Source organism: Euprymna scolopes, chromosome 4 (assembly GCF_053919585.1).
Source record: "Euprymna scolopes isolate OS-2025 chromosome 4, ASM5391958v1, whole genome shotgun sequence".
NCBI lineage: Eukaryota > Metazoa > Mollusca > Cephalopoda > Sepiida > Sepiolidae > Euprymna > Euprymna scolopes.
This window is the reverse complement of record NC_136485.1, coordinates 140,134,817-140,278,995: the sequence shown is the minus strand read 5'-3', so window position 1 is coordinate 140,278,995 and position 144,179 is coordinate 140,134,817. Positions and strand designations below refer to the sequence as shown.

The window sequence follows — 144,179 nt, the reverse complement described above, 5'->3', positions numbered from 1 at the left end:
TATAATAATGAAACAGATTTAATATGCATATAATAATAAAATAGATTAAATATGCATATAATAAAATAGATTAAATATGCATATAATAATAAAATAGATTAATATGCATATAATAATTAAATAGATTAAATAAGTATGTAATAATAAAGTAGATTAATATGCATATAATAATAAAATATATTAAATATACATATAATAATAAAATAGATTAAATAAGTATATAATAATAAAATAGATTAATATGCATATAATAATGAAATAGATTAAATATGTATTTAATAATAAAATAAATTAAATATGCATATAATAATAATATATATAAAATATGCATATAATAATAAAATATATCAAATATGCATATAATAATAAAATAGATTAAATAAGCAGATAATAATAAAATAAAATAAATAAGTATATAAAAATAAAATTGATTAGATATGCATATAACAATAAAATAGAATAAATATGCATATAACAATAAAATAGAATAAATATGCATATAATAATAAATATATTAAATAAGCATAGAATAATCAAATAGATTAAATATGCATATAATAATAAAATATTTTAAACATGGATATAATAATCAAATAAATTAAATATGCATATAATAATGAAATAGATGAAATATGCATATAATAATAAAATAGATTAAATATGCATATAATAATAAAACAGATTAAATATGCATATAATAATAAAATAAATTAAATATGCACATAAAAATAAAATAGATTTAATATGCATATAATTATAAAATAGATTAAATATGCATATAATAATAAAACAGATTAAATATGCATATAATAATAAAATAGATTTAATATGCACATAAAAATAAAATAGATTTAATATGCATATAATTATAAAATAGATTTAATATGCATATAATTATAAAATAGATTTTATATGCATATAATAATAAAATAGATTTAATATGCATTTATATTTAATAGATTAAATATGCATATAATAATAAAATAGATTAAATATGCATATAATAATAAAATAAATTAAATATGCACATAAAAATAAAATAGATTTAATATGCATATAATTATAAAATAGATTTTATATGCATATAATAATAAAATAGATTTAATATGCATATAATAATAAAATAGATTAAATATGCATATAATAATAAAATAGATTAAATATGCATATAATAATAAAATAGATTAAATAAGTATACAATAATAAAATAGATTAAATATGCATATAATATTTAAATAGATTAAATAAGTATGTAATGATAAAATAGATGAAATATGCATATAATAATAAAATAGATTAATATGCATATAATAATAAAATAGATTAAATAGGCATATAATAATAAAATAGATTAAATAAGTATATAATAATAAAATAGATTAAATATGCATATAATAATGAAATAAATTAAATATGTATTGAATAATATAATAAATTAAATATGCATATAATAATAAAATAGATTAATTATGCATATAATAATAAAATATATTAAATACGCATATAATAATAAAATAGATTAAATAAGTATATAATAATAAAATAGATTAAGTAAGTATATAATAATAAAATAGATTAAATAAGTATATAATAATAAAATAGATTAAATATGCATATAATAATAAAATAGATTAAATAAGTATATAATAATAAAATAGATTAAGTAAGTATATAATAATAAAATAGATTCTCAAAATTGAATTTAACATTCTCTTTATTTGTTACTTCTTCCAATTTAAAGATTGCACACACCCCGGACTGCGCTGGAGGAACCTTCTCTGGTTGAAAAAGACTGCTTTAAGTACAACCTATGGAAGTTAAAACTTTAAATATATCCAATTTTGATGGAATTAAAATCATACTTATATAACATTTTATGGGTAAGCCAAGGGAAATGGTTTTGAATCTCTAATTGTCCTTCTATGTAACTTGCAGTGTGGGTGTGGGAGGGGGTCATAATGCCACTTTAAAACATTAACTATGTTAATTTCCAGAGAAATACTGAGTGTACTTCAAGATAATTAAAGACTATAAATTTATAAAAATTAATATTTAAAAATAACAATGGTGTTATGAGCAGAGGCGACTGTGCAGGGGAACATGGGATTCTTTATTCAATACCATCCGGGTTTTTCTGCTAGTTTTGTAATAAATAATATTTGTGTCATTTCTTTTTAATATGGATAAAATGAGATGTTTGTTTGCTTTAGACTCATAAACTATGACCTTGGGTATAATAATTGTTATTATATAAGAAGTGAATGTCATTGACCTAGGTCAACACTGGAAGTCGTAAAACGTAATGACGTAAAGCCAAAAAGCCATTACTCTAAGTGTCATAAAATGAAAACTTGACCCATACAAGAACGCTAGACTTTTTAGCTCATTCAGAACAGGCAACATATATATAGATATATTGATATAGAATGAATGCTTTATGCCAAACTTTAAGAGTAAATGTGGCATAGTGGGGAGTAATCTCTATTAATCACTAATTGTGCATCAAGCAGATACCATAATGCTTAGTTCGCTACACGTTATCATAACAAAGATGCATACAAAATTTCACTCAGATCAGGCTAGTAGTTTCCGAGAAAAAACGGAATGGAGAGACAGACAGTCTAAGAGAAATGATATAGAACACTAGACATTTTAGTCCATTAAAAACGGGAAAAGGTTATAGCCCGTTGACTTAGAAATGAGTGCTTAATGTCAAATTGCTGGTTGATTACGGTTAAATTCGTGCTCATTTTTGCATTAAATACTAATCACCATCAATCCCTGTGTGCATTGAACAGATATCATACTACTTAGTTCGCTGCACCTTTTCATAATAAAGGTTCATACAAAATGTCAGCCAGATCGGACCAGTAGTTTCAGAGAAAAAGTTAAACTCAATTTGTCTTTAAGACTCACCTTATACAGCCATTCTGATATCATTTCTCTCCATGCAACACATGTCCTCAACCATCACAGGCCAGTTTTGTTTGGGTTTTTTTATACGTCATCACATGCTTAATCAACAGTGATAATACTCTGTTGGTTAATAACGATAAAAAACCTCTGGACTTACTCTATCCATTCCTAAATTTTGCAATAACGCTAGCTCGTGCTCCTTCCTGTGTTCCAATGATATCATCAAGGTATGAAAACTTCTGAACAACATCATTAGCCTAACTATCAAAATATACCTTCTCCACTTTTGAGTTCCTATTCATCTCCAACCAAACCAGACACCATGAATAAATATTTAAAGATATAAAGAACTTGAAGCATAACAACTTTTATCAAAATGACCTGATTCAGCATTAAATAACCCGAAAAGGATTAATTAATGCTTAATCATTAAACACTGAAGATGTGCGCACACTTTTATAAATTTCCATAAGAAATGAGTTGAACATAAAGAAAATAACCCCTTGAAAAAAATCAGATTTACTTCCCTTTAACTAGTAGCTAAAAAAACAGACATTCCTTATCATCTTTGATGAAATCTGCACAAGTTTAAGGTGAAAAAAACTATGGATGGCAGTAATTGCTGAGAATGCAGTTAGGAGATTCAAAGTTCCTATCCGTCGCGGTTACCACCTGACGAAGGCCAGATGAATAGTTGGCCGAAACGTTGTGAAACAACGACTAATAAAGATGAGAATAATAGTCTGCAATAAATAAATATTTTAAACATAGTTTCAGTTTTAGTTCGCAAAAAAGCGCGATACAAAAATAGACCCCTCTTCTAAAAAGTGGTCCAGTTAACCACCAGAGGATTTTTTCACATACTATGCATTCGGAGCATTGCTCTCTCAGATGGTACTGATTTCGACCCAGTCGGATGCGTCTAAAAAAAGTTTTTAGCAGACATATAACCCCCCCCACACACACACATACAAACACACAGACGACTTTCCTTTATATAATAGACTAGCGAGGGTACCCGGCGTTGCTCGGATGTGTGTAGGTGATGCAGTAAGGAACCCCGGGGGGCGGGGGGAATAAAAAAGTGGAAGTAGCAGAGAGGGGGAATGAAAACAACAGTAGGCAGTTTGGGTGGAGAAGTGTAAAAAAAAAGTGGTAGTAGGCAGCATTTCTTTTTAAGTTATCTTTACGATTTACAAACATTTCAAGCTTATGCGATCAGTTTAGTAGATACTATGAGGATGCCCAGCATTGCCCGGTCATAAAATACACTTAAATATTATATTTTAATTCATACAGATTTCACATTTATTACTGTAGAGCCAATTCTCAATCAATTGTTATATTTTACCTAATATATACTAGTGATTTCCAAAGTAAAAAAAGATTAATGACTAGAATCGAAACCAAAACATATAGTTCTCCAGCGTTATCTGTTAGCGTATGACCTAAACCCATACGCATACAAAACCCACAAAAAATAATGTTATTTAACCTTTAATTTTTCTTGATCTTAAATGGAACACGTACATCAAATCTGTTGCCAAGGCCGCTGGAAAAATGCTGGGATCTTTCTATCGATCCAGTAGATATCTCATTGCTGAGGACATTCTCTATTTATATAAGAGCCAGGTATGTCCAAGGATGGAATACTGTTGCCATATCTGGGCAGGAGCTGCTAGAAAGGACTTGTCCTGCCTTGATAGAGTTCAAAATAGACTTCGTAGCCTCATAGATTCCTTTTTTCTTCCCTGCAACCTCTATCTCACAGAAGAGATGTTGCAAGTTTATCTCTTCTGTATCGTTATTTTCAGTCTATGGTCCCCCCTCGCCAAACTTTCACAGGAAACACTCGTTTAGCTGAAAAAACTATCAATAATTCTCCCCCACTCTTTATCTGTGCCTAAATCTAAACGTAGATTCCATGAACAAAGCTTCTTTCTTAGAACTGCACGCCTGTGGAATTGTCTTCCGTTTTCCTGCTTTCCAGCTGACTACAATATGGTTGTCTTCAAGTCTAATGTAAACAAGTTCTTGATGAGCCGTTCCATATAAGTTAACAAATTTACTGAATTGATTACTATACTACTGTACACTCTTTAACCCTTATCCTCGAGTGGCCTCTTGGCCTTGATAATGTGGTGATACCTGTGTAAAAAAAAAAAAAATTACAAAAACCAGGAGCCGGAAAAACATTGTATTCCACATTGTAACCTGAAAAAAACGTATCCGGGGGTTCTACTATATATATATATATATATATATATATATATATATATATATATATATATATATATATAATGCTCCCTATCTTGTGTTGAGCCTATTGGGAAGTGATATACAAACTGCCATTAGCGTATTAAGTGACAATTTTTGTGTAAACAAATCGAGCAGAGGCATTTGGACGATGTCAAAACATCGTTTATTCATTACCCACACAGCAGCAGCCGTATAGCATAATGGTGAGAAGCCTTGACTGTCATTTGGGTGGTCGGGTTTTGATCCTGGCTTGAGGCACTGATGAGTTGTGAAACAGTGAAACAGTACTATATGTGGATGACTGTATATATATATATATATATATATATATATATATATATATATATATATATATATATATATATATATATATTTTTTTTTTTTAATAAGTTTTCGGTTTCGATTCAAGCTGATACACTCGTCATATGATTGTATTTTTTATTTTTGAAATCACAACTTTATAATATATAAGAATCGATAGAAAGTGGACTCTATAATAATATATACAAAATCTACATAAATTAAAATATCATATTTAAGCATATTTTACAATTGGGCTATGCCGAGCGTCCCTGCTAGCTTATATGAATACTTTTGCAGTTTTAACAAAAGAGCTACAATAATATCAGAGCATCTCCATTTCTGCTGAATATCCACATAATGCCAACATAAACATATTACATATGAATCAGTCCCCGCTGGGATTTCCACAGGACCCACTAGCTATAAAGTATTATGATAAGGGCCTAAAATTCGTTTGCGTTACAATATTTTATATATCAGTGAGAAAGTTGTATACTAGAAGAAAAGAGATAAAGAAAAAAGCAACAAGAATCAAAGGCTTTATTTGATGAAAAATATCCATGATATCAAATCACATTTGCTAGATACTCACATTTATTATATACTTGATCACTTTAAAGTAATATCTTCATCAAGCAACGGACACTCTTGTCAGAAGAGATTAGTGTATCATGAGGATAATCTCATCAGCCAAGATACATTTGTTTATAAAAAGAATATATGCGCTGCTTGCATAATATACATAATATATTGGATAAAAAGAAGAGGCCACAAACATTAACATTTTGTCAGTTTTCTATTAAAGTGTCCACAATGAGGAAAGCAATAATCAAAACAGAGTGATGTATTTCAATTATCTAAGATAGTAAGTATTTTTCTTGCTACATATCCAACATAAAAAATTATCTTGTCGGATTCTCAAAGTCAGACCCAAATAGAATGTAAGCTGACAAATCCAGCTTCGCTTCTGGCTAGACACTTTAGATTTGTTACTGTTGTAGTGTGTTATTCGCAATATAATGACGAACTTAGCCACAAGTTATTTTTAACATTACTTAACACGGACCACATAATATGAGGCATTTTTAAATAATCAGCTAAAATGAAAATTAGCAAGAGGAGATAACTCATTTTATATCGTTAAAGAATAGAATAGAATTTACCTACCTTAAGTTTTAAAATGTGGAAACAAATAAAAATAAAATATAAAATGATATAGGAATTGGTATTAAAGCTCTTGAAAGTATGAAAAACGAAAAAATAAAAATAAAAACATTGAATAAACAGATGAAACTGTTTTTAGAACATGTTAAAAATGCAAAATATTTTATTAAAAGAAGGAAGAAAATTGCGATTCAATTTCTTTCTTTCTAATTTATTTATTTTTCTTTTAAGTTAAAATATTTCTGATATATTTCAGACCGTGAGAACAGGCAATAGGACTCTTTCATTCCGAAAAATATCAGAGATATTTCAACTTGAAAAAAAAAAAAATGAAAAAAGAAAGAAATTGAATCGTGGTTTTCTTCTTTCTTTTAATAAAATATTTTGCACTTTTAACGTGTTATATAAACTTCTTTTATCTGTTTATTCAATGTTTTTTTTTAAAATAAAATGACTTCATTACATTCCAAGTAACTGACAGCATACAAAAAAGGGGGGGTATGGAGTCACTGATGTAGTGAAAACTATTCATCTCCTAACACATTCAAGTTCATGTATTGCCTTTAAATAAACAGCTGATTACAAACTAACTAACGAGTATCGGCGTGTTGTGTATAAAAATTTAATTCTATTAAGAATACCTCCTACTATGGGTGTATAACATTGTCCGGGAAGCAACACGTTTGTAGCAGTCGAAATTGCTACAATCACAGGCAGGAGCTAGATCTAGCGACTCAAGATTTGAAATCCATTTTCTCCCTGGCTTATCCAACTTTTAATCACGTGACCGAGTACATAAAAGGCGAAATCGGCAACTCTCCCTCCTCTTTCTCTCTAGCTTTCGCTGGCAGCATACATTCTCCTGTGCTTTTAGCCCCAGGCTAACGTGAGTACAACAAGCCAACATGACTATCTTCAAACACCCACTTATTTCCACACAAACTTTCTTTTTCTACAGAACTGATCTCGTCGATACACTTACACACACTCCTAGTACCCACTTCAATACGTAAACACACTAAAGACTTTGCTCTTTCTTTCTCCTTTAATCGGCCTCCTTCGTCCTAATGACTACTGGCTACAAACACGTGTAAACTGAAATATTTTCTCCGTTAACAAGCCGGTATAATATTCATCCAGCTATTAACCCGTTTCTCTCTTGTACATGCTTCTAACAAAGATGACAAATAAAATTGCTTTTTGAATATAGCTCAATGAAATTATGTTTCCAGAATCAGAGCACATGAAGTGGTTTTTTGCGTTTGTTTGGTGTTTTCTGACTTGGTGTACTTCTCATCTTTCTCTGAGGATCAGCCAACTGAATCAAAGACAACATTTTTTATCACAGGATACGAAATGTGTGTAAAACGGTAAAGAAAAAATATGTAGGCATTCACTAAAATAAAAAGAATAAATAAATAAATAAAAAATGTGATTGTGGACTGATTCTTTCCTTTGACTGTTGGTATTCAACCAATCAGTATAAGGAAATAAATACATGGAATTTGCCAGAGAACTGAAAGGAATCTGAAACACGAAGAAAGTCAATATAGCACCAATAACTGGGGGAGCACACCTTGAAAGAAAAGATTGGGAGAAATTGGAATCAAGAGGAGAACCGAGATTATATAGCTGCCGGTAATGCTGAAAACAGCTGAGATCTTAAGGAAAACCCTCGAATGCAGAAACTAACATGCATACACTACATATGCTGACCAGTCATGTAGGAACTACAATGGAAGTAAAACAAATAGAATGGAGACCTATATTAATTCAAGAAAACTTAAACTGCAAGAAATCTTTAAAACTGTGCCTCAAAGACCACCAAAAAGGGTATCATCCTCTGCTACTACTACTACTACATAATCAACCTAAGTTATTATTTTAGTAAGGTGTGCGATATGGTGAGTTTAAATGATGAAAAATTGTCAAAATTAGTACCATATCCAAGAATTATTAAAAATGATGAAATGTGAGTTAATTGATAGTTGTGTTTTTTATAAAATAATCAGCGAATACAATATATCAAATTTAATATTTTAGTAAAGGGAAAGGCGATAATGTGGGGTGGAATTATGAAAAATTATTGTCGAACATAGTAAAATATTCAATAATTATGAAAAATGATAAAATGTGAGTTAATTGTAATGAAATAATCAGCCCAGGAAATATATCAAAGTTATTATTTTAGTAAGGGGGCGATACAGTTTTAATAAAAAAGTAGAATAATATGATTGTGCCTTCATTCATGCTGTACAGAACACTCACAGCATGCCCAGCAACAATATATCACATATGAAAAATGCTGCTGTGGAATTTCCACAAGTCCCACTAGTAATAATAATAACAATAATAATAATATTATTAATATTAATAATAATATTATTATTAATAATAATAATATTAATAATAATAATATTAATAATAATAATATTATTAATAATAATATTAATAATAATAATATTATTAATAATAATATTAATAATAATAATAATAATAATATTAATAATAATAATAATAATATTAATGATAATAATAATAATAATAATATTAATAATAATAATAATAATATTAATGATAATAATAATAATAATAATATTAATGATAATAATAATATTAATGATAATAATACTAATACTATTAATGATAATAATAATATTAATGATAATAATAATAATACTATTAATGATAATAATAATATTAATAATAATAATAATAATAATAATAATAATATTAATAATAATAATATTAATGATAATAATAATAATAATGATATTAATAATAATAATATTATTAATGATATTAATAATAATAATGATATTATTAATAATAATAATATTAATAATATTAATAATAATAATAATATTAATAATAATAATAATATTAATAATATTAATAATAATAATATTAATAATAATAATAATAATAATAATAATAATAATACACATGAGCCACACGCACGGACCAGACGAACTGCTGCAGAGACAAAACATGAAGAAGCGTTACATGGAACCAAGAACATAAAAGATACTTATCTCTAAGTTCTTTATCCCTCCCCCATCCCCTGCCCCATCCTCTCGCATTACCCAATCATCCCCCACACACACACACACACAAAAGAATTATGCCAAATAGTTGAGAAGGGTCAAGGATGATGAAAAAAACAAGGAAAAAGCACTGACCAGATCTCCGCTGGGCAAGTGCAAAGAGAACTGGGACCTTGGGGAGGCTTATTGACACTCAAATTCCAGTGGAAACTAATGGCCGCAACTAGCGAGAGATCGATGGTGCTGCAAAAATGCAAATTCATTTGCAAATGTTATCAGACGAGGAGGAGAGCACTAGAAAACTGGAGAGACTTGTTGTCACTCAGCTTCCAGAGAACACCCCAGGCTGTTTTAAAAAAAAAAGATCATTTATGACCTGTGTGAAAGCTCCTTGTGAGCTACTATTACTAATAATAGTAATAATAATAATAATAAAATGTCATTATTTGATAATTTTAAAACGCAAACGGCTCAACTTCCTAATTTAATTATTTTTAATACTAAAAAAAATAAAGAAAAAGTTTTAAAAGTGTTGCACTGTGCGTTATTTATTTACAAACATTGCAAAATTCAAACATGCTTTTCTGTAGAAGCACAGTCGTTAAGAAGCGTGATGAAAAATTACTGGCTGCTCATGTAACAGTCTGTAGCAAAAAAAGATAAAAATTTTACAACTGTATCGATTCATCCACGCAAATTCATGTCCTTTTTCTCACTTGGACCAAAACAACTTATCTCTAAAAGATTGACCGGTCGACCAGTATCCCAGATACTTTTGACTGCAATTAATTTGGTCATTAATTGATTATAATTGTGACCTAGGAATGTTTCATCTTAATGAGTAAAGCAAAGTCTGACCATAAAAATAGGTTCAGCGTGTAGTCAGTCATCAAGCCCTGGGAGGAGGAGAAGACATCAGCAGCAGCAGCAACAACAGCAGCAGCAACAACAGCAGCAGCAGCAGCAACAACAGCAGCAACAACAACAGCAGCAGCTCTAAAATTATTAAAATGCGATTCAATCTTTCACACTTTGATGCTTGCTTCATCCATCAGACCTCCTCTCGAGTTCCTGCTTCCTTTTGCTGTTTCCAGCTCCTGCAGCTTCCAGCTCCTTTGGCTCCAGCTAACTCCTGCAGCTTCCAGTTCCTGCAGCTCCAACTCATTTCTGCAGCTTCCAGCTCCTGCAGCTCCAGCTCATTTCTGCAGCTTCCAGCTCCTGCAGCTTCCAGCTCACTCTTGCATCTTACTGTAACTCCAGTTCCAACTGCTCCTCCAGCACTCCATGCTTCAGCTCCGTCTAGCAATTCCTGTTCTAACTACTTCTAACGTTTTCAGCCTTTAGCCTCCAGTTCCTTGTTCCAGTACCCATTGATGCCAGTTCTTTGTTTCAGTGTCCAGCAGCATCCAGCACCCAGTTCTAGTGCCCATCAATGTACATCCCTCTATCCCAATGACAGTCAATGCCTGGTTCTAGGATACAGCTTTTCTTGCAACTCTGTTCCTGTCGATCTAGTCCTTGGTCACACCTACAGGGTCCGAACCTACCTGAGACATTTCAACCACATCCACATCAATCTCTGCGTGACATCATTCCATGTTGTTCAGGATCGCATTTCCACATCTCCAGACTTCCATTTATCCAGCACCCTGCAGTCCTGTCCATCCAGTGTCTACAGGTACATTTCCTGTTCTCCAATCTTCCTACTTCCAGCACCTTCATTGATCAATTTTCTCCAGTTTTCTCGACATCTTTCCTCGTGTATTTATGGTGGAATAATAAGTGTTCATCTGCGTTTGTCCTCTCTTCTTTGCAGTTTATTGGATTTTTGCCTGTGTCCACTTTCTTAGTTGTATGGTCGATCAGCTCCTAGCCATACGCCCCCCCCCCCACCCGCAACAAATATACGAAATACAAAAAATATAAAAGCAAGAATAACTCAATAACAAATAGCAATCAATACACTGTAACATATGGAAATTGTGGAATCCTCACCAAATAAATTAATATATACTAAACGTGTTACATAGCGTGAGCGGCTTTATGCAAATACCGATCTGTGTGCGAAATGACATCACTGTAAAAAAATGAAGACTATATAAAAAAAGAGAGCACATTTGAGAAGACGATCACATGAGAGGCGTCACAGTTGTAACGAGAAGTTACGCATGGCAGGAGAATGAGGAAATAAATGTTGTTGTTGCACAAAAAAGTGAGTTCAAGTTATTCTTTGTCTTGGTCTCCTATGCGACGTAGACTGCTACAATTTGTGTACCTATTTACAATGCCTCCCCACGGGGCAGAGTTAGACACCAGGGTTGTTTTTTAATGTGGAGAAAAGGTACAAAAATAAAAATTGTCTCAGTCGTGAAGGCTGTGTCCTCCACTGACAGACAACAAGAAATTGAAGTGCAGCATCTGGAGAACAGATGGTATTTATTTGCTCCCCCACCGAGAAAATTAGGCACAAGGCCGATTTTTAATGTGAGGAGTGAAGGAAGGGGGAAGGGAAAAAGGGGACCAGCTCCCGAGAGGTGGGAAATGGGAGCTGGTTAATGGTCAGGCATGTGGGGTTGCCCCCACATCTGGTCTTTGCTAGTCATAGCTAGTCATAGCTTGCAGCATCTGGAGAACAGATGGTATTTATTTGCTCCCCCACTGAGCAAATTAGGCACAAGGCCGTTTTTAATGTGAGGTAAAAACCAGCTCCCCTAAAAGTAGGCAAAAAGGGGGCACTCTGGTTACCAAAAATAATAATTGTCCCAGTATAGAGGGTTTCCCCTCCATTGACTGGTACAAATTATCTTAAGTGCAGCATCTGCCGGAACAGATGGTATTTATTTGCTCCCCCACCGAGCAAATTAGGCACAAGGCCGATTTTTAATGTGAGGAGTGAAGGGAGGGGGAAGGGAAAAAGGGGACCAGCTCCCGAGAGGTGGGAAATGGGAGCTGGTTAATGGTCAGGCATGTGGGGTTGCCCCCACATCTGGTCTTTGCTAGTCATAGCTAGTCATAGCTTGCAGCATCTGCCGGAACAGATGGTATTTATTTGCTCCCCCACTGAGCAAATTAGGCACAAGGCCGTTTTTAATGTGAGGTAAAAACCAGCTCCCCTAAAAGTAGGCAAAAAGGGGGCACTCTGGTTACCAAAAATAATAATTGTCCCAGTATAGAGGGTTTCCCCTCCATTGACTGGTACAAATTATCTTAAGTGCAGCATCTGCCGGAACAGATACTACACTTTGATCTTCGCCCGAAGGCCAAGCCGTGTTGGGTAATGATATAAATGGACACGTGCATCTCTATATACCTATAAAGTTGAGTTATTTTTTTCTCGCTCTGACGTTGATATTAAAAGTCTACCTTTTCCATTCTCTTTGTAGCTCTTCAACGTTTTAATTTTTAAGTTAAAAATAGGAGGCCTTACGTTCGGTTTGATCCTCGTATGTTTTTTTTAATTTGTACAAAGAAATAGGCTTTGAAATTCCATTGGACTTCTAACATATCATGACAACAAATTCAGTTTGAGCAAAATGGAGATCGATTTGCCTTCTCCTTCCTGCGAAATATCCACAAATTTCACTTTAATAGTCTTTAATAAATATTCAGCATTGGCAGTTTAAGAGCAAATTAACAATTAACACACTCTTTAATCAAAACTAACAAAAAAAGACGAATGTAATGGACGGATGTTTATTGGTAAAGTTAGAGGTCATCATAATCGCCAGATTGTGCGAATTTATTTTCTTAAAATATGAGAGTGTAACCTGGAAACGTAATAGCAAACTAAAATTATTTAATGGTTGGCAAACAAGAAATGATAAAGTGGCTTATTAAGTCAATTGAATCGTTAACAGATTCAGATTGCCCCCCCCCCTCTCTCTCTCTCTCTCTCTCTCTCTCTCTCTCTCTCTCTTTCTCTCTGTGTCTGCGTGTGTGTTCCTTAAGACAAGGCTTAAACAGCTTTTTAAGTATAGGAGCTAGTTCTGGTTGAAGCTTTTTCAGCACTATAATTGGAATGTTATTGGGGCCAGTTGCTTTACTGGAGTCAAGGTTTTTGATTAGCTTGGCAACATCACGCACAGATATTTGTGCGCCGCATAGTGTGTTTTCTGATACAGGAGGAAATACGGGGGTTGGCGGCCTTGGTTGCATAGAGTAGAATTCGCTGCAAAGTTCTTGGCAAAGAGTTTGGTTTTGTCTGATGCTGAGGAGATTACCTCAGGTCCATTGATGATAGTTGGGATAGAGCACATGCTTCTGTTCAAGATCCTATTTGCTATTTGCCAAAACTGGTGGGAACCAACCCGCTGCTCAGCCACTTGGATTCCATGCAAAATTATATAGACTGAACATCTGGGTGTGCAGAGTTCGAATTCAGTTTGTTCCACATAAACACTTTCATCAGACTCAAACATGACCTTGTGTTTGACCTCCTGAAGAGGAAGTAAATATTTTTTTAGCCTGACGATTCTCTATGGGAATGAAACATGGATGCCTCTGAGTAGGTGAATTGCCATAAATACATTTTCATAACTTACTACTTAGCTGTACTCATGGACTAAGCACTGTTGAAGTAAATACTGAAAGTCGGTACATAATATATATTACGTTGGTGCAAAAACAATATAGTTTTCTCACATGTGTTACTTTTATATATGATTTCTGAATTAATTCATTGATATATATATATAGCCAGTTTATATATCATTTGGAAGCGCGTTTTTCGTTCTGTTGAATCCTGTTATTCGTTACCGTTCTCAACCTATCATTCATTTTTTTGCAGGCTTTTCAATAGCATGAACAACATTCAAAGCTGCACAATTTTCTTGTTCCAGTTCAAAGTAGGCTGAAAAGCTACCCAGACAGCTCATGATATCAATGATGCATTTGGCCGAACCACTAACAAACTTGTGGCACAAAAGTGGTTCAAGAAATTTTGTAATGGTGATGAGAGTCTTGAAAATGAAGATGGTCGCGGCCAGCCGAGTGTGGTTGATAACAAACATTTGAAACCCTTAACTGAAGCCAATCCTTACAAAAGAAGTTGAACTCGAGGTCGATCACTTAACAGTCGTTCACCAGTTAAAGCAAATAAAGAAATCAAAAAAGTTAGATAAATCGGTGCCACATAAATTGAATGATAATCAAAAAATCATCATTTTGAGGTGTCTTCTACACTATTTCTGCACAACAAAATTGATGTGGGATGAGAAGTGGATCCTCTACAGTGGTTGGATGTCGGAAAAGTTCTACAACACTTCCCAAAGCCGAAACTGCATCAAAAAATGTTATGGTGACTGTTTGGTGGTCTGCAGCCAATCTCATCCATCACAGCTTCTTGAATTCAGGCGAATCGATTATGGTGGAGAAGTACTGCTTACAAATTGATGAAATGCACTAGAAGCTCTAACATATGTGCCCGAGATTGGTCAATATGAAGGGACCAATTCTCCTCCATGACAACGCTCGTTCGCATGTTGCTCAACTGACCCTCCAAAGCTGAATCAATTGGATTACGTGACTCTGCCTCATCTGCTATATTCACTGGACCTCTCGCCCACCGATTATCACTTTTACAAACATCTCGACAACTTCTTGCGCGAAAAATGTTTCAAAAGCCAAGATGATGCCGAATCGGCCTTCAATGACTTCATCACTTTAAGAACTCCGGATTTCTATGTTAATGGGATGAATAAAGTTGTTTCTCATTGGCAAAAATGTGTCGATTCTAATGTTTCTTATTTCGATTAATAAAGTTTATTATGAAAGGAGCTATGATCTTTTGAAGTTGAATGTCAAAAAACGACATTTTTTCGCACCAACCTAATACATCTCCTTATCATATTATACATGCATACATGAAATAATAACATATATATATACTAGCCCGGAGACCCGACGTTGCCTGGGATTGAATGATGATCAACGAATGTTTCACCTTCCCAGATTTTTATTTTCATTGAAATCAGTGACATCACCTATTTTTCAATCAAATAGATTGAATGCCTCCTGCTCTAGTTGAGGCTCCACCATACTACACCGGGAGGAAGCTTCACATGCCACCATGCAGTGACTTACTTCACAATACATTGTGGTTTACATTGCATTATAGAGAACATGAGGTTGATTTTAAAATATTATTATAATATAATGGCTTCATTTACAGTTTAAAATGCAAAAGTCAAATGTCATGGTTTAATTGTGCTCTCAATAGAAACATTAATTTCAAACGCGCTCCTGTCATATCAAAGAACCTGCTGTTTGTTTTATATGCTGGGCCTTATTTGTTGTGTTTTGATAATGGCTTGAATTTAAGCTTAAAATGCAAAAGTCAAGTATCATGATTCATTTGTGCTGTAAACAGAGACATTTATTTCGAACATGCTCCTGTCATATCAAAGGACTTACTGTTGATTATGTATGCCGGGCCTTTCTGCTTGTGCAGTAATAAATAGAGCTATATTTTAAAAAAAATTTTTATTACATTTTCACCCCAAACAAGGCACATTGCCACTTTGGTGTAGAGGGCTACTATCAGGGGCAACAACTACTAGGGATTTGGGTAGCAAGATGTCGGTTCACGTTGCACTTGAACTTCTGCACGTCAGTACAGTTGGGGAAGCAGGGACCTGGAATGGAATTCAAAAGTCTAGAGGTTCTGGGGAAGAAACTACTGGAGTAGAAAGATCTTTTACATTTAGGGATCTCTACAGTGTGGGGGTGGGATTTAGCAGCCTGTCGGGTTTGTTGAGGGGGCACAAATGCTTGCAGTTCGTCAGAGCATTCACCATTAAAATTCTTGTAGAACAGGCAGAGGGATGCAACATTTCGTCGATGGGACAGAGGCTGAAGCTTAGATGCCAGTTCAGGACCTATCAGGTTTGCGACACTCTTTTGAACCTTGTCAAGGAGCGAGAGACTAGTAGCAGATGCACCAGCCCAAATGTGACAGCAATACTCCATACATGGGCGAATGGTGGCCTTGTAGAGGTACAGGATACTTTCGGGTGTTAGTAGTTTTCTAGCACGGTAGAGAGAGCCTACCTTCCTTGCAGCGGCCCTGGCAAAGTCTTCAATGTAATTGTTCCAACTCATGTGAACATTACGCCAAGGAGTTTGAAAGATGTACTCTCAGATAAAGAGTCGTTGGCCATTGCTATAGGTGGTAGAGAAGGTTTCTTGTAATTATTGAATGAAACTAGTTTAGTCTTGGCGGCATTGAACGTGACCATCCATTTTTGTCTCCATTCCACTACAGATTGGAGGTCATCCTCTAGTGTTTCTGCCATTTCTTTAGATATGTGTTCATTTGTTTTCCTGTCATGCCTGTTATAGAGTGTGGTGTCATCAGCATATATACCCATCTCAGAGGCAATTTATTCGGGGAGGTCATTTATGAATATCAGGAAAAGTAGAAGTCCAAGGATAGAGCCCTGGGGCACTCCCGCATTTATATCATATTGTTTAGATGTACAACCATTGAGGACAACCTGGATTTTTTTCTTATCTAAGAAGGATTTAATTATGTTGAGTATTCTACCAGTGATACCGTATGATCTAATTTTCCTGAGGAGACCCTCATGCCATACCCTGTCAAAAGTCTTAGATATATCTAGAGCTACTGCTCTGCCCTCCCCCACTTTGTCCAGTGAATGGTATATACGTTCAGAGATTACAGTGAGAATGTCTGCTGTGGAATGGGCTTGTCTAAATCCATATTGTTGGTCAGTCAGAAGTTTAGCATCTCTAAGGTGATGGACTAGAGCATGGTTAATTATGGTCTCAAATATTTTGGCAAAAAGTGGGAGGAGGCTAATGGGACGATAATTTAATGGGTCAGTTCTTTCACCAGAATTCTTGAAAACTGGTACCACAGAAGCAGTTTCCAACAGCCCGGAAAGCAAGATTCATTAAAGCATTTGTTGTAGAGTTTGGAGAGAACTGGAGCTACTTTGGCTGAGCAATTTTTTAATAGCACAGCTGGGATGAGATCGGGTCCACATGCTTTTGAAGTGTCAAGGTTTTTTATGATAGCATGCACCTTGATTTTCAGATCATCTAGCGTGGCGTCTGTCCGCATAGGAAATTCAGGTAGGGGGTGGTTGGAAGAGTCCAGTGTGGAAACGAAACTATTTAAGCGCTACCTTAAGGAGAAGTGCTTTCCGACTCCCTGGAAGACCTCATCAGTTTGCCCTGTATTTAAGAATTCAGGTGATAAGTCATCTCCCTCTCAGTACAGACCAATAAGTCTCCTGTGTGTTATGAGTAAGTTGCTGGAATCCATATTAAATAGAGAAATAGTCAACCACCTCAGCAGGAATAACCTTCTTAGTGACACACAATATGGTTTCCGCTCTGCAAGATCTACCGCAGATGTGCTGACGGTTATATCCCACAGGATTAGTGAATCTCTTGACAAAGGCTTCCTTTCTAGGGTAATTGCTCTTGACATATCAAAGGCCTTCGACAAGGTATGGCATAAGGGTCTACTTCACAAGATTTCCAGCTACGGTATTACTGGAAATGTTTTCTCAATCATTAAATCATTTCTCTCCGATAGGCTCATCAGAGTAGTAGTAGATGGACAAAAATCGGAGGCCTGCAATATAAATGCTGGAGTCCCTCAGGGGTCAATCCTGGGCCCAACTCTCTTCCTGATCTACATCAATGATCTCCCAAAACACATACTTAAGTCATTCGCTGACGTCTATGCTGATGACACGACCATCTATGGCAACACATCAAAGGCCGTAAATGACAAAGTTCTCTCTGATTCTCTCTCCTCTGATCTTGAGCACGTGGTACAATGGGGGAAGAGGTGGCTGGTCACTTTTAATGCATCCAAAACCAAGCTTCTATCTTTACATCATCAATACTCTGATCTCCATCTGGCATCAATTGAAATGAATGGCTCTCGTCTTGGGTAGGCTCCATGTTTTGACAAGCTTCTGGGTTTGACCTTTACTCCTGATCTGAAATAGAACACATACATCAAATCTGTTACCAGGGACGCTGGGAAAATGGTGGGATTCTTCTACCGCTCCAGAAGATATCTCACTACTGATGCAATTCTTTATCTGTATAAAAGCCAAGTATGTCCAAGGATGGAGTACTGCTGCCACATCTGGGCAGGAGCTGCTAAAAGCAACCTATCCTGCCTTGACAGAGTACAAAATAGACTTCGTGGTTTAGTAGGGGATGTCCTTTTCTCTTCCCTGCAACCTCTCCCCCACAGAAGAGACGTTGCGAGCCTGTCTTTGTTTTATCGTTATTTCCATGGCAAGTGCTCGTCTGAGCTCCAATCCCTTGTCCCCCTTGCCAATCTTTCACGAGAAACACCCATCTGGCTGAAACTACTGTCAATAATTTTCCCCACTCTCTATCTGTGCCTAAATCCAAATGTAGATTCCATGAGCAAAGCTTCTTTCTTAGAACTACACGCCAGTGGAACTCTCTGCCGCTTGCCTGTTTCCCACCTAACTACAACTTGGACGTCTTCAAGTCCAACATAAACAAACTCCTGACAAACCGCCCCCTTAAGTAAGACACTCTATCAAAACCCCCAATGCTACAATACTATCTCATTGATTACTGTACACGCAATAACCCTTATCCCTGAGTGGCCTTCGGGCCTTGATAAGGGGTGACCACCACGTAAAAAAAAAATGATTTAATATTTATGGAACAGATAAAAAAGTAATTATGACCTTTGCGTGAAATAAATTGATAGATATTTTAGAAAATTTTAAATATCAATTTGGTTATTATTTTCTAAGAAACAGATTAAGAACATTTTTTAAATGTACAGGTAAGTAAATCAAAACAAATTGACAAGAAATTTAGAAAATTTAATAAAAAAATTCAGGATTAATTTCAGCCTCAAAATTTTATCAATTTAAAAGTTTTTACCTATAAAATTAAATATTTTATAAATTTTATAATGACTTTTAACATGAACTATTTGATAAAAGATAGTTATGACCTTTGTGTGAAATCAATTGATTTGAAGGCCACTATTACAGCCAAAATCAAGGCAGTGCCAACAGAGTAGTATCAGTGTTATTGACAATTTTTCACAATGTGTCCAGATGTGCTTAGAATCGAAAAGCAATGAAACAAAAACTGTTGAACATTTATGACTGAAATTTGGGTGGACAAATCAGACATAGACTATGGTTGGATTGTAGAAATAATGAGCATTTAGCAAAAGCCGCTGCCTTCTCTTTAAGGCAATGCTTAAACAGTTTTGTGAGTATGGGGGCAAGTTCTGGTTTGAGCTTTTTCAGCACTATAACTGGAATGCCGTTAGGGCCAGTTGCTTTACTCGAATCAAGGTCCTTGATTAGCTTGGCGACCTCACGCACAGATATTTGTATGTTGCATAGCGTGTTGTCTGTTATAGGAGGAAATACAGGGAGTTGATGGTCATTGTCGCATAGAGTAGAATTCGCTGCAAAGTTCTTGGCAAATAGTCTGGCCTTGTCTGATGCTGACGAGATGACCTCAGGTCCATTGATGATAGTTGGAATAGAACGCACGGTTCTGTACCAGATCCTGTTTGTTATTTGCCAGAACTGGTGGGAACCAAGCCGCTGTTCAGCTACTTGGATTTAACAGACTGAGCATATAGCTCTTTTGCATTTTTTATTATTCTTTTACAGTGGTTGTTGGCAGTCTTGAAAGCAGCTTTAGACTCAGTACATCTATTACGTTGGTAGCTATGGAAAAAGTGATTTCTGTGCGCGATGGCAGCAGCACATTCTGGGGAGAACCATGGCTGGCTGTTAGGTTTTTGTTGGAATTTTTGGATGGTATAAATCGGTCTATGCCTACAATTAACCATTCGATCAGGCGTGATACTATAGAGGACACATCCTTTTTAAACATGGAATGCAGTGGTAGGTCAGATATGAATGTAAGGAAGCTATCCCAGTCAGCCATAGAGTATCGATATACAGTACGGTAGAGGGGTACATCTGAAGACTTATTACATTTCATTTTCATCTTAACTGATACAACGGAGTGGTCAGAGGATCCCAGAGGAGATAGAACAGAACATGAACACAGCTCAGGGGAAGTTGTGAGGAAAAGGTCTAGATGGCTTGCATATTGACCGGGTGTATCGGGCACACGGGTGGGTTGGTGAACAATCTGAGTGAGGTCATAGTCAATGGCAAAATCATGACAAAACCTCCCCTCATCATCGGTTTTATTTGAGTGGGTCAGCCATTCCACATTATGAACATTGAAATCACTGCAAATGTGAATGTTAGCCAAAGGATGAGCAGACAGGATGAGGTCAATTTTCTCAGATATGCTCTTAAAGATAGTAACCCCACTGTTGTGGGGGGGGCGATAGAGGGCAAATATAAATGCAGTGGTGTAAGCTAATGCAACCCGGAAACACATATAAGGTAAATTAGGGTCTTCTCTGGAGATATCCCTACTACATGGAAAGCCATCTTTGATGTAGGCACATATTCCATGCCCATGGCGAACTTGGGGGTCATGGTGATGAAATGTTTCTTGTCATTGATGAAGAATTGTACTTCGTCTTACATTCTAATTTGCTTGTTGTAGAACATTTCTTAAGCTGCTATGAAAAATGCCGTCCGAAAAAAGCCTTTTATACCGGGTGACTTTGACACCCGCTAAAATGTCATACATGAAATTATTAATAAAATCAAACCCTTTCTGCAATCAAACCATATTTGGTACAATTAAATTTTATTTTACGATTGACTTGTCCACCAAGTTTCAGTTAAGAACCTCCAACAGTCTTTATTTGATCACCCTCAATAAGCATCCCTAGATATGGCGTGCAATCTTATTAATAACTTTGGCATGCTCTTTTGTTAATACAACTCTAATTTGAGCTGTGATTGTCTTCTTCACTTCAGGAATAGTTCGAGGATTGTTTTGACAGATATTATTTTTGAGATAACCTTACTGATAGAACTCTGGGGGATTAATGTCTGGTGAGTATGAATAGTTCGCCACACTGATGAGACGATCACTAAATTATTCCCCTTCATCATTAAATAAAAATAGAACAAAAACTGTCCAACATTCATAACTGAAACTTTATGGGCAGTTTTTATTTTTTTATTTTTTTTTTACAAGGAGGTCACCACTTATCAAGGCCTGAAGGCTACTCAAAGATAAGGGTTTATGAATATAAGGTGGTAGTGTAGTAATCGTTAATGGTGTAAGTTGGGTAGAATTTGATTATTTAAGCTGACGATTCAACAAGAACTTGTTTACATTAGACTTGAAGTCTACGATGCTGTAGTGAGCCAGGAAGCAGGCCAGTGAAACAGTTCCACAGGTGGACAGTTCTAGGAAAGTATCTTTGTTCATGGAATTTGCGTTTAGATTTAGACACAGATAGAGAGTGAGGGGAAATTGTTGATAGTGGTTGTAGCTAGTCAAGTTGTTTTTGTGAAAATTTAGCAAGGCGGGACCGTACATTGGAGCTCAGACGAGCACTTGCTATGGAAATAATGACAGAGCAGAGATAGGCTCGTGATGTCTCTTCTGTGGGAAAGAGGCTGCGAGGAAGAAAAAAGATTTTAAACTCTATCAAGGTGTGGCAACAGTTCTCCATTTTAAGACGTACTTGGTTCTTATACAGATAAAGATTTGCATCGGCAATGAGATAACTACTGGAGCGAGAGAATGATCCAACTATTTTTCCAGCGATATTGGCAACAGATTTGATGTATGTGTTCCATTTCAGATCAGAAGTTCAAGCAGAGACTGAAGTTTATTTGTACCAAATATGCTTGGATTGTAGATAGGATTGATGTGTTTACAAAAAGAAAATTATGCGGGATTGTGGGCGATATTAAAGCTGCTTAAATCTGTCCTGGCATTTTACTGAAATTGTAACCTATTCCACTATTCTAAGAGATAATAGCCACCATTGAAAGTGTTATCGTAAGACAGCCCGAAGACAACAGTGCTGAAGACATTCGTCTATTGCTCAAAAGGTCAACTTTTGAATACTTCCTTTGACATTTCGTGAAACTTCTTAGGTTTCACTTGACAAATCCATTACCAATTTTAGAACTGGTTAATAAAAGGAATAAAAATAGAAAAATTCTTGAGGAAAAGAAAAAATGTCTCAAGAACTCAAGAAAACACAAATATTAAGAGAAAAAAAAAATGCCACAAATGTGAAGGAAATCCCCCAAAACGAGTTTGTGTCTCGTACACGGTCTGTCATAGGTGGGAGGAAAAAGTAAGAAAGAAATACATGTTACTAGACTACCCGTGATCCGTTGGGTCACAACCACTATTTTTTTTTTTTTTCAATTTAATTTCATCTGAAAATTCATAAACTGTGATATATCTGTTAAGGGGAGAACTTGAATGCCTACTAGACACTATCCTCAAATGGCTAAGGTCTCTCTCTCTCTCTCTCTCTCTCTCTCTCTCTCTCTCTGTACAGGGGTTCGTCTGGACAACCTGGCATAAAGATGTCTTTCATTACAAGTAAACCCTGACCAAATATTCAAAATCACGTGTTCACGGCCCAAATAAGATTGTATGGCTAGCCCACAGACTGGCTTATATGAGGAATGGTGCACCTTCTCCAAGTGATGTTACCTCAAATAGCAGCACGAAGCTGGATGTTCCACCAGACCAGATGAATTCTCGTCTTGGATTCCAGTAAAACGAAGAGACCACAATAAAGGTAAACTATAACATATTTAAATTGGGGAGAGAAAGTTTATCTTCTCAACTTCTTTACTAACTCAATGCTGCTTTATTTATTTTTTTTTTTTTTACACAGTGGTCACCACTTATCAAGGCCCGGAAGCCACTCAGAGATAAGGGTTATTGCAAGTACATTATGTTAGTGTGGAAATTTGATGAAGTGTTTACTTAAGGGGGCGGTTCATTAGGAATTTGTTAGCGTTGGACTTGAACACATCCAAGTTGTAGTCAGGTGGGAAGCAGGCAGATGGAACAGAGTTCCACAGGCATGCAGTTCTAAGAAAGAAGCTTTGTTCATGGAATCCACGTTTTGATTTAGGCACAGATATAGAGTGGGGGAAATTTTTCAACGTGGATTCAGCTAGACGGGTGTTTTTCGTGAAAGATTGGCGAGGGGGGGGCCAGAGATTGGAGTTCAGACGAGCACCTGCCATGGAAATAACGATAAAACAAGGATAGGCTCGCAACATCTCTTTTGTGGGAGAGAGGTTGCAGGGTAGAGAAAAGAGCATCCCCCACTAAGCCACAAAGTCTATTTTGTACTCTGTCAAGGCAGGATAGGCTGTTTTTAGCAGCTCCTGCCCAGATATGGCAGCAGTATTCCATCCTTTAAATGTAAAGGTGAACTTTAATGGAATACTCTAATATTTATGTATCTCATGTAGAGATCAAGTGTTAACTCCAGAAAGTGGGCCCCCCTTGATTTCTAAGAACTTCGACAGAAGTAAAAATGAAACAATTAAGGCATACTTCTCGAATAACTATTTCGAAATCTAGTTGGCAAAGCTCTGTTCTCCATCTTACATTCTTTTTCGCACAGAAGAAACATAGCTATATCGGTATTTTCGTGGCAGGTGCTCAACTGAGCTTCTATTGATGATTCTTTTCTAACCCCCCCTGTAGAACATTCACAGCAAACACTTGTCTAGCTGTAACAACTACTAACAATTTCCCTTCTTATCTAGCTACCCCTAAAACCAAATATAAATTCCATAGTCAAAGTTTCTTTCCTAGAACTGTTCATCTGTGGAATATAATACCACTGGGCTGCTTCCATGCTGAATATAAAGTGAACAAGTTCCTGTTGAGGTGTCCTTTTAAATAAACAAACACTACCCAAGTTCCATCATTACCGATAATCATAATGTTGTCTCACTGGCTAACTGATACTCATTAACCCTTTCTAGCCTTGATAATTGATTGTTTTTCACTCTATCTAATCGTTTAAATTACACAATCGTTTTCAAACAATTATATCTTCGTTTCACAACATTGACTACAAGATGGAGAAAAAGCAAATTTACACAATTTTCTTATTTCAATTCAAGCTAGGCTGAAAAGCTGCTGAAACAGCTCACGATATCAATAAAGTGTTTGGCCCAGGAACCACTACTGAACGTACAGCACAATGATGGTTTAAGAAATTTTGTGGCAGCGACGAGAGTCTTGAAGATAATGAGCGAAGTAGTCGGTCATCAGATGTTGACAACGATCAATTAAGAGCCTTAATCGAAGCCAATCCATGCACAACCGTTTGAGAACTTGCTTATGTGTGTAACGTATACAACGATTTCCAACCACTTGAGAGAGATTGGAAAGACAATCAATCTTGATAAATGGGCGCCTCACGAATTGAATGATAACCGAAAGAAACACCATTATGAAGTGTCATTTTCCCTTCTTCTCAACCAGGTTGTGACTTGCAATGAAAAGTGGGTTCTTTACAACAATTAACGACACTCAGCTCAGTAGTTAGATGACGACAAAGTTCCACGACACTTGCTTAAGCCAGAGTTGCATCAAAAGAAGGTCATACTGACCGTTTGGTGGCCTGCGACTGGTCTCATCCATTGCAGTTTTTTGAATGGAGGTGAAACCATTACGGTGAAGAAGTACTATCAACAAATGGATGAAATGCATCAGAAACTTTGACAACAACACCCAGCATTAGTCAAGAGAAAAGGCCAAATTCTCTTTCATAACAATGCTTGAACCGCCTTGCAGAATGTGAACAAATTGAGCAACAAAACTCTGCCTCATCCACCATACTCTCCAGACCTCTCACTTACCAACTATCACTTTTTCGAGCATCTCGACAACTTTCTGCATGAGAAATGCTTCAAAAACCTAACCAATATCAAAAACGCATTCAGTGACTTATCGCCCGCTACCAGAACACAAGATTTTTACATTACTGGCAAAAATGTGTTGATTCTGATGGTGCTGATTTCGATCAATAAAATTTTGTTTGAGCCGAGATATGTTCATCTGAATTTAAAAGTTAAAAAAACGGAAGAACTTATTTGTCAACCTTCCATTTCGATCATCTATAAATTATCTCTTTTGTGAATATATCCTTCTTAACTCATTATTTTGTTTTGTTTACCGTATGACAATGTCTCTGGCTTTTCTCACATTTGATTATAAAGGCTGAAAACCTTATCACTGAAAATATTTCTTTGAATCAGATGCATCCCAAAAATACCTCCTTCCTTACAAATCATTCTAAAGTATAATCTAAAAACCATCGTGAACATATCCCTAAAAACACATCCCTAAAAACACATCCCTAAAAACTAACGACCGCCTCCCTATAACTGGGGATCAAAACTGCCACACAGATTAAGCAACTAATTGACCATATTGACGTTGGCTTCGAAATGATGTGTTAGGCGGCTTGGTGTGGAAATGGCCAGTAATAAATGCCTTTCTTTCAACTGAAATAAAAACAATTCATCTCGAATTTCTTTCCTTTGTTTCTTTGCGGGATTTTCATAAACAATGTCGAGTCTGAGTTGAATGGTAACGACGACGTCACACACACACACACACACACATATATATCTATATTTTTATAAAGTAATAGGGTTCGTGTGTTTCTGTCTGTGTGTACAGCTCTCCATCATCAACGAATCAACGAAATATAAAGGAGGTAAGAGGGTAGATCTCTCCTGGTAGAGAAACATTAGAACCCATTTTAGGATGTTTCTGTTATAGGAGACATAAGAATCTTTGCGTAATTTCTTTATATACTAGTCTACAAACCACCCCCATATCGAATGACTTATGCTCATTTGCATATCACATTATATTAAATCTCTTTAACTAATTACCTCGACCTTATTACATATTGGAAATATTCTAATCATTTCAACTGTACTATTTACAAAATCTATTTAACATTTAATTATTTAATATATTTTCATTTAATTTTATATTCGATTTATTTCACTTTACGTATATTATCAAAACAATTCATTGGCGAGCAAAGCCTTATGTTTTGGGATTGTATTGAAAATGTAATGGAAATTTCAATTTCGTTCCGTTTTAATCTTTTATATTTTACTTGCCAATATAATTGAAAGAATACAATTCAACTATCGTAATTTTATATAAATAAACAAAAACAAATATTTAAAAATAAAACTTTATTAAAAAAGAAATAATTTTATTTTTAAATGAAAAAAATCAATTTAGTAAAATAATTGTATTAAACACCCCCAGCCTTGTCAGCAAACCTGTAAACCTATAAAAGTTAACATTTCGAATGTAAACAGTGATTTTTCGATTTTGTTAGCGCTTGCCGCAATTAAACACAATTAAAACGGAACTAACTTTATTTCCATTCTATTTTTTAAACAACCCCCAAAACATAACGCTCTCTTCCAGTTATAGCCAATTTTTTTTAATTAAATAAAACAGGTCAAAATAAACAGATAAGCGCATTTTCTTTTACATTTTTCTTACAACCATTGTCATTTAACCAACTGCAGGATATCGTTACTTTTGTGGGGTTGTTTTGAAAATGGCACGGAGATTATAATTTCGTTCCAATTTAATCTTTCTGGTCGAGCCTATTTCGAAAGCCTGTTTATCATAGATTTGAACTACAAATAATTTATTACATTTTGATTATTACTATCTTAAGACTTAAAGCTTATATTTATTTCATTTTTCTATTTATATATTGAATTAGTTATTTCCAGTCTTATTTAAACTTAGTGCTTTCTTTAAACCGGATGAACCTTTTATAAAAATATGAGTTTAACGTAAAGAACACGAACAAGGTTTTATTCAACTGAATTTCTTCCAGTTTACTAACAAAATATATAAATTTAAAAGAGATATAAATAATAAAATAAAAAGGTTATGTAATTTAAAAGAAATACACGTACTCACAAAAGCAGAACTTTTTTTTACACATTTTTTTCTTTAAAACCATAACAATGAGACTAACAATTACCTAGATCTTAGTAATTATTTGTTTAATAGAACTGTTTTAATTGTACTGTTTACTTAGTTAACCTAAGTTGGTATTACATTTATTTTACATTTACTTTTTTTTTTAATTATTACTTTTAGACTGTGGCGTTTACACCCGGAAGTAATGAGTCACACGTAGGTCGCTTTTATTCATTCCTTTTGGTCAAGATCAAAGTGTAGTATCTGTTCTTCAGATGCTGCACTTCATTTTCTTGTTCTCTTTCGGTGGAGGAGAAATCCTTCACGACTGAGACAATTTTTATTTTTGTACCTTTTCTCCACGTTAAAAAACGACCCTGGTGTCTAACTCTGTCCCGTGGGGAGGCATAGTAAATAGGTACAATATAATTGTTTATAATTGTACTATTCAGAAATATTATTTATAGTTCGTCCATTTCAGTTAGTATACATTTCCTTTACGCTTAATTAATTTACAATCATTAATATCGTTAAACAATTCCGTTTAAAACCGAAATTATGCCACCCAAACGAAGTAGAAACGAAAGTGAGGAAGAAAGAATGGAAAGATTGGAAGCTAATAGACTAAGAGTTGCTGCAATTCGCTCCAATGAAAACAATTCAGATAGAGAAAGACGTCTAGAACTTAACAGGATACGTCAAAGAGAAAGGAGAGCAAGACTGTCAGATTTGGAAAGAGAAACCCAACGTGAAGCTGACAGAACTAGACATGCTGTAAGGCGGTTAAATTCATCACAAGATGAAATTCAAGAAAGGCAAAGATATGCACTGGAAAGAGAAGCAATATTACGATCGAATGAATTATATGAGGTAAGTAGACGTACACAAGGTGAGTTGAGAGTGGCTCAACGACATCAGAATGAATCGGAAACCCAACGAAGCTTTCGCCTATACCAAGGGCAACAACGAGAGGCTGCATGGAGAGAGAGTATGACTTTGCCCCAGCAATTGACAGAAAACGAGGCAGCTAGACAACGAATGACTGCTTTGAGACACCATGAAATAGAACACTGCAATAGAAAAGGATTGCTCTACAACAAAAATGACTCTCTCACTACAGCTGATATAGGAAAAATGGACAAAGTATGTCAACATTGCTCAGCTGTAAAATTTAAAGGAGAAACCCCTGGTTGTTGTTGTTCTTCTGGCAAAGTTGTGCTTGATAGCTTTCCACCACTGCCTCAGTTGCTTCAAGATTTGCTCTCCGGCAATGGTCCCATCTCTAAAGATTTTCTGCAAAATCTACGCAGTTATAACAATTGTTTTGCAATGACATCATTTGGTCACAAAATTGCGGCAGTACATGGGTGGAATCCTTCTTTTAGAATTCGAGGCCAGGTTTGCCACCAGATTGGGAGTCTTTTACCACCTGAAGATGAAACAGCAAAGTTTATTCAAGTCTACTTCTTGGATAGTCTGGAAGAGGAACTACATAATCGGGGACGTGACAGTAGACTCAATAGAGACATTCTCCAAAGTCTGACTGAATTTTTACATGAGAACAACAGCTTTATTTGTCAGCTGAAAACAACAAAGGAGAGGATTGAAGAAGAACACTTGGTAGAACATAAAGTTGTCATAAGGGAAGACCGAAGGCCGCAAGAAGAGCATCCACGGCGATTCAATGCTCCAACAATAACGTATGAGATTGGAATATTAATGGAGAATGAACCAACAGCTAACCGGGATATTGTCTTGCATTTTAGAAATGATACATTAAAATGGATCTCCGAACTACATCCCCTCTACGATACTTTAATGTACCCGTTAATGTACCCCTATGGTTCTCCATCTTACAACATCTACATGAAGGCATCCAATGGGCGAAAAGTTACCCAACAGCAATTTTATTCGTACCATTTAATGACTCGGCCTGGAAACTATTTTCTCTGGTACCGAAGGCTATTTCAACAATGGCTGGTGGATGTGTACTGCAAGATTGAAACAGAACGTTTACAGTTCCTGAGGCGTAAGCAACAGACCCTGAGAGCTGACAATTATAGCAACTTGAGAGATTCAATTCTTAGGGAGGATGGGAATCCAGAACAGTTTGGTCAACGAGTTGTACTTCCGGCAACTTATACAGGAGGCCCTCGATACATGTTTGAGCGTCAAAGTGATGCCATGGCATATGTTCGGCGAATGGGCCGAGCCGACCTCTTCATCATGTTCACAACAAATCCAAAGTGGACAGAAATTACAGAAAATTGTCTTCAAGGGCAAGACCCTCAGGATCGTCCAGATATTGTTGCCAGGGTTTTCAGGCAGAAGCTAAAAAAGTTACTTGAATTTATTAAAAAGGGAGGATTTGGCAGGTTGAGGGCTTTCCTGTACAGTATTGAATATCAAAAAAGAGGACTGCCGCATGCACACATCCTCACCTGGCAGGCCCCAGAGGACAAACTTCTACCAGAAAAAATGGATCTCTGCATATCTGCAGAGATCCCTGACAAAGAGGAAGATCCTGATCTTCATGCTAAAGTGATGGCACATATGGTGCATGGACCTTGTGGACCATTTAATCCAAATTGTCCATGTATGATTGACAACAAATGTTCCAAAAAATACCCAAAAGAATTTCTTCAGTGTACCAAGCAAGGCCAAGACTCTTACCCCAAGTACAGGCGAAGAAAACCAGAAGATGGAGGCCAGACTGGTACAATAAGGATGAAGAGAAATGGTCGGTATGTTAATCAAGAAATAACAAACCAGTGGATTGTTCCGTACAACAAGGTCCTCCTTCAGCAGTTCAACGCTCACATTAACGTAGAAATTTGCAGCTCGATCCAAAGCATCAAATATGTCCTCAAATACGTGAATAAAGGATGTGATCAAGCAGTGTTTGAACTACAAAGAACTGATGGAGCAGCTAACCAACAAGGCCAAGTACAAAGTCACATTGTGGATGAGATCCAGCAGTTCCAGAATGCAAGGTATGTCGGCAGTTCAGAGGCAGCCTGGAGGATATTGGAACATGCCATCCATGAACATTTCCCCCCAATTGTACAACTTTCTGTTCATCTTGAAAATGGGCAGCGTGTCATGTTCTCAGCTGATACTGCTCTGGAACGAGCCCAAGGTCCACCGCCTGCCACAACTTTGACAGCATTTTTTCAACTCTGCCATGAGGATGACTTTGCAAGGGGTCTCAAATACGTAGAAGTCCCTGAGTTTTACACTTGGAACAAATCGACAAAGAAATGGATGAGAAGAATGCGTGGGGTACAAGTTGAAGGTACTGAAAATGATGATGTATGGAAGGCACCATGCATTGGGAGAATCTACACGATTAGTCCAAAAGCAGGGGAGTGTTATTTCTTACGCCTGTTGCTCAATGAGGTTGCTGGTCCAACTTCATTTCAAAATTTGCGAGCATACAATGGTCAGGTGTTTGAAACATACAGAGCAGCGTGCCTTGCTCGAGGCCTTCTAGAAAATGACCATCACTTGCATCAAGCAGTAGGAGAGGCAAGTGCCACTCAATCACCTTCAAATTTGCGAAGCCTATTTGTGATAATTTTAACAGCCTGTGAGCCAAGAAATCCTCTTGAGATCTGGATGGCTTTTCGTGATGTAATATCTGAAGACATTCTTCACAGATACAGGCAAGAAGTTAACAATCCAGAAGCAGATTTTAATGAGGACATCTACAATAAAACTCTTTGTCTAATTGAAGAAAAAGTTCTCCTTATGTGCGGTCAACCATTGGCAAGCTATGGATTACCTGCACCAATGCAAGGGAGAGATGAAAGACTCGCGAGAGAGTATCAACGTGAAGTTACTTATAATCTTGAAGAACTTCCCTACAAGCAGAAAATATGCAAGAAAAACTGACCGATTCTCAAAGAGAAGTTTACAATTCATTCATGGCAATGTTGGAAGCACAAGGTGAAATGAACAAAAACATGATGTTTCTTGATGCTCCAGGTGGTACGGGCAAGACTTTTGTAATCAATTTGATCCTTGCAAAGATTAGATCCATGAGAAAGATTGTGCTTGCAACAGCATTCAGTGGCATTGCTGCTACTCTACTACAAGGTGGCCGCACTCTTCACAGCACTTTTAAAGTACCCTTGGATACTCATCGAATGGATCAGCCAGTTTGCAAAATTACTGGTAACTCAGCCTTGGCAAATGTAATTAGAGACACCTCTGCAATCATTGTAGACGAAGCCCCAATGACGCACAAGAGTGCTTATGAAGCAATTGACCGAACACTGCAAGACATCACAGGAAACAAGAATCCCATGGGTGGCATTCCAACCTTATTTTGCGGTGATTTCCGTCAAATCCTCCCAGTGGTTAAAAATGGCACAAGGGCTAACATTGTCAATGCAAGTTTGAAACAATCCTATCTCTGGAGGCACGTTATAGTGAAGAGACTGACTACTAATATGAGAGCCTATATCTCTGATAACACAGCTGCAGCAGACTTCTCAAAATTGCTTCTCCAAATCGGTAATGGTCAGTTTCCTATCACTTCTTCACCTGACACAATTAAGATTCCAACTGCGCTTGGTAAATGTGTCGGTAATCAGAAGCAACTGAAAGACAAAGTGTACCCAGACCTGCAAAACAATGGAAAATCACCGGGTTGGCTTGCTGAGAGGGCTATTATTTCGCCATTAAACAGCAATGTGAATCATTTGAACAATTCAATAATGGATGAATTTCCAGGAGACACAAAGCAATACAAGTCAGTTGATTCAGCTACTAATGAATATGAAGCTGTTCACTACCCTGTGGAGTTTTTAAACTCTTTGGAGATATCTGGAATGCCTCCACACATTTTAAATCTAAAAATTGGATTGCCAATCATGATTCTTCGATCCTTGGAACCGCCAAAAACAACAAACGGAACCAGATGTGTTATCACCAGATTGCACACCAATGTACTTGAGGCCACCATTTCCTGTGGTCCCTACAAAGGCGAAACCGTTCTACTGCCAAGGATCCCCTTAGTTCCATCGGACTCAGTACTTCCATTTAAATTCCGGAGACTCCAATTTCCTGTGAAGGTGTGTTTTGCAATGAGCATAAACAAAAGTCAAGGTCAGACATTTAACACCATTGGCATAGACTTGACATCAGACTGCTTCAGTCACGGTATGTTCTACGTCTCCATCAGCCGGACAGGAAGTTCAGAAAAACTCTACATTCTGGCTCCAAATCAAAGCAGCAGAAATGTAGTTTACCCTGAGGCTCTTTAGTGAAAAGTTCGAGAAATGGATATGAGGAAAAACTGACATGATCTGATTGTGGTAAGTTTTTAGTATTGAATGTGCAAGATAAAATTTAAGCAAGAGTTGAAAATGACTTCAATGAAAAATTTACTATGTAACATCAAGTAACCTTCCTTTTTGATGAAAATGTTTTGTGAAGTTCCTGATTGAATTTCAGTCACTACAAGAGGTAGTTAAAATGTGAATCACCTTATGCAATCGTTGCTCTTACAACATCAACTTACTGGAAAGGTGCCCACAGATTTTGGTACCCGAGTGCGCAACAAAGCTCCGTGCGAAGCACGGGTATCTTTGCTAGTATATATATATATATATATATATATATATATATATATATATATATATATATATATATATATATATCAGTGAATTAATTCAGAAATCATATATAAAAGTAACATATGTGAGAAAACTATATTGTTTTTGCACCAACCTAATATATATATACTAGCAAAGATACCCGTGCTTCGCACGGAGCTTTGTTGCGCACTCGGGTACCAAAATCTGTGGGCACCTTTCCAGTAAGTTGATGTTGTAAGAGCAACGATTGCATAAGGTGATTAACATTTTAACTACCTCTTGTAGTGACTGAAATTCAATCAGGAACTTCACAAAACATTTTCATCAAAAAGGAAGGTTACTTGATGTTACATAGTAAATTTTTCATTGAAGTCATTTTCAACTCTTGCTTAAATTTTATCTTGCACATTCAATACTAAAAACTTACCACAATCAGATCATGTCAGTTTTTCCTCATATCCATTTCTCGAACTTTTCACTAAAGAGCCTCAGGGTAAACTACATTTCTGCTGCTTTGATTTGGAGCCAGAATGTAGAGTTTTTCTGAACTTCCTGTCCGGCTGATGAAGACGTAGAACATACCGTGACTGAAGCAGTCTGATGTCAAGTCTATGCCAATGGTGTTAAATGTCTGACCTTGACTGTTGTTTATGCTCATTGCAAAACACACCTTCACAGGAAATTGGAGTCTCCGGAATTTAAATGGAAGTACTGAGTCCGATGGAACTAAGGGGATCCTTGGCAGTAGAACGGTTTCGCCTTTGTAGGGACCACAGGAAATGGTGGCCTCAAGTACATTGGTGTGCAATCTGGTGATAACACATCTGGTTCCGTTTGTTATTTTTGGCGGTTCCAAGGATCGAAGAATCATGATTGGCGATCCAATTTTGAGATTTAAAATGTGTGGAGGCATTCCAGATATCTCCAAAGAGTTTAAAAACTCCACAGGGTAGTGAACAGCTTCATATTCATTAGTAGCTGAATCAACTGACTTGTATTGCTTTGTGTCTCCTGGAAATTCATCCATTATTGAATTGTTCAAATGATTCACATTGCTGTTTAATGGCGAAATAATAGCCCTCTCTGCAAGCCAATCCGGTGATTTTCCATTGTTTTGCAGGTCTGGGTACACTTTGTCTTTCAGTTGCTTCTGATTACCGACACATTTACCAAGCGCAGTTGGAATCTTAATTGTGTCAGGTGAAGAAGTGATAGGAAACTGACCATTACCGATTTGGAGAAGCAATTTTGAGAAGTCTGCTGCAGCTGTGTTATCAGAGATATAGGCTCTCATATTAGTAGTCAGTCTCTTCACTATAACGTGCCTCCAGAGATAGGATTGTTTCAAACTTGCATTGACAATGTTAGCCCTTGTGCCATTTTTAACCACTGGGAGGATTTGACGGAAATCACCGCAAAATAAGGTTGGAATGCCACCCATGGGATTCTTGTTTCCTGTGATGTCTTGCAGTGTTCGGTCAATTGCTTCATAAGCACTCTTGTGCGTCATTGGGGCTTCGTCTACAATGATTGCAGAGGTGTCTCTAATTACATTTGCCAAGGCTGAGTTACCAGTAATTTTGCAAACTGGCTGATCCATTCGATGAGTATCCAAGGGTACTTTAAAAGTGCTGTGAAGAGTGCGGCCACCTTGTAGTAGAGTAGCAGCAATGCCACTGAATGCTGTTGCAAGCACAATCTTTCTCATGGATCTAATCTTTGCAAGGATCAAATTGATTACAAAAGTCTTGCCCGTACCACCTGGAGCATCAAGAAACATCATGTTTTTGTTCATTTCACCTTGTGCTTCCAACATTGCCATGAATGAATTGTAAACTTCTCTTTGAGAATCGGTCAGTTTTTCTTGCATATTTTCTGCTTGTAGGGAAGTTCTTCAAGATTATAAGTAACTTCACGTTGATACTCTCTCGCGAGTCTTTCATCTCTCCCTTGCATTGGTGCAGGTAATCCATAGCTTGCCAATGGTTGACCGCACATAAGGAGAACTTTTTCTTCAATTAGACAAAGAGTTTTATTGTAGATGTCCTCATTAAAATCTGCTTCTGGATTGTTAACTTCTTGCCTGTATCTGTGAAGAATGTCTTCAGATATTACATCACGAAAAGCCATCCAGATCTCAAGAGGATTTCTTGGCTCACAGGCTGTTAAAATTATCACAAATAGGCTTCGCAAATTTGAAGGTGATTGAGTGGCACTTGCCTCTCCTACTGCTTGATGCAAGTGATGGTCATTTTCTAGAAGGCCTCGAGCAAGGCACGCTGCTCTGTATGTTTCAAACACCTGACCATTGTATGCTCGCAAATTTTGAAATGAAGTTGGACCAGCAACCTCATTGAGCAACAGGCGTAAGAAATAACACTCCCCTGCTTTTGGACTAATCGTGTAGATTCTCCCAATGCATGGTGCCTTCCATACATCATCATTTTCAGTACCTTCAACTTGTACCCCACGCATTCTTCTCATCCATTTCTTTGTCGATTTGTTCCAAGTGTAAAACTCAGGGACTTCTACGTATTTGAGACCCCTTGCAAAGTCATCCTCATGGCAGAGTTGAAAAAATGCTGTCAAAGTTGTGGCAGGCGGTGGACCTTGGGCTCGTTCCAGAGCAGTATCAGCTGAGAACATGACACGCTGCCCATTTTCAAGATGAACAGAAAGTTGTACAATTGGGGGGAAATGTTCATGGATGGCATGTTCCAATATCCTCCAGGCTGCCTCTGAACTGCCGACATACCTTGCATTCTGGAATTGCTGGATCTCATCCACAATGTGACTTTGTACTTGGCCTTGTTGGTTAGCTGCTCCATCAGTTCTTTGTAGTTCAAACACTGCTTGATCACATCCTTTATTCACGTATTTGAGGACATATTTGATGCTTTGGATCGAGCTGCAAATTTCTACGTTAATGTGAGCGTTGAACTGCTGAAGGAGGACCTTGTTGTACGGAACAATCCACTGGTTTGTTATTTCTTGATTAACATACCGACCATTTCTCTTCATCCTTATTGTACCAGTCTGGCCTCCATCTTCTGGTTTTCTTCGCCTGTACTTGGGGTAAGAGTCTTGGCCTTGCTTGGTACACTGAAGAAATTCTTTTGGGTATTTTTTGGAACATTTGTTGTCAATCATACATGGACAATTTGGATTAAATAGTCCACAAGGTCCATGCACCATATGTGCCATCACTTTAGCATGAAGATCAGGATCTTCCTCTTTGTCAGGGATCTCTGCAGATATGCAGAGATCCATTTTTTCTGGTAGAAGTTTGTCCTCTGGGGCCTGCCAGGTGAGGATGTGTGCATGCGGCAGTCCTCTTTTTTGATATTCAATACTGTACAGGAAAGCCCTCAACCTGCCAAATCCTCCCTTTTTAATAAATTCAAGTAACTTTTTTAGCTTCTGCCTGAAAACCCTGGCAACAATATCTGGACGATCCTGAGGGTCTTGCCCTTGAAGACAATTTTCTGTAATTTCTGTCCACTTTGGATTTGTTGTGAACATGATGAAGAGGTCGGCTTGGCCCATTCGCCGAACATATGCCATGGCATCACTTTGACGCTCAAACATGTATCGAGGGCCTCCTGTATAAGTTGCCGGAAGTACAACTCGTTGACCAAACTGTTCTGGATTCCCATCCTCCCTAAGAATTGAATCTCTCAAGTTGCTATAATTGTCAGCTCTCAGGGTCTGTTGCTTACGCCTCAGGAACTGTAAACGTTCTGTTTCAATCTTGCAGTACACATCCACCAGCCATTGTTGAAATAGCCTTCGGTACCAGAGAAAATAGTTTCCAGGCCGAGTCATTAAATGGTACGAATAAAATTGCTGTTGGGTAACTTTTCGCCCATTTGATGCCTTCATGTAGATGTTGTAAGATGGAGAACCATAGGGGTACATTAACGGGTACATTAAAGTATCGTAGAGGGGATGTAGTTCGGAGATCCATTTTAATGTATCATTTCTAAAATGCAAGACAATATCCCGGTTAGCTGTTGGTTCATTCTCCATTAATATTCCAATCTCATACGTTGTTGTTGGAGCATTGAATCGCCGTGGATGCTCTTCTTGCGGCCTTCGATCTTCCCTTATGACAACTTTATGTTCTACCAAGTGTTCTTCTTCAATCCTCTCCTTTGTTGTTTTCAGCTGACAAATAAAGCTGTTGTTCTCATGTAAAAATTCAGTCAGACTTTGGAGAATGTCTCTATTGAGTCTACTGTCACGTCCCCGATTATGTAGTTCCTCTTCCAGACTATCCAAGAAGTAGACTTGAATAAACTTTGCTGTTTCATCTTCAGGTGGTAAAAGACTCCCAATCTGGTGGCAAACCTGGCCTCGAATTCTAAAAGAAGGATTCCACCCATGTACTGCCGCAATTTTGTGACCAAATGATGTCATTGCAAAACAATTGTTATAACTGCGTAGATTTTGCAGAAAATCTTTAGAGATGGGACCATTGCCGGAGAGCAAATCTTGAAGCAACTGAGGCAGTGGTGGAAAGCTATCAAGCACAACTTTGCCAGAAGAACAACAACAACCAGGGGTTTCTCCTTTAAATTTTACAGCTGAGCAATGTTGACATACTTTGTCCATTTTTCCTATATCAGCTGTAGTGAGAGAGTCATTTTTGTTGTAGAGCAATCCTTTTCTATTGCAGTGTTCTATTTCATGGTGTCTCAAAGCAGTCATTCGTTGTCTAGCTGCCTCGTTTTCTGTCAATTGCTGGGGCAAAGTCATACTCTCTCTCCATGCAGCCTCTCGTTGTTGCCCTTGGTATAGGCGAAAGCTTCGTTGGGTTTCCGATTCATTCTGATGTCGTTGAGCCACTCTCAACTCACCTTGTGTACGTCTACTTACCTCATATAATTCATTCGATCGTAATATTGCTTCTCTTTCCAGTGCATATCTTTGCCTTTCTTGAATTTCATCTTGTGATGAATTTAACCGCCTTACAGCATGTCTAGTTCTGTCAGCTTCACGTTGGGTTTCTCTTTCCAAATCTGACAGTCTTGCTCTCCTTTCTCTTTGACGTATCCTGTTAAGTTCTAGACGTCTTTCTCTATCTGAATTGTTTTCATTGGAGCGAATTGCAGCAACTCTTAGTCTATTAGCTTCCAATCTTTCCATTCTTTCTTCCTCACTTTCGTTTCTACTTCGTTTGGGTGGCATAATTTCGGTTTTAAACGGAATTGTTTAACGATATTAATGATTGTAAATTAATTAAGCGTAAAGGAAATGTATACTAACTGAAATGGACGAACTATAAATAATATTTCTGAATAGTACAATTATAAACAATTATATTGTACCTATTTACTATGCCTCCCCACGGGACAGAGTTAGACACCAGGGTCGTTTTTTAACGTGGAGAAAAGGTACAAAAATAAAAATTGTCTCAGTCGTGAAGGATTTCTCCTCCACCGAAAGAGAACAAGAAAATGAAGTGCAGCATCTGAAGAACAGATACTACACTTTGATCTTGACCAAAAGGAATGAATAAAAGCGACCTACGTGTGACTCATTACTTCCGGGTGTAAACGCCACAGTCTAAAAGTAATAATTAAAAAAAAAGTAAATGTAAAATAAATGTAATACCAACTTAGGTTAACTAAGTAAACAGTACAATTAAAACAGTTCTATTAAACAAATAATTACTAAGATCTAGGTAATTGTTAGTCTCATTGTTATGGTTTTAAAGAAAAAAATGTGTAAAAAAAAGTTCTGCTTTTGTGAGTACGTGTATTTCTTTTAAATTACATAACCTTTTTATTTTATTATTTATATCTCTTTTAAATTTATATATTTTGTTAGTAAACTGGAAGAAATTCAGTTGAATAAAACCTTGTTCGTGTTCTTTACGTTAAACTCATATTTTTATAAAAGGTTCATCCGGTTTAAAGAAAGCACTAAGTTTAAATAAGACTGGAAATAACTAATTCAATATATAAATAGAAAAATGAAATAAATATAAGCTTTAAGTCTTAAGATAGTAATAATCAAAATGTAATAAATTATTTGTAGTTCAAATCTATGATAAACAGGCTTTCGAAATAGGCTCGACCAGAAAGATTAAATTGGAACGAAATTATAATCTCCGTGCCATTTTCAAAACAACCCCACAAAAGTAACGATATCCTGCAGTTGGTTAAATGACAATGGTTGTAAGAAAAATGTAAAAGAAAATGCGCTTATCTGTTTATTTTGACCTGTTTTATTTAATTAAAAAAAATTGGCTATAACTGGAAGAGAGCGTTATGTTTTGGGGGTTGTTTAAAAAATAGAATGGAAATAAAGTTAGTTCCGTTTTAATTGTGTTTAATTGCGGCAAGCGCTAACAAAATCGAAAAATCACTGTTTACATTCGAAATGTTAACTTTTATAGGTTTACAGGTTTGCTGACAAGGCTGGGGGTGTTTAATACAATTATTTTACTAAATTGATTTTTTTCATTTAAAAATAAAATTATTTCTTTTTTAATAAAGTTTTATTTTTAAATATTTGTTTTTGTTTATTTATATAAAATTACGATAGTTGAATTGTATTCTTTCAATTATATTGGCAAGTAAAATATAAAAGATTAAAACGGAACGAAATTGAAATTTCCATTACATTTTCAATACAATCCCAAAACATAAGGCTTTGCTCGCCAATGAATTGTTTTGATAATATACGTAAAGTGAAATAAATCGAATATAAAATTAAATGAAAATATATTAAATAATTAAATGTTAAATAGATTTTGTAAATAGTACAGTTGAAATGATTAGAATATTTCCAATATGTAATAAGGTCGAGGTAATTAGTTAAAGAGATTTAATATAATGTGATATGCAAATGAGCATAAGTCATTCGATATGGGGGTGGTTTGTAGACTAGTATATAAAGAAATTACGCAAAGATTCTTATGTCTCCTATAACAGAAACATCCTAAAATGGGTTCTAATGTTTCTCTACCAGGAGAGATCTACCCTCTTACCTCCTTTATATTTCGTTGATTCGTTGATGATGGAGAGCTGTACACACAGACAGAAACACACGAACCCTATTACTTTATAAAAATATAGATATATATATATATATATCCATGTTATACATCATTTTGAAGCGCATTTTTGGTTCTATTGAATCGTATTATTCGTTAGCGTTCTCAATCTCTTCATTCATTTTTTTGCAGACTTTTCGACAGTATGGACAAAATTAAAATCTGCACGATTTTCTTATTCCAGTTCAAACTAAGCCAAAAAGTTGCCGAGACAGCTCGTGATATCAATGATGCATTTGGTCCAGGAACCACTAACGAACATGTGGCACTACATTCAAGAAATTTCACAATGGTGATGAGAGCCTTGAAGATAAAACTGTCACAACGATAACGATAACAAGCATTTGAAAGCCTTAATTGAAGCCAATCCTCACAAAACCACACGAGAAGTTGCTGTTGAACTCGAGGTTATAATAGTCATTCGCCATTTAAAGCAAATAGGGACTTCAAAAAGTTGGATGCCACATTAATTGAATGATAATCCAACAAATTCATCATTTTGAGGTATCTTTTACACTCTTTCTGCGCAACAAAAACGACCCTTTTTTTCAAGCGGATTGTGACGTATGATGAGAAGTGGATCATCTATGACAATCGGTCATGTTCGGCACAGTGATTGGATGCTGGAGGAGCTCCACAACACTTCCTGAAGCCGAAATTGCACCAAAAAAAAAATTACGGTGACTAATTGGTTGTCTGCGGCCAGTCTCATCCATCGCAGCTTCTTAAATCTGGGCGAACTGATTACAGAGATGCACTGCCGACAAATTGATGAAATGCACCAGAAGCTCCAACATATGTGCCCGAGATTGGTCAATATGAAGGGACCAATTCTTCTCCATGACAACACTTACCCGCATGGTGCTCAACTGACCCTGTAGAAGCTGAATGAATTGGGCTACAAGAATCTGCCTCCGCCATATTCTACGGACCTCTCGCCCACCAATTATCACCTTTTCAAGCATCTCGACAACTTCCTGTGCAAAATATGCTTCAGAAGCCAAGATGATGCCGAATCATCCTTCAATGACTTGATCGCTTCCAGTACTCCAGATTTCCATGCTAATGGGATGAATAAAGTTGTTTCTCATTGGCAAAAATGTGTCGATTCTAATGTTTCTTATTTCGATTAATAAAGTTTATTATGAAAGAGCTATGATCTTTTGAAGTTAAATGTCAAAAACGACATTATATTTACACCAACCTAATATATATATATATATATATATATATATATATATATATATATATATATATATACTAGACTACCCGTGACCCATTGGGTCAGTATGTTATATTAGCTATGAAGTTAATGTATGAGCGTGACACTTGTGAGGTAAAGAAACTAGTTTTTGTGACATAACAGAAACATTTCTATGTAAGTATATTAAAATGAAAAAAGAATATAGATAGATTTCTATGAGTCGTTCTGTTTATAATCATTTATTTTTGAAAAAAAAAAAAAACTTACAGTCATTGAATTATAAGTGGTTTGCCATACTTATAGGTAAAAGTGCACTGAACAGATACCATAATACTTAAAGTTAAATTCAAATTTTGATATATCCTTTGTTAAATGAAATTATTAGTTGAAAGTACAGAATAGTTTAAAAAAAAAAACACTCTCCCCATGCTAAGAATGGCTTTTTAAATAGAAAATAAAATGTAACTTTTTTTCATTTATTTTAAGCAAACATTGATGACCCATTGGGTCAAATATTTAATTTATACGTTAATAATAAGGTCAATAAAACTAAGACAATGCGGAAATGAAAGATGCAAAAAAAAAAAAAGAAAAATCAATTGTTTATTTGTATAATTTAAACACGAAAAATAAACAATTGGGACGCTGAAAACGTACACAGTAAAACAATACGTTCTATTGTCGAGTTGATTATTTACGCTGTTATGGGTTTATGTTTGTGTACGCATGCACAACCGGAAGTCGTAAATCGGGTGTTGGATTACAACACCCGTTACAAGGTCATTTTTTATAATTATATAGATTACTATTTACTATTTGCCCGGTTGTAAATACGCTTAAATATGATATTTTAATCTATCCAGATTTCGTATATATTGTTATAGAGTCGTGATTTCAAAAGTAAAAAAAAATTATTTGTGTGCCATCTGCTAAAATCGAAACTGAAAGCAAAACTAGCATTCAAAGCTGGTGGCGTTTTCACTGTACCAACGTGACACGCATATGAACTGATTAAAAATAAACTAAGATGACCGTACAAAACGTATAACGATTTTTTCAATTTTGACCCATTTTTGACCCCCTTAAAAACTACTTTAACTAGTTAAAGACCCATAAAAAAATGGTCCGCAAAAAATCCAATCATTTGAGACCCCTAGCGCCGCTCTGCGGGTTTTAGTTTCAGGGGAGATAGAATTTGAAAATATGGAGACAGACAGACAGACAGACATATAGCCTTTTATATATTATATATGTATAACCATTTTTTTTCAATTTTGACCCCTTTTTGACCAATGCTTTCAAGAATTTTAAACGATTTTAAACGATGGAGGTCTAAAACGTTCGTGAATACAGCAAATTTCTTTTTACACTATAACAAAATGTCTGGAAACTAGCCCATCATAAAGAAAAATGGATTGTAAGAGAAACAAAGAGTTATCTCTCTGCTCTTCAATGAAACGTGCATATATATATATATATATATATATATATATATATATATATATATATATATATATAATGTATTCTCTCATCGAAGACGATGAATAAGGATTCAGTATGCAATCTTCAGCAGCTCCTAAGCTCTGTGACACCACATGTATAATTGCAATCCTGTAGACATCCGGCACACTCCTCCGCAGACGGTGAACTTTCATATGCTCGTCGGTCAAAGATGCCTTCTCGAGTGAACAGATAACCCTGCTTTGCTGCATGCTCTGAAACCACAGTGGCGGCATACATATTCATTTTTAGGTGGATTTTTCTTGTGTTTTGCCTTCATATTTGCACGAAGGGCGTCCCTATGACAAAGTCGGTTATGTTCAAATTCTTTGGTTCCCAGTTAACACATCTTCCTCCATTCTCTGCGATCCCCTGCTGCACTCTCCCAGGAACTCAGAGAAATTCCACAACGTTTCAGGTTGTCTTTTAGTTTATCTTTGTAATGAAGCAAAGGCTTGGTCATAAATGATTTACGAACAATGTACAATTCTGAGTTTGTTAATCTCTTAGAAAAAAAAAATCTTCCTTATAGACAATATTTCTAGTTTTACTATTAGGGGTGAATATGAAAAGGTCGTTTTTACTTCCTACTCTAGAAACACCGACATATATAGCTCTCCGTGTGAAAAACAATCTCTTTCTAAATGCAAACCAGCACCTTGTAGTGTCTGACCTTGGGACTTATTGATAGACATTGCAAAAGACAAACATATAGAAAACTGAACGCGTTTTGATTCAAAAGGCATATTACAGGAATTTGAGAGATAAAAACAGCTTCGCCTTTTCCACAGTCAGAAATTATTGCGGCCTGTAAAACGTTTCTCATAAATTTCTTGACAATGACAACGAATCTTGTGCCATAGCTTAACTTTGGTGGTAAGAGGTTGTGCAAAAGCATGATCTGACCACCCAGTTTCAATCAAAGACAATGAGGAGGAGCGACTGTTGGTTCGATGGAATTCAGAAATTCAACTAGATAATTGACTATTTCAGAATTTTCTACGATAGAGTCTATGGATTTATAATTATGTTCAGTTTCTGACAACATTTTCACAAGTATCTTGCAATATTTTTGGTGCCATAATTGCTCTTTCACACAACTAATCATGATTTAAAAATTTTTTTAAATTATGATGGAAAAAACATTTTCAATTAGTTCTTCAACTGAGTTAACCAAGGTGGATATTTGTGATGAATTTATTTTACCTTTCCTTCTCCAAGTTTCAAAAGGGCAATTTATCCAGACAGAAAATCCCTATGCAAATGTGCCCTCATATTTGTAGAAAGTTTGAAACGTTTGCCATGTTTATACAGTACAGAGAATTTAAAACATGCTTTCAATTCCTCTGCCTTAGTTCTCCTGGCAATAACTGGCAAAGTTTGCATAAAATCACCTGAAAGCTCTGCAGTTACACCTTAATAAATAAATAAATCGATTTTACAAAACAAATTGGGTACTTTGACCTATCAATGATAGGTATATATATATATATATATATATATATATATATATATATATATATAGCATAGAAATATGTGCAGGTTAATAATAATAATAATAATCAAAAATAATAATAATCAATAATAATAATAATAATATTATATATATAGTCTTGGAAGTTTTTAACCTTTAAAAGTATACAAAAAAATATTTTTTATCATTCGTTAGAAAACCATCTAGTCAGTAAGTTATTTAATCACCTGCAATCACTGCATCAACTCGCTCTCGAATTTACTATAATACCAATAATTTATTTTTCAAGGGATCATCAGTTGTTTACCATGAAACACTGTTTCGGGGATATATATATATATATATATATATATATATATATATATATATATATATATATATATATATATATATAAAGTGTGATGATTAAACTATGGATTAAAATATATAAAAATAAATTCATGTTAAAACTTTTTAGTTTGAAACAAGGCATATATGGAGAAGAATTATATTTATTTCCTTAGTCCATGGGCTTTCAATAAAAGCTCATATCATCAGAGGAAATGAAATGCAATTAGCAAAATATTCAGCTATGAATACACAACTATTTTAATGATAAACACATATATTAGAAAATGTTATTTTAAAGTTATTTAAATGGTGTTTAAAAGTCATGAAAAGCCATAAAAAAGGATTATCAGTTGTACTCAAATCCAAAGGAAGCTTGAATGATGTGTGAGCTGGTCAATTTCCAGGGAGTAAAATTGCAGCAATTCCAGAACTTGCTACAAGTAAGGCTATTTTCTTTCTCTGCCTAATAAATTGGTGACAAAAGTTTTCCCAGTTCCTCATGCTGCATCTAAAAAATATAACTCTCTTTTCTCATGGGTCACTTGCTATAGTTCTTAGCAAAGAAAATGAAGTCGGTTCTCTTATTTCATGAAGAAAGAGTCTAAAAAAAACTGTCCTTATTAGTCAAAATCAACAATGGACCCAAAAAGATCAAACCGGACCTTTTGATCTCTCAATGGGCTCTTTAGATTCAGCAGAGACAACTTATCTAGTTGTTTTTTTTTTTAATTCTCTACAACCTAACAAAAATAATAGATAGAAAAAATATAAGACTGTATAGAGATGATGGTTTGCTAATTACTGAGAACTCCAAATGTGAAAGAACTAAGAAGGCACTAAATAAATAAATAGAATTAACTTAAAAATTGACATCAAATTTAATATAAAAACTGTAAACTTCCTTGATCTCACTTTTAACCTCACAAATGATACATAGAACCTTATGCTAAGGATAACACCATTACACCCACTATTTAATCACCCAAAACGTATTAACCACATCCCCAGAATTAGTACTAACTCGTCGAAACTATTAACCAATACTTTTTCTTATATTTAAAACGAAAAAATAAGTCTCCCATGAAAATGAACATTTCCCAAATTATACATGTACTATTATCTGAACTCAGAAACACGCGGCTTTTCTTTTTTTTTCTTCTCTAGTGTATGCATTACTTTTAGCTAGTCTAAACTTAATACGTAACCCTAAAGGTATCACTCTTAACCAGTTTTTTAAACGAGTTCTCCAAATGTAAATTAATACAAAATAATCCAGACTTGCCAATTTCATAAAAGTTCCATTATAGCATATTTATTATGGGGTGGAGCTGGAATGCTCGAACATTCTGACATAAGGTAAATAAAGCATTGTTGAATTAAAAGAAATAAATAAAAATACAGAACCCACCAAGTACTCCCATCTCTAATCATTTGTATAGTTATATGACCCCCACTAGAATCCACACCATCTTAGAGTGCCTTTTTAAATTTTTAAATTGCTTTAGTTTAGTTGGTTCCTATAAATATCCCCACTCCTTTTTTTTTTAAACTTTTTCTGCATACCTCTAAGCCAATTAAATTTCTTGAATCCCCACCACTGCACCAAATACTTACCTAAAAATACCCTGTTTAATTCTTAAACACCAAAACTTCCATATCATTCCTAGCTGTTGACCTTCGATGCTTCTAACCAATTTTGATTTTTATTTATACTTTGCAAACCCAATATATATAATAGGAAGTATAATAAATACAACTAACGGAATGTGTGTTGAATTTCTGCCATATCAACGCTTCCCCACCCAACATATCTAGGGCGTTTGTGTGGGCTATATAGGACGTATGTTGAAATGAGATCAGCTAGACGTATGTTGACATTGTGGGCCACCAAGGATGTCCCTGACGACCTCTCGCTTTGTGTAAGCCCCTCTCCCCTTGGCATTTGCTCGTCTGAAGCGTCTGGCTCACCTCAAATACATAGCCCCACATCCGTCCTCTTCTAATTCAACCTATTTGGTCCACGACTCAAATATGTGCTTCTTCCGTACCCTCTTTTTCATTCTTTCTCTCTCCCCCTTTTTCATATATTTATTTTTATATAATTGTCTTAACCCCCCCCTCTCTCTCTCTCTCTCTCTCTTTCTCTCTCGTTTTCTTCATTGTCGCACGTTGACCTCAAGAGGTCGTATACCCCTCTCTTCTCATTTTGACTTTCTACATCAGAAGAAACAAAAAACCTTCTGTCTGCTGAAGAAACACTTGTAATGGACTAAATTTATACCTGAGGTTTAAAAATAAAAAAACATATTCAGCTCTACTAACGTATTGAGCACTTTTTATCCTGTTTTTTTTTTTTTACCATGTATATAACCCCACAAATAAGCAGATGATAAGTCATTCGAACACTATAAAATACAGCAATGGCTTAAAAAACAAGAATTTTATTTTATTTTTTTGTAGACACGAACAGATGATTTAATTATTTTCCAACAAAAAACTTTAAAAAAATCATGTTTTCTATATAGTTTTAAAGGTAGAAAAACTTCCAGGACTATATATATATATATATATATATATATATATATATATATATATATATATATATATATATATATATATATATATATATATGCTCCCATACATATATACACACATATATATTTATATATATATATAAAGGGAATTAAGTAATGTAAAATAAAAATTTACAAAATTTATTGCCTAAATAAAAAGAATACAAAGGATTATTTTCTTATTCCACAGAGTTTTAAAAATGAGGTCTTTTTTTCAGCAGAAAATGAGTAGCAAAATAAAAGTACAGAATTATTATGAAATTGCATAAAAATTGAAAACTGAAAATTGAAAAGTGCTAAAAAATTGAATTTAATTTAAAAAAAAAATATTTATGTCCATGAATTTAAATAACATGAAATCACAAAATCCGATCAATGAAATTGATTGATAATAAAATACGCGTAACAAAAATTCATACTTAACGTGACTTCTAAGGATTTTTGAACTCTCATCTATTTGGATTTATTTACAATAATAGATTTATTATCAGTATGTCATTATCAATCATTTTTCTCATTTGAACAGCAAATTTTGTAAAGTTTTTTTTTTTTTTTTTGCTAATGTTTTCTCTCCAATATTCAGCAATTTTTTTCAGGATAGGATTGAGTCCATAAATAATTATATTAATCTTTATATATTACTACTTTGAATATACACATGCATTAGAAGATAATTTGGATGCCTACTAGACACTGCCCTCGAGTGTCTAAGGTTTCTCTATATAGGGTTTTGTAAGGACTAAAATCTCACTGCAAAATCAACAGGGACCGGATCATTACTAGAATGGTCTAATCTCTGTTGATTTGGAGGAGGCCCAGGATAAAATCCCTAGCCGAGGGTGTGTATGTATATATATATATATATATATATATATATATATATATATATATATATATATATATATATATATATATATATACACACACAATCCAATAGTTACTCCAGAATGACTTGGATATCGTCCTGATATAACTTTTGGGCGAATGCATTCTGGTATTTCAAGGGGTGTCCGCTGAAAGCACATACAGGCCGTTCTCAGGCACTTCCACACATGCTTGTCTCAAGAACTTCTAAAGATAGCATACTTGTTATTTCTCAGTAGCTCTTTGAACCAATATGGTGTAAAAACTCTCATGCTCAACTTTCGATTAGGTCCTACTAGCTAACTTTTATTTTTAATTGATTTTTGTCAAAACATTTCATAGTTTGATTTGTTAGCTTAAATGCTATTAGCGACAATCTGAAAAGATAACTTTGTATATTTGGTAAGCAAAAAGAAGAAAAAAAAAAGTGACAGAAACCACTCACAAAAACAGTAATTCATCTGTTTGGCATGGTAGCTGCAGAAATGGTGGAAAGAAAAAGTAAAGATCTTCTGTTTATAGCTGGATTATTTTATATGTGACACTAAATTGCTTATGAGACAAATGGCCGCTTTAAGAGGTATAAATTGGGAAGAACAGAGAATTCAGTGTTTGACAGTTGAGAGAAAACATCAAAACAGATTTATTCGTGTGAATTATGTTGTTAGTGAAGAGGGGTTAGAGTTAGGGTTAGGGTTAGGGTTAGTGAAGAGGGGTTCCATCAGGAATCTTTTTAGGATTGCACAAAATGATTGAGAAAAAAAAAAGCAAACAAAAAAAAAAGAAAAAAAATTATATTCTATCCCAGTAATAAAAAAACTGCATGCATGTAGTGGTCCTGTTTTTTTAACAGCGTCAGCGACCATGGCTCTCCAAATTGTAGAGCCATGGTAATCTCAGGAAAACAAGTAAAGACGGTAGTTTCCCGTTGCTTTCCATCTTGATTTGGAGATGTATCTCCCCCCGGTGAGTTAAACGCGTCCCTAGCCTGGAAATTTCTACAACTTGGTTTGGTACATACGTACAAAAACTTAACTTTGTAATCGTTTGACTTTTTAATCGTTTAATTTCACCCATTTTCAGTTCTCTGCCCGCGTAGCGTGGCAGTAAGTTATCAGGCTACTGACCTCAAGGGTTCGAGTTCGAGCCTACCTACCTACCAGAATTTTTGTTTTCCTTTACACCTCCAAACACCCGGGCAATGCCAAGTACCCCCGCTAGTCTATTATATAAATCTCATCCGTCTGTTTAAATGTATGTATGTATGTCGGCATAAAACTTTCGACAGAGGTAACGGATTTTCACGAGATCCGTATCATTTTGAAGCTCGATGTCTCGGACGACAATATAGAAAAATTAGCCAAAAACATCAATTCCTTCACCCTCAACTGGACAATTTTCGACAAGGAGAGGTCGATTTTTTGTGAGCCATTTTTGCAAGTTATCGTATCGATTGGATTGACTTTGCCTAATTTTAACGTTCTGAACTTCCGGTCGTGTCATGGAGATGTCAGATTTTCTTTCACTTTCTTTTCCACCTTCACGTCATGGATTCAAGCCTGCCTGCCTACTACCACTTTTTTTTTTTTTTTTGCTTAACACACACCTTCAAACACCCGGCCACAGCCGGGTACCCAGGCTAGTCCAGAATAAATTGATGGTGTTGGAATGGGGGAGGTATGAGATGTGTATTGATTGTTGAGAATTAAATCACCATGCAACACTAGCTTAGATGAAACTCTGGAGAAAGCATTGTGTGTGAAATGAATATTCCTATTTACTAGCCTCATCCCAAAGGCGGAGTTAGACAGATGGTCAGGTTTTTTTGGACGGGACGTGGGGGGGGGGATTTTATCTCCCCCAAAAGTAACACTAGATTGAAATAAAATTTTAAATTCCTTCAGTCTAGAAACGTATAGTTTGTCACTTTGTCATCCCAGCCCTTTGTGATTGAACTTGATTACTCCCCGTGCCACAGGAAGCCAATGCGATCTACTACAATGAAGGTTGGGTATATAGTGTTGATCTTGTGCCCCCCCCCATCCGGCTCGACTGTGTGTTCTTTCAACTCGAAATAATTCATGTGACTGAAATAGGAATTAATTACCTATCTTCATCTTTCAGTCACATATAAATTATGAATATAGTTTTCAAAAAGAATTTCTCCTTCATTGGCCAAGGACAAAAAAAAAATGAATCAGAAAAGATACGACACTTTGCTCCTAGGCCAAGTTAAGGTCGGGAAATTTCATATTTAACAATATAAGTCTAAAGTAAATATAGACATAGACTAAAAGTAACAATTTCTTAAAGTTTTCTAATGAGAAAGATTATGGTTAAAAGTAAGAATTGTCTCCCTTGTATTAAGTTACTATTAACTCCGACGTAGTTATCTCCCTTTGATTTTGAAATTTAAAGCGGTATTTTCACTGTGTTATTATAAATAGAAGTTTGTTTCATAGTGTCCCAATCTGTCCTGACCATTCACAGAAAGGTAAGGCTCATAATATCATCATGGAAGAATTATCTCAGATAAATATGAAAAAGAAGAGGAAGCTAATTCTGGATCCTCAATATATGATCAGGAGACAGGAGAGCAGCAGCAGCAGCACTGTCACATACATATATACACACACACATACATATATATATATATATATATATATATATATATATATATATATATATATATATATATATATATATAACCAATCTGCAATAATTTTATATTAGTTAATAAGTTATAACAGAGCTGTGACAACAGAATATTCTTTTCATTCTCTAGTATATATCCGACACAGTAAAGGCACAGTCAATGAACCGTGAACCATATCAATCTATATAAAAACATATATGATATTAATGGATATATACTCAAGAGTCAAAACAGTGAAAAGAATATGCTGTTGTCACAGCCCTAGCTATAAGTTCAGAAATTTAAAAAAAAACCTTGGTAGATAATTTCACTCAGGAAAATACATTTTTTGACCACTAAAAATTACAACAAAAAAAAATCAGTCCGGTAGAAAATGAAACTTGCTGACATCAATAGACATGAAAATAAATAACTGCGTACTTATGCAGAATACGAACCGTTCTTTTCTTTAGACAGGATTTTCAAACTAAATTTAATTTTTACAATATCCTTTGTTTATTTAATTGTTAGGTGAAAGCACAGATTAAAAAAAATAAAAATAACCCCCTTCCCCATGTTAAGAATGGGTTTCTAAATAATAACATTATTATTGCATGCAGCAGCACGGTTCGTATTTTTCGTAAGTACAAATAATTATATTAATTGTAATGCTTTTTTTCTTTCTTTTTTGCGGTTGTATATCAAAACAAAACATTTTTGGTGCTCATCCAGAATCCTCACATATTAAAAATAAAAAATATCTGTATGATGTACGTATTCGTGACGAAACGAAAATATCATATTCCAAAAATCACATAAATTGATCAAGTAGATTTATTTTTATAAAGAAAATCATTTTAAAGTGATTAATGGGAATTCATATGCATTACAACAAAAATCTCGCAAGTTTGCATTATGCTGGGGCACATCTCTTACTTTTTAAAAACTATTTTCGAAATGGCGTCGTGAGACAGCTGCTCCTCGGTTACCTATAAAATTTTATATTTTTATTTACAAATAAAACTACTTGGTTAATTTACGAGATTTTTGGTATATGATGTTTTCCCCGTCACGGGTACATGCATCATACAGGTTTTTCTTTATTTTTGTTTTAATATAGAGGAAATTCCGACAAGCGCTTGCTTTTAAAACTTCATTACAATAAAAAATAAAAAGCCATGTTATTTCGTCTGCTATTTTATGTATGACGTCATGTAGATCCGCAGTAAATTTGTTTTCTTTTTCCAAATATTTTTTTAAACAATCGCAACTTTTGCTTAAGTATTTCAATAAATATTATTTATTTTTGTTGAAATTATTTAATATAATTTCGGTGATAAATATTTTTTAAATAAAATCAAAACAAAATTGCGCAATAGCTCGACCTTGATTTGCTTTGACTTGCGCACATTCGTTTCACTTTAGACTTGTTTTCTTCTGCGATCGCACGTAAAATTGGCACTTTCCCTTCAAGGGGGAAGTTACTTAGAGGACCTAAAGCTACCAAGCCTCTTCCATCCTTGTAGAGGAGGAGGCTGGGATCTGAAAATAAAAAATGGCTTTCCGATCAATATTAACCAAGCTTGTCCAACATACTAAAAGTTCCGTAGTTCGTCAGTTCGTTGGTAGTACGGTCCGAGTGGAAAGATGTCGCTTGCCCGTTGTCAAGCCGTTCGCTTCATCGTTTTCGGGTCTTTCCAAACCTACAAGATGGGGTCTTGTGTCTCGCCTTGCCGGTCAGTACTACACGGAAACCTTTGCGGCCGAACTGCGGCGCCGTGCGGCCTTCAGGTTTCTTCTCGTAGGTCCCTGGGGTGGACGACAGGGTACCACTCGAATGGCCAACATTCCTGGGTTCGCTCGGAATTCATACCTGCCCACGTTCGCCCTGATCGGCTTCTCGTTTCTAACAAGGCATCCATACGCTGACAGCCCGGCCGAACTAGACGGAATCATCTCCGATATAAAGGTAAGTAAAAAAAAAGTAATAGTTAACAACGAAAAAAAAAAATTATTAATTATTCGAATTCTTTGAGATGAGTAATTTGTATATTTATTTATTTGCGGACTGTTCATGTGCAAAAGAAAAAAACAAAAAAAAACCAAAAAAAACTATAAAGATAAGGATAAAAGTCCACAAATAAATAATCGAAAAAAAAAAGGGTACTAGTGCAGAGAGTGATCCGGACGTAAAAAATAACATTATTTAAAAAGCCATTCTTAACATGGGGAGGGTGTTTTGTACCTATTCTATACTTCAACCTTACAACTGAATAAAAAATATATCATAAAACTTTAATTAAACTTGGAAATACGATTTAAAAAAAATAGCGCGGATCACTCTCTGCACTAGCACCAAAAAAAAGAACAAAAAACAGGAGTGTAAGTCCAGAATTCAACCTAATTAAAAAAAAAAAAAGAAAAAATACAGAAAATAGGTTATCGAAATACTGGATTTCAAGTAAAACCAATGGTATCTACTTAATTGTCATGTCCCACTAATGAACATATCCAAAAATTAAAGAAAACGATTAGGTAGAAAATTAATTGGGTTTGTTTTGCAATCCACAGAGGTACAAAAAAGTGTTCAAAGAACAAATGTATAACAAATAAATAGTATCAAAGGCAGGGTACGTTACTTGTCTACCTGTTTAGAAAGGTTTTTATAGGGTTTATTCACTTTAAAACGTTTATTCGGTTCGAAAAACGGCGTAGCTTAAAGAAGTAGATCCCGCAGACAAGCTTCGTTCTGACATTCGGAAAATTTAGATTAACAAGTAACCCTTTTGAAAAGATGGATATAAACAATATTTGATCAAAGTTCACCGTTATGCCAATTGAAGAGCCTCAACATTTTTCGATAAATCGATAAGTAGGTTTACGGGTATGCTGAAAACAAATATCGTAGAGAAAATTAGCGCAGACAAATAGTTTTCGAGATATAAATACCTGTATTTTGTTACGTAGTTTTATTTAGCCGCCATCTTTGTTTCAATGGAATCGTATATTGAGCATCCGCATGCACGCAGTGAACAGATCGGATCTGTGTAGTTAACTCAACGCAATTCCGAAAGCCGTTCTTAACATGAGGAGGAGGTTATTCCGAAATCCGTTCTTAACATGGAGAGGTGAAGTGTTTGTTCCGAAAGAAATGACGTTGAATAAACGTTTGCATCTGGTAGACTTAACTACACACATGCTCACTATCCCATTTCATTGAAACAACACAGATGGCGGTACTTGTACAGTTTAACCAAGACATTAAAAAAATGAGAATATCGAAAAAAAAGGTTATATTGTACGTATCCGTTTTGGACTGAAGATCTCCGAAAAAAATTTCACTTAATTTGATCGAGTAGTTTCTTTTTTTTTTTTTTTACAGCGGAAAAACACGTTTTTATGAGAGCGCGTTGAAGTCAGCCATTATGGAATTTATTGAACAGCACCGACACTCTCTCCCCATCTTTAATACTAGCTTTTCTTCCTAAAAATCGAACCGTTTGCTCGGTATCATAACAAATAGTTTTTTCGCTGTAAAAAAGAAACTACTTGATCAAATAAAGTGAATTTTTTTTTTTCGGAGAACTTCGTTCCATAACGGATATGTACAATATAAGCTTTTTTTGATATTTTCATTTTTTAATGTCTTGATTAACTGTACAAGTACCCAGATGGCGGCCAATTCAAACTACTAGAAATTACGATGCATAATGTAGGTATTTATATCTTGAAAACTATTTGTCTGCTCTAATCTTCCCTGTGATATTCGTGTTCAGCATAGCCAAAAACCTGTATAAGTTGTCGATTTATCGAAAAATGTTAAGGCGTCCTCAGTTGCTGTAACGGTGAATTTTGACCAAAATGATAATTGAAAACTATGTAAAAGGAAATATGAAGTCACTAGGGAGAGAGAGAAAGAGTAGGCAAACAATCAGTAACACTCTTCTCTTTCTCGATGAACTTTTCTTCACTTATTTCTCTTTGGTATATTTTTCTTTCTAGTGCAATGTTAGTTCAGTTTAAATCACTTGTATTGAAAATTAACATTAAAAAAATGGTTTTAGTATTTTTTTTATTAAATGAAATCACTTTAATTGATTGCAGTTAATAGCGACACAACTATTGCATGTATATAGGAAAAATAAGACAAGAAAATGACAAATGAATAACACTAAACAGTAATTTATTATAAACTGTTTCAAAATTATTTATATATTTTTAAGCATTCAAATAGCTTTATTTGAGTCTTTTATCTATACTAATATATATATATATATATATATATATATATATATATATATATATACTAGCATTTCAGCCCGGCGTTGCCCGGGTGTTTGGATGTGTATGTTGAGCAAAAAAAAAAAAAAAAAGTGGTAGTAGGAAGGCAGGCTCGGACCCGTATCGCAAAGGGGGAAAAGAATGGGGTAAAACCTAACGTTTATGCTGTAACGACCACCGCCAAACCGGAAGCAACATTTTTTAAAAGTAAGGCTAGACAATCTAAAGGAGAGGATAACTTTAAAAAATATCAGCGAAAAAAGTGACCCCCCCCTCCTGTAGAAAAGTGCCTAGTTGAAGGGGAAGATATTAATGTTTTTAGCCAATTTTTCAATATTTGTCTTATGAAAGGTCGAACTTTAAAACGATACTGATCTTGGTAAAATCCGTCGCCTCTATTGAAAGTTTTAGGCAGACATGCAAACAAACATAGATACATACATTTATATATTGGTAACTAAAAATTTTTGACCCAAACTGATGAAAAAGCTTGCCCTATCTCTGAATACCCTTTATGTAAAATTTCAAATATTTAGACCAGAAATTGTCTGAGTAATTTGGAAGAGACTGCAGAGGTCAATTTTTAAAAAAAATTTGACCCCCATTATGACCCCTTAAATTTTATTGTTTTGGGCTCAAATTAAGTTAAATCCATGTCCAAGAAACCTATATCTAAAATTTCAAGTGCGAGACCCAAAATTGTTGGAGGAGTTTGGTAGAGTTCTCAAAGGTCAAATCGTTGAACTTTGACCCCTTAATCACCAAATTTCTGGCCAAAAACCGATCACATCGATTTTCCAAAATCTCAGTACCCTGTATATCAAACTTCGAGTCTGTAGACTAAAAATTGACAGAGTTATTGCGTAGAGAAATGACACAGACATACAGACATGCTCACTTTTATAGATATATATTATGCTCCCTATCTTGGGTTGAGCATATTGGGAAGTGATATACAAACTGCCATTAATATATTAAGCATTAAGCGATGCTCTTTGTATAAACAAATCGAGCGGAGGCATTTGGACGATGTCAAAACATCATTAATTCATTACCCGTACAGCAGCAGCTGTATAGCGTAATGGTGAGAATCCTTGACTGTCATTTGGGTGGTTGGGTTTCGATCCTGGCTTGAGGCAGTTGCCTGTCTAGCTGCACTGATGAGCTGTGAAACAGCGAAACAGTACTGTATGTGGATGACTATATATAATATAAAGCTGAACATCTGTGTGTGCCTGGTCATGAATAGGCTCCTATATGGTTGACTATTATAGAAAACTGATCACATAATGATAGAAGATGTATTGAGACACAGGAATGGGTATGTTTGATCTGGCATAATGATGATTCATTAAAATTGTGGGGTCTGCGTATGTACCTGATCCACAAAGTATGGAAATAAAAAATTTAAAAAAACGTTTACAAGTGTTTTTGATATAGATGTACATAAGAATGCTTTGATGAGTATGTTTTAACTTAAATAGGGATGGTATAATAAAATTGTGGGGTCTGCGTTGACGCCTGGCCTCCATAGAATGGAAATAGGCACAAACTTTAATAAAGACTTTTCATATCTATCTGCGTAAGTATACTTTGATTATTATGTTTCAGTTTGAAGAAATATGGTATAATAAAATTATGGGGTGTTCGTTCACGCCATAGAATGGAAATATGTCACAAAGTTTAACAAGGTTTTTTAATATAGATCCACAGAATATTGTGATAAATGTTTCAGTGTGAACAAGTATGGTATAATAAATTATGGGGTTTATCTATTTTATTTTTACTTTCATCATATTTTGCTTTGGTTTTGATACCCCCAAATTCGAAGCTATCTCTTTACAACCCTTCCTTTTGATAACCTATCATACTTTCATAAATCAGAGTCCATTTTCTGTAGGCTGTTTTTGAACCCAGTCAATGACGGATACTTTTACTAGTGTGTGTGTGTATATATATATATATATAAGTGAAGAAGATAAAGCGTAAAGTTACATAGAAACTGTATTATATTATCAAGTCAATAAGGTTTACAGAAAGAGGAATAAGAGCGAAATCTCTTTAAGCCATAGCATTTCGAAGCTAAATGCTTTTTGCCAGAAAAGGAGAAAAAGCCAGCATTATACAAAAGTAAACGTTAAAAGACAAAATTGATTTAGAAAACATTCAGATTAGAAATTGAAAAATTTTGGAGATTAGAATTAGACAAAATTATTTTATAGAGGGCCAGTATGATGGGGATAAGAGAGAAGGGGCAGAAAAAATATAATGGCTAAAAGAATATGCAAAGTAATATATAAGAAAAGGAAATACTAAGAAAAATTAAAATATATACATATATATAAGAAAATCAATTTTTTTAACTGTTAATTTAAATTAAAATGAATTAGAATTTACAACATTTATTATTTGATAAGAAATACAAGTGGAAAACTTTAAATTTTCTTATTCCATGGAGTTTCAAAGAATGACCGCTATCCTCAGAGATAAAATAGTTAACAAAATAATATTCACAGGCAAGCTATAATTTTGCTTGTTAAATTGAAAACTTCAAAATATGGAAGAGTTCATATTTCTATAAAAGTTGACTTTCAACCACTTGGATTGTTACAATTGATACTTTCACTTGCAGTTCTACATCTAACCAATCAATATTTTCTTTGGATTGTACCACATTTTTTCAATTTTCTTCATCAAACTTGGACTTCATTTGGAATATCCTTTTGCCATAAGCACTTCTGCATTGTTATCAACTTTTATACAAATATGGCTTCTTTCATGTTTGGAAGTTTTCAATTCATGTGCTAACCAGCAAAATTATAGCTTGCCTATAAATATTATTTTGTAAACTAATTTTCCTCTGCATATTTAGAAAAAAACGTATTCATCAGGCAATGATTGATTTATGTAGTAAATATCGAGAAAATAGGATTTGATCAGACTAACCTTAGGACTGGGATCAATGTGTCGAATCTGTTTTGTTTTCGATCAGAGGAGGAAGAATCCTTTTCAACCTGCGGCAAGTTTTATTTTTTTCTCATCCGGTGTAAAAACTTATCTTGTATCTTACTTTGTCTTTGTGGAGAGGGAAATAAATACGAGGTAAATTATGATTTAGTCTTCAAAATGGCCATCTTGCATCTCTAATTCAAAAGTGGGGTCTGTAGGCATCTCCAAAGTTTACTACAGAATCAATACGAATTTAAGGAAATTTGCGCAGAGTGAAGTAAATGTGCAAATCAGCAAGGCCTGGGCTGGATTGAACGAGGTTAAAGTAATTTGAAAGTCAAATTTTCCTAGAGATGTAACATGACTTTTTTGAAGCCAGTGTTACATATGTTCTCATATATATGATGGGCAGTTTCAGTACTTCCAAATTCCATTCAAATTTCAAAGTATCACAGAGTAATTCATTCTTTTTTTTCTCAAACTATTAAAAGATTAAAATGGCTGACTTGTTTATGAAGAAACCGACATGTATTCTGTTGGATCTCAATTTATAATTAAATGATTTTTAGACAGATCTTTTAAAAAATTTTCTTTTAGGAGTTTGTTTATTTCATTTTTAATTTTATTAATATTCGATTCAGTAGTAGATAAAAGAAATCAATGTGTAAGTCACACAGAGGCGAGAAACACATAAACTCACAAGAAACAGTAACACAATTTTATAAACCTGTTAAGTTCCAGAGTATTCATTTTTTTTTTTTTTTTTTTTTTTTTAAATTTTGTGTAATGACTAAAACTGGGTTTGAATACACAAATTGAGAGGAAAAAATTATTTATTTTGTTTAGAAATCAAAATATCGACTCTCCTATAAATAGGAAACGCATACATTGAGAGCACTGCCAAGGCTGTTGCGAAGAAGATGGGTTCTCTCTACCATGTTAGAAAGCTACGTATGCTTGGAAGTATCCTGTACTTTTATAAGGCCACCATTTACTGTTGTCACATTTGGGCTGGTGCATTTGCATCTGGTGCTCTCTCACTCCTGGATAGGGTTCAAAAGAGAGTCGCCAATCTGATAGGTCCTGAACTATCATTTAAGCTTTAGCCTCTGTCCCATCGACGAAATGTTGCATCCCACTGCCTGTTCTACAAGTATTTTAATGGTGAATGCTCCGACGAACTACAAGCACTTGTACCCCCCTCGACGGAAATACCTCCGACAAACAGCAAAATCCCACCCCTACACAGTAGAGATCCCTAGATGTAAGAAAGCCTTCTACTCCAATAGTTTCTTCCCCAGAACTGCTAGACTTTGGAACTCCCTTCCAGGATTCTGCTTTCCCAACTGTACTGACATGCAGAAGTTCAAGTGTAATGTAAACAGACATCTTGCTGCTCAACTCCCTTCATAATGTCCCAGCAACTTATGTCCTCGATAGTAGCCCCCCCCCCTACTTCAAAGTGGCACTGTGCATTGTTTGGGTTGAAAATTGGATAAAAACCAAAATGTGATATATTTTTCAAATTAAGAGGCTATACATTCAAGTTAAAATTTACACATTACGGTAAGGAGAAAGAAAAAGTTAGACTGCACTTTTGACAATAAGTTAGTGACTTCTACGACAAGACTTATTTATAAAGTTTCTTTAGTTCTCTTCCACGGCAAGAACTTGGACACCAGAGTCCAAAAGTGAGATTGAGAAGTCAACTATCCAGAGGAGGGGCCCTCTGATCTGCAAAAAGTGCCTAGGCAGCCCCCTCGGCTTTCTCCATTGAGGATGCCTAAGGTGATTAGCAATAACTGAACCCCTTCTCAAAAAGAGAAGGCAAAGCCTGGGAGGGTGGACCTCCTAGAACTGCACAGAACTTTACTCTCACTGCAAAATCAACAGAAACTGGATCATTACAGGAATGGTCTAACCGCTGTTGATTTTGAGGGCTCAGGATAAAGATCCTTATCGAAAAAATAGAATTTTAGCAAATTTTGCAATAATTTTTAAAAGGGTTCCAACAGCTCAGAGAGCAGTTGATGATTAAATATGAATTTTATCCTTTCTTTAGATTAATCATAGAGTAAGCAGTACTATTATATATTATCTTAGAGAATTGAAAAATAAATTATTTGGTGTCTTATTTATAGGACAGTGGGAATAGAGATTTATAAATGTATTATTTTGAGAATGCCAATGAAAAACATAGCGAGCTCAAATTAGTAACACCCCAAAACAGCAGCACAAAAGCCAGAGTTCAAATTTTATTTGACCGGTTTGTCATTAACTGTAATCCAGATGAGAGAAGGCGGCATTACGTGATTGACCTTGACAGCAATCATTCATCACTATATTAACCTGCAGTAGCAGTTAATTTATTAATATTATTTTATCCTAAAAAAATTGTCTGAGCCTAGGAAGGTATTCTGTGTGATTATCATTAAAAATAGTGCCTAGAAATTTTTATTTATTTATTTATTTTTAACTCTTGTGCCTGCGTCAGTGTTGACAATCGTTTTGATATTATTTACGTCGTAAATCTTTTTGTTGTTTGTTTTTATATGGAAATTGTTCCAAACAAGTAGCCACTTAATATATGGAGTTAACAATAACGGAAGATTATTATTGCAGAAACAAAAGACACATTAGCCTTAGTCTTGAACGTACTAAATACTAAGGCGAATATATATATATATATATATATATATATATATATATAATGTTTTTAATTATTACAACCTCAAGTATATTAATTATTAATTCAATTTGGCTCTATTAACGTATTGAGCACTCTTTATCCACGTTTTGTACTACATATACCTCTTAATATAGCACAAAGGAAGATGGAGAGGATAAGGTTAGGCATCACTCTACAAGACAGAAAGACAAACATCTGGATCCGCCAACAAACAAGAGTTACTGACATCAATACTGCCATCAGAACATCCAAACACAGATGGGCAGGGAACATAGCCAGACAACATGACAACAGATGGTCCATTAGAACAACAGAATGGACACCTCATTAACATAAGAGACCAAAGAGAAGACCAAGAACGAGATGGAAGGGCAAGCTGATAAAACACATGGGTCCCACATGCCAGTGGATAGCTCAGGACAGAGTTAGATGGCTAAAGTCCAGGGAGGGGTTCCTCATTGAATGATAAAACCCTTATTGATTGATTGATATATGGACGTGGCTCAAAGGGTGTACAGTTACATATTTCAGTTTAATTCTACATGATGGCACCCAAGTCATATATATATTTTTTTAGTCTTGATCTCATCACTATATATTAGGTTCAATATAATAATTGATAGAGAATTGTCTCTATAATAATAAATATGTAATCTGCATGAATTAAAATATATTTAAGTATATCTTACGACCAGGTAATGCCGGGCGGCCTGCTAGTAATTTACAAAAATTAATAATCACTTTGATTATTCTTTCCTTTTTTCTTGTATTCTGTTTAATATCTTTTACATAATAACAAATTCTCCCCCAGAACTGTAAGTCTTTGGAACTCCCTTCCGGGATTCTGCTTTCCCAACTGTACTGATACGCAGAAGTTCAAGTGTAATGTGAACAAATATCTTGCTACTCATCTCCCTTCATAATGCCCCCGCAAATTATTCTCTGATAGTAGCCCCCCTACTTCAAAGTGGCACTGTGCCTTGTTTGGGGTGAAAATTTAATAAATAATTAAAAAAAAAAAACACTATTCTTATTTAATTACTAATTTTGTTTTTTGAAAACCTAGGCATAGCATTTCTCCATTAAATGCAAGGGAGTTAACTCTTTCTTACTTATTTTTTTTTTTAGAATAAATACTGATGCTTGTTGAGAGAGAGAGAGACAAAGGATCGATTTTTTTTTTTTTTTTTTTTTGATATGTCATTTTAAGCAAAAACAATATTACTTACTTAATTGTCATGTCGAAAACAGCAATATATCCAAAAATTACGAAAATTAAACATGTAGAACAATTGCTATTGTGTTTTTAGTAAAAAAAAAGTATATCCCTATAGACTACACAAGTTGGATGCCGTTATGATGTAATGTAAAATATGCATTCTGAGTTATGTCCCCTGTGTATGAAATTTTCACTGTCTACTTTAAAACATCTATGAAAAATGCAGTTTTCCCTAATTTTCTGTAAAAATTATTTTTAACTAGAAATAACTTTCTACTCAATAAATTTTCATAATTTTTTGATATATTACTATTTTTGGCATGACAAGTAAATAATTTTGTTTTTGCTTAAAATAACATATTTTAAAAAATATATCTGTTGTCTCTCCCTCAACAAGCACCCAAATATCTTTATATAAGATATGTTTGTATTGCAATTAAAAGCAGATGGGCTGTTCGAGGAAAGAAACTTTATTCATGGAAATTCCATTCGTTTTTTGGTACAGAGGGCGAGAAAAAGTTCTCTCCTGTGGTTGTAGCTAGCAGAGTTCTTGCTGTGAATGAGAACAGCTTAGCAAGTATTTGTTTACATTAGACTTTAATGCTTCTTCGTAGACTAATGGAGGATGCCCTTTTCTCTTTCCTGCAACCTCTTTCTCACAGAAGAGACGTTGCAAGCCTGTCTGCTTTATCATTATTTTTATGGCAAGTGCTCGTCTGAGCTCCAATCTATGGCCCCCCCCCTGCCAAACTTTCATGAAAATCACTCGTCTATCTGAAACCACTATCAATAATTTCTCCCACTTTTTATCAGTGCATAAACCTTAACGTAGATTCCATGAACAAGGCTTCTTTCTTAGGACTGCATGCCTGCGGAACTTTGTTCCGTTTCTCTGCTTTCCAACTGACTACAATATGGTTGTCTTCAAATTCAACATGAACAAGTTCTTGATGAGCGATCCCCTTAAGTAATCGAATTTACCAAATTTTCACTACTAACAATTACTATTATTGTCCCATTGACTACTGTACACTCATTAACTGTTATCCTCGTGTGGCCTCTAGGTCTTGATAAGTGGTTACTCCTTTGTTAAAAAAAACCCCCAAAAATAACTTGATTATCGTTCACCTCATTGGTCCAACCTTTTCATTCTTAGCTTTTCTTTAAATTGATTTCTTGTAAGAAAATAATTTTTAAAAATTGCAAAAAAAATAATTGAATAAAGGAATTCACGCCATTATAAAATGGAAATACCATTTTACTAAAGTAGGTAACGTGTGATTAGGAAACGAATAAAAATCTCCTTGATGCTATTTTTTTTAAAATTTAGATACATCGGCATCAAAGAACTCTACAGAGAAGCTATTTAAATACATGAGTGTTTATTCCTAGTTGATCTGAAATGGCAGCACGACATAAAATAAACAATTAACATGCGTCCCAAAACAATTGAATGTAAATAATCGTAATACAAACAAGAGAGTAATGTGGTCTAACCCATATACTCATTGGGTATTGGCAAATTTTCTCGTTCAGTTTGAATATTGGCAAGTTTTTTTGTTCAGTTTGCACATCTGGTGTTGGCAACAACACTGTATTCTGCCTAGGTTGTCATTATTAGGTTCACAAACAGTGCAGCAAGTAGCGAGGTAGGTTAATTGCTATAGAAAACTATCTCTCTGGAAAGTGTGCTGGTACTTCTGGTCCAATTAAGTACCGGGTTCTCTGTAGATAGTCTACAGGAGTTGGAAGTTATGGATTCATTTAACTATCTTGATATGATCTGTGCTGGTGTTTTATTTATTTATTTTATTTTTATTTTTTTCATAAAGTTTTATCTTATGTGTATGAACTGGATGGGGCAAGTTTTGTGAGTTTTTTCCTATCTTAATCTAAAATGCACAAAACATTGATGTTTTTCCATTTTTTCTTTCCCTTTGTAAAACTCAATCATGTTTTGCAACGCTAGAAACAAAAACAAAAATTTTACTCTACAAAACAACCAAACTAAACTCCATGAATTTGAAGATATCAAGAACTTAAAACATAAAAACTTTTGTCAAAATTACTGGATTCTGCATTGAATAACTCGAAAAGGGTTGATATGCCGTAAAACAAAACAACCAAACTTTCCTCAGCCCCCCAAATCAACAAAGATTAGACCATTCCAGTAATGATTCGGTTTCTATGGATTTTGTGGTGGGAGTTAAGCTCTGTGCAGTTCTAGGAGGTCCACCCTCCCAGGCTTTGCCTTCTCTCTTTGAGAAGGCGTTAGTTTATTGCTAATCACTTAAGGCGCCCTTACCAGGGAATGACAACAAGGCTGTCCAGGAACCTTTTGCATGTCAGAGTGCCCCTCTTTGGGGTCGCTGACTTCTCAATTCCACTTTCTGACCCTAGTGTTGAAGGTCTTGCGGTGGGAGAGGACTAAATAAATCCTATCTTAACATATTGCTCATTCTCACTTGTTGAGTTCACAACAGTTTCGTTCATAGTGCCATATTACATGCACGAGAATGCTGAACTTTTATTAGCTTGGTCTTAATGAGGGTGCAGATAAATTACGTGGTTATGGTTCGGTGAATTTCTGGTGTGCACCTTGATGTACAAGTTCTGATTCTATGCTATCGAGGTTGAATGTGCTGAAATTGGAGTCGGCTCTGTGTTACAACCACGTGTGGTTGAAGATAGGAAGAAGTTCACAAGACTTGCCCATGCAGTCCATACATGCAAGATTCAACTGCCATGGGTAACTATTACCACCGGGGGCAGTGAGCCATTCATGTTTTATACCAGCACTATTACAGTTTGTTTCCCGTTGTTTTGTGAATATTCTTTTTCTTGTCCACAATTGACATGTAAGAAAAACATTTGAAGTGATATTTACATGTAGATGAGAATTATTTTATAACTCAGTCTTTCTGAGGATGCAGACGAATGACATCGTGCCACAATTTGGCGGATTTGTAGCATTTAACTTAACGACAGTTAATTGTGACTCTTTGATATTGATGTTGAGGCTACCCAAACTGGTGTCAGCTTTGCCCTCTCGACAATTGCAGACCCCAATGCTGTTTGCAATGGTTTTATTCTCCTTCAACTTCTGTCACATTTTATGACCTTAAACTATATCCAGTGGTGAGCCCCCAGCTTGTGGGCTTTGGGGAGTGTGGAGCCACCCTTTAATTACCATTGCTCTCAGGTCCACTCTGACCTGGAGTGGTAGTACCTGTTAGGGTCCAAACTATGGGTTGAATAGAAACTGACTTGAAAACAACAAATATATTCTATTAAAAAATTTTTCTTCAAGATCTTTGGATTCGGCATTAAATAATGTGAAAAAGGTTGATATGCTGTAAAACAAAATAACCAACCAACCAACCATGTTTTGTATGGGCGATTGCAAGAACTCGATCATTGGTTTACAAGCATTAAAAAGAATAAAACAATGCCAACTCACAAAAAAACGCCACAATCTCCAACATAGTATAGCTGTAACCACCTATGGTTACATGTGGAATGAAGCTCTGTTTTGATAAACAGATGTACACACACGGTGGTGAGCAAGGAAAAGGTCAATTGAGAAAGACTTGAAATAACTTGGTTGAATGTGTTAAAACCAACCACCAATAGCCATTACAAATAACAACCTACCTTCCTTTAAACTCCTTGGCTCAATATTCACAGGCAACATGAACTAGAACAAGTACATTGAGGACATTGCAAAGGCTGCTGCAAAGAGAGTTCCCTCTATCGTGCTAGAAGATTACTCAAGCCTGAGAGTATCCTGTACTTCTGCTAAACCATCATTATCCCATGCATGTAGTACTGTTCCCACATCTGGACTGGTGCATCTACTGCTAATCTCTCTCTCTTGGACAGGGTCCAAAGAAGAGTCTCTAATTCCACACCTGACTACAACTTGGATGTCTTCAAGTCCAACATAAACAAATTCCTGATAAACCGCCCCCTTAAGTAAGACACTTTATCAAATCTCCATTACTAACGATTACTACGATATTATCCCATTGATTACTGTACATGCAATAAACCTTATCCCCGAGTGGCTTCCGGGCCTTGATAAGTGGTGACTACCATGTAAAAAAAACACAAAAAACACTGTTTACTAAATTCTAACCCCCTGTCCCGTCGCTGCAACATCTCTGTACCTGTTTTGCAAATACTTTGATGGAATGTGCTCTGATAAACTCATTGCACTTGTTCACCCCTTGATATACATATCCCCCAAAAATCCGCTTAGTAGCAAAATCACACCCCTTCACTGTAGGGGTCCCTAAATGCCAGAAAGTTTTCTACTCTAATAGTTTCTTCCCTTTTGGTATTACCTTTCTGCTACCTGCTTCTCTGACTGTACTAAAATGCAGAAGTTTAAATGTAATGTAAACCAGTATCTTGATAATCTCACTTAAACATGGTTTAAAATAGTAACCCCTTACCTCCAAGTGGCGATATGCCTTGTTTGAGGTGAACCTGATTAAAAAAAAAAAGGTTTTTCTTTGCTTTTGATTATATAAAAATTCTTGCAATTTGCTAACTCTGTCCCTGAATAGAAAATGTAACACTTCTTTGATTTAAAAAGAGAATTAAATGTTTACTGTGCTACCCCCTCTTGCCAAACTTTCATGAAAAACATGCGCCTAGCCAAAACTACTATCAATAATTTCGCACAGTCTTTATCTGTGCCCAAACCTAAATGTAGATTCCATGAACAAAGCTTCTTTCTTAGAACTGCACGCCTGTGGAACTCTCTTCCGATTACCTGCTTTCCAGCTGACTACAATCTGATTGTCTTCAAGTCCAACGTAAACAAGTTCTTGATGAACTGTCCCCCTAAGTAACCCAATTTACAAAATTCCAACTACTTATGTTTGCTAGCCTATAATCACATTGACTAGTGTATACCCATTAACCCTTATCCTTGAGAGGTCTCCGGGCCTTGATAAGTAGTGAATCCTGTGTAATAAAAGAAAAAAGAAAAAAGAAAACAAAGGATTATTAGCTTTGAAACGTGTGGACTGTTTCGCACATTTGTCGCTCGATTTTCAGAAAAAGCTTGTGTTTGTACTTAGATGTCTTTCATAAATAACATTAATTTGTGCATGAGGAGAACAATTACTTTAAGACGAACGAACTGGGAAACAGAGGCTGTCGAAGTTTTGACAACTGGAAGAGAAATCTTTTTGAGCGTAGAGCCATTCTTGTAATAGAAAAATGGCAACATCAATCCAGAATCAAAGAAGTTTTTCCAAGTAAAGAATTAATCCAGGCAGGATCAGCAGAACCTAGTTTCTTTCTCATGTCATGACGGAAAAGCTATGACTGAAAAATTCAAAGAGATTTTTATAACATAATCCTGGCATCTGATTGGTTCAGTCTGTACCATTGCCGTTAAAAACAAAGGAAGAAATAAAAAATCCGAGTCTGCATTTTCCTCTTTTTCAACCAAAACATTTATTACCATTGTAATTATTTATAATTATTATTACCATTATAATTATTATAATTATTATTACCATTATAATTATTATAATTATTATAATTATTATTACCATTATAATTATTATAATTATTATTACCATTATAATTATTATAATTATTATTACCATCATAATTATTAGAATTATTATTACCAGTATAATTATTATAACCATTATAATTATTTATAACCATTTTAATTATTATTACCATTATAATTATTATAATTATTATTACCATTATAATTATTTATAACCATTTTAATTATTATTACCATTATAATTATTTATAACCATTATAATTATTATTACCATTATAATAATTATAATTATTATTACCATTATAATTATTTATAACCATTTTAATTATTATTACCATTATAATTATTATAATTATTATTACCATTATAATTATTTATAACCATTATAATTATTATTACCATTATAATCATTATAATTATTATTACCATTATAATCATTATAATTATTATTACCATTATAATCATTATAATTATTATTACCATTATAATAATTATAATTATTATTACCATTATAATTATTATAATTATTATTACCATTATAATTATTATAATTATTATTACCATTATAATTATTATAATTATTATTACCATTATAATTATTATAATTATTATTACCATTATAATTATTATAATCATTATAATCATTATAACTATTATAATTATTATAATTATTTCGACACCACTTAAAAGTCTATCTCGCCATCGTCCATCTCCCACAGTGTACATTTTTCCTCTCCAACCACACAATGGCCACAGTTGGCCCATTCTAGAAAAGGCGACATGATTCCATTTCCGTTTGATGAAAACTGGTCTTCTTTTTTTTTTTGTTGCAAACCATCTACTAGTTGGCCAGTTGTGTACAAATCCCAAGAACGATAGTGACACAATGTTCAATGAGCGAAATCAGAGATGTGCCGCTGTACAACTCCTGCTCTCTACCAATCCAAGTTATGAAAACAGGACCATTGCCAGCACCCTCAAAATGCAAATCCAGACAATTCAATGTTTGAGGGCACAGCTCAATGAAGTTTCCAGCCATTTGGTGTGGTTACAAGTGAGTGCCACATCATACCACCTCACATTATTAAAGTTGGCTTGAAAGTCAACACCAAAATTTATCTGGATATGCTGAAGAGTGTGGTGATCGCCTGATGCAATCAGGGGGCCGCTAGCAGACCCTGGATGTGGCAGCAGGACTTTCCGCCGGCTCACAAAGTCAAAGAGACCCAGGCTTGGCTTCAGAAGGAGTGCTACGACTTTGTACCCTTCTCTCACTGGGTCTCCTCCTCCCCCACAATAACCCGCTGGATTACTTTGGTCATATGTCGGGAAAATCACCAACGTGACTTCCCACAATACCAAAGCCAGCCTGATCACTACCATCCGCCAAGTATTCTGACATGGTTTAACGTATATTTTCAGTGCAAAAAAAAAAAAATATATATATATATAAATCTCAACTTAAGCACGTGTACACTGAAAATTGATCTCCAAAACATTAAGAAAACTGTTATGAAAAAAAAAAATCAAAGGTTACAATTTGATTTAAAGCTATGTAATCATGTATCATTATATTTATATACAAAACTGATCCCCCCCCCCACTATTTCTTTATTTTTAACACCAACTTTTTCAGGTTATTTACATGCAATTACCTAAAAAGAATAAAAAAAGTAGAACCTTATCTTATTTTTCTTTTTCAGTGAATTAACATAGGTACAAGTTTAAAATAATATCCTAATTATTACAGGTTGCTGTCTAGTCCAGAACTGTGTGATCATTTTTCATTATATTCAAATACAAAAGTGATTCATCCACTGTAAAATCTTTTTTTGTTTTAATTTTTAATACCAACTTTTTCCGTTTGTTCACATATAATCGCCTAAAAAGTTGTATCTATAGCATTAAAACTCTGAGAATCTTGCATGTTTGTTCAGCAAAACGGAATAGGAGATAATTCATTCTTCGGTGAATTAGCATAGAGTACATGTTTACAATAATACTCTTATTCCTATCTGGGCAACGACTGAGCACATGTCCTGCTAGTGATAAATGATCAAAATCTAATTGGTAGTAAAAAAAAAGTATCTACTGTTTTCATATATTTGTATATTCTATTTGTGCCATCAAACGATACTTCTGCCAAATTAAATGGATCACTTCTTCCTTGGAAACTCGTTTGCATAACTTCCAAATCCTATTTCTGTAATCTTTTAACTAGCTTAACGTTAATCTGCGCTATTAGCGTTTCTCGTGGGCATGACTAACTTTTTGCTCTCATACGAACCGCCACCCTTTCATATTATTTCATCATTTCATTTAATTGCTGACAAACCCAGGCAATTTGCTACTAATCAGCTGAGCCAACATTGATTATGACAATTGCCATGATGATGATGATGATGACCACGCTGTTTACTCTTCAACTTTTGTTGAAGACTCTTACCTATTTTGGTGATGATGATCATGATGATTTTTTTCTTTGCCTTAGGGCATAAACACACATATATTAATAGAAATTATGCGACAACTTTACGTGTCTGTGAATTTCTCGCATCAATTTGCATCACGTGTGTGCAGATTTCTTGCATCATTTTCATTATTAAGCATTGAATTCCAGGTGCTACTAGATCAGGCTGTCTGAAGATATTGGATTCCTGACTTAAAGACCTAAAACTATATCCGATGGTGAGGCCCCACCTTGCGGGCTTTGGGTAGTGTGGAGCCACCCTTTAATTGCCATTGCTCCCAGGTCCGCTCTGACCGGAGTGGTAGTACCTGTTAAGGTCCCAACTATGGGTTGAATAGAATCTGACGTAAAAAAAAAAAAATATACTCCATTAAAAATCGTTCCTCAAAATAACTAGATTCGGCATTAAATAACCTGAAAAAGGTTAATATGCCGTAAAACAAAAACAACCAACCAATCCTGACTTAAAGTGCATCAAACATTGATGTTATAGTTTTTTTCTTTTCCCTTTACAAAAATCAATCATGTTCTGTAAAGTAAAAAATAAAAACAATTTTCCTCTACGAAACAACCAAACCAAACACTATGAATAAATATAAAAAAAACTCAATCATTAAATTTTTTTCCCCAAATTACTGACTTCTGCATAAAATAATCCAAAAAGTGTCAATATACTATAACTAAACATGATAAATATTTGAAAATATAAAGAAACCTTTTTTTTTCCAAAATTACTGGATTCAGCATTAAATAACCCGAAAAGGTTGATATGCTGGAAAACAAAACGGCCAAACCAAACGTTGAATTTATTAATTGAATATTTATTGAATTAAAACAAATTCAATAGCATAAAGTAAAACAGATTTAAAAAATTCTATTTCAAAAAATTATATTTAATTACAAGATTAAATCTACCATAATGCATTTCTGTTTATAAACAAGTTGGACATTTTAATTTTTTGTTAATAATTGAAAAAAAAAAGACAAGAATGTCTTGGTAACACTTCAAGATTTGGAAGGAATTCAGAATCATTTAAATTGTTGAATAGAAAGTAATTTCTGCTTTTAAAATTCTTAGCAAATTTTTGCTTATTAAAAAAATTAGACGTTTACAAATATATAAATAGTTTCAAACATTACTTTTTTTTTTTTAAATAGTTTCAAAACTTTAACAGCAATTAGTTATGGTTTTATACCAATTTGATTGAATTAATAATTTAATGACCACACTATATCATAATAATTTAATTTTCAAGTTCCTATTAAAAAAATAAATAATAATTTGGTTAAGAAAAAAAAACATTATAGTTAATTAATGGTGGTGGTGATGGTGGGGAGCTATTTAAAATAAAATAAAAATAACATCCACATAAGTACAGCTAGTCTCTATTTGCTTACTTCCACATGAGGGTAAAATTAGGCACAAGGTCAGTTTTTAAATGTAATAAAAATCCAGCTTCTAAAAAAAAAAAAACACTTTGAATTGATACAAAAGTAAAAAAAAAATTTCCTTTGTCTAGAACTTGACTGTGAAGAGCAAAGTGTAGTATCTGTATTGATACTACATTTCACCTTTTCTGGCTTCGCAGTGCACTCTGATTTGCAAAAAAAAGAAAAAAAAATGCCTGGGCAGCCTCATTAGCATTCCTCAGAAGTGGTGTTTCAGGTGGCTAGCAATAAACTAACCCTTTTTTTCAAAGATACGATAAAGCCTAGAAGAGTGGCCTGCCTAGGACTAAACAGAACTATACTGCAACCAAACTGATTGGGGGGGACATATCCTCAACTGGTATGAATTACAACCTCTGTAAGTACTTGATTCTTGTTGAACACGGAAATGTTTCTCTCAAACCCGGGAATTTGGACGGAATTTCGAACGGAACCCTTTATTTATTTCATGGGAGTAGCACGCTCTTGTTCCATCAGCCATGACTGGATAAAGGCTCTAAGTAATTAGCAATTCTATTTTTCAGTCGCCCACACTGGGAATTAAACCTTCAATCTTCATGAGGATATCACTTTTACAATTGACTTTTTTCCAAGTACTCTAACCATGGCACCACGGGTCCTTGCGGACATTGAGTTCAACAATATGCACCTGAAGAAAGTCGAAGGTTACATCGACCAAAGCATTGTAAAAATCACACTCAAGATGAGAACAATAGTTCAATGAATCCAAATAATGAGACTCTCGTCTTTAATTCTACACATACCATACAACTTTGTGGTTACTTATGAGAAGATTACTAAATCATCTGCATATATTTGATGGCATTAATCACATGCGTATCAGAACCTTGCTTCTGTGCTTGATCTATTGATCCTTGTCAGTTGATAAAATCGATTAAACGATCACCATGTAATTTTACAACAATTATTACTTGCTAGAAGGTTCACCTGATGTTGCCTGGTCATAAATGAGGATTTCCTGTATACTCCTGCTCCTGGTTATTTTTATTCTTATTTTTTAACTAGCAGGGTTATCCAGTGTTGCCTGGAGCAAAAGTGTAACCTATTTCTATTCAAATTTGTATCTCTTTACCGCTTTATTTTCTTTCTCTATCCTTCTCTCTCCAATTCCATCTTTCTCCTCTGTCTAGTCCATTCCTCTCTCTCTACACACACACACACACACACACCTCATTCATGTAATAGATTCCTTGAGTGATGAGTCAGCTTTTTCTTTTCAAATTAGTTCATAATAACACTGAAAAATCGACTAATAAAAGCTGGCCCAGTTGACCCCCAGAGAATTAATAATTTTTTTCTAAATGTAAGATGTAATTCACCTGGAACAATGTCGATCAAAGAATATGCCAACTTTGTGGGTGTTTGTTGCATAGTTTTTTACTTTTTAGCTAGACATAAATACATATACACGCAGAGACAAAAAAAAAAATATACCTTTTTATATAGTACAAGGGTCATTATAAAATTAAGGCCTCCTATTTTCTTACTCCAAAACTAAGATGTTAAAGAGCTACAAAGATGAGTCATACCATTAAAACGAGAAATCTTTTGTGCTCCAAAATTTATTTTTCTACATAGTCATCATTTTGCAAATGGTGAATGAGTCTAGATACCTCAGTTGTAAAAGTCTGGAGTTCACTTTGTCACATCTGTCGCCACTCTGAAATTGACAAACCCATCTCTTAACTCTTAAATTGACAAACTGATATCCTAACTGTGCTGATATCAACTGCATTTGCTTTGTAAACGTTCAACAGGTGCTGGCGAATGTTGATCGGGTCAATTTTTTCTGTATGAAGAAATTCAATGATGTGTTTCTGCTTCTGCCGTATATCCATGATAGGGGCTGCTTTCTTAGAGTATCACACCATCAATATCTGCAACAGAAAGATGAAACTTTCAGGTCATGAATGCATGACTTCAGTCATCATAAAATGCAATTTGCAATCACCTCTGATCCATTCAGGCGGAATAAGAAAATAGGAAACATTACTTTCGGAACGACCCACATAGATTTCTATACCGAATGGAACAATAAAATTGTTGCCCTAAAAAAACGACATGATTCCATTTTCATTTGATGAAAACCGGTTTTCTTTTGTTGTTGCAGAGCATCTATTAGTTGGCCAGTTGTGTACAAGCCCAAAGAGCAATAGGTAACCTTCTATCATGTCTGAAAGTGACACAATGTTCAACGAGCGAGATCAGAGATGCGCCTCTGTACAACTCATGCTCTCTATTGATCCAAGTTATGACATCAGGACCATTGCCAGCACCCTCAAAATGCAAATCTTGACAGTTCAATGCTTGAGGGCACAACTCAACAAAGTTTTCTGCTATGGTTATGATCTTTGGTGTGGTTTCAAGTGAGGACCACATTATGCCACCTCAAATCTTCGAAGTCAGCTTGAAAGTCAACACTAAAGTGTATCTGGAATAGTGTGGTGATCGCCTGGTGCAATCAGGTGGCTGCTGGCAGACCCTGGGTGTGACAGCAGAACTCGGTGCTGGCCTAGAAGCCTAAATAGATCTACACTTGGCTTCAGAAGGAGTGATACAACTTTGTACCCTTCTCCTCCTTCCCCGACCTGTGCTCGCTGGACTACTGCGATTAGTCATTCATTAAGAACATCACCAACATGACCTCTCACAACACCAACGCCAGCCTAATCACTGCCATCTGCCGAGCTTCTGCTGACGCATATTGAAAAAGTATGCTCCCTGTTTCTGACCTGTATCGAGGATGTGATTGAGGCTGAAAGCATCTACATTAAATAGCTGTAAGCTCTATTACATAATCAAGTTCCCTGAATTGATGTATTCAATAAAAGTTTTAAAATAAAGCTGTAGTGTTGTTTTCTTTAGGGCGACAATTTTATCATTCCACCAGGTAATTTTTAATTTTCCATATATAATATAAATCTCATCTGTCTGTTTAAATGTATGTATGTATGTATTTTTGTATGTCGGCCTAAAACTTTCGACAGAGGGAACGGATTTTCACAAAATCGGTATCATTTTGAAGCTCGACCCTTCGGATGACAAATACCTCCAAACACCCGGGCAACGCCGGGCACTCAGGCTAGCATATAAATAAAATAGAATACGTGTTTCGTGAAAAGTAATGGAGCAATGCTTGCTGAAAAGTATGGATCAGGCATCAAAAATATAGGCAACATTTTATATATGTATATATAAAAAAAAAAAAATAATAATACCTATTCCCAGGACAGGTAGAATTAATCCCCTGAAAGAGAAGAGATTTATTCATTTATTTATTGCAAACTATTATCCTTATCTTTAGTTGTTATTTCACAACGTTTTGGCCGACTATTCCTCTGGCCTTCATCAGGTGGTCAGAGGAATAGTTGGCCAAAGCATTCAAAAACAACTAAAAGATGAGGATAATAGTCTGCAATAAATAAATGAATAAAATAATATTCATCTCAATAAACATTCCAATTTATCTATATATATATAAAAGTGAACGTGTCTGTGTGTCTGGCTGTGTGTGTATATTTCTCTACGCAATAACTCTGTCAATTTTAAGTCTACAGACTCGAAATTTAATATACAGGGTACTGACATTTGGGAAAATCTATGTGATCAGTTTTCAGCCAGAAATTTGGCTGTTAAGGGGTCAAAGTTCAACGATTTTTACCTTTGAGAACTCTACCAAACTCCTCCGACAATTTTCGGTCTAAACACTTGAAATTTTAGATATAGGTTCCTTGGACATAGATCTAACTTAATAACTTGATTTGAGTCCAAAACAATTAATGTTAAGGGGTCATAATAGGGGTCAAAGTTTAAAAAATTTGACTTCTGCGGTCTCTTCCAAATTACTCAGACAATTTCTGGTCTAAACATTTGAAATTTTACATAAAGGGTATTTAGAGATAGGGCAAGCTTTTTCATTGGTTTGGGTTGAAAATTTTTAGTTACCTATATATAAATGTATGTATGTATGTTTGCATGTCTACCCAATACTTTCGACAGAGACGACGCATTTTCTCAAGATCAGTATCGTTTTGATGTTCGACCTTTCAGATGACAAATATCGAAATATTGGCTAAAAACATTAACATCTTCACCTTTAACTGGGCACTTTTCTACAATGAGGGGGGTCGTTTTCTTTCGCTGATATTTTTGAAAGTCATCCTCTCCTTTCGATTGTCTAGACTTAAGTTTAAAAAATGTCACTTCCGGTTTGGCGGTGGTTGTAACAGCATAGACGACAGGTTTTTTTCCCGTTCTTTTCCTCCTTTGCGGTACGGGCTCGAGCCTGCCTTCCTACAACCACTTTTTTTTTTTTTTGCTCAACATGCACATCCAAACACCCAGGCAACGCCGGGCTGAAATGCTAGTATATCTATAAAAGTGAAAATGTCTGTGTGTGTGTGTCTGTGTACATTTCCCTACGCAATAAATCTGTCAATTTTAAGTCTACAGACTCGAAATTTGATATACAGGGTACTGACATTTGAGAAAATCTTTGTAACCAGTTTTCGGCCAGAAATTTGGCTGTTAAGGGGTAAAAGTTCAACGATTTGACCTTTGAGAACTCTACCAAATTCCTCCGACAAAAACTTCGACAGAGGTGACGGATTTTCACAAGATCAGTATCGTTTTGAAGTTCAACCTTTCAGACGACAAATATCGAAAAATTAACTAAAAACATTAATATCTTCACCTTCAACTAGGCACTTTTCTATAGTGGGGGTCGCTTTTTTGTCGATATTTTTGAAAGTCATCCTCTCCTTTCGATTGTCTAGCCTTAATTTAAACCTACGTCACTTCCAGTTTGGCGGTGGTCGTAACAGCAAAGACGCCACGTTTTTTGTGCCATTCTTTTCCTCCTTCACGGTACAGGTTCGAGCCTGCCTTCCTACTACCACTTTTTTTTTTTTGGCTCAACATGCACATCTAAACACACGGGCAACGCCGGGCATCCATGCTACTGTATATATATATATATACACTATGAAATGTTAGTTAAATGATAAAATATAGAACAAATTTACTTCACATTTGTCTCCTTACAAAGATTAAAATCAAAGTATAATGTAAAGAAACCTTATTTTTAAAATCCTTGTTCCAATTTTGATCAAAGTCAATTGCATGATTTTGATTTAAGAAAATGTCTAAAACATAGTTTTAGCATAAGGCATCTTTAGAAATAAGTTGAACGAGACTTTGCTTAATCGGTGTCTGATGATTATTGATCAAATTCAATTAAATCTGAAATATTTTAATTTTTAAAGGGTAGATTTTGCCCATAGTGTGCCCTAAAAGCCTTTTAAAATATTTCAAGAAACTGAAATCCATTTCAAGTATTTAAAGAAATTGAGAAGCAAATCTGGTTATTGTCAAGCAAAGTCTTCCCACATTTGCTGTGAGCCTGTTTGACTAAAATCAAACATCATAAAAAAAACAAAACAAAAAAACATATCCAATACAGAATATTCCCCCAAAGTTTTTATTTTTTTTATTCTAATACATCTTAATAAACAAGAAAATTTTCTGGAAATATTCTGTATTGAATAATTTTTTTTTTTCAGTTTTTATTTTAGTCTGACAAACCCACAGCTAGTATTGGGGGATGAGTTTTGCTTGATAACTGCAAATCTATTTCTATAATGAAACATTTTTTTTCATTTTCTTTATGTTGATTGATACGTTTTCTTTCTTTTTTTAAACTGTCCAGTTTGAAACATTTTTCTTTCTTTTTTTTTATTCTTTTAACTCTACTAATTCAACTTCTATGTTAACAGAGGTACATGGCATTGCTTTGGGCAAAAGTGAAACCTATTACTATTAAAACTTTTATCTACTTACCTCTCTCTGTCCATCTCTCTTTACCTATCTTCACCATCTCTTTCCTCTTTCTCTTCAACCCAGCCCATTTTCTCGGGACATACACACACACACACACACACAACTCCTTTTTATAGATTCTTCTAGAATTTAATTGGCATAACGAAAGTACTTCCTTGGTTAAAATATCAGTTACTCATCTTTAGTTAGTATATAAAGTGTCTAAAAAAAACTGACCTCCCTGACGAAATCTGTGTCAGGTTAAAAGTAATACTGACAAAGAAAATACCAACTTTGTGTGTATTTGCTTTGTTGCTTTTTACTTTTAGTAGGATATACTAAAGGTCTCCAAACTACTCCTCGCAGGCCAGATCTGGCCCACCAAAATCTTTATATGGACCGTGGAGCTCTTATGGAAATGTGTAAAAATAGTGTGGTGGCTTTTCTTTTTGTTCAGAAAATGATTAAAAGAACCTCATTCTTTAAGAAAGATTATTAGAGAACCAGTTTCATTAAAAAGCAAAGCTAATGAGTAGGGCTAGGACAACAGCATATTCTTTTCATTGTTTTGACTCCCAAGTGTATACTATTAATATCTTATATGCTTTAATATAGAGTGATGTGGTTCTTGGTTGATTAACTGTCTAACCATGTCAGATATATACTCGAGAGTCAAAACGATGAAAAGAATATTCTGTTGTCATAGCTCTACTAATGAGTAAAACCGTATAAAACATGTCTAGGTCATATTTTTTTTTCTTTTTGGTACTATTGCACTTATGTTACCGTGCTGAAATAATGTTATGATTTAGAAAGCCATTCTTAACATGAGGAGAGTATTTTGTAACTATTCTGTACTTCCACCTAACAATTTAATAAAAAAAAGATATTATAAAATTTAAATTTAACTTGAAAATACTATTTAAAAATAGCATAGTAACATAAGTGCATAAATGCCATTTTTTTTTTTTTTTTAAATTTTATTTTGTCCCGCATAGCTCTAAAAACTAAGTCATATGGTCCTCCATTTGAAAACTTTGGAACCCCCCCGGGGTAACACACATACGCACAGACAACTGCTTTTTATATAATAGATTAATATTACAAAATTCTAATCTGGAAGTTCTTAATATTGTTTATTTATTTAATATTATAAAGTTATCTTGTGGTATTTTCAAAGTCAGGCCCAAATAGAAATCTGTCTTACATATTGATATTTGATTTAAACTCATGTTTTTTTTTTTTCTTTCTTCCTTACACTGTTATTGGCATGAATATATTTAATTTCACACCAGTTCCTTTCTGTAAAAGAAAAACTTTTAGAGTGGAGATTTTTTTTTTTTCTTTTATTTACTGGATATTCCTAAACATTAAAGGGAAGTAATCATGTAATCGGTTATTTCTCTTGACTTCTGCAGTAAAAAAATATCTAAAATGTCTTTTTGTATAAAGTAAACAGTTTACACATTAATTACATGTTAATTAAGTTTTCTTTATGATTAATCAATCATTGTCAAGTACTAAAACAAACTTAAAAAATAAATTCCTTTTTTTACAAAATTATTTCATTGTGAAATTAGTCATCAAAATTAATTTATGTTTGTTTGTATACAAATCAGTCGTTTTTTTTTTCTACTTTTCATTAAAATTGTTTGTCTAATATTGTTAAAAGTTTTTTAGTTTTTCACTTAGTGTTGTAAATAATTAGACCAATAAAAATAATAAACTTTGTAACATACTTACATTCTATTTTTATTTTAAAGGAGACTCTAAAAGACACAGATGGTGTGACATCTGAGGATGATCATATTCAAATTCCTAAATCATGGGATGATGTGCAACCTGTTTCTTTTCTTGCCAAGGGTTGCTGCGGAGCTGTTTTCACTGCTAAGTGCCGAACGCTTTCAACAGGTAACACTCTTCACTGTTTTTCTTTTCTTTTATTTTTGTTCTTTATTTGTGTTCACTTTGATAAAATCTGCAAAATCCATTTTTGTAAAAGTAAATTTTTAAAAATTAATTTTTCTAAAAGACAACCATGAATATCTTTCAATAAAATTGTTACTATGTTCGCAAAGTTTTAAGAAAATAAAAACAAATGTTTTCAAATTATATGATCTATTATATACTGTGGGTGTGTGTCTAATATATATATATATATATATTAGTCATCCACATAAAGTACTGTTTTGCTGTATCAAACAAGCGACTACCTCAAGCCAGGATCAAAACTTGACCGCCCAAACGAGTCTGCATTTCCAACCGTTATGCTATTCGGCTGCTGCTATGCAGGGTAGTGAATTCACAATGTTTTGAGATTGTCCAAACGCCTCTGACATAATTGCATTGATATACTGGTTCTTATAAGATCACCAAATTAAAGCAACACTGAGCCTGGTCAGTACCAGATGAGTGACCATTTGGGAATTTCAGGCACTGTATATAGAAGAATGTCAGCAGCTCCCTACAGTTTATCTAGTCTAGAGTGAATGCCATTTAAAAAAGGGGGGTGGGAAGGACCCATTAATTTTCATTTCTATGTGTCAATGTAAAAACATAACTCAATCTTGAGACTGCATATTTCTACCTGACAACATAAGTATGAGCCAAATTCTTATCTAATATATATATATGTCAATGTAAAAACATAACTCAATCTTGAGACTGCATATTTCTACCTGACAACATAAGTATGAGCCAAATTCTTATCTAATATATATATATGTCAATGTAAAAACATAACTCAATCTTGAGACTGCATATTTCTACCTGACAACATAAGTATGAGCCAAATTCTTATCTAATATATATATATGTCAATGTAAAAACATAACTCAATCTTGAGACTGCATTTCTCTACCTGACAACATAAGTATGAGCCAAATTCTTATCTAGGTGTTGTCTATACATTTTCTACATGGTTCGTTCCTAGTTTTATGTCACCCAACCTACTGAAGTAGCTTGATCAGAAGTTAACGTATGGAATTTTGTGATCTTTTATGCAAAATGTTATTTTTTTCGTCTCAGCTGGAGGTCCCTGTGAACATATTGATGATGACACTTCGACAAATATGGAATATGTCAGTGATATGTCGTCTGCCTTTACTGACTCTTCACTGTACAACTCAGAAGGTAAGAAGCTAATCCATCATCATCATAATCATCACCCTTTACATTATCATCATCATCATTCTTTACATTACCCTCTTCCACGTCACCATCACCCTCTTCCACGTCACCATCATGCTTTACATCGTCATCCACATTTGCATCATCCTCTTCCACATCATCATTACGCTCTGTTACATCATCATCAAACTTTACATCATCATCCACATCTGCATCACTCTCCTCCACGTCATCCTACTAATCAGTAAAAATTCAAATACATAACAAATAAACGTTATCAAAGGCAAGATAAGTTACTCTTCAACCTACCTGTAAAACTTTTTAGTGGGTTTTGCTCTCTTTAAAATGTTTATTAATCGGTTTGAAAAACAAAGTGTTTAGCGTTTACATGAGAGCAAGAAAAATGGCCATGCTCTTCGCTTGTAAAATTCAAAATTTTGAAAATGAGTTAAAACTAAATTGTACAAAATACGGTTAGAAACACACCCAATCTTTTACTGTGATATATATTGGGTGGGTTTCTAACAGTATATAATTTTTAGTTTAAAGTTTTAATTTTTTAAATTTAGAATTTTGGGAGCCAAGAACACTGCCATTTTTCTGATCACGTAAATGCTAAACATTTTGTTTTTCGAAGCGATTAAACATTTTAAAGTGAACAAAACCACTAAAAAGTATTCCAGATGGGTAGAAGAGTAACTTATCTTGACTTTGATAACATCTATTTGCTATGTATTTGAATTTTTACCATTTTTTCAAATCTGTGGATTGTAATACAAACCCTAATCATCATACTCAGTTTAGTGTCAGTTTTATGTGCTGTCAGAACAGAATCTGATAAATTCCTATGTACCAAAAGTAATTATATGTTCTTGCAAATTTTAATTGGATTTAATTTGAGATTTTTAATTTTTCTTTTTTCTTTTTTTTATGTGTAAACCTCAAAAGAATTTACAATTATTTATTTTGAAAAAAGTAAAATTATTTATTTTGAAAAAAGTAAAATTATTTATTTTGAAAAAAAAAGCAAAATTATTTATTTTGAAAAAAACAACAAAATTATTTATTTTGAAAAAAAAAAACAAAATTATTTATTTTGAAAAAAAAAAGCAAAATTATTTATTTTGAAAAAAAAAAAGCAAAATTATTTATTTTGAAAAAAAGCAAAATTATTTATTTTGAAAAAAGTAAAATTATTTATTATTTTCATTTTATATTTTAAGTCACCAGAAAGTTGTTTTGAAATGTTTTTGGTATATATTTTTTATCAGATTAAATGTTTTTTTTTAATTTCTTAAGAAAATGTTGCTGATCATTTACAGTGAAATTAGTTTCTTGCAAACAACTTATTTACTTTTATATAAAAAGCAATTTGGCTTTGTGTGTGTATGTGTGAATCCGTTTCCTATCGAAATTGAAATGACTGGGTCAATTTTAACTAAATTTCTTTAGTACTTAAAGTACTTTATATCTTTGGGAATGTTCTTAGATAAGTTTTTTTATCGGAAAGCCTCTCATAAGTATCGAAAATCGATAACTGAAAAAACCTGATTAAAAAGGAACAGTCCGATTTTAACTAGAGTTAACACCCTTATACAGCCTAACATCACTAGTGCATTTGTGAAGTTTTATAACTGCACAAGCAGAAGAGCCCAGCTTTGGTAAGACAGGAGTGCATTCAAAATGAATGTTTCTGTTTAGAGCAGAATTGAACTATACTTGTATATTGCATTTTAAACTTTAAGTCATTATATAAAAAACAACTGTAGGTTCTCTACAGTGCAATGTAGACGATGTATTGTGGACTAAGTCACTGCAAGGAGGCATGTGAAGCTTCCTCCCAATGCACCATGGTAGGTCCCTGACTAAAGCAGGCAATGAATCGATTTAATTCAAAAATGGGATATTCCACAGATTTCGATAACAATAAAAGTTTTGGAAGTGTGGAACATTTGTTGATCCTGATTCAATCCCAATAAGATTGGGTCCCACCTGCTAATTACTAATAATATAAATATTTTAAATAATTTCTCTTTCATTTCGTTTGAATATAAAGATGAGAATTTCTCTACTGCAGAAGTTAAATTTTTGAAGCATGAATGGAATTCTTAAGGATATGATTGGTTAATGAAAATCTGCCTTCTCATTTTTAACTGTGTTATTATCTATTATTTAAAGGGCAAATGTCTGTGTGTTTGTATGTCCGCTAAAACCTGTGGTCATTTGCATTGAAGCAGCACAAATGTGGTACCATTAGAAACATAATATCAAAAAGTTAGAAAAAATCGTCAATTATTTCATATAGAAATGTTTTGTTTGAAGGAGGAGGGGTTCAAGTAAAATTCTTGGTTTTGATGCTGTTTGTAAATCCTGCCTGCACGAACGGTCGATTTGTTGTTTTATTTTAAAAAGCTAAGTTTGAAAACATCAATGTCGTCATAGTCTGATTGATAACATGTTCGCTTATAAACTTAAGTTATGCAAGTTCGCACCCAGCACACAGCATTTTTTTTGCTTACAAAATTTTGCTTTCGGTTTTTCTTCTGGCTGATGGCACCTAAGTCTCATTTTTTTTTTTTTAACCATATTTTACAACCGGACAACACTGGATACCGCCACCTCTCTAGTCTATTATATGAAAGAGAATAGTTTGTGTGTGTGTGTTTGTATGTCTAACTAAAAGTCAAAATATACGAAATGACCCATGATGAATATGGTATTGACTGAAAGAACAGTAATCCGTATGTATAATATGTAAAAATTAGAAAAAAATCATCAGTTCTCTGAGGTGCAAATATCATTTTATTTGAAGGGTGGGAGTGTGGGTAAAAATCTTTGCTTCAAAGCTCTTTCTCAACAATTATGTAAATTGTGTTAATGCCGTTCATTCCTACTTTCATTTTAAAAACATAAATTTGCAATGTCGTTGCGATGTTACTCTGAGGGATGGCATGTTCGCTTAAGGCATTCACTTTTCATGCTGAGATAACCATGCACAAAGTAACACAGCTGTTACAATGAACAGTAAAGAGAAATCTTTCTAAACTGAGGCAGCATTTAAGAAAATCGCTTTGCACGGGATAGAAAGTGGGATATAGACATCAAAAAGTGCTCGATATCCTAAGAATAGCTTCTTCTCTTTGTATCCCTTAATCTTTTATTTACCTCCCCTACTCCCATAATCTGATTGGGGGAGGGAGTAACTGCCAAAGAATCTGGTGGGGAAGTGGTCAGGTACTTTTTTAGGGGGTGGAGGTAGGGATTATATTTTTGTGTTTTTATCCATTTTTTAAGTAGGATTTTCAAATTAAATCAGATTTTTACCATATCTTTTGTTTTTGAAATTGTTACATTAAAGTACAATTAACAAATTCCCCCTCCATATACTCGGATAGGGTTGGGGGTATCGACATTGCCCATAATTGAATTGACATATAGTAATGAAAAAGTACTCAATATCCTTGTAGCAGGTGTGTCCAAACAGATCTTCATTTCTTCTATTTATTATTTGTGGAACCTGGCAACGCCAGATATCCCTGCTAGTATGCTATATATTACTAATTACATCTCAGAAGTATTTTTAGTTTTAGTTTTGTTTCAACTTTTTTTAATCATAGAATTTTGGAAGTTAAATTAGTGCTTGTCCAAAATTCCCTGTCAATGAAAAAAATTTTTTTGAATCTTTGGTGTCTATAAGTAAGAAATTGACCCAGGGCCTCAGAAGACCTCTGTATGTTATTGAGAGATTATACAGCATTTCTTGGATAAAGATAGAGAAAAATAAATTTTAGAGAACATCGAATACAAGCAATTCATAATTTTTGATTAAATTAATGTTTGCTTAATTTTTTTTTTCCATAGAAAGTCTAAGTATTTCTCTTGGATCTGAAGTGGGAAGCTACTATGAGGATGATTTTTCCATCTTGAGTGAAACGGAAGACATTGTTCAAGTCTATCCTTCAGAAGGTAAGTATTTAAGATTATCTATTTTTAAATGTTGCAATATTATCAAGAAACTTGATGCCAACAAAGCAACTGACTCTAACAACATTCCGATCATAATGCTTAACAAGCTGCAACTGGAACTAGGTCCCATTTTTACAAAATTGTACGAATGTTGCTTAAAGAAGAAATGCTTCCCAATACCTTGGTAAACTTCATTGGTCTGCCAAGAATTTAAGAATACTGAAGATTGGTCTTCTGCATCTCAGTACAGACTAATTAGTCTCTTGTGCACAATGAGCAAGTTGCTTGAATCTGTGATAAATTGAGAAGTTGCCAATCACTTTAGCAAACACAACCTGCTTGGTGTATGTACAGCACAATCATACAGGTTCTCACCAGATCACCGAAGTTAAGCAACATTGAGCCTGGCCCAAATCAGATGGGTGACCATTTAGGAAAGGCTAGGCGCTGTATGTACCTTTTGGAAAGGTTGGGCGTGAAGCCAGCATCCTCAACCTGAAAAAAAAAACTTCTCGTTACAAAAGCATCTACAAAGTTGTAGATGGTCTGTGCCCCTCCAGGGATGGATGGAACCTACTCAGCGATAAGCAATATGGTTTTTGTCCTGGAACATCAACAAAACTGATATGCTGACTGTAATATCACATAGAATCAATTAATCTATTGACAGAGCATTTGATGATAGGGTTTGCCACAAATGTCCTTGCAGCCATCAAATCCTTTCTCTCTAAATCTGATGCTAGCATGTCTCAATGATCCGTTTTAAACTTAACTGTTTTCCTGATCTTCATTAATGATCTTGCAAATTGCATTCTAAAATCCTTCGGCAACACTTGTACAGATGATATGATCATCTATGACAACACTTCAAGATGCAGTAATAACCAAGATCTTTCTGATTCTCTCTCTTTCAATCTTGAGGTACAATGGAGGGAAACGGAGGCTGGTTATTTTTAATGTGTCCAAAACCAAACTTCTTTGTTTCAACTACCAATGCTCTGATCCATGACTTGGCACCAATTGAAATGAATGACTTCCGTTTTGAGGAAGCCCACTGCTAGGCAGGCTTCTAAAGCTGACCTTCACAACAACCCAAAATAAAAGTTTTATGTTAAATCCTTTATCAAGGTCACTGGATAAGTGGTTGGATCATTCTGCCATTTCACTCCTGATGCAATTCTCTGCCTGTATAAAAACCAAATATATTCTAAGATGGAGTCGTGTTGTCACATCTAGGGAAGTGTTGCTCAGAGCATCCTTTCCTAAATTGATAGAGTACAAAACCAACTTTGAAATCTAGTGGTTGATGCCATTTTATCCAATTTTTTTTTTACATGGAAGTCACCACTTATCAAGGCCCGGAGACTACTCGGGGATAAGGGTTATTGCATGTACAGTAATTAATGGGATAATATCGTAGTAATCATTAGTAATGAAGATTTTATAAAGTGGATTACTTAAGGGGGGGGCGGTTTAACAGGAATTTGTTTATTCCTTACTATCGCTTTCTCTACCTTATCATTGCTATTCCAAAATTAAATTAGTAGAAAAGGTGAAAGTCACATTTTTGGTAATAACTCAACCCTTTGTCTATAACGCATCCTGTTTACATGATACATCTCTTTACAAACATAATTCCTTCATGATTACTAGTTGACATATTTACAAACACTGGTATTTTATAAATTAATGATGAATAAAAACAAGACAACTTGGACGCAAATGAAAAGGGGATAATAATATGTTCAGTTTAACAAAGAGGATATATTTTTGATTGAGTTTGTTTGCTTATGTACAGCCTAACATTTACATCACTTGACCAATCGTCATCAAACTTGGTCAAATTATCAGCCATGCTCTAACTTGGAAGTAATTCAATTTTGCAACGGTCAAAGTCAAGAAACAATGAAAGTCATACTTTAAAACATAAGGAGCTAATATTTGAGACTGTCTACAAGCCCACTATGTAGAGAGTTGAGGAACGAGATGTCTGCTTGTATTACATTTAAATTTACATAATATATGTACATGCGAGCATTATGTTTTTCTAAACAGTTCACTTTTTGTAAGTTAAAAAAAAAATTACTACAGCCGAGATTGAAATCAAAACCTAAAGACAGTAAGTCAAGTACGATAACCATTAGGCCAGCTTGACACACTCTTTAAAGTGCTTTCAAACCTACTTATTTTTAACATAAGGAATCTGTCACTGGTACTATTCATGCATGCGCATTCATAAAACGGTTAGCAAACAGATAAAAATCCGATGATCCCCATGTACTAATTTTTCAATTTTTACCCGTTAGCAGCCCTTTTTTTTTTCCAGATGAAAACTGATTAAAAAGTTTTCTACATGGCTGATTAATATATATACCAAATTTCAAATCTGTAAATCAAAAATTAGTTGAGTATATAGGTTGAGAATTGTCCTCACACACATTCTCACTTTTATAGATGTAATAGATAATGTATGCCTAACGTAAATTGTATTTATATATATTTACGCACATGTATATAATAAATTTACATACAAACATATACCCACATAAGACTTTGGCCCAGCCTTACATTGTCAAGCAGAAGTATGCTATATCGCCTGACTTCTGTTCTTCTTGATGTGAACATTACAAAGAGAGCTGAAATAAAGGAAACAAAGAATTGATCAGACAATTATAAAGAACGCATGCCATAATAGTATTTGTAGAAAAGACTGAGACTAGCAACATCACATCTGTGAGAGAGGTTTCAGAGAAGAAAAAAGGGTGGGGCAGGCCAATCAAATTACAGACACGTGTCTGTACCTTATCAAGAGCCCTCAGATGAGACCGATTCACCAGCCAAAATATAATAACAATACACCATACAAGTATGACGTAAGTATTCCATAATTCATATTCAAGTGCATGGCACTCCATGATTAACTGACTATGATCTCTTATAATGTTATTTTTTTTTTTTCTTTGCAGTTAATACTTGGGAATTTGTGGAATCGGATGCATTGGTTGATTTTAAGCAAAACACACAGTCAGAAGGTAGATTCCGTTTCATGTTGATTTTGTCTCCAGCGTTTTTTTTTTTTATTATTATTATTTAAGTTTCTTGAAAAAATTTTTTTTTCCATTTAATCTTTTACATAATTATGTATGAACTAGAATACCGGTCCCAGGACAAGTAAAAATGAATTCCCTCAACAAAACGGTGTTGCATGACTTTTATGTCCACTTACATGAATTAAAATCAAGATACGGATATAATGGATTTAATTCAATAGAAATCAGGTAGATTTTAATTTTCAAATTGTATACCCCTAAAATCCTTTAAAATACTCCAAGGAAACTAAAATTTGGGAAAATATTTATTAATCGATATCAAATTGTTAAAATTTCACAAAAGTTTAAAGTAAATACATGATGGAATTTGTGAATTTTCGTCGTGTCTGTCAAAAGTTTTTAGCGGACACACAAACACATACATACAAACAAACATACATACACACATTTTCGCTTTTATATATATAGATATGGAAAATTAAGAATTACCTGGTGGAATGATAAAATTGTCTCTCTAAAGAAAACATCATTACAGCTTTATTTTAAACCCTTTATTGAAAAAATCAATTCAGGTAACTTGATTATATAATAAAGCTGGCATCTATTCAATGTAACCACCTTCAGCCTCAATCACTGTCTTCATGCAGGTCCGGAACTGGGAGCATGCCTTTTCCACAAGCACCGGGAGGAGTCAGCGAATACTCGACAGATGGCAACGATCAGGCTGGCTTTGTTGTTGTGGAAGGTCATGTTGGTAATGTTCTCGACATATGACCAAACAAAATAGTCCAACAGGTCCAGGTCGAGGAAGAGGCAGCGAGAGAAGGGTACAAAGTCGTAGCACCCCTTCTGAAGTCAAGCATGGATCTCTTTGAACTTGTGGGTCAGCACCAAGTCCTCCTACCACACCCAGGGTCTGCCAGCGGCCACCTGGTTGCACCAGGCGATCACCACACTCTTCAGCGTGTCTGGGTACATTTTGGTGTTGACTTTCAATCAGACTTCAAAGATGTGAGGTGGCATGATGTGGCCCTCACTTGAAACCACACCAAAGACCATAACCGTAGCCGGAAACTTCATTGAGTAGTGCCCTCAAGCGTTGAACCATCCAGATTTGCATTTTGATGGTGCTGGCAATGGTCCTGTTGTCATAACTTGAATCGGTAGAGAGCATGAGTTGTACAGCGGCACATCTCCCATCTCACTCGTTGAACATTGTGTCACTTTCAGACATGATAGAAGGCTCATATCGCTCTTGGGATTTGTACACAACTGGCTAACTAGTAGATGGTCTGCAACCAAAAAAGAAAACCGGTTTTCATCAAATAGAAATGGGATGATGTTATCTTTTCTATGGTGGCAATTTTATTGTTCCTCTAAATTTTGATTAAGTTCTCCCACCTAATTTTTACCTTCCTTTGCATAAAACTAATTAAACTAAATGTACCCACATTTCTGCAGTTGTTCCAAAATTCATAATTGGTCAGTTAGTGTATTCATTTTTTTGCAGACTGTTATCATCTTCAAAAAAAAAAAGAAATAGATACACAAATTATAAAGCCTCATCTCAAAGGATTCAAAAAAAAAAAAATATATATATATAATTGGTCAGTTAGTTTAGAAATAGATCCTTTACATACAAATATATAAATATATACACATACCTAACTCAATCAAAACCAACTAATTAAACCATATTTGGTAAAAATAAACCCCAGTCTTTGCCTTACTTCAATAAAAGTCTAGGCATTGTCTTATTAGACTTTAACTTTATAAAAATAGAAAATAAATATCTTGTCATTTGATATTTTGTGAAAATGTGACCTCTTTTTGTTTCTGAAGTTTTTGAGATAAGGATTGATAATTTGCATTATTTGGATTATTCAAACAACTGTTCTCATCTTTAGTGTTACTTAATTTTACAGCATTGGGCCAATGTAACCTCTGACCTTAAGGAGTATCGCGTTCAACTCTGGAATATTTCTATCAAACTCAGGAATCTATAGAGCCATGGTGCAATTGATAAAATACTTTGTAAAATTCATTTGTAAGTGACACTTTTCTGGAGGTTGAAGGTTCAATCCTTAGTGCAGGCGATATGATGAATACAATTGCCAATTTTACTTAAAGACTTCTACCCGGTCATTGCTGATGGAACAAAAAAATGGGTTCCATTGGAAATTTTGTGCAGATTCTCGAGTTTGGCAGGGATACATCTGAAGAAAGTTGGAGGTTACATCTTCCGAAACTTAATAAAAATAACACTAAGATAAGAACAGTAGTCCGAATAATCCAAATAATAATTTGCAATGAAAAGTTATGAATATTTGTACAATTCCTGGAGCATTTAAAAAAGTATTTTATTTTCTTTTTTTACTTTTGTTTTTGTTTTTGTTTATGGGTTTTTGTTTGTTAATCTATTATGAAGTTAAACGCTTTTCCATTTTCTTTTTATACCAGGTTCTGCTGAATGGTCAGATGATGATATTTCCGTCATAAGTGAATCAGAATTCGAAAACTCTTATGATGCAGGTAAATCACATTTTCACATATAAACAAAAATGCAGATGAATAAATGAGATTATGAAACGTTAATAAATTACAATAAATATATATTTATACACATATTTAAATAAGATAAGTCACAGATTAGATATCAAGTGAATTATCGTGTCAGATATTACATTGAGGTAATACTTTTGGGATGATCCTAGCCAAAAAAGTAAAGTTAAATATTTAAAAAATAGAGCAATATGTAAGTTTGCATTTCATTTCCTCTGATGATATGAGCCATGATTGAAAATCCATGGATTAAGGAAATAAACATAATTTTTCTCTATATATTCCTTGTTTCAAACAAATTCTTAATTTAAATATATGTGTATATATTTTGATTTACAGAATTTAACTTTAATCATCAAACTTATATATACATATTTATATATATATATATTTATATATATATATATTTATATATATATATATTTATATATTTATATATATATATATTTATATATATATATATTTATATATATATTTATATATATATATATTTATATATATATATATTTATATATATATATATATATATTTATATATATATATTTATATATATATATATATATTTATATATATATATTTATATATATATTTATATTTATATATATATATTTATATATATATATTTATATATATATATTTATATATATATATTTATATTTATATATATACATATTTATATATATATATATTTATATATATTCTACACTATTAGTTTCTTCCCTTGAACAGCTAAACTTTGGAATTCCCTTCCTGCTACCCACTTCCCTGACTATACAGATATGCAAAAGTTTAAATCTAATGTAAACCAACATCTTGTTAATCTTTCCTACACATGGTCTCAAATAGTAGCCCCTTACGCCAAAGTGACAATATGCCTTGTTAGGAGCGAATGTGAGTAAAAAAAAAATCACATTTTCACATATAAACAAAAATACAAATGACTAAATGAGATTGTGAAACGTTAATAAATTACAAAATATATATATAGTTTTTACTCTAATAGTTTATTTCCTTGAACAGCTAGACTTTGGAATTCCCTTTCTGTTACCTGCTTCCCTGACTGTACAAATCAAATATGCAGAAGTATAAATGCAATGAAGGCATGTTTGCTGCAAGGCTAAAAATTAAAACATGAACCAATGGCTATTACGTTACGCATGCATATTCGTAATGCCGTCGTTCGACCTTCACCTGGTAAATTCCATTTTTTTTTAATTTTCACATTTTTGCACCAATTTTTTCCCGGCTAAAACGTAAATATAAAGTTTTTGCATGGGTTCAAATACCCTATATATTAATTTTCATGTCTGTAGACCAAAAACTGACAGAGGAGTTTGGTAGGCAAAATTAGCTAGATCTTTTGCAGATGAATGCCATTCCATGATCCATGTATTACAAAGTTGGATTTTCTTTTTAAATAAATAGAAAAAAGAAAGGGTTGTTAATACATTGATACACAAAAAAAAAAAAAAATATAGGAGTATGTATGTGTGTATATATATATGTTTTACCAGTAGCTAAATTTTCTGCTGAGAGCAAAGAAAGTGGCCATTGTAATTTACATTTGATGTTGATAATCCCTAAAAACTATTCCAAGCAGGATAAAGTATATTTTCAAAGAAATTGAATTTCATTGTTCTTAACAACATGAACCAATATTCAACAAAGGAAAATGACAAGTCAGAATCAAATATTGAATTTCTGAGATAAAAGCTATTGATGACAGAAGTTAAAATAGAGACTAGCTTGGCTTTATTATACACTAGAAGGCTCTGTGTACCAACATTGCCCAGTGGAAGTATGACTTAAAGCCAGAACCGATTTGATAAAGAACCTTACACCCCCTTTCCCACCAGAAAACAAATTAAACTATAGTTGTTAGTGGAGGCTACTGTCAGCCCTGGAAAATAGTGGGTAGTGGTGATCAAAATGAAATCATCTGGCTTCCACTGTCAGGCATTGTCTGGCAGTGGCAGCTAGCAGAAGCCACTGGCTGTCATTGTCAGCACTGGTGGTTACTGGTGATTAGTATTAGTTTGGGTCAATTTCTTGCAAGTACTTAGTGTTTACTGTTAGCTATGATCAGGATCGGCTTTTATTGAACTGCTCCAAAATTGAACTCACCTGTCTTCAATTGTCATACAGTCATTCAGTGGCGAGCACTGTTGGTCACTGCCAATTATGACTGTGATTGGCAGTAACTGGTGATCAGTGCTCTTTTCAGGTGGTTACTGTCACTTCTTGACAGGGGTTGTCACTGCCGGGCAAATTGCCTGTCTTCAATTGTTGAACACTGTCATCCAGTGGCAGTCACCATTATCCATGATGTTCAAGTTAAATTTAACTTTATACTGTACAGCCCCTTTCATACCATAGTCATTGTGTTTGTTTTTCTATTTTAATAAGTTTGCATAAAATTTCAAACCATCAACAACAATGATGACTAAAGCAACCACAACAACTACAAAAAGAAAGATGAAAAAGATTGGAGGGGGGGGCATTTCTGATATCGAATTCCTTTATGAAGGCAGAAGCAAGCATACAAAGGTATATGTAAGAGTGCAATGTCTGTTAGCCCATGTTATTGATTTTGTTAGACCCACATTAAGTTCTCGATAGCCTTTTATAACTGCTAGAGATTTCCACAGTCCAATATTCCCTTAATCCGATAGACGTATGTGAACAGCTAATCAAATTGATCAGAACTTCATAGTGAATTGTGAAGAGAGTGGTCCTTATTTTATGTAGGCTAGCCGGAAAAAAAAAGCGAATGTTAAATGTACGGAAAAAGAAAGTAAACACGGACGGTGTGAGTGGGGAAAAAAATGTGACAAATGTATAAAAGTTCCCAGTCTCGTTGAGAAGAAGGGGAAGGATATATTAATGAGTGAGTAAATATCTTGCTACCATCTGTAAATATGACTTGTTTGGAAAAGTGACTCTCTTAGGAATATTATATGAATTTATGATAATGAATAAAATCAACTGATAATATCTACAAAACCTACATCAGGTATTGGCTAGTAATGTGGCCACATTGAATTTATACCTGGTGTTTGTTTTTTTTTTATTGCTATAACATTCTTTTTTAGAGGGGAAAATTGTATCTATTTCATAAATGTAGGGGTAGTAGTAGGAAGAGGATGATAATTGTTATTCTTTTTTCAAACTATTCATCATTTTCCTTTTTTCTGCTAAAAAAGAAATCTCTATGGCTGTTTAAGTTATTTTTTCTGTTAAAGGTTATAAAGTTATCCATTTTATTTTGATTGGCAGTTAATTTCTTTCTTTCTTTTCACAGAGATGCCGTTTCGTTTTTGTGGTCCATTTAAAACTCGGGCCAGCGTCAGTAAAACTGCAGTTAAAATGTCACAAAGTAAGACTTTATTTATTTAGTTATTTTATTTTTCAAATATTTAACCAATGATAGCTTATCTATATGAAAAGTTAGTTAAATAGTTAAATAATAAATTTTATTTTTAAAATATTTAACCAATTATAGCTTAATAATATTTTTTATTTGCAAGAATGTAATAAGATTTCTGTGATGTATTCCTCAGATTCGAGAAATTTGAATGTTGAATCGGAAAAATGAGATGCAGGTAGTTTTAGATGAATTGTTTTTTTTTTTTTTTAATCTTGATTTGTTTTGTTTTTTGTTCCAGAGATTAAGAATTTATTAATTGTCTAAGTAGTCTTTTTCTTTAAAAGTTCTGTCATTTATTCATGTATTAAAAATCAGAGGAAAAAAGATTGTCAGTAGGAATTAATGTTTCTTCGTCTTAATAAAAATATGTTTATTATGGGATAGTTTAGTTCAGAATAAATTGGCTTATGTTATATGTACAGTTATATCTAAATACTATGGCAGTTACAGCCCACATATCATGATATGTACTTCTGTAATACATGTTTGTTAATACACTTCTTGATTATTACTGGCCTACAAGGTCACAATAGGTTTACATGCTGGCATGTGTTGGATGGCTTTTAGAAATTGACTTGCAAGCTAACCTTTCTCTAGCTAACTCTTTATTCAGCCCTCTTTCTCTTGTATCAATTCTTATAAATTTTTACGACTTTGTCTTCCCATCTTTATTTTACATATCCAAATCTGAAGTTCTTTCACAAGGCTTGCGCATTAAAAGAATGCATTAAGATAATGTTTTCTATTTGTTTCTGGAAATGTGGTATCCCTAAAAGGAGCCAATCATGGGAGGAAATGATAAGAATTGAGAAAAAAGAGGGTACTTACGCACTTACATTACCGTGCTAAAATATTAACATTATTATTTAGAAAACCATTCTTAGCATGGGGAAAGGAGGGAATTTTGTATTTTCACCTAATAATTTAATAAAAAAAGATATTGTAAAACTCAAATTAAACATGGAAATATTATTTTAAAAGATAGCACGGTAACATAAGTGCATAAGCACAAAAAAGAGATAAATAAACAGATGGCCAGAAATCGGTCACTTTGGAAGTCAATTTCTAAAGAGCCGTCTACAACATGCCAGTATGTAAAAACCTTGTCCTTCCCCTGTCAACTGACGCACATCCATCATATGATTTTTTATATTATTTCTCTCCATGCAACACATATCCTCAACCCTCACTAACCATATTTCATTTCCATGCATCATTGCACTACACGTATACATGACTGATAGGCTCTTCTCTTGATAGGTAATGGTAACGCTTTGCTGGTTAGTAATTACACAAGTTCCCAGAACTTACTTCATCTGCTACTAATATAATCATAAGCACCTGCTCCATCTTGTGCTCCAATGGTATTGTCAAGATAAAAAAAAGTTTCTGTTGTGAACTGAACCTGTTACTTCAACTGTTCTACATCTATTAATCCAAGAACTCTCATTTATTTTTTTATTTATACCTTGGATCTCTTGTTCTCCACATATCTCCCTATATACTGTCTATTCTTCCGCTGAGGTCATCAAATCTAAGCCTGTCTTTTAAGACACGCATCACACATCCATCATTTCATTCTCCTATCATTTCTCTCTCTCTCTCTCTCTGCACCCGATGCTACCAGATCAGGCTGTCGGAAGATACTGGCTTCTTAACTTAAAATTCACCAAACACTTATGTAATTTTTTTTTTTTTTTTTTTTTTAACTTTTCCTTTTGCAAAATTCAATCATGTCCTGCAAAAAAGGTAAAACAACAATTTTCCGTTACAAAAACAACAAACTAAATACCATGAATAAATATTTGAAGATATAAAAAACTGTGAGGATAAAAAAACTTTTTCTTAACACAGCTAATTCATTCATATACAAATTAATGCATTTATATTTTAAACCACATAGTGCCAGTTATCTCCAAGGGTAATAACTCTGATGGGTATATGTGTATTTCTCCACGTGATTGTCTGCCTTTTGAATTGTCTGCCTTCGTTCAGCTACTTTCCATCAAATATTGTGAATAACTGATACTCATATTTATAGTTTCTGTAAACACAATTATTACTTTGCATTTTTCTATCCTGATTCATATTTTAACTATTTTAAAGACGAATTGTAATTTCATATGTTGAGTCTTTCATGATAAGACAAACGTATCTAATAAGTTTACTTTCATAACTGTTTTAGGTACTTTTACAGTTTAATCAAGACATTAAAAAATGAAAATATTAAAAAAAAAAAAAAAGTTATATTGTACGTACCCGTTATGGAATGAAGTTCTCAAGAAAAAAAAAAAAATTCACTTAATTTGATCAAGTAGTTTTTTTGTTTCTTTTACAGCGGAAAAACAATTTTTTATGACACCGAGCAAAAGGTAGCCATGTTTCGATTTTTAGACCATGAGGAAAGAAAGAGAAGCTATTATTTAACATAGGGAGGGGGTGTCAGCGCTTTAGACTGAGTTATTTCCCTGTGGCGCCCCCTCCTCTTTTCCTTGTGGTAAAAAAATTCAAACATGGCTACCTTCAGCTCGCCGTTATAAAAAATTGTTTTTGCAAGCATTTAATTTTCTTTCTGGCTTGCCTACTCAGAGACCCTATCTAAGGCAAGCTGAGTACACAGAGCTAGATTCTTCCTCTTTCTTTGGCCTCGGACTAAGCCACAAGCTTATCTTTTGGATCTCAGCAGAAATCCTCCCAAACCTCCAGCCTTAGATTCCACTTTGACTAGAAGAGACAAGAATCCATCAGGACTACCACTGGATGCATGTGTATAACACCCACATACATAACATGAATTATCCCTGATAACATCAAACAGAAGAGACGTTGCGAGCCTGTCTTTGTTTTATCGTTATTTCCATGGCAAGTGTTCGTCTGAGCTCCAATCTCTGGTCCCCCCCCCTCACCAATCTTTCATAATAAACACCCGTCTAGCTGAAACCACTGTCAATAATTTTCCCCACTCTTTATCTGTGTCTAAATTAAAACGTAGATTCCATGAACAAAGCTTCTTTCTTAGAAGTGCACGCCTGTGGAACTGTCTTCCGTTTGCCTGTTTCCCACCTGACTACAACTTGGATGTCTTCAAGTCCAACATAAACAAATTCCTGATGAACCGCCCCCTTAAGTAAGACATTTATCAAATCTCCGATACTAACGATTACTATGATACTATCCCATTGATTACTGTACACACAATAACCCTTATCCCGGAGTGGCCTCTGAGCCTTGATAAGTGGTGGCCACCATGTAAAAAGAAAAAAGTTGCAGTGTTCTATGACAAAAACATTCAAGTGGAGAGATAAATAAAAGACAAGGCCATTAAACCAGACATTGTAACATGGAACACACCCGAAAGATCTGTGCTCATTATTGATCTCATCATCCCAAATGACTATGGCCTTAATAGAGCTGAACAGGAAAAAATAACAAAATATCAGAACCTAAAAAAATGATTTAAAAACTACATGGTCGCTGAAAGAAATACACATTATACCGGTTGTGATAGGAGCAATTGGCTTAACAGAAAAATATCTCAAGAAATACTTGGAAACAATCCTTCAAAGACCGAGCTGTAATGGAATACAGATAGCAGCTTCAAAACAAACAATATCTATTCTTAAGAGTTTTCGGATATAAATTTAAATCCCTATGAAATTAAGTGTTAAGCACAGGATGAAGCCCATTACGGATGCCTTAAAACAACATTCCTATGTAGTGATCATTTTGAAGCCGTAAACATACCCATGTTTAAAAAATCTGGCAAAAATCAACTAATGGTCAGATTTTCAGGAAATTTTTTTATATGTATTCAATTTTAAATCAACTTATATTTTAAAAGCAGTTTTCTTTAAATATGTGAGTGAATTTTTTAAGGGTTCTTATATATATATATATATATATATATAGTAAGTTGTAAAAATATATATGGCAATTAAGCTACACAGAATATTCCGCGTTTCATTCTCATGAGAATTCATCTGGCCTATATATATATTTTTATAATTTACTACCTAGCTCTACCTATGTATTAAGCACTGTTGAAGTAAATACTTAAAGTTTACGCATAAAATTATACTTTCATATATTAATTTATGTGATTAAACAAAGTAGGGATTTTACCGTCATTGGGTACTTTACCAGACAATCCATTCATGTGAAATCACCTTTTTCTTCACCATATTCCCTCTGCTTCACTTTTTGTTATCAAGTAAGATCTTTGACTTACTTGTAGTTTCATCAAATACTTTTGTATGCAAAATCCGATCCCACATTTTGCTAATTCCTACCCTCTGATGAGAAGGAAAGCGTTTCTTCGAAACTCCGCGGATTAAAGACTATCTACTTATCAAGTGTTTCCTTTTCAGATTAAATATGTTTTTAACTCTTTTTCAAAGTGTTTTTTAACATGTTTGATTAACTATTAGCTCTTATATATATATGTGTGTGTGTGTGTGTTATATTGTTTATATTTTGAATACTTTTTCATTTTTTCAATGATCTTTACTGTTATATTTTATAACTATTTTTAATATATCTTAATTATCTCATTCATTCATTCTCATTTCCAATCTAAATGTTATCAAGCCAGTTTTTGTTGTGATAAGAGCAACTGGAAAAAAAAAAATCTTAAGAAATACTTGGAAACAATTCCTTGAAGACTGAGCTGTAATGAAATACAGAGAGCAGCTTCAAAACAAACCATGTCTATTCTTCAAAGAGTTTTCAGATATAAATTTAAATCGTTATGAAATCAAGTGTTAGGCCCAGGACGGAGCCCATTGATCTCATAAAACTAACCAAAGTAAAATGATTACTTATATGGTACATTACCAACATTCTCATGCATGAAATTTTTTCCTTTCCTTATTTATTCTGTACTTCATATAATACCAATCTGTTTTTAGTAATTTGTTTTAAAATAAGTGAATAAAATATGGTTAGAATATACCGAAAATAATGTAAGAAAATACAAACAAGAAAGAAACAAGAGAAAAAAATAGTGTTAAATAGGTTCTTCTGCATTATTGTTGCGAAATTCAAAAACTGAAATATTGAATTTCAAGTGCAACCAATGATATCTACTGAATTGCCATGCCACAGTAATGAACATATCTATAATTTGTGAAAAACGATAAGGTAGGAAATTAATTATTAATGAAAATAATTTTTGTAGACAATTAGCGAAAATTGAGTTTTGCAAAAAAAAAAAGAAAAAAAAAGAGTTCTAATTGTAACAAAAGGGAGGTAAATATTTTCTGAAAACTGAAAATCTTTGGGCAATTTAGCAAAATTAAATTTTCGCTAATTGTCTTTGAAAAATGTCTTCATTAATAATAAATTTTCTACCTTATCATTTTTCGTATTTTTGGGATATGTTCATTACTGTGACATGACAATTAAGTAAATACCATTTGTTTTACTTGAAATTCAATATTTCGATTTTCGAATCTCGCTGCAATAACAAAGAAGAACTGTTAGATTTTACAGTTTCATATAAAGACAGACAGACAAGCAGACAAAATGTACTTGACAAACAAACAAACAAAATGTACTTGACAGACGGACATATGTACTCTTTTTCTCTTCCCTACTAATGGGGGCCCTGTCGGTGGCGCATTAGAATATGCCGACTGCCCCCCTGCAGAGGGTAAAAGTCCCTCAATGGGGGTCCTGGATATGACCTTAAACTATATCCAGTGGTGAGGCCTCAGTTTGTGGGTTTTGGGGAGTGTGGAGCCACCCTTTAATTACCATTGCTCCCAGGTCCACTCTGACCCGGAGTGGTAGTACCTGTTAGGGTCCCAACTATGGGTTAAATAGAAACCGACGTGAAAGCAACAAATATATTCTATCAAAAAAAATTTTCTTCAAAATCTTTGGATTCGGCATTAAATAACCCGAAAAGGGTTGATATGCCGTAAAACAAAAACAACCAACCAACCAACCTACTAATGGACATTTATTTTATGACACTTGGACTCTCTAACGTTTTCTTTTTGTCCATACTCCTGAAAATATTTATCTTTCATTTTCCTCCAATGTTTACGAAGATGACTTGATAATGTTGTTTAAAATGTTAGAATGAGACTTTGTCCACTCCTTCTACAAAAGGACATTTCAGCAATGATTCGTATGACTTTTATTTCTTGAAAATGAATTTCCTCTACGTGTATTAAAATGCTAATTGTGTCCATCATTATTTCAGATGGCACCATGCAATGGTCAGATATTTCCATCTTGGATTCAAATGCTGAAAACTCTGAAGGTAAGGTTAGCTCAAATCCTAAAATTTGTTATTTTGACTCTGTATTTTAAAAACAGTACAAGCCAACACATAATGGTAGGTATAAATGCAATGAATGCACTATAATTTATTACGGTTCTCAATTTTGAGATGAGGATTGATTATTTATATTATTTCGATTCTTTGGACTATTGTTTTAATCTTAAGTTACGTAACATTTTGGTCGATGTAACCACCGACCTTCTTCAGTTGTATCTTGTCTGACTCTGGAGTTTTTATGTCAAACTATGGGGCCTTTCTGTCAAACTCAAGAATCTGTACAGAATTTTTAACGGAACCCTTTATTTAATCAACAGGAGTATCATGCTCTCCTTCCATCAGTCATGACTGGGTAGAAGTCCTAAGTAATTTTCAATTGTAATTTTGGGTGCTAGATGCACTGAGGATTGAACCTTCAATCTCCAGAAATGTAACTTTTTCAACTGAATTTTACCAAGTACTCTATCCAATGCTTCACAGGTTACATTTCTGGAAATTGAAGGTTCAGTCCTCAATTACAAATTACTTAGGACATTTACACAGTCATGGCTGACAAAACGAGAGCATGCTACCCCCATCGATTAAATAAAGGAGTTCCATTCAAAATTCCATGCAGATTATCAAGTTTGACAAAAAGATTTCCGAGTTTAACAGAAAGATACACCTGAAGAAGGTCGGAGGTTACATTGGCTGAAACGTCGTGTAAATAACGCTCAAGATGAGAATAGTGATTCCAATAATCCAAATAGTACAAACAGTGTAATTTATTGATTTTTCAATAAATTGACGAAGATGATAACTAACAAGCAAGCTTTCGATGTTTCATAGCATGAGAGTCAAAATGGTATAAAATTGCAAATATCCAACCTATCTGAATCAGTTGAGGAAGATCTTAATTGTTATATTGATGACATGTATATGTCTGGGAGGAAAATACTGCTAATGATACATATACATGGTTATGCAATTGAAACATCAAAGACTTTCTGATATTTATATATATGGATATTTATATATATGGATATTTATATATATGGATATTTATATATATGGATATTTATATATATGGATATTTATATAGGCTGATAGTAATGCAAAAAAAAAAATGGAATTTTTTTTTCGCTCTTTCTCTTGTTATAATTTCCATTTTCCATAGCATTATAGTTCTTTTTTTTTTTTTTAATTAATGAAGCAACGTTATTAATGAATTTAATTACCAGTGCGCTGTTGGTTATGTGGGTTGAACCTCCTTAAGTTTGAAGACACGCATTAACCAGCATATCCCAACAGAAATTAGACTGGGCAAGCCACGTCACTTTCACTCCTCTTCTATCTTGGAATCTGCCATTAGCCAGCACCTAATCAAGAATCCAGTTTGTGCTAATGCATATAAAATGGACTGGTTTAGAATCTTACATGGGCGGACTCTCAAAATCATTTAAAGATTTTGGAGTCAGTCTCGATTATTTCATGCAGGTCCTCTCTCTGTTGGCAGAAAGAGTTTATTAAATCATTAGACTTGCTCGGAGATATATTTTAATTGTTCCCATATCCCCTCCATCTTAATATCATATTCGGAAAATTATGTAAATTGATCAAGTAGTTTTATTTTTATAAAGAAAATCATTTTTAAGCAATTAATGGGAATTTGTTGGCATTAACAACAAAAATCTCGAAAGTTTGAATCATTGTTGAGTTATCTCCATAACTTTTTTTAAGTTGTTTTGAAAATGACGACATGATATAGTGACTCCTTGGTTACACATGAAATTTGATCTTATTTTAAAAATAAAACTATTTGATCAATTTACATGATTTTTGGAATTAAAATTTGCGTTACATTAAATGTAAGCACATTGTACTGATTTTTTTTTTTTGCTTTTAATATTGGGTGAATTCTGGACAAGAATCATTAATTCTGAATGAAGCTACTTACTTTAATGTATATTTTATTCTTTTCTTGTTGTCAACAGTTCCAGTTGTTGAAGATTCTGTTTTTTCTGAGAATTACGAGGCATCATCTGAAGACGCAAACAGTGAACAAAACAAAGGTTTTCTTCTTAACGTTCTTCTCTTTATATGAATTTTTATATTGCTAAATTGAATACCAGGTGCATCATATTTGCTTAGTAGGTAATCTTTCAGGCTACGTCTCTAGAATTATTCAGAATAAAAGAAAATATGATGCTTGTCTAGTTATATCTCAGCATTAAAAAATTGCACAAAAACTTTAGTATGTACATACCTGCTAGGTTAAAAAAAAGGGGTTCTTGTTAAGATGGAGTTGACAAATCAATTTTTAAAATATTTTTTAATGTTTTAAGCAAATAAAAAAGATTACAGACTTAATCGTCATGTTGAAACTAGTAACATATCCAAAAATTACAAAAAATCAGGTAGAACAATTGTTGTTTTTAGTAAAAAAAAATAAATATCTATCACTATAGACAACAAATATTGCAGCCATGAACAAGTAATCTAAAATATCCGTTCCGAGTTATGTCCCCTCTGTGTGGACTCTTACTGTCTACTTTATAACGTCTCAGAAAAATGCAATTTTACCTAATTTTCCGTAAAAATTACTTTTAACTCTAAATAACTTTCTACTTTTCATAATTTTTGGATACATTATTATTTTCAACATAACAATTAAGTACATAATATTGTTTTTGCTTAAAACAACATATTTAAAAAAAAAATCAATCCGTCGACTTTCTCTTAACAAGCCACCCAAATTGAATACCAGATATATCATATTTACTTAGTAGATAATCTTTCAGGTTACGTCTATAAAATTAAGCAGAATAATAAAAAAAATATGACGCTTATCTAGTTTTATCTCAATAATAAAAAATTGCGCAAAACTTTTATTATGCACATATCTGTTAATAAAAGGCCGTGCACTAAAATTTAATCAAATTCATCCTGTATTTTTGTTTTATAAAATAAAATAAATTTGAGTGGTAAACTATTTCTAGCCAGCATATGACTATGGGTTGAATTATGACCCTTTGGCGGTTGGCCTGGCGCTTCTTCCTTTTAATAGCAAAATATTGAATTTCAAGTAAAACCAATGGTCTCTACTTGATTGTCATGTCGCAGTAATGGACATATCCAAAAATTACAAAAAATGATAAGGTAGAAAATTGATTATCAATGAAAACAGTTTTTAAAGACAATTAGTGAAAACTGAGTTTTGCTAAATTGGCCTAAGATTTTCAAAGTTTTCAGAAAATATCTACCTCCTCTGTTGCGATTCAAATCCTCTGGTTTCTTGTTTTTTATTTATTTTTTTTTTTTTGACACTTAAAGTACATAGGATTGATTTTACTTGAAATTCAATATTTCAATTTTTTTCTAATAACAAAGAAGCACCAATGACTCCTCCCCTCCCCATAAGTGATCAAATATAACTGATTCCATTGATCAATGCTTGTACTCCCATAATGTTCCTCATCCTTCAGCAGGCAATCATTCCTGTTTCATTATCCCTTTACAGTTCTAGACTGATTCTTGGTCTTGATAAGTTAAAAAGCTGACAATTTATCCAGCTCATTAACTTTTCTCCTCAAAAAGTAATGATTTATTCAACAACAACAAAAATTTCATCAAGCCCAACGCATGACTTAGCAATATTTAATTTATTCCATTAAGATTCACTTTTGAATTATCCAACCTTTAACATTGTATTACTCACTATCTTTCTTCTTTTACTCTCCATAGATAACGCTGACTCGCTACAAGTTCCTCAACCACCGGAAGTTGTCGTCAAGTATTTATTCAACTATAATGTGGAATCCAATTATTCTAAGATTTTGAAGATGTTCTGGAGTGAAGCTCTCCCCACAAAATTTGTTGGGGGCCAAGAACAGCTCTACGGCTGGTTGACTGAGTGAGTAACTTGCAAATGAATATTCAAGCAAAATTGTTTCTCAAATATCCTTACAGTAAACGAGGTACTTCCACTTGGTTTAGCGGAAAAAGTAATACATAAAATTATACGTATAATTCCTCTTCTGACACACACACACACACCTTCTCCAAGTGATGTTACCTCAAGTAACAACACGAAACTAGATACTCCACCAGGCTAGATAAATTCTTGTCCTGGAATTCAGTAAGACCAAGAGACCAAAATAAAAGATATACTACAACGTATAAAAATGGTTAATTGGGGAGAGGAAACTCATGTTCTCAACTTCTTCACGAACTCAGTGTTTGAGAGATAAAGAACTTAAATGGAACATTCGAATATCTATGTATCTCATATAGACTTCAAGTGTTAGCCCCAGGTTGTGGGCCCCTTGATTTCTGAGAACTTAGACTGAATTAAAATAAAACACACACACACATTTGTATGTATGTGTGTGTATATGCATTTGTTGTTACGGGTTATGAAGCATGCGCACGACAGTAAATAAATAAAAAAAATATGTACAGATTTGCCAAAATAAGAATAAAAAATAAACTAAAGTTCTGATGGTGGATTGATTCTTATCTTTTATCATCCAACCAGTATATATGTTTTGAAGCTGAAAACATAGCTTCATTGAGTTTGTTATTTGAAACAATTTGGACTATATTATAAGGAATGTATATCTTAAAAATATATATTTTTTAAATAAATTCAGGAATATATATATATATGTGTGTGTGTGTTTTGTTAAATGGTGGAAATTCAACAAAAACAGATTAATTTTCCTTGCTGCAGATGTGGAGAGAGGTAGACCCTCAGTCTACAAATATAGCACTGCCAGAGCCCAGTGAAACCTTACCACCTGGCACACACATGTCCCGTTTGGAGTGGGTCACTCTGAATAGGGCAAGGGCAAAAGTTGCAAAAACTGGCGACAACGTCCTCATGTGGGGTTACTCTACAACTGCTGAATGCCCCTGTGGTGCCCAAGTTCAGACCATCGAGCACATTTTAACATCTTACCCACTGGGGCCCAACTGCACGAACGAAGACCTCAGTGTTGGTAATGAAACCGCACGCCGCTGGTTGAAGAGATGGAGCGACAAGATATGAAATTTCCTTGGAAAAAAAAAAACACAATTGGAGTTTTTTTATTTTTATTATTATTATTTTATCCCTTTGTTTAAAAATGATAAAAATTGGTGGAAAGAAATATAAATCCTTAAGTCCTAAAGGTCAAAATTATAAATACAGGAATATATATCTATAATATAAAGCTGAACGTCTGTGTGTGTGTGTGTGTCTGGTCATGAATAGGCTCCTATATGGTTGACTATTATAGAAAACTGATCACCTATGATGATAGAAGATGTATCGAGACACAGGAATGGGTATATTTGATCTGGCATAATGATGATTCATTAAAATTGTGGGGTCTGTGTACGCACCTGGTCCACAAAGTATGGAAAAAAAAAGAAAAAAAAAATCATTTACAAGTATTTTTGATATAGATGTACATAATAATACTTTGATAAGTATGTTTTAATTTAAATAGGGATGGTATAATAAAATTGTGGGGTCTGTGTTCGCGCCTGGCCTCCATAGAATGGAAATAGGCACAAACTTTAATAAAGACTTTTCATATCTATCTGCGTAAGTATACTTTGATAATTATGTTTCAGTTTGAAGAAATATGGTATAATAAAATTATGGGGTGTTTGTTCGCACCTGACCTCCATAGAATGGAAATATGTCACAAAGTTTAACAAGGTATTTTTAATATAGATCCACAGAATATTGTGATAAGTGTTTCAGTGTGAACAAGTATGGTATAATAAATTATGGGGTTTATCTATTTTATTTTTACTTTCATCATATTTTGCTTTGGTTTTGATACCCCCAAATTCGAAGCTATCTCTTTACAACCCTTCCTTTTCATAACCTATCATACTTTCATAAATCAGAGTCCATTTTCTGTAGGCTGTTTTTGAACCCAGTCAACGACGGGTACTTTTGCTAGTATATATATATATATATATATATATATATATATATATATATATATATACATATATAAAATAAAAATCTTGTTATTGAAAATTTATTCAAATTTTCAAAAACACATAAACCTGTAAGGAAGGTATACAAAATTTTCATTATTCAACAAGGAGTACAAATAAACAAGAAAAACCTTATTCCATGGAGTTTTTAAAAATGCAATTCTTCTCTTCAGAGGAATGCCAAAATATATAATAAATTTTGAAGGTTAATGCATTAAAGGAAACTACAAATATGAAATTAATCATACTTGCATCAAAAAAGTTATCTAACAGTTAGTAACAGTTTATAGAAATTCAATGAGATTAAGAAAACAGGAAACAGGATATGGTAAGAATCCAATGCGAAAGACAGTAAAATCTAGAACAGGATAAATCCGAAATGAGTCTATTGAAAATCCATTGGTAATCCATAAGAAAACAGAATCATAAATGTCCAGAGTAAATTACAGCTTCCAGAAAAAAAAAACATCAGATTATGGAGAAGTGAAGGTCCAGTTTTTTTTATATAAAGTTTTTTGAAAAAGTAATGGATAAGACAAATGAAAGTGTTAAAGTGGAGATTCAAATTGAAATTGAAAAATGGAGTGGTAAGAAAAAGAAAGGAAAAATGAAAATTAGAGATAAGAACAGAGAAGAGGAAGAAAGAATATTAAGAAGTCGAAAAAAGGGGAGAAAGAGAGATAGCCATAGTTGAGAGAAGTGGAGAGTAAGAAAGGGTGAAAGGGGGCAGATAGAGAATCATCTTTCTAAATCTATTTTTAGAACAGATAAATATAGATCAGTTGAGGTCAGTTTGATCCAGACAGGAACATAATTGAGTAAAGACAATAATTCAGATTTATTTATTTTAAATTTTGAAAGAAGTTAAAATGGATGAGGGTTTACTGATCATAAGTAAAGGTTCAATAATTTAATGTATTATTATAATTGTACGCACATATATATATATATATATATATATATATATATATATATATATATATATATAATATTTCTGCATTTATTATTATTATTTATTATTATCTGAATACAAAAACTGAGAAATAGGTTTTAGATTGTACTGAATGCAAATATGGTGATATATAACTAAAGTCTCCTCATTCTGAATTCTAAAGCTTTTTTTTTTACTCGAAAAGGGTCCTAACAAATTATATAACAAGTAAAATCTTGACTTTTAGAGATTTTTATTTTGTTCCACCAGTTTTATCATTTTTAAATCAAGGAATAAAATTTTAAAAAATTTTTTAAAAAAATAAGAAACTCCAACTGTGTCTTTTTTTCCCAAGGAACATAAATCTGTTTCTGGTGAATTTCCACCATTCAACAAAACATGTGTAAGACAAATTATACTACTAATAAAATAAAATGAGTGTTATGTAAATGCATCTTTGGTTTGGTATGTTTATTTCCAATATGTGTGTTTTTTTTTTTTTTAATTCTTTTATATATTTCAGATCAATTTTCGTAAGAATCAATTTTAAAAAACAAATCAAAGTCAATATAAAAACCTTTAAAAAATTTTTTTAATTCAATACAGCTACAAATAAATAAAATGACAGCTCAGACTTATGCCGTAGTTATGATTTAAATTGGTTTCAGAGCAAAAATGTCTTGCACGTGTTTCAGTAGAAAAATCAGAGCATACATGAATAAATTCAAGCTATTATATGGACACTCCCATTTTCAGAGATAATAATTAACAGATGAAAAGTCCTAAGGTAAAAAAATCTTTCGGATAAACATCAGAATCAAATATCTACATAAAATGTTCCTTTCAGTAATTCTTAACTTCACCACATTTTATTCCTGATAAATCTCAATTTTTATGTCTGATTTTTTTTTTTACTTCCTTCCACCTTCCCTAAAAAGTGATGTAAAGAAGAAACTACCTCCTCATCACAACATCGTAAAAATGTATAATGTCTTTCCTGGCGCCATTCCCGATTTGGATGAAGCTGTCCAGCACTTTGAGTGTGCACTACCCAGAGACCAGTATCCTGAAAGCTATGGCCGCAACATGACCTTGTGTCTTGTCATGAAAAGGTAAATAATTTTAATCTAACCTAACCCTAAACCTTCTCTTCGTTCACCTGTAAACACAGTGAAAGAGCATAATGACAGAGATATGTCATTTCTTTCAAGGAAATTTTATCACATATGGTGAATGTAGTTTGCTTAAAGCATTGTATGTTTAAATGTAATATATAGAAGGCAGTACAATACAAAGGTAACAGAAAGACAAAAACTGAAGCAGATGAAAAATAGTTTTATTAATACAACTACAAATACGTGTATATATTTATATATTTTATACACACATTTTATTTATATTTGTACCGTGATTACCTGTGTCAGATGGTCTGATGGAATATCCATGTTCTATAATATTCACTGTTTACAGAAGCGCGTTTGAATCAAAGTCAAACATATCTGACGAAAAGATCTTTCTCAAAATATTATAGGACACGGATATTCTAATCACGGTAAAAATATAAATAAAATGTGTGTATAAAATATATAATTCTCCCCCACTCTTTATCTGTGCCTAAATTAAAACGTGGATTCCATGAACAAAGCTTCTTTCTTAGAACTGCACGCCTGTGGAACTCTGTTCCGTCTGCCTGCTTCCCACCTGACTACAACTTGGATGTCTTCAAGTCCAACGTTAACAAATTCCTAATAAACCGCCCTCTTAAGTAAACACTTTATTAAATCTCCACACTAACGTACTGTACTTGCAATAACCCTTATCCCTGAGTGACTTCTGGGCCTTGATAAGTGGTGACCACCGTGCAAAAAAAAAAAATATATATATATATATATATATATATATATACACATATTTGTAGTTGTATTAATAAAACTATTTTTCATCTGCTTCAGTTTTTGTCTTTCTGTTACCTCTGCATTTTACTGCCTTCTGTATATTACATTTAAAAATAGTAGATTTTTAATTGAAAACATTGCTTCTTCTTTGTTATAATAGTGAAATTCGAAAACTGAAATATTGAATTTCAGGTAAAAAAAACAATCATATACACTTAATTGTCATGTCACAGTAATGAACTTATCCAAAAGTTACAAAAAATGATAAGGTAGAACATTGATTAATAATGGAAATAGTTTTTGAAGATAATTCGCAAAAAATTGAGTTTTGCGGAAAAAAAATAAAGAAACTGGAGAGTTTGAATCACAACAAAAAGGAGGTAATTATTTTTCTGAAAACTGAAAATCTTTGGCCAATTTAGTATTCATGATAATGAAGAACTAAAAATTCATATTATATGAATATATATTTTCTTAATAAATATGTATATTTTAAAAAAACAACATTCATGTAAGTATTTGTAAAAAAAAACAAAAAACAATGATATTTATTTTATTTTCTGTTCATAAAAAAATTGGCATTAGTGCTGTTTAGCATCTTCAATCAAATTAATTGTATTCATTTTAGGAAAGTTCTGTCCACACAAGGAAAGAGTTAATAAAGCCCTCTTCATGTTAAGAATGGCTTTCCAAATTTGCTTGGTGATGTTAAATTTATATTATTACTAGATACTAGTAAAAGGGGGTTATAATAAGTTTATCAAAAAATTAAAATTAATAATAATTTAAATGATAAAAAAAAATTCCATGATGTGTATCAAATGACAAAAGTTTAGCATCTTCAAGTAAATTAATTGTATTCGGAGAGTTCTCTTCATGCAAAGAAAGAGTTAATAAAGCCCTTGTTGGAAATATTCTTAACAAGGGTTTTTATGCAAATTGCCCTTTTTTACTAAAAAAAAGAACCTTGGACGAGCAGAGTTCCAAAAAATTTACCAAAAGAACGAGAGGAACTCAAAAAAGAATGAAAACACTTCTCACCTCAGCTATCTAATTTTCTTCAACAAAAAAGAACGTTGTTCTGCTACAAAAGATTGTTCTTTACTATAAACAAAAAAAAAGTGTTAGAAATAACTAACTCAAGAACTTTTCTAACACCCTCTTCATGTTAAGAATGGCTTTCTAAATTTGCTTGGTGATGTTAAACTGCACGAGAGGCAGAATTTTATTTTCACTATTAATCAATCTCGTTCTTTCTTTGTGATTCTGTTTGCAAACCTCCCTTTGTCTATTTTTTTCTGTTCAGATATGAAATGACTTTGAAGGATTATCTCTCCAAGTCTAATCCGTCAATGAAAGTGCGTACCATGCTCTTTGCCCAATTGCTAGAAGGGATCCTTCACTTAAGTAGTCATGGTGTCGCACATAGAGACCTCAAATCCAATAATATTCTTTTGGAAGGCGTTCCAGCCACAGATAACTCAGGTGAGTTTTATTTTGCACTTACTATGAATTTTTATGATTCCCCACACGTTGACAAGTTAATAGAACCTGATAGTTTTGCTTTCCGGCAAATTCGTCAAGACATTTCATTGTTGCATGACCTCCCCTGTTTTCTAGCCAGTGATAGATGATTTGGCCTCCCCGACGAAACATCTTTCAAGAGATATTATCTATTATAATATATAATATGTAACATTATAATATTTTTTATTATTAATATTTTATATGAAAATAAGTGGAACAGCGTTCCATTTTTATCTAATGGTAGATTTTTAAAAAAAATTGTATTTAAATCTTCATTTAATTTTTATTATTATTATTATTATTACAAAAATTACTCAAAATTTATCCAGTATTTTTGTTTGAAAAATATAAAATTTCATTTTATCAGTGGAAGCTAGTTTTGAATATGGTTATTTTTTTATTTAATAAACGTGTAATATTTATTTCTTGTAACTGTTAACTTTCTTATGTGAAGCATTCCTAAAAGTAAATAAACATTTTTTTAGAGAAAAATATCATTCTTATGCCAGACTTCTTCTACTACTACTACTACTAATAATAGTAATAATAATAATAAGCATAATAATAATAATAATAATAATAATAATAATAATTTGTCTAAGAATGTGATAAATTTCCTCAGTTAAAATATCTATTGGAAAATTTTTCATCGGGGAGGTTAATTTTACAAATTATAAAATATAATATCAAGATGTTTCGTCGGGGATGCCAAATCATCTATCACCATCTAGAAAACAAGGGAAGCAATGCAACAATGAAATGTCTCGAGAAATATGCCAGAAAGCATTGATGATTCTCCACATTAACAGAGATTATATAATACAGATTGTAAAAATTAAATAAAGAAAATTATTAAAGAAAACAACTTTATTGTGTACTTACCTATTAGGGTAAAAAAAAAAAAGACAGTACACCAAAAATGACACTCATTTATCCGGTATTTTTTGTTTTATCAGCAGCAGAATCAGTAAACAAGGAACACAATTCCAACTTTAATTCAAGCAAGGAATGAGTTAACAAAGCCCTCCTTTCCTCCATCTTAAGAATGGCTTTCCAAATTTGCACAGGGATTTATTTTTTTTAATCAAAAATACTGGAGGAATTTGCAGAAATTTTGGCATACAGTCTTTTTTTTTTTTTTTTAATTTAACTGATGAGAAAATAAAACATTTTTGTGCAATATTCTATTTTCTTTTGAAAGGTGTTCCAACCATAAACACCTCAGTTGAATTGTGTTTTTCACTCAAATTCTTACTGCAATATTTTAAGATCTCCCTGTCCCCAACCCCCGGTCCATAAATAGATATGGATAGAGCTTTTTTTTTTTTTTATGTTTGCCCTTATTAACAAGTCTGGTATGAATTGAGCTTTCTTTGACTTCTCCTGTTCATAGGTTAGATATGGATAGTTTCTTATGATTGTCTTTGTTGACAAATCTGGTATTAATTGGGCATTCTTTGTCTTTTATCTTGTTAAAAGGCTGGATTTGAATAGGATTATTTTTCATGATCCCTCTCGGTCTGGTATGAATTGGGCATTCTTTATGACTCCTCCTGTAAGCAGGTTGGATATTGATAGAATTTTCCTGATGACCTACCTTCCCTAATTAACAAGCCAGACATGAATTACTCTTGGTTTATAAATTATTTTTATTAACAAATTAAATATGAATTGGGCTTTGTATGATTTTTTTCTGTCAACAGGTTTGGTATGCATTGAGTTTTATCATTTCCAGATCTTATATCATTATCTTATTCTTTTTTATATAACTTAACTAGCTGGACGCCGGGCGTTGCCTGATTGTACAATACGCTTACACATGATATTTTAATTTATGCAGATTGCGTATGTATTATTATAGAATCAATCCTCTATTGATTATTATATATTACGATGAATAATTTGCCCGATGGACTAATTCACAAAGCATTTTTTTAAAAATAATAATAATGTCATTCATCAAATTCCGTCTGTGTTTACTTGCAATATTGATGAATGCCCTGGAAAAGTCACTTCTGATTAATGTTTAGTTTTAAAATATGCAAACGAAGAAATAATTTGTGTCGATTTTAAATGGTACCTCTTTATTGTACTTAATAAGAAAAAATTAAAATAAAATGGTGAGGTACACCTGGGTTTGAATAGAGGACCATTTGATCTGTAGACGAATGCTCTACCACTGAGCTATATCTTCAGATGATGATATATCTGTTGCTTTTTTTCAAGAAGAAATGATTTGCTTAGATTTTATTATTTCCCTTGGCGAGTGTAACGTAAAATATTTCCCTGTAAAAATTATTTTTTTATTTATAAGAGAGAAAAGATTATTTTTAAGATCGGATTTTTTCGATTTTCAATACTTATCGGGTGAATTTCTGTTTAAAACATATCCAAGAACACTACCAGACATATAAATTACCTTTGTGTGAAATTTGCAAAAGATAAGCTCAGCCGTTTCGGAACCTATGAGGAAGGAATACACACACACACACACACACACACACACACACACACAAAGTGACTTTTCTATAAAAATGGAGATTTTCTCATTTGTTAAGGTTATTTTCAGGAATCACATAAAATTTTGAGGGAAGAATTATCGGATTTTATGTTTTTATCTAATGATAGATTTTTTAAAATTGTATTTAAATCTTCATTCTTTTATCATTATTGCAAAAATTACTCCAAATTCATCCAGTATTTTTGTTTTTAAAACATAAAATTTCATTTTATCAGTGAAAGCTGTTAGCAGCCTTAGTTAGATATGTGGATAAGGGGCGTAATCAAACTATAATTCAAGCAAAGAAAGAGTAGCTTTCTAAATTTGCATGGAGATTTATAATTTAAAAACAAAAGTACTGAACAGATTTGCATAAAGTTTGACATAGTCTTTTTTTAACCTAACGGATGATAATAAAATTTTATAATAAAGTTTGACATAGTCTTTTTTTAACCTAACGGATGATAATAAAATTTTATAATAAAGTTTTTGTGCAGTTTTCTGTTTCTAAAGAGAAGCACCTACATTTTTTTTTATATATATTTTAGAAAATTCTTTTTTTTTTTTTTTTTTTTTTTTTTTTTTTCCAGAAGAGATTTGTCCTCATTTAGTGATCACAGATTTTGGTTGTTGCTTGGAAGACACAAACCAACAAATTCCTTATCAAATTGATGGTTACGGCAAGGAGGGAAATGTTGAACACAGAGCTCCAGAGGTTTTTTGCTTTTCTCATTTTGACTTGAATTTTGAATTGACGTTTTTTTTTTTTGTTGTTGCTGTTGTTTTTTTTGTTTTTTTAAAATCTTTTTGTGTTTCAACACAATATATTTTATTAGTAACGTGAATATTGCTCATTGATTGAAAGAAAGTGTTGATATTAAGATTGGTAGTTATTGTTGTAGACCCGTGCTAGGGGGTCACAAATGAAAGAAACCACAAGTAGTGTAAAGTGTATAAAATATAATATGTATTTATCATAAAGAATATAGGAGCCACTAAAGTGGTATGAGAGGAATGTGTTCGTAGCATGCGGTTAAACATGGTATGAATGTCTCCCTTTAGTCTCTGAAACCAGGGGTATTCATAGGACTAGTTGATTCCACTTAGTTCTGAAATAGGGGTGATTTGTACCCCACAACAGTTATCAAGTTTACGACTCAATCTCCCACAACTTTGTATCGGCATCATCTGGCAGGTTACATAAGCAGCAAGAAGCTGTTGAAGCAAAGACTGCCAGATGATTAATTACCTCATCCCTTCCCTATTTTTAAAATGGCTTTCTAAAGAGAAAGCCACTCTTGATGTGGAGGAAAGGGGTGAGATTTCACATTGACATAACATGTTCAAAATCGTTTTCAGTTTTTAAATTTTTTGGATTTAATGATTTTCCCACTTTCATTGAAACTTGTTGCTTTCTGACAGCTGATTGGATTCTTTGCATTGGCATCTTCCGGTTGCTTACACAACTTGCTGGAAGATGCTAATGCAAAGTTTACAGAGATTCGGTTATAAACTGGATAAGTACTTCAAGATCTTATATCAAGAGTCGATATTTTAAAAATATTGCTTGCATATGCTACTTGTATGTTATCATGGCCTGATTGCCTTGTAGATCTTCCTTGACATTGTGTGGGCGAACATCTTTTGATGTGGGACTATGAAGAAATAATGAATTCTTGTTGGCTGAAAAAAAACTTCTCCTGTTCTTTTCACTGAATGATATTGAATACTTGTTCTTTTATTCAGGTTCTTATGTCATTTGTTGGGGGGACGATGCGTTTATTTTGCTTTCGGTTCAAGCTAATACACCCAAGTAATATGGATATATTTTTTTTTATTTTTGAATTCGCAACTTTATGATATATAAAAATCGATAGGAACATTAACTCTATAATAATATATATAAAATCTGCAAGAATTAAAATATATGTAAACATATTTTACGACCGGGCTTTACCGGGCGTTTGTGCTAGCTTAGATAAATACTTTTGCAGTTTTAACAAAAGAGCTACAATAATATCAGAGCGTCTCCATTTACACTGAACATCTACAGAATGTCAACATCAATATATTACGTATGAATGAGTCCCCTGTGGAATTTCCACAGGTCCCACTAGTATCAATTAATTTTCCTAGAACCTTTTGTGGAATTGCAAAACTCACTTCTCATAAGGTGTTCTTCGAGTTTTTCTAAAGTCACTGGCTTCTAAGAGTAAACTTGTTTTGTTTTTTCTTTTTACCCCCCCCCCCAAATCTTGTGGTGTTAAATCAGGGTTTCTAGGCAGTCATTCATGTGTATCACAAACTAATCATCTCTCAGGAAAATGAATAGCTGAATGAACACTTCCATTTTTTTGTAAAAACAAAAATAAATAAAAATGATTTGTAAATAAATGACAAGATTTTTAAAATAGGGAGTGACTTTTCAATCACTGTGTTGTTCTGAATGCATGCCGGTACTTGTACAGTTTAATCAATACATTAAAAAAATGAAAATATTGAAAAAGGGTTATATTGTACATATCCGTTATGGAACGAAGTTCTCCGAAAAAAAATTTCACTTAATTTCATCAAGTATTTTTTTTTTGTACAGCGAAAAAACAATTTGTTATGATACCGAGCGAGCAAAAGGTTCGATTTTTAGGAAGAAAAGCTAGAAATACAGATGGGGAGGGAGTGTCGGCGCTTTACATGGAGTTATCTCCCCGTGGCGTGTTAAAAATTTCCATAATGGCTGACTTCAACGTGCTCTCATAAAAACATGTTTTTCCACTGTAAAAAAAAAACAAAACTACTCAATCAAATTAAATGAATTTTTTTTTCGGAGATCTTCAGTCCAAAACGGATACGTGCAATATAACCTTTTTTCGATATTTTTATTTTTTAATGTCTTGATTAAACTACAAGTACCTGCATGCCTTTTACTAACAGTATCGCACTTATCCGTGGTTCTTTTCCTTTCAGATATCTGATATTCGTCCAGGAAAAGATCAGTTTTTGGATTATAGCAAAGCTGATTTGTGGGCAGTTGGAGTGTTAGCATTCGAAATTTTTGGCATTTCTGATCATTTCAATTGGAAGACGAGAAGAATTACTCCACTCCCAGGTGATTTTTTTTTTTTTTTTGTAATTTTTTTTATTCGTTTAAAAATTCATTGTATGTCCAGAAATAATCCAACCATTACGGATGTCTAGTAGACTGATCGCATAATCTTGATATAACATTCTAGAATTTGCTATATCTGATTAGATCAGATCGCACACTCCCGTGACAGTTTTATGAGCCTTACAACTTCCATGCTGATTCATAACTTGGAAGCAGGTATTTTAACACCATCACTAGAAAATTGCCTTACAGGATTAACAAATATTTTCTATCTGGAGTTTGTTTTTTTTTCACTAGAGTTTCCTTCTCCTAGATGAATTGCCTTCATTATGGTTGAGAAATTTTATCTACCCCCTTGTATGATAACTTTCTGATATTTGTTTTCAGAATAGATTTGGAGGATTATTGCACTCAATATTTAAGAAAAAAGTAATTTTATGTATTTTTGTTCCTTTCATAGACACTGTACCAGATGTAATTAAAAATTTGATCCATGGATTACTGGTTGAAGATCCTGCAAAGGTAAGTGGATAATCCTGTGTTTTTTTTTAATTTTATTATCATTTTTTTTTTTTTAATTATTATTTTTTTAATTATTATTTTTTTATTGTTATTTTATTTTTTATTATTATTTTATTTTTTAATTATTGTTTTTTTTGTTGTTATTTTATTTTTTATTATTATTTTTTTTATTATTTTATTTTTTATTTTATTTTTATTATTTTATTTTTTTAAATTATTTTTTTAATTAAAAATAAAATAATAAAAAAATGAAATAACAATAAAAATGTTATTTCATTTTTTTATTATTTTATTTTTAATTATTTTATTTTTTATTTTTTATTATATTATTTTTTTATTATTTTATTTTTATTATTTTATTTTTTATTTTATTTTTTATTTTATTTTTTATTTTATTTTTATTATTTTATTTTTTATTATTTTATTTTTTATTATTTTATTTTTTTATTATTATTTTACTTCAAAGTTCTCAAAAATCAAGCCCCTCCCCATTTTCCCAGTGCTAACACTTAATACCTATATGAGACACCTAGATATTCAAATGTTCCATTTAAGTTCTCCTTTATATCTCAAAAACTGAGTTAGTAATAGAAGTCGGAAACATAATTTTCTTCTCCCACCGTTGACCATTTAAATATGTTATTGTATACCTTTCTTGTTGTCTCTTGGTCTTACTGGATTCCAGGACAAGAATTGACTTTGTCTGGTGGAGTATCCAGCTTTGTGCTATTACTTGATATAACATTACTTGGAGAAAGGGCACCCTTTCTCGTAAAAGCCAGTTTGGATTAACCATAACGAGAAGATCTTATTTGTGTTTCGAATACTATGTAATTTTGAATATTTTGTCAGGGTTTACTTAGAGCAAAAATTATCCTAATGCCAGGTTGTCCTGACAAACCCCTGGACAGAGACACCTTAGTCATTCGAGGATAGTGTCTAGTAGACATTCAAGTTCTCTTTTTATGTGTAATTACCACCTTTGGAATTGTTAATAAAATCCATAATTCTTTCTTTAATTTTTTACAAGGTGATCACCACTTATCAAGACCTGGAAGCTACTCAGGGATAAGGGTTATTGCATGTACAGTACATTAGTGTGGGGATTTACTAAAAATGTCTACTTAAGGGGGCGGTTAATCAGGAATTTGTTTACGTTGGACTTGAAGACATCCAGGTTGTAGTCAAGTGGGAAGCAGGCAGACGGAACAGAGTTCCACAAGCGTGCAGTTCTAAGAAAGAAGCTTTGTTCATGGAATGTACGTTTTGATTTAGGCACAAATAAAGAGTGGGGAAAATTTTGGACAGTGGTTTCAGCTAGACGGGTGTTTGATTTGCGAGGGGGGACTAGAGATTGAAGCTCAGACGAGCACCTTCCATGGAAATAACGATAAAACAAAGATAGGCTCGCAACGTCTCTTCTGTGGGAGAGAGGTTGCAGGGAAGAGAAAAGGGCAACTCCCCACATAGTACCCCCGTAGCTTATGTCCCTGATAGTAGCCCCCCCCCCCTACATTAAAGTGGCAATGTGCCTTGTTTGGGGTGAGAATGTAATAAAAAAAAAATTTTTTAAATTAATAAAATTATTTATTTATTTTTTTAGGAGCTGTGACCTCTTTATACATATAGAAGTTAAGATTTATTTATTTATTTAGGAACCCAGACTTATTTATTTATTTAGAAGCTGAGACTTTCAAAATTGAAAGAAAAAATTCTCTCATTTTATTGATATTAATCGCAGGTGTATGCGTGTGTTCTCGCCTCCTTTTGAGATAAAAAATGTCCATTAAAGTAAAAGCGAAGTCTGGGCGATGTGCTGTTTTTGTTGGCACGGGTTTGAAAAAAATGATGCAATTTTAAAATCGATAAAATAATGTTTTTTTGAACTGAAACTTTCAGAGCAATTTTTTTTTTTTTTTTTTTTTGACTGAAACTTGTTTGTATCAAATATGGTGGACTGTAAAAAAGATTTTATAATGTTATTAATGACTCCATAGGCAGTATTCTTTTTTAGTCACTTTATATTAAATACTTTAATATATGCATCAACTTGTTTATTTTTGTTTTTCTTTCAGCGTTTGGATGCCAGAACAGCAACAAACATTCTGCACATCTACCTGTGGGGTTGGTCAGAAAAGGTCAACAATAAGTTGAAGCCGTTTCTACTCAACTTGATCAATGAAGTGTGCGACGGGCTCAAGGAAAACAAAATGAGTACAGAATGCTGTCTAAAGAAAACATTTCTTGAACGTCTCAACACTGAAGATCTATTTGATGCCGTCTTGTTTGTCTGTCCACAGCATTCGTTTGCAGTTGACTTAAGGAAGGTAATCTACCAATTCCCAAATATCCACTGTTTCCTTTTAGATTCAGAATAAGCATCACAAAGGCACCGCGTTCAACACCTGCTTATTTGTATCTACCTTCTACACAAACGAAAATGGTCCTTAATAAAAGTTTAATATGGCAAAATCCGAGTAGTGTTTTTCTTTTTTTTTTTCTTTTTTGTCCCAAGATGTTTATTAAATTACTTGGAACATATGGAAAACTATAAACTATTTCGACCATTTAGATCTCAAGCACCTCAAAATAAATGACAACCAAAAGGACACTTTTTCAGTAACACCGGATTTTTTAAAACTTCCGTTTTATTTGAATTATAAACAGAAGAATATGCACCTTAATAAAACCTTGTGATCTAAAATTTATAAAAGTGTGTTCTTCTGTTTAAGATTCCACTTAGCATATAGACAGCAAATCGAAAACTTGGTAAACAAACAAATATATAACAAATGAATGCTACCAAAGGCAAGATAAGTTACTCTTCTACCTACCTAATTTTTTTGTGTTTTAACTTATTTTAAAGCGTTTTTTTTAGTTTGAAACACAAGTAGTGTTGAGTTGCTAATTTAGAATGAGAACAAGATGGCGGACGCAAAATCTGGGTAGATTTGATAATCACTCATAACCTGAAAATAAAACGAAATACTGATAGAAACCCGAAACTCAATAACTTTCACATGACATTTGTTATATATTTGTTTCTTTACCACTTTTTCTGTTTGTTTTGTATGGTAATAAAAGCCTTTCAACTCAAACAGAAATAAAAGTTAAAACATTTGGTGTTACTAAAAAAGTGTTCCTTTGGTTGTTGTTTATTTTGGGGTGCTTGAAATCTAAACGTACCAAATAGTTTATAGTTTTCCAATGGCCTACTCTATTTACCAAGTACATGAACTCATGAAATCTTTACGCTCATCTTTTATTCACAGGTTAGAAGTGAACTAAGTTAGTTATCCAATTATTTTTTTTTAATTATTATTGGCATATTTTTGTTAATTTGATTTTCATAATAATTTCCTATTTAAAATTGGGAAGGGATTTGAGCTGCGTAACAGCTACTGAGATGAAACTAGAAGACCAGCATCCTGGGTTCAAATCCCAGCAGATCTTTTATGGTCACTTATACTTTGAAACTGATTTTCTACCTGCAATAAATGGAATCGTAATTATTTAAAAAAAGAAATGTCTACAATAGGTATTGTTTCATCATTGTTTTATATATATATATATAGATCATTAACCTTGCTTCATGTCAGTCATGACGAAATATATTTTCTCTCCTCTTAAATTGAAAATGGTTTTGAACCCCTCTTCAATTTTTGAATTTTTAAATCTTCTTGCCTGATGAGATCAATTTAGATTGAAGCGGTCTGTACATCATAGCAAGATATGACTGTATTTACATAAAGAATAATAAAAATATATATATATTTGCTTATGTGGCGTAAACCCGGAAATTAATTAACCAAGCATTAGGAATTTGGAACAAAGCAGCTAGGTGTAAGGGTGGGTAATGTGGACTCTATTTAGTTAACTCATCATAATGTATGAATCCAAAGATTCTGATTCTATTGTTGGCATTGGTTTCCCCGATACTTATAGGAGGGACCACGTGAGGGTTGACAACATCCTAAGTGAACATGATTTTGTGGAACAAACTGGATTTGAACTTGGAACACCTTGGTCATCAGTTTGTCATTAACCACTGTCACCTCCAATTTAGTTTAATATATGTCCTCCAAGAGGTTTAAATTCTTGGGATACTTATCTAAATCTGTGTTATTGCAGACTTAGAACTTGTATAAGCTGACATATAATTTTTTTTAATTTTTTTTTTTAATTAAAGAGGAATCATTTCTCTAATGTTTTATTTATTCTTGTCCTGTGAAAGTATTCAACTTGAGATTAATCTAATATAAACTGTACGATCATTTCCAGGACTGTCAACATTGTATTTTACCATTTTCAATGTCCGTTATAAATCTCTATTTAAAATAGTTTTTATTTATTTGTCACAGGTGATTAAAAACTTTCATATGACTGGCAGCGGTTGTGAGACTTCTTGTAAAGACATTAGTTTTCTTAGCAACCGTATTGGTTCCATGGTTGGCTCTCTGGTGAGTAGCGTAGTTCTTCTGATCAACGCCTTATCTTCTCTGTCACCCATGCTGACAACGGTGATATGGTTTGCCCTTCCATGGATGGTGAGCTGCTCCACTCAGTGAAGCAGTTGCTTTCTTTTATAGCCTCTGTCTCTATCGTTATCTTTTTTAGCATTTATAAGTTGGGACCAGGACATTTGCATACTACTAAAATTTTTAACTTACCCCCCCCCCGAAAAACAGCCCTTTGTACATGTGTGTCTGTGTGAATACAGAGACATCTATATTGATATATTGATAGCTATTAGTATATAAATATATATGGTTTTTAATAGAAATTGCTTCAGACATGGTATGAAACTGCTTAATGTAAAAAGCTAAAAAAATAGAAAACCTACTACTTTAAGGTCAAAAACTAGTCAAAGATAAGTATTAGATAGACAGAGACAGATTCCAACCCAGAAATTGTTGCCATTTTGTCAGAAACATCACTATCATTGGTGATAAAGACACAAAATTCACTTTAAGGAGTAACTGCCATTGCATGGAAATGAATCAGAACTCCTGTGTACTCCTCATTCCTATATTACCATTTTCTTCCCTTCAAATATTAGTTATTCCCTTTGTTGATATACATTTTTCTTTTTGATTAGTCAAAAAAATTTTTATAATATAGATTGTCTGATTCGAACTAAGTAATTTTTTAAAAATCAATTCTATCGAAGTACGTTATTAATATTGCCAATAACATGGGATAGTAATAACAAATGAAAATTGGCTAGTCTAAAACAAAGTTTGATTCATCAGCTTAAATTCTATCTAGGTATGATTTGCAAATTTCGACAAAATAATTTTATAGGTATTTCATCTCAGGCTTTTTTTTTTTTTTTTTTTTTAAATTTTGATTTTGCTTTTGAGCACGCTTGCTTTTTTCCCCCCTTCTTGTAGCTATGCAGGCTTTTTTTTTTTTTTTTTTTTTGTTTGGCTTCCAGGGTGAGAGGTGCTGATCAGGGTAAGTTTTTTGCAGATGTTTTCTTTTCTTTTTGTTTTTAAATAATTTTTGGCAAAGTTTTTCCAAATGTTGATATAATGAAGCTAAGTTGAAATACTTATCACGTATTCGGTGTCTGAAAAATTCCAAGAAATTATAAGAAAGTGTTATGGTCGAGTTAATGACAGACTCTGTTGCTATGGTAACATGATGTCTGCCCAGTCAGATTGTCTATAAATCCGATTGCATGTTCCTGTTTACTTGCCTCCCCATGAGGGCAGAATTAGACACAAGGTTGGTTTTTAATGTGGGGAAAATCTAGCTCCCCAAAAAAGAGGCACTCTGGATAGAAACAAAAATAAAAACTGTTTCCATCAGGAAGGACTTCTCCACTGACCAAGAATCGGAAAGGTGAAGTGTAGCATCAAAACAGATACTACACTGTGATCTTGGCCCGAAGGTTGAGAGCAACAAAACTTCATAACATAGAAATGAGTAATTTGTTGAAGATTGTCATGTATACAATTGGATTAACTCTCAAAAAGGCGGAAAATTTTTATGTAAATTTTACTAATTTTTACATATGAAATTATGTGATAGTGTTTTTACTTAAAATGATTTTTTTTTTTTTATATCCAATTATAATGCACAAGCATCAAATTGTTTACGAAAATCTAGCCATAGTAATACAAGAGCAGAAAATATGATTTGTTGCTATATCTGTGGTAATTTCTGAATTTTATTCAAACAAAAACAGAAATTGCCATTACATAATGGATAAAAATCAAATGAAAAAAAAAAGTCTTTTTATATAGTTTTCATACTGAACATCCTTGGTACTATACGCAATATGTATGCAAGCAAATTTAATTTTACCTTTGATAATTTTTGATTGACATAAACTGATTTTTTGATTTTCAGATGTTTTTAAGCCTTTTCTTCTCGTTCTCCTGCTTGCTTTCATGGACGAGAACTTCCAAATCAATTCAACTTGCTGCTTTTCAGAAATTTGTTCAAATTGCTGCCACGGCTGTTCTAAGTTATGTCGGCATAAATAGTCTTTGTCATTGGTTGCAGAGACAAAGTCAGAACGAGGAAATATCTGCAATCGTATAAGTTTCCTATTCATTTCATTTTTTATTCTGCAAGAATATATGTAAGTATGTATATAGTATACAGTGGAATCTACTTCAAATGATTTGCAGATAATGTTGTCGATGTTAGCAAAATCAGAATGTTTAACTAAACTTTTTCTATTTATTATTAGTGTGAGTAATATTCATGAATATTTTACTCAAGTGTAGATTCAACACTGCGGTTATACTAGCATTTGAAATGAATGAGTTTAGCATGCCACCGAATATTGGGTGATTGCCATTTTTTGTTTTTTTTTTGTAAGAAGTAAATATAACTTATTTTGGATTCTTTAATAGAAACGGATATCATTCCCAGACCATTTTGAATTTTTTATACTTTGGTAAATTTTGGTGCCAAATTACTGGCCAAAAAGAAATGCTCAGTCTTTTTTCTTTTTGGCAATATTTAACAAAAAAAGCAAACTGGCTTATGAAATTAATTATACACCACAAGAAAAAAATAAACAAAGAGGAAACTTAAGGCAGACATAGATGTTGTTAGTAATATTATGACCTGAACTTAGAGCTAATAAAATTGTATTTTTTATGAATTTTGACACTGACATCTTCATATGAATATCACTCAGAAATATGTAACAATATTGATACAAATGTTTCTGTGCTGCAGACTAAAATCTGGTTTTGAAACCAATTTAAACTAGAATAAAATTAAATTTTAATTTTAACTTTCCTATCGAAAAAAAAAAACAAAAAAAACTCAGTGTTTGCTTTGATTTTTATTTATTTTTTCTTTAACACATGGTTAATATGATATGCTTTTTCATCACGACCGAACATTTTTGGAGCCAGCAATTTGGTAGTGCAATTTTACCAGAGTACCGAATTCATTTTTTTATTTTTTTTACATTTGGAAAGATGTGATATCAAATATGTTATCATGCTGAACACATTCATGCCAGCAGCTAGAATAATTTCGGTGCAAATTCTAAACTTGGTACTTGTCTTTTACAAAAACAGTTTTTGGAAATATCAAAATACATTAAAGTACCCTCTCCCATACACACACACACGAATGCCACCAATGGAAGCATTAATAAAATTCACAATCATTTCTGCAACCCAACCATATTTAGTGCAAATAAATTTCAGTCTTTGTTTGATTTATCCACCTAGATTCAGTCATGAATGTCCAGCAGTCTTTATTTCATTACCATCTAATGATATGCAAGACATACCTTGGTGATCATCTAATCAGTATGAGGTGTGATCTTGAATGAGTTTCAAACTCACTGCATTTTACTCTCTCTCATCCCTCGATTATTATCTATTAATTAAGATTATCTCAAAGACAAGCTCTATCAAAACAAACCCAAGACTATTCCTGAACTGAGTAGACTACCATAGCCAAAATTAGGGGAGTATCAAGAGAGGAGAGTGTCAGAGTAATTGACAATTTTTGTATACCATATCCATATATGAACAGTGATAAAAGAAAAAACTGTTGGACATTTATGCCTGAAATTTGGTGGACAAGTCAGACGTATACTAAAGTTTATTTCTAGCAAATATGATTGGATTGCAGAAAGTATTGTAAATTTTATTGATAAATAACTCTGTAGATGACATTTGGGAGTGGGGTGGTTCACTCTATACAAAGTTTGGTTATAGTTAGTTAACATACTTCCTAACATCCGGCGTAGTGCTACCAGAAACGGTGACAAGGCAAATCAGTTCCTTCGCTTTTTTTTCTCTTACATCTATATCTCCCCTGCTCATGTACTCTTTTTGTATTATGTTTTTTTTTATCTTTATTTTTTTTATTTAATAATCATTGAAAACTTTTTCGGTCTCTTTTAATTAAGAATTATTGAAATTAGTTTTATTTCAATTTTTATTTTTTTAAGTTATTGAAAATACTTTTAAAAATATTTTTAACTATTTTGGGAATATTATGTATTGGATACATTTTTTTTTATGATGTTTAAAATGTTGTTATTTTGATTTCAATAATTTTATTTTTATCCTTTTATAAATATATTATGTAAATTCAAATAAAAAAAACTTATTTTTAAAATAACAAAAAGACAACTTATTTTTATCATTTTATAAACATATATTTCTTATAAAATTTCAAATAAAATAAAAAACTTATTTTTTAAATTTTGTTACTAAAAGCGCAAATAAAGGCTAGTTGTGTTATTTTCATCTATATAATTTTGTCAGTTTTTATTGTATACTTTTCAGTTATGTTCTTCTGTTATATTTTATTTCAATAAATCGCTTCACAATAGAAATACTAAAGAACAATAAAAATGAAGGAACTGATTTGTCTCGTCATCGCTTCCAGTAGTGCTACACCAGAAGTTATGAAGTATGTTAGCTGACTATAACCTGATTTTTCTCTGCAGTTGTCTCCCTTGTTGGAAAATCTCCAAATGCACCCCTTTTAATCTCTTGATTGATATCTCAAACTAACAATTTAAATCAGAAACTTGTATACCAAATGGTTGTAACTTAAATTTTCATATTCTTCAATTACTGTCAAGCATTTATTATCAAAAGACAACTGTTTGCAAATGATGTGAATTATTAAAAGTGGTTTCCACTGTGTGTAAATATTTTATAAAGATCAATCTTGTTGATCATTTGTAAGTGATTCAATTATATCTGAAAAGGGGTTGATGAGTAAAGAGAAAGAATTAAATATTCGGTTTTGTTTGTTGGATTTACCTCTTTAAATTATTTTGGGATAAAATTGAATATAAAGAATTAAAAATTTTTTTTTTTTGTCTGGAAAGGGAAATTAAAAATTTTCAGACTGTATATTTATTTACTCTCTCTCTCTGCAAGTTAGACACAAAGTCAGCTGGGGGTTTTGAAAAAAAAATCAGCATACTAGGTGAAGTGTTCTCTAGCCTACAAAAAATGCCTGAGCAGTCTTATCGGCATTTCCTGACAGGGCACCTCAGGCAATTAGCAATAAAGTAACCTTTCTCGGAGAGCGAAGATAAAGCCTTTGAAGGTAAGCCTTTTAGGACTGAACAAAACTATGTTCACCTGACAACATGAAGAAGAAAAAAAAAAAGCACTATCGGACTGATCGTCAAGTCCGTATCCCTGACTAGTACAAACAACCGATACTTGTCTGGATGAAAGGAAAAAAGGAAACGTTTTCTGACTCATGCACTATTCCTTATGGAAATGTAATAAAAACTTTCTCAGTTATTTCAAAGGTTTATTTTATTGCAGTTTAAAAAGATGGCAATTGCAAGTGAGAATCAATTCGATAAAATTTTTATTCATTTAATTCAAGTATTTTTAAAAACATTTTTACAATTAGATTGAAACTTTGGATTTAATGTATTTTTATTAATAGAGGTCAATTAAATTGAAACTTTGGATTTAATTTATTTTTATTAATAGAGGTCAATTAAATTGAAACTTTGGATTTAATTTATTTTTATTAATAGAGGTCAATTATATTGAAACTTTGGATTTAATTCATTTTTATTAATAGAGGTCAATTAAATTGAAACTTTGGATTTAATTTATTTTTATTAATAGAGGTCAATTAAATTGAAACTTTGGATTTAATTCATTTTTATTAATAGAGGTCAGTTATGTTGAAACTTTGGATTTCATTCAATTTGGATATTTGAGTTCAATTATATTGAAACTTTGGATTCAGATTCAGATTTTGTCAGCTTTGGGCTTCACACCTCCTTTCTGTAACTTTTTTGTGGGCTTGTTCAGAATTTGCCCCTTCCCTTCCCCTCCCCCACAATGAAAAAAAAAATATGCATAATGTACATACTTGTAACAGAATGAAAATATTGTTTGCCAAAAATTCCGTAGATTAATCAAGTAGTTTTATTTTTAAATAAGAAAATATTTTATGAATAAATATGAGCGACGATCTCGCAACTCCGTCTTGAAACCGACTGAAGGAATAAGGGAGATAACTGAACATAATTCGAACGTGCAAGATTTTAGAAAACCATTCCTAACATTGAGAGGAAGCGATGTATTGGCCAAACTCAAATTCACGTAAAAATAATTTTCTTTATACAAATAAAGCTACTTCAACAATTTATATGATTTTTGGTGTACTATATTTTTTTCCATTGTGTGTGTGTGTGTTTCTTTATTTTCATGGGGGTCGGGTTCTGGACAAGCGCCTTATTTTCTTTCGCATATGAAGGGAGGTAATTCATTTTCTTTCGCATATGAAGGGAGGTAATTCACAACTAAAGAGGCCAATGGGTTTTAAAATGATAAAAATAAAAGACGCCATTTATATTCTTTCCTTTGGTTTTTATTTAATAATTTATTTTTTTTACTGTAATGCCTGCCTGAGATGAGATGTCTTTCGTATCTTTTTTTATAAAATAAAGAGGATTAAAAAAGAAAATCTATTTAATAGATTTTACTTGTATGCAAATGTACTGGTTACCAAACGTGGATAATAAAGATGTTTCGAACCTGTGCATGCAATTGGTAAAAGAATCAATAACCTTTGAGTAAGAAGAACATTTTGACTTAATAAAAATGAATGGCGTCTTACAGAGGGAAAATGATTACAATTAATTGCTTCAGATTTCAAATAATTGCACAAAAAATGAGTATTTATTTAGCCGTGTTTGAAAATGCCATAACTTGCTTATTTCAATTTATTTTTTCATCATTTTTTAGTGTTATACTCTTCTTAAAATCCTTTTTCATAACTATTTTTATATGCCATTTAATTTAATGCATCTATAATGGTAAATCATCTATTTTGGGTATGTGATTGTGTGTGTGTGTATTATATATATATATATATATATATATATATATATATATATATATATATATATATATATATATATTAGCCTGATGAGTCTTCTCTGAGGATTAAATGTGGACAATTTGATATCGGAAGGTGGTGTCTAGTCAAGTAGTGTGTTCATATAACGGATGGTCATGAGTTTTAGAAATACCAATATATATATATATATATATATATATATATATATATATAGACTGAAAACATGCGTACATGCAAGAAATAGTAATATATCATTGATTATACATAATTTTGTCTAAGGGACTCTGTGTGATGGCATCTGCACAATCCTGTGTTGCAGATTAAGATCTTGTGCACAAAAATGATTGTATAATAAATAAATAACGAAATACTGTGTCATTGCAGCAGCAATTGAACACTGATCAATTTTTCTATGATATGAAAAGTTTACTATCTATATTGATATGAGACTTTGTATGTTTGCATATTTCAATGGCATAAATAGCAACTTGTATATAATGAATTGTTTACAATAGATTGCGTTTCCCCACTAAATTGATAAACCATAAAATAGACAAACTAAATTATTCACAAAATCAATTTTATGATCAAGGTACTCCAAAATCAGAAACATCCCAAAGGACATTGTGCGCTTGACATCATTTTATTTTTTATTTTTTATTTTTTATTAAATTATAAATAAAACATACATAATTTTTTTTTTTTTTTACAAAACATTTTTTGTTAATTTTGGAATTTTTTTTTTTTAATTTCTAAAAAAACACACACAAAAAAAATTTTGATTAAAAGAAAAATTACAACCATTTTCAATCAACAAAATATATTTTTAAAAAAAGAAAAATAAACGTTAAAAAAAGGTCTCCTTTAGGTCGTTTCTGATTTTGTGGTGTTTCAGGTAGAATTGGTCTGAAATTTATAATTATACAAAAAGGCGAAGCTTCTGTTCATTTGCAAAGACAAGTTGTTGCTTTTCACCGGAAGTGACTATTTATTTTGTTTCTGGATTATTCTTGGAGAAAAGATTTCCAATCTTTCAAAATAAAAGTCTAGGCTAAACCAATGTCCACTGCCAGTACAAACCAAAGGAAATATGGATTAACAATTAAAAATGGAAAGTCTCTTCAATTCTGATTTGTTACCTTGAAATTATTGGTTACAAAAAAAATGTTGGTAATAAAAATGGTTGTTGATTTGGGACAAAAGTATGTTATATTTTTTTTTATGTCTAAATAAAAAAAAATTGAAATAATCAAAGTTTTATTGTTTTCCATTTTTCTTTTTCTGTGCATTTTATTTTATCTTCAAGAACATTTGTACAAGATGGCGAAGTAGTCACTGAGGGTTTTCTTCTAGATTCTTTGCTCTTTATCAAATTTTGAGAGTTATAAAAAGTAATATTAAAGAATGTGTTTGGTAAAATCCTAAACTTTTGAACTTATGGAATATCCTGTGATGACCTTTTCGCCTCCTTACTCCATCTTTCTCACAAAAGAGATGTTGCACATCTTTCTCTGCTCTCAAATACTTTGCTGTTAGGTGTTTGACTGAGCTTCAATCTATGGTCCCTCCCTGTAGTGGGGCAGGTTATCTCAATATTCCATAAGAATCTTTCCCTTAGTGATACAAGCACCAAAATTGGCACAAATGACGTTCAGAACATACATTTTAAGAAAAGAACGTTAGCCATTAGAAAATTCAAGATGGCTACCACTTTTCTGAAAGAGGGAGTTTTGAAGCACCTGTGTGCCAATTTTGGTGCTTGTATCACCAAGTGAAAGATTGTTTCAGCAATCTGCCCCACTACTGTAAAAAGTTCGCAACAAATACTCGCCTAACTGAAACAACTGCTAACAACTTTCCTCATGACTTATCTGTGCCCAAAACTAAACGAAAATTTCGTGAGCTTTCCGTCTGTGAAACACAATGCCATCTGCCTTCTTCCCGGTTGACTTTAACATGGTCGTCTTCAAGTTTAATGTAAATAAATTCCTGTTCCATTCAGATAATCTTACTCTACTCAAGTTTCCATCATGACTAATATTTTCTCACTACGTACCTAACACTTAACCCTTATCCTTGAGCGGACTCTGGGCCTTGATAAATGGTGACCTTCTATGTTAAAAAAAGGCAACTGGGTGAGTACTATGGCCACATTATTTATTTTTTTATAAATGTGATAATTTAGGTGGGTGCCACTGAAACCATACCATATCCTCGCTCCACCCCAAAGAAAAAAAAAACATTAAAATTTAAAACTAATGCTATATTTATTACTTACACCTACCATGGGACGTGTTTTCTACTAGTATTGTTAAAAGAAATAAAATAATTATGAACAAAAACTAACTTTTATAAGTAACTTTCATGTCGCATCTATATTCAATTGTATACTGAAAATACAGAGATAATATACAGCTTCAGGGGAAATACTTACAATTTACTTTTTAATCTATAAAAATAAAATGTATGCATGTGTGTGTGTCTGCAAAAATATTTAAAATCTTATCTACTGGTCACATAACACTAAAATCAATAAAATACTAATCATACACCAAGGATGGTTTATATATAAAATCTTTGTTTGGATGGATGACGCATATAAAAATATGTCGGCAAGTTGAAATGCAAAATGTTCATTTCAACTTACCGACATATTTCTATCATAGCTTGAAGTGGTTTGATTTTAAATTTTTATCTGTTAATAGCTCAAATGGTAAGGAACATAGGTGGAGCGTTTAATGCTTTGATTTCGATTCTAACTGGTAGCACTTAAGTCATTTTTTTTTTTTTTTACTTTCAAATCAGTATTATAATATTCGATGGAGAAAATCTTGTTCCTCACTTAATGTTTTATAAATATATAAATTCATTCTACAGAAAAATCAATCTTGGTAAATAATATAACTCGTTTTATTATTATTATTTAAAAAAAAAAAAAAAAGCAATCCAAACTTTGCTTTAAATAAAAAGCATTAAGTTTTTTCTAAAAAGTTTTATTGTCACAGTGTAATAATATAACTGCTTATTTTTTTTTTTTTTTAATTATTTAAAAAAAAAAAGCAATCCAAAGTTTATATATATATATATATATATACACAAAGTGTGGTTTAAAAAAGTTTTTTTGTTTACAGAGCCAATGTGTGCGAATTGTGAAGGTGTCCTTTCGTTCTTTGTTTGCATTGAAATCGGTCAGGATACATATTCCCTACTTGGTCCAATATATTAACATGCATCCACAACAAATGCAGCAAAGAAACTGACAAGACCACCTAGAGCAATGAATTCCATCAGGTACTAAAGACTAATGAATAGTCTATACCAACCATTAGAAACCTCAGCAAATCACTAAAATGGATGTAGTATGCTCTCCCAAGCACCTGCTTCCTGAAGCCACCTCACTTCAATGTCCAGATCACAACAGCTAACCATAAAACCATATGTAGGGAGGGCTTAGATATACAGCTAAAACACTGTGTCCACATTGCAACAACAGCTAACAACATGCAATACATATCAGCACAGTACACCCTCTACTCTAGCAAATTACCACATGAACACGAGAAATCAGTCACCGCACTAATATTGTTTATCACATACAATGCACCGCATACAGTAAATCATACACAGTGAGGTCCTTGCACATTAGAGTCAAGGAACACTTATAAACATGTAACTCTTCATTTCACAGGCTCATACAAGCTTGTACTAACACTGACAAGACTATTAAAGTAGATACCATTGCCACTGAAAGAAGTGTTAGTGACCTCCGTATAAAAGAATCAATCTTAAATTCTAAATTGCATCCTAAACTAAACCGCCGACATTAATTAGGATGGTATTTATTTGCTCCCCCACTGAGCAAATTAGGCACAAGGCCGTTTTTAATGTGAGGTAAAAACCAGCTCCCCTAAAAGTAGGCAAAAAGGGGGCACTCTGGTTACCAAAAATAATAATTTTCCCAGTATAGAGGGTTTCCCCTCCATTGACTGGTACAAATTATCTTAAGTGCAGCATCTGTCGGAACAGATGGTATTTATTTGCTCCCCCACTGAGCAAATTAGGCACAAGGCCGTTTTTAATGTGAGGTAAAAACCAGCTCCCCTTAAAGTAGGCAAAAAGGGGGCACTCTGGTTACCAAAAATAATAATTGTCCCAGTATAGAGGGTTTCCCCTCCATTGACTGGTACAAATTATCTTAAGTGCAGTATCTGTCGGATCAGATACTACACTTTGATCTTGTCGCCCGAGGCCACGGAGGTCCGGTCGTCCGACATTAATTAGGATCCACATTTTTAGTTTAATATACATATCCTTATAACACCAAGAATAAATAGATAGAATTATAGATAAAATAAAATAAATAATAATAAAATAAATAAATAGGCAATGAATAATGATAACCAAATTACCACATAAAGAGGGAAACGAACCAATTAGACTAACACATTAAACAAACAAATAATTAAACACTAAATAAAGCCTTAGAAAAAAAAAGAAGAAAAAAAGGCCAATGGATGCAAACACAGACCGACACAATCATTACAGAATTATTCCCCTTTAAACGAAAAAGCAACGTTACCTCCCTTTAAATTTAAAAAATCTTAAACTATTGAGAATAAAGGAAAAGTTAAAATTCTATTAAAAATTATAGAAAAGTATTATATTATTCTGCTTTTAACATCATAAACTTCTGGGTTTTATCTTTCTGGTAAAATCAAAAGTTGTTTAGAATAAAGGATTTTAATTAGCTTTAGAAAAAGTAGTTTTTGATCAATTGGCGGTCAGTATAGAAAAATAAAATGAAAATGCCCAACGATCCTAACAGAACTGCAGAAAAAAGAAACAAAATAAATGAATAAAGACTAGTTAATAATACATTAATAAGTAATCAAGGCTAAGTATTGATATAAACTAAACTGCAAATGACATCGAGTAACAACACACGTTTGATATTAATAAATTTCGGCGAACCTGCTCGATTTATAATAAAACCTGCCATGCACGTTTGAAAGTCGATCATGCGCCTGATGAAAGGAAGAAATCCCAAAATATAGCATCACGGACACCGTAACTAACCAACTATCTGCATTGCATTGTTCTGCTTTCTATAAACATAATTTTATTCTTATATATCGATAAAACCTTTGAATAAACAAAGATTTTATTGTTTTTTATGTTAATACCTCTTTATTAGTACATCGGCAAAATTTTGCAAATACACAGCGTTTTTGCATCCTTATAATGACCTCCAAATTTTCAATGATATCTAGAATTACAGGTTTTTTTTTATGTAACAATATTAGTGACAAGTTTGTAAAAATAGGTTCAAAGCAGTAAATTTCCACATAAGGCTAAAAATTAGGTTAAGTGGAATTTCTGATTAAAAATCAAATAAAATATCTGTTCTGACTGCAGCGTCATGAGCACAAGAAACAGGTAAGCAGACGTGTAAAATTAGTAGAGAGATTAGAGTCATTTTCGTCTGAACTGAGAGTGCGATTGGGCTTTTTGATAGCTAAAACAATTCCTACTTCTTCCCCTTCCATGGGGGAGAATGTGGGGCTTGTTTTATGCATGTATATGCATGCTCTGAAGACACCCCCACCCACCCCAATGATATTTTCACAACATTTCGGCGGATGTAATCTCCAAACTTCTTCAAGTGTATCTTGTCAAACTTACGAATCTGCATGGAGTATTAAATGGAATATGTTATTTAATCCACGAGAGTAGCATACTCTCATTCCGTCAGCCATAATCCGGTTAAAGTCTTAAGTGATTCACAATTGTATCAGTATCGCCTTCACTGAGGATTGAACCTTCAACTTCCAGGAAAATGTAACTTACAACTTATTTTACCAAGTATTTTATTTTTTACACCACAGGGGCCTTGATGAAATCCAATTATATTCGTTGCTGCATGTTTTTTGTTTTTTTTTTAATAATGTTTGTAAATGTTGTTATTGAGAAGAAGAGAACAATTATATAGAAAGAAGACGAGAAGGAATTCTTGACTGTCACATCAGCAGTGAAACCAGTAAATCGTGTTAATAAAATGGACAACCTGTAGACACTGGGGAGAACACGCCTTGAGTATCCAAGAAAGCCCGATTATAATATATTATTAAAAGTTGGGATTCCTGATTGTTTACATGTTCAAGTAAAAAGAAGGAAACCACGGTCGCTCGCGACCCCTACCTCTCCTTTCCGACAACGATGCTGAAAATATCCTCCTAATTGTAAAATAATGCAATTATCTACTATGGACTAACAATTATCATAGTTATCTCCCTTTGACTTTGTTAAGTTATCTCCCCTTAATGAACATAATTTTCTGTTTATGGTAATCTAGGATTGATCAAATTTCACCTCCGTGTGCGAATTTAGAACTAGATATTCTCTCTTCTAGCTTGAATGCCTAAACAATTGTATGCGGTTTGTGTGGTTGTCGATCTTGGTATACCTGGCACAGGGTTGCTTTCTTGTGGCTGATCTGTGGAGAAAGTGGCTACTAAGAATCAAGATGGCGCCCGCATGCGTTTATGTGGAAAAAAGTCTCGGGGAATCTCGGGAAATCTCGGAGAATCTCGTACCCTGATTCCATAAATAACGAGAAGAGGAAAGCGGGAAAAGAGACGAGTTTGAGTCACGAAAACGAACGGACGTGTGTAAAAGAAGAGGTAGAAGAAAAGAGTGTGGTGAACGAAACAAACAACGACTCGGTTGAAAGTAGAGTTGTAACGAACACAAGCTATTCCGGCATGACGTCAGGATTTGACCCCAAGCTAATTCCCCTGTTTGATGGCAGTAGCACTGATCACTCAGTGCAGGAATGGGTGGAAAAAGCAGAATTAATATGTCAGCTCAGTGGGGTGAAACGTATAGAATGCGTGGTCCCAATGCGCCTCACTGGGGGAGCATATGCAGTATACCAGCAGTTGGCTGATGAGGAAAAATAGATTTTGCCTGCATCAAGCGCGCCCTTTTTACAGCTTTTGCATTAGATCCAATTACTGCATGGAAGGAATTCATGGCCCGAAAATTACATCCCGGGGAAACGGTGGATGTGTATCTGGCTGAGCTAAAAAAGCTATCGGTCCTCTTTGGAAGGATGTCAGACAAAGGCTTGGTGTGCGCCTTTGTTGCAGGATTACCTAAGAGTGTGGAAGATCTGCTCCATGCCTCATCCCAAGTGGACGAGATGGACATATCAGAAGTATTGGCGCGGGTACGAGCAATACTAAAGAAAAGCCCTAACACTATAAACCAAGTGGCAGCTGTACAACCATCACAGGTTGGATTGCAGGACCTGGGCGCAGCTACAACCTGCTATAAGTGTGGAGGACCCAACCATTTGGCCCGTGGTTGTCTTTTGTCACATCAACCAACTCGGAAACTTGACGGGCCGCAGTGCTACAAGTGCAAAAAACGCGGACACCTGGCCCGCACCTGTCCGGGAAACGGGCAAGGGGAAGAAGCTACAGCGCCAGTCTTCTCCCCAGATCGTCATTGAGCAGGGCGCTACCCACTGTAAGCATACACATTAATGGAAGCAAGCGCCTCGCGCTTGTGGACACTGGGTGAACCCAGACTCTCGTAAGCAAGATATGCTGTGCCGCTTGGAAAGCAGAGAGAATTCCGGTACTAACTGTAGGCGGAGGTTCACTAGCCTCTTGTGGGGTGAGCATTATCCGCGCAAGCATCAACGACGGGCCTGCAGTAGCCGTGCGAGCCCTGATGATGGAGGGAGAGCTTCTTGGGTACAACCTACTCTTGGGTATGGACTTGATTACACAACTGGGTGGAATTACCGTGGACAGAACCGGCAAGGTACAGTTCTCCCGATGTGAGGAACATGTTTGTGCTGCCATAACTCTCGACGAGCCTGACTTTCATGCAGAGTATGATAGAAACACCAATGCATGGACGGCGTCTTGGAAGTGGTCAAACGATCAGCCACCAATATCCTTGCGAAACCGGTTATCGGAATATCCCCCACCCATGTGGCTAAGGGAACAGTATGAAGAAGAACTGCAAACGTGGATCGACAATGGCTGGCTTCTTCCATACCCAGAGGATGAGCTTGGCCCCCCGCGAGGGCTGATTCCCTTGATGGCCGTCGTACAAGAGACCAAACAAAAGGTCCGCCCCATCCTAGACTACCGTGAGCTCAATGAGCATGTCGACCCATATACAGCAAGGGCTGATGTGTGTGCACTCAAATTAAGGGAGTGGCGACAGCAGGGATCGAACGTGGCAACTCTGGACCTACGCAGGACCTATCTGCAAATACGCATTGAGAAGAAATTGTGGCCATTTCAGACTGTGGAAATTAGAGGAACCCGATATTGTCTAACTAGGCTAGGGTTCGGTCTAAATGTGGCCCCAGGCATTATGACAGCAATCATGCACGCTATCCGGCAGCAAGATGAGGCAGTGCAACAAGCAACATCCTCAGACATCGATGATATATTCGTCAATGAGGACCTCATGTCAGTGCAATTGGTTAGAATGCACTTTGAAAGCTTTGGACTGACATGTAAAGAACCAGAGCGTCTGTGCGATGGAGCAAAAGTTCTCGGCCTGCACGTGCGCAATAGCAAGGAGAGACTCTGCTGGAGAAGAGGAAGTCACATTCCCAAGGTCCCATCAAACATCACTCGACGAACAGTGTTTTCGCTTTGTGGAAAGATGGTAGGCCATTTCCCTGTGTGCGGTTGGCTCAGGGTGGCCGTGGCAGCCATAAAGAGACGTGCAACAGCCGTGTCGTCGGGATGGGACGATGCAGGCCACGATGTCACCCTAAGGAGCATGTTGACAGAGACTGTGTCCAGAGTGACCAGTGATGACCCCGTTCAGGGAAAGTGGTGCGTCAGCGGGAATGAGTTCACAGTCTGGGTGGATGCTAGTTCACTGGCCCTTGGAGTTGCCCTTGCAGTTAATGATTCCATTATTGAAGATGCCTGTTGGCTTCGGCCAGAGAATAATTCGAGGCACATAAACCTGGCCGAACTTGATGCCACACTGAAGGGTGTTAACTTGGCGCTTCAATGGCACGCCAAGGTTCTACATATCATGACTGACTCGGCATGCACTCATCGGTGGATAACCGATGCATTAAGTGGAAGAGCACGGCTGACGACACGAGCATCGAGTGAAATGTTAATTCGAAGACGGCTTGCCACCTTGGTCGACACCATCACAGAGTACGACTTGACCGTGGACGTAATGTTGATCAGGTCTGCGCTCAACAGAGCAGATGCTTTGACAAGATTCCCTCAACGATGGCTTCTGGCTGGTGCTCGGAGAGATGCTGATAATCTGCAAAACACATGTGCAGCAGTTGTGTGTAATGTGGATGCAGCGCGCATCATGGACATTCATCGACGGTGTGGACATCCTGGCATCAAGCGGACACTGTACTTTGTCAAGATGATTGATCCAGGAGTAGGAAAAAAAAGATATCCAAAGAGTGGTGGAAAGTTGCGAGGCCTGCCAATCCATCGACCCAGCTCCAGCACGATGGAAGAAAGGAGAGTTAGGAGTGAGTGGTAAGTGGCAAGAGTGGGCATGGACATCACATACTATGGTGGCAACCACTTCCTTACCCTCATCGATTGTGGGCCTACACGTTTCGCAGTCTGGAGACTCCTCGGGCGCCAGGACTCTTGCAACATTATTCGCCAGCTGTCATCCGTGTTCTGTGAAAGAGGTGCGCCCGATGAAGTGCTGACGGACAACGACCCAGCCTTTTGCAGCCATCAGATGAGGCAGTTCTTACAAGAATGGGGTGTGCGGCTGCGGCTTAGATGCGCTTATGTGCCTTCTGGCAATGGTATAGCTGAGAGAAGCCATCGCAGCATCAAAACAATTGCAGCCAGGAAGCAGTGCACTATCGCAGAAGCTGTGTACTGGTATAATCTCATGCCAAAGTATGGCGTCTCTCCAGGAACGGCGCCTGCAAACGCAATCTATCAGTACCGTGTCCGAGAAAAAGGAATCCACCCCGATACAACTGTGGCCACTGAGATAGAACGGAATCGATATGCCAAAGGAGATGCTGTCTGGGTGAAGCCGCCAGGAAACCGATGTACTGACAAGTATAAACGAGGCACAGTGACCGATGTGGTGAGTCAGCAGTGTGTCCAGGTTGATGGCGTACCCCGTCACGTTAGGGACCTACGGCCGGCAACACATGTACCACCTCCAGTGAACGATGAGAGTGATTCTGACTCTGAGACGAGTGGGCCATCGCTTTGGTTTGCACCATCCCTATCAAGCAGTGACTCTGATATAATTAATCTCCACGGAGATGAAGCCTTCCCCGACCATCAGGCGGTGGATGAGAGCGCACGCGAAGACGAGAGCAGCACTGTCCCCCTTCGTAGAAGCACCCAACGGCGGCGATCACCACCCCCCTGTCGTCTGTATGATCATGAGATCAGGGGGGAGTGTGGAGAAAGTGGCTACTAAGAATCAAGATGGCGCCCGCATGCGTTTATGTGGAAAAAAGTCTCGGGGAATCTCGGAGAATCTCGTACCCTGATTCCATAAATAACGAGAAGAGGAAAGCGGGAAAAGAGACGAGTTTGAGTCACGAAAACGAACGGACGTGTGTAAAAGAAGAGGTAGAAGAAAAGAGTGTGGTGAACGAAACAAACAACGACTCGGTTGAAAGTAGAGTTGTAACGAACACATGATCGTCTTAAAATCTTGTCTTAAAAGTCTTTCTTGTGGCTGATCGTCTTAAAATCGAATGTTATCAAAATTTCTATATTCCAGCCATCATTTTCAATTCTGTGCGTTTCAAAGCAATAAAAGGGGGATCACTTATGGTGTCAAAGGAGTTAAGCCCCCCCCCCCCCGAGTTTTGCTATGTTTTAAAATTTACCAACAGAAACGTGTGTTCGTTTTTTTTTTTCTTTCTTTTTAATCAAGACTCGCCCTGTTGTCTCACCGTGGTAGTGATCGATATTTAGCACATATCGGTTGCTTTATATATAAAAGATGTCATTGTCGACGAGGATAAATACGACAATTCTCCTCTTAATAGTCTTCCTCATTCATCTCATAACCCATGAGTGGCATTTTGGCCCGAGAAATGATAACTCATGAGAACAAAAAAAAAAAAAATATCTTATTCTTTAGCCCTTATTTACTTGCCTCCTCATAAAGGGGAGTTAGACACATGGTCAGATTTTAATGTATTGAAAATCCATCTCCTTAAACAGAGGTACGCTTGATTGGAACAAAAGGTTAAAGTTGCCTCAGTCTAGAAGGTATAGCGACTATTACAACTGCTATATCAGCTTCTTTATAATGCAACAAAATTTATAGCATTAACTACAAAAATGTAGCTTTCAACATCACAAAATAAAAAGGAAAATGAATGAAAATTACATTTTTAAAAACTTTACATAACTTTGTTATTAATGTTTACTTGCCTCCCCACAAGGGCAGAGTAAGACACAAGGTCGGTTTTTAATGTGGGGAAAATCCAGCTCCCCCAAAAAACGGGCATTCTGGATAAGGAACAAAACTAAAAACTGTCTCAGTCATGAAGGATTTCTCCTCCACTAACCGTGAAAACAGAAAAGGTGAAGTGTAGCATCAGAACAGATACTACACTGTGATCTTGGCCAGAGGGAGCTAATTTTTTTTTTTAAACCATAATATTTTTAATAAAAAACAATATAGTTAAAAACAAAAAAATGTAGTTGCGTCATAGTTTTCTTTAATAAACAATCCAAAGTTACCTCCCTTCGTCTAAAACGGTAATTGTATGTTAGTGAAGGGAAATAACTTTGTTCCTACTAGAAATCATAAAGTTAAACATATCCCTCTTCCCCGTATTTAAATTAAGACATTTAGTATATATGTATGATAAATAATATGACTTATGCCCCTGGGTTGTTATTATATGAAGTCGTCCAATGTATCATCATATCACATCATGTGTTTCATGTTTTCTCTCACTGCAAGAACTTAGAATCAGGGTCAGAAAGTGGGATTGAAAAAGAGCCCTAGAGAAGGGGCACTCTCTGACCTGCAAAAAAAGGCCTGAGCATTCCTCGGCAAGGGCGCATCAGGCGATTGGCAATAAACTAACCCAATTTTCAAAGAGAGAAAGTAAAGCCTGGGAGGAGGGACCTCCTAGAACTGCACAGAACTTAACTCACACCAAATTCAACAGGGACCGGATTATTGCAGGAATTACCTAATCTCTGTTGATTTGGGGGCTCGAAGATAAAAATCCCTAGCCGACTGCAAAAACTATTTTACCATTTCATTTTCAAGGGAGATAATTTATAGTAAAACGTTGAATGTTGCTGAAATGTTGTTAACCGATACTGCACTTTGAATTATTCATTTGTCAAAAAAAAAAAAAAAATTTTTAAGTAGACAAAGTATGAACAATCTTTTTTCACTGACTAGAATTCAATTTTTCTTCCAGCATGAATTATATTACCCCCAACTTATAAGTAGATATCTATTCCAATATTTTGTTTTTCTTCTTTTTACGTAATTCCCTTTTTTTTTTTCGTTCGAAACAAAATATCTTTTCTTTTTCTTTCATTAAAAATTTCTATTAACACCAGTTAGCCCATGGCATTACCGTCGACTACTTCTTTTCCCTATTGTAAACAGTTGACATTGTGTTGTTAACAGAAACAGCTGTAATCCTGTTAACACGTCATAGGTAATCAGCTCAAGGATTAGTGGTGTATCTCTCTAGAAGCAGTGCAGCAGTCATAAAGACTGATATTTCTTTCTCCTTATGTAAAGCAGCCCCTGTGATGTGGTTTGGTTACATGATAACTAATCAGCCTCCAGAGCATATCAATTTCTACCAACACATTTGAAGAACTACATCTAAACCGTTTAGGATTTACACAGCAGTCATAGATATCTTCCAGACAACAATGAAGAAAGGCGTGTTATCTTTCTTATTCTGATCAACTTTATGCTGAGTAATTTAAGTCCATTGGGAAATTATTGCTCAAGAAAATTCTTAATTCTTACTTCCTTAACTATGACAATACTTTAACTTTTGGTAAACTACACCCAATGGTGTAGGTCAGGGTTTCCCAAACTTCAGAACATTATGGAGCCCCTGAGCAGGGCAAAGGTTTTTCATGGAGCACTAACAAGTTAATTTCTAAAATAAATATGAAAAACATTAATTTCAAATTTTATCACTAACTAATGATAATGTTTACAATCATTTTTTTTTTTTTGATTAATCAAACATGGTTGCATTTTTTTGTAACTTTATTTTCTTTTTCATGAACCATCCTGAAACCTTTTACACCTGAAGTTATGTATCATATTTCTTTCCAGTAAAAAAAGATCAATAATAAAATGTTTGCAGCCATTTAATTTTTCCATATAAAGCATTTGGTCCTCTTTAAAAAAAAGACTTCCGGAGCTCATCAGCCTCACTTACAAAGTCCCAGGGCTCCAAAGAGCCTACTTTGGGAAACCCTGGTGTTGGTGGTACAAATAAAAACATATTGCTGTTGTTTATGAAACGGTTTTCTTTTCCTTTCATTTGTCGACCCTTTTTTTTACAAAATCTTATAGGAGTTGATATTATAGCCCACATGAAGACAAAGCCTCTATATAGGGGGCTTCTTCAGTCTTTGATAGACTATGGATACCCACGAAGGGGTGCCTGCGCATGAAATTTTTGTGGCAGGAGGTGCACAATCTCCAACCACACCTCTAATGAGTCGACATTATTAAATACCAGTGGCAAGTGAAGTGTATGTACAGGACGACTGGAAACAAATACTGAGATAAGCGGAGAGCACATACGGCGCCTAGTATTCCCAAATGATTACCCATCTGGTACTAACTAGGTTCAATGTTGCTTAACTTCGGTGAGCTGACAAGAACCGGTGTGTCAACGCGATTATCCCTCCACAAAGCCTCTATAGCAGTAGTAGTTAATGTAGTGATGTTGATCTTTTTTTCTTTTCTTCATGTTAATGATGGAAGCAATTAAGAAAAACAACAACTCCATGATTTGCTCTGAGCTGAATATTATTTTCTTGTTGATTGGAGGTCACTTAAATAAATACATATAATTGTTGTTTGTAAAACGGCTTTGTTTTCCTTTCGTTTGATGACAGTTTTGATATAAAATATTATAGAAGTTGGTCTTACAGTCCATAAAAAGATTAGCTCCTGTAGCAGTAATAGTCATAGTGATATTAGTTTTTCTCTTTTTGCTTTGTAGCTATAATAGTTACTGCACACGACAAATAGTTTATTAAATTTTGACTTGTATAAAAAGGTAATCTGTTGAAATAAAGTCAGGGTTATTTCCCTTTGATTAGACATTAAATTGTCCAATCGAAAGTTAACATTTTAAACAGCACTTGCTGGCTGCTGCTGCTGTTAAACAGTCAATTCAACAATCATAAATATCCCACGCCTCTTCAGAAAAAAAAAAAAAAAACATGAAATCGACATAGCTGTCATAAATTGAAAATCTAAATACACAAATAAAAGGTACTTGACAACTCTGCATGGAAAATAGAAAGAAACTCATAATGTAATTCAAAATTATGTAAATAAATGTAATTATTGTGGTAATGACAGCAAAAAAACTTGTTCTTGGATTTTCACACCGTCTTACAATATGAAAAGGGCATCACACAAAAGCATGGGAATTAAACCTATGAACACAAATCTAACATCCATTCACATGACAAAACAGAGGAGGAAAATATTTTCATAGACTGGGCAAGTCAGAACATATTGACAAAAATTAAAACTAGTAGATGTGGAGTAAGACTGACAAGTGATTCCTACAAACACTAAAAGGCAAATGGATATAATTGCTACACTCTTTCTTTCTTAGATTCGTTGGTATTCGCTTTTCTCTTCACTTCCCAAAGCAAGAAAGTTTTCACGGTAAAGTGTGAACTCAAAATATTTCTCCACCAACAAAAATCGTTTCAAGCTTTAAAAGTTAACACGTCCATGTAAAAAATGGTAAACCGAAATGAAGTTAGAAACTTTTATAAAAAATTTTTTTTTAAATCTAGTAACACAGAGATTCACAAGTCAACCAAACCTGAAAGACACCAAGAAAGTATGTGCTTCAACCCCCCCCTCCCAATCACATACACCTGCCGGGAGTAGACAACTACAAAAAAAAAAAAAAATATGCAAGGACTCAATACCAGCTTTATCAACTCGTGCACTACATGCATTAACAAGAACAAGGTAAAACCAACGCACATACATGCATTAACAAGAACAAGGTAAAACCAACGCACATACATGCATTAACAAGAACAAGGTAAAACCAACGCACATACATGCATTAACAAGAACAAGGTAAAACCAACGCACATACATGCATACACAATGCCACACTGCCAAATACTCATGTACATCTATTACTTATTATTACTTATATAATACTTATTATTCTATATGCATATTTATACTATGAATATATTGACCTACACATTTCTAAGCCTTGTGACTGTTTACTGAACCTTTTTTTTCTTATCAAACACAGGTTTGTAGAATGAACATTTACTAACATAAAAATAACTTTTATAGTCTTATCTCTTGCATTAAAATGTTTTTTTTATAAAATTTCGTTTTTCTCAACTTTTGCGTTTACAAAATTTGTTTTAGGTAGCACTTACTATCTGGTGACCTTGCTATTCTTTCAATGTTTAATTTTATCTACATATTCCTCCATTTTCTCCCTTCGTTAAACATAACTATATATCTCTATCTACTATTATATAAAAGTCACTTTGTGTGTGTGTGTGTGTGTGTGAGTGTGTGTGAGAGAGAGAGAGAGAGAGTTCCTTCCCCATATGTTCCGAAACGGCTGAGCCTTCTTTTGCAAATTTCACACAAAGGTAATTTATATGTCTGGCAGTGTTCTTAGATATGTTTTGTACAGAAATTTATCCGATAAGTAATGAAAATCGAAAAAATCCGATCTTAAAAATAATTTTTCTCTTATAGATAAATAAGAAGAATTTTTACAGGGGAATTTTTAAGTTGCACCGGCCGGTGTTATGCAAAATATTTCCCTGTAAAAATTCTTTTGATTTTATCTATAACAGAAAAAAGACTATGTTTAAGATTGTCAAGCCCAAATATCAGCTGACGTGATATTGTAAACAAACACAGACAGAATTTGATGACCAACACTATCATTAATACTTTTTTATTTTTTAAATTTTTTTTTTGCAAATTAGTCCACCGGGCAATTATACATCGTAATATATAATAATCAATAGAGGATTAATTCTATAATAATACATACGCAATCTGCATAAATTAAAATATCATGTGTAAGCGTATTGTACGACTAGGCAACGCCGGGTGGGCAGCTAGTCGCCAATATATATTAATTGCTGGTATGGTTCTTGACAATATGCAAAGATGGCCTCTACTAAGGTGATGGACCATGTCACAGATGAACCATGAATTTCAAAATATACGAATTACATATCAATTTCAAAATTAATTCTGGAGTAGGGATAAAAATTGGGTTACCCCCTCCCCGTCAATAAAAAAAATATAATCCATGGAATCATTAATAAAATTCACAGTCTTTTCTATCAAATAATATTTGGTAAAAATATATTTCATTATATGCCTGACTTGTCCACCAAGTCTCAGTCATGAATGACCGACAGTCTTTTT

The 144,179-nt window shown here is 33.9% G+C and overlaps 1 protein-coding gene and 1 long non-coding RNA gene across 2 annotated transcripts; both read left to right on the top strand.

Moving 5' to 3' along the window:
- The first annotated feature begins 52,201 nt into the window (after nucleotides 1–52,201).
- Nucleotides 52,202–118,622, top strand: LOC145269507 (uncharacterized). Its single transcript, XM_080125248.1, has 16 exons — nucleotides 52,202–52,811; nucleotides 79,037–79,184; nucleotides 80,301–80,405; nucleotides 84,264–84,368; nucleotides 87,335–87,400; nucleotides 89,879–89,950; nucleotides 93,282–93,356; nucleotides 99,616–99,675; nucleotides 101,667–101,744; nucleotides 103,417–103,585; nucleotides 107,539–107,712; nucleotides 109,802–109,980; nucleotides 113,113–113,237; nucleotides 115,487–115,628; nucleotides 116,089–116,150; nucleotides 118,226–118,622. Exons 1-16 carry the CDS (start codon nucleotides 52,398–52,400, stop codon nucleotides 118,526–118,528), a joined length of 2,277 nt encoding a protein of 758 aa, XP_079981374.1. The 5' UTR covers nucleotides 52,202–52,397; the 3' UTR covers nucleotides 118,529–118,622.
- Nucleotides 118,623–120,515: 1,893 nt separating this feature from the next.
- Nucleotides 120,516–123,191, top strand: LOC145269497 (uncharacterized). The gene is made up of 2 exons (XR_013865073.1): nucleotides 120,516–120,610; nucleotides 122,508–123,191. It is a non-coding gene; the product is annotated as an uncharacterized LOC145269497 (long non-coding RNA).
- Nucleotides 123,192–144,179: the final 20,988 nt, after the last annotated feature.

What these genes read in the sequence shown, in the direction of transcription:
- LOC145269507 (XM_080125248.1), top strand. Translation starts at nt 52,398, where the DNA reads ATGGCTTTCCGATCAATATTAACCAAGCTTGTCCAACATACTAAAAGT. An exon ending in GCAAAACACACAGTCAGAAG is followed by an intron (nt 87,401 to 89,878) that starts GTAGATTCCGTT and finishes TTTTTATACCAG; the next exon opens with GTTCTGCTGAATGGTCAGAT. An exon ending in CTCTACGGCTGGTTGACTGA is followed by an intron (nt 103,586 to 107,538) that starts GTGAGTAACTTG and finishes TTCCCTAAAAAG; the next exon opens with TGATGTAAAGAAGAAACTAC.